Source organism: Bos indicus, chromosome 2, assembly GCF_029378745.1.
Source record: "Bos indicus isolate NIAB-ARS_2022 breed Sahiwal x Tharparkar chromosome 2, NIAB-ARS_B.indTharparkar_mat_pri_1.0, whole genome shotgun sequence".
NCBI classification, from domain to species: Eukaryota; Metazoa; Chordata; class Mammalia; order Artiodactyla; family Bovidae; genus Bos; species Bos indicus.
This window is the reverse complement of record NC_091761.1, coordinates 95,319,508-95,463,686: the sequence shown is the minus strand read 5'-3', so window position 1 is coordinate 95,463,686 and position 144,179 is coordinate 95,319,508. Positions and strand designations below refer to the sequence as shown.

At 41.5% G+C, this 144,179-nt stretch overlaps 1 protein-coding gene across 3 annotated transcripts; it reads left to right on the top strand.

Annotated features, from left to right (window-relative positions):
* Positions 1-36,736: 36,736 nt before the first annotated feature.
* Positions 36,737-141,800, top strand: KLF7 (KLF transcription factor 7). Of its 3 annotated transcripts, XM_019975889.2 has the most exons (5): positions 36,737-36,874; positions 37,094-37,333; positions 78,240-78,873; positions 127,714-127,837; positions 135,635-141,800. In XM_019975889.2, the coding sequence occupies exons 2-5, from the start codon at positions 37,232-37,234 to the stop codon at positions 135,684-135,686; spliced, it is 912 nt and encodes a 303-aa protein (XP_019831448.1). In that variant the 5' UTR covers positions 36,737-36,874; positions 37,094-37,231; the 3' UTR covers positions 135,687-141,800. The 3 variants fall into 3 exon arrangements, with proteins under 3 accessions (XP_019831448.1, XP_070626970.1, XP_070626979.1); XM_070770869.1 differs by having other exon boundaries at positions 36,752-37,333; XM_070770878.1 differs by having other exon boundaries at positions 36,754-37,333; positions 78,240-78,870.
* Positions 141,801-144,179: the final 2,379 nt, after the last annotated feature.

Genomic DNA, 144,179 nt, shown 5'->3' with positions numbered 1-144,179 from the left:
AGGGCTCAAAGCTGACCACAATTTCATTTCCATGGGATAGCACGTGCAAAAAGAAAAAACAAAACAAAACGATGTCTTCCTTTGCTCTGATCTACCAAGTCTCCTTTCAATTTTAGGCATAACTGATTTTCCAGATTTTTTATTCATTCACTTAGATATGAATATCTGACTTTTTTAAAAGGAAAATTACTTTATAGTTTTTATACAAAATATATTTTTATATTATAAAAGATATTGTAAGCAGTACAGAAGAGTAAAGGCAGAAAGAATCATTGATTTCTCAGGTAAAGCTGCTCTCAGAATAGATAGAGATGTTTTTATAACATTGGGTCATATTATATTTACTGTCTTAAAAAGGAAGAATCCATTTTAATTTAATTCAAATTTAATACAAATAAAAACAAACTGAAGTGAAACAAAAAGAATTATTGAACTTAAAAATGAATGCTTGCTCCCAAATATCTGTTGTGGGGAGACCTCTGCCCTAGTTTATCCCACACATTTATGATCACTTACAAGGAGCTACTCTGGGAAACAGAAAAGGAGAGGGAAGCCTGGCATGCTGCAGGCTGTGAGATCTCAAAGAGTCAGAAACGACTTAGAGACTGAACAACAAGGAGCTACAGAGACCAAAACATTTCATGCTGAACTCATCACCATCACTTGATTATTTTCTTCTGTGATATTTAACTGCAACATGCAACGATACTGGAGAGTGTAATTCCAGTTCAACCAGAGTGTTTGACCACTGGTACCCTTGGGAAAGCTACTGCCAAGCCAAAAGGAAAGAAAGTCCATATGTTTGTGTTTAATGTCTTGTCCTGAGGGAGATACTAGCGAGATGATACAGTGACCCTGAGTATAAGCAGTGCCTGGCATGTGCTCCTTTGCACAAACAAAGTTATTTACTTTTGAAAACTGGTGAGAGGCAGAGTGATCAAATAAATATGCTGAAGGGAACCTAAGGATCTGCCCCCTTACTCCCACACCCCACTCAATAATTCAGTGGTTTCCAAAGCAGAGAGAACACATGCTAATCTGTGAGAAGAAAATGAATGTTAAACTCATCCTTACAAAATCTCTATTTTTAGTGTATGCTCTATAATGTACATAATGTATTACAGTGAAACAAGTATATATCACTTAGAAAGAAATGAATAAAAAGATACACTTCAAGCTTAAAATTTTCTTCAATACAGGAATGCCCAGACAAGACTGCTGCATTAAACGGTGAGAGCAAGGCCAGTCTTTCTTTGAACCTCTGTCTTGCTGTTTGTAAAGTGAAGCTTGTCTCATTTTGTTCTGCCTCCTCCCTTCCAGAGAAGCTGGGAGATCCAAAGAGAACATCATTGCCCTACAGAACAAAAATTCCATAAACATTCTGCAATAAGTGGGATGATTTAATTCAGGTTAAAAGATTGTTTTATAGCACTTATTTTAGTTCATATGTTAATAGTCTCCATTTCCTATGTTTAATTCATGTTTGTGGGCATTATCCCAAATATATATTCTGAGTTAAATTAAGGGGCCAAAAAAAATGTCTAGGAGATGCTTTTCACTACACCCAACAGATTCATATTAAATCCTGTGTCTTAATATATGACTGAAGGGGAATAACATAAATGGGCTCTGAATTTCTCCCATGTAGCTCATTTACAAGAGTACCTTGGCTTGCTAAGAATTTGCCTCTTGTTGGCCATTAGAACACTTACTAGAATATTTATTAGTTATTAGCACAAGAAAATGTTCGTGTGTGTGTGCACGTGTGTGCACATGCTGAGCGAGACATAGCTCTCTAGCTACTTATTGTTGGGGCTAGCTTAGACTGTAACATGTAATGGATGAATTTAAAAATAGATATTTAAGAGTGAATTGATGTGAGAGTCAGGAATAGAGCTGATTGGTTGACCGATGGGGACAAAGTGGAGAGAACCAGTGTGCCTAATGTACCTTGTGTTTCTGGAATTCAGAAATGCAATCCCCCAGAACTCTTTATTTATTTATTTAAAATTATTTATTCATTTATTTTTGGCTCTGGTGGGTCTTTGTAGCTGTGTGCAGGCTTTCGCTAGTTGCAGCAAGTAGGGGCTACTGTCCAGTTGCGGTGCACAAGTTTCGCATTGTGGTGGCTTGTTTCGGAGCACAGCTTCTAGGGAGCGGGGCCTTCAGTAGGTGCAGCACACAGGCTTATTTGTTGTGGGCCCATGGGGTCTAGAGTGCAGGGTCCACAGTTGTGGCACATGGAAACTTCCCAGATCACAGATTGAACCTGTGTCCCCTGCAGGTGGATTCTTAATTCACTGGACCATGAGGGAAGTCCTGCAGAACTCTTTACGTCTGACACTGTGGCTGCATCAGTCTGCTAGGGCCCCATATAATGTACCACACACTGTGGTTCAAACAACAGAAATCATTTTTTTTCAGTTCTAGAGGCTGGAGGTCTGTGATCAAGTCGTCGATAAGCTACTTTCTTCTGACGTCTCTCTTGTGGCTTGTAGAGGATTACTTTCTTTCTGTGTCTTCACGTGGTCTTCCCTCTGAGTGTGTCTATGCCCTAGTCTCCTCTTCTTTTAAGGACATATTATATTATAAAGACATATACCATATAAGAACATACAAGTCATACGGGAGTAGGATCTATCTTAGTGACTTCATTTCAACTCTCATTTTACCTCTTTAAAGACCCTATTTCAAAACATAGTAATTCTGAGACACTGGAAGCTAGGTATCAATATACAAATTTGGGGGGGAACACAATTCAACTCATAAATAGTGACCAAGGTCAACCCAACAGCATTCTAGTTATAGCTAAGTTATTCCAGCTATAACTAAGTTATAGCTAAATTCACCCTGGACAGTAGCATTTTTGGCCTGGACTATCTTTGTACATTATTGTGAAACGCCTTATTGTGCAGCCGTTAAAGTTTGTTGCTTTCCATGCCAGAAGAGGCCATACTCCAGAAATGAATGAAAAGATATGGAGAGAAAAAAAATTAGGAGCAGTTCTGTCAGTTACTGTTATAAGGTACTTAGGAGTAGAAGTTTCATTTTCATGGAAAGAATTTTGATTTCTACATTAACATAAATTTTATTTTCCTCTTGAAGTCAAAACTCTTTAGAGCATAGAGAAGAGGGTCAAAATGCAATTTGGTTTGCTAAGCTATCACACAAGATTCTCTTGCTAACATTGGCAGTATTTTCCTTGGCTGACCAAGCACTTTTCTCTCTGGAAAGTAAATAGCAAACAACTATCTATGAAATGGGTCAGAGCAAATATATTTGGTCAAGTGCAGGATACATAGATCATAGATTGACTAAAATAGTCTTAAATAAAACACAACAAATCTCTAAACCACACACATCCAATCTAAAGACTTTCAAAGGCAAAAAAAAAAAAAAAACCCAAATATCTAGTATATTCATGACTAGCTCATATTTCTATTAAAGATATGTTTCTTAAAGTTTTTTTTTTTTTTCAGCAACAGTTAGAACTGGACATGAAACAATGAACTGGTTTAAAATTGGGAAAGGAGTTCATCAAGGCTATATACCGTCACCCTGCTTATTTAACTTATATGCAGAGTACATCATGCAAAATGCCAGGCTGGATGAAGCTCAAGCTGGAATTGAGGTTTCTGGGAGAAATATCAGTAACCTCAGGTATGCAGATGACACCACCCTTATGGCAGAAAGTGAAGAAGAACTAAAGAGCCTCTAGATGAAAATGAAAGAGGAGAGTGAAAAAGTTGGCTTAAAACTCAACATTCAAAAAACTAAGACCATAGCATCTGGTCCCATCACTTCATGGAAGATAGATGGGGAAACAATGGAAACAGTGAAAGACTTTATTTTGGGGAACTCCAAAATCACTGCAGATGTTGACTGAAGCCATGAAATTAAAAGACGCTTGCTCCTTGGAAGAAAAGCTATGACAAACCTAGACAGCATATTCAAAAGCAGAGACATCACTTTGCTGACAAAGGTCCATATAGTCAAATGTATGATTTTTTCAGTAGTCAGGTACAGGTGTGAGAGTTGGACCATAAAGAAGGCTGAGTGCTGAAGGACTGATGCTTTTAAACTTTGTTGCTGGAGAAGACTCTTGAGAGTCCCTTGGGCAGCAAGGAGATCTACCCAGTCAATCCTAAAGGAAATCAACTCTGAATATTCTTTGGAAGGACTGATGCTGAAGCTGCAAAGAGCTGACTCATTGGAAAAGCCCCTGATGCTGGGGAAGACTGAAGTCAGGAGGAGAAGGGGGCAACAGAGGATGAGACAGTTGGATGCCATCATCGACTCAATGGACATGAGTTTGAGCAAACTCTGGGATATAGTGAAGGACAGGGAAGGCTGGCATGCTGCAGTCCATGGGGTTGCAAAGAGTTGGACATGACTGAGCAACTGAACAAACTGATAATCAGAGAACCAACCAACCAACCCCAAACTGTGATCCTGACAGAATTCTTGCAAACTTTGATATCCCATGATGTCACAGACCAGAGATGTGGTCTGGAGATTTTAGAAACCTCAAAAATCACAGAGAACATAACTAAATTATTGCTGCCTCAAGAGACAGGAGAATAGGAGCAGTTGATAACCAAGTCTGGTGTTTCAGATAATGATGAGTATTATTTTAATAACCAGGAAAGAATCTGAGAAAATATATGGACAAAATATGTAGAGAAATAAAATATTCAACCAACTCCACCAAAGATGAAACACAATTATTCTTTGTTTTGTGCTGGCAAAGACAATTAGACATTAAATGAAACTGTAAGGCATCGACTTCCAAAAACCTTTGAACTTTTCCCTTCCTTACCAGTCTCTTAGCAAAGCCTGATATCATTACAACTGTCAACTGGGATCATAGAATTCTAGAATTCAGTGGGAAGTTAGAAATTATACTTTCTTGAAAGTTCCTTGGCTGTGATGGAATTGGTCTATCTTGGCTTTTCTTCCACCTTTCTAGTTGATTTTTTCTCAGTCTTCTGTGCAGCCTCTTCCTTCTCTGTCCATCTGCAGGTATCAGTGTTTCTGTCCTTCGTGTTCTTCTCACTCTCTCTGGGTGATCTTATTCACTCCCACTTCTTCTGCTGTCATCATCTTGCGGATGACTCACTGTGCACACCTCTCTCCTGATTCACAATCCAGAAGTCCAGCTCTCTGCTGCTCATTCTCACCTCAATACTGCTTGATAAGTACTTCCTGTTCAAAACTGAACATTCCAGACTGAAGTTCTCAGTAGTAGCCTAGCCACAGGATGACACCCGCCATGACCCCACCTGTTTTTATATGCCCTCATACCCCTTCCCACATTGGATAGGGTTGACCAATGTAACCAAAAGAACATGCAGAGATAATGAAGAGTGCCTTCTGAGGCTTAGACATAAAAGACATTATGGCTTCTTTCTTGCTCACTCTTGATCATGTGCTCTAGAGGGAGCTTGCTGCTATGTCAATAAGGACACTCAACGTCCCTATGGAGAGGACTGTGCAGCATGGAAGATGCTCCCTACCCACAACGAGCACTAACTTGCCAGACATGTGAGGGAGCCAACCTGGAAGCAGAGCCCGAGCCCTAGTCAAGCCCTCAGATGACTGTAGCTCCAACCAACATTAGGACTGTAATCTCTTTCCCTGAATCAGAACCATCTAGCTAAGCCACTCTCAAACCTTATGTCACAGAAACTGTGTGAAATAATACATGTTTATTGTTGTTTGGAGACACTTAGTTGGGGCCATGAAGCAAATATATAATCAATATTTCAACAAAATTTTGAAATATTTTCCTGTGTCCCCTTCCTCAGACATGTACACCACAATGTACATGTCTAATTTCAACAATTCATGTAAGAAATAATGAAGACTCTGTTTAAAATAGTGACAACAAATTGGCAGAGATGAATGGACTAAATAGACATTAAGGAAGTATTTGATAGAACTGGTGATGGGAGGAAGGAAGAGTTAAAGAGTGACAGGATTCAGAGTTAGAGACTTGTTGATCAGTTTGTGTTGTACTGCACTCAGTTCCAAAAGGAGTAAAAGAAAAATCCAGCCAAATAACTTTTAATGAGCTAGATATTCATATATCAGTTTGCACAATTTCTTCACAGGAATCATGCTTTAAATATCATGATTGAAGAGGGAAAATAGGAAGTGGGGGTTACTTTTTAGGGTAGATCAAGAATAATGTTTCACGCTTTCATAATTCTGCTTATACTCTTGAAATACCCCTTCTATGCATTACCTAAGTTTTTACATTTTACAGTGTTTACAACAGTATTGTGTATTAGTTCAATCAGTTTTTCAGCAAAATGATACTGTGACAGAAGACCCAATTCAAACTGTCTAAAGCTAAAAAGGAATTTTATTACTAAGAGTGTAGGAATACGTAGAGCTTTGGGTCCGTATGATTCAGTCCTCAACAAACCTGCCATGAGGACCCATTTCTTGGCTCTGTGTCATAGATTCCTCTGGGCTAGCTCATTGTTAGCCTCTATGTGATGTGGCTCAACGATTTTAGGTTCCTAGCATGACAACCAGAGAAGGCAACGGCAACCCACTCCAGTACTCTTGCCTGGAAAATCCCATGGACGGAGGAGCCTGGTAGGCTGCAGTCCATGGGGTCACTGAGGGTCGGACATGACTGAGCGACTTCACTTTCACTTTTCACTTTCATGCATTGGAGAAGGAAATGGCAACCCACTCCAGTGTTCTTTCCTGGAGAATCCCAGGGACGGGGGAGCCTGGTGGGCTGCCATCAGTGGGGTCACACAGAGTCGGACATGACTAAAGTGACTTAGCAGCAGCAGCAGCAGCATGACAACACCCAGCACTCAGACTGATCAAGTTAGAGCAATCCTCTACAGGCAGCTTCTAGAGAATGCATGAGACTCATTCCACATAATCCAGGGAAATATGAAATTCTGATGGGCCAGGATTGATTTGCAAGCTATATCCCTGGATGTACAGCCCTTTGGCTACAGCTAAAGATGGAGAAGCTCTATACAGTCAGCAAAAACAAGACCAGGAGCTGACTGTGGCTCAGATCATGAACTCCTTATTGCCAAATTCAGACTTAAATTGAAGAAAGTAGGGAAAACCACTAGACCATTCAGGTATGACCTAAATCAAATCCCTTACAATTATACAGTGGAAGTAACAAATAGATTCAAGGGTTAGATCTGACAGACAGAGTGCCTTAAGAACTATGGATGGAGGTTCATGACATTGTACAAGAGGCAGTGATCAAAACCATCCCCAAGAAAAAGAAATGCAAAAAGGCAAAATGGTTGCCTGAGGAGGCCTTACAAACAGCTATGAAAAGAAGAGAAGTGAAAGGCAAAGAAGAAAAGGAAAAATATATCCATTTAAATGCAGAGTTCCAAATAATAGCAAGGAGAGATAAGAAAGCCTTCCTCAGTGATCAGTGCAAAGAAATAGAGGAAAACTATAGAATGGGGAAGACTAGAGATCTCTTCAAAAAAATTAGAGAAACCAAGGGAACATTTCATGCAAAGCTGAGCTCAATAAAGGACAGAGATGGTATGGACCTAACAGAAGCAGAAGATATTAAGAAGAGGTGGCAAGAATACACAGAACTGTACAAACAAGATCTTCACAACCCAGATAATCATGATGGTGTGATCACTCACCTAGAGCCAGACATCCTGGAATGTGAAGTCGAGTGGGCCTTAGGAAGCATCACTATGAACAAAGCTAGTGGAGGTGATGGAATTCCAGTTGAGCTATTTCAAATCCTAAAGGATGAAGCTTGAAAGTGCTGCACTCAAAATGCCAGCAAATTTGGAAAACTCAGCAATGGCCACAGGTCTGGAAAAGGTCAGTTTTCATTCCAGTCCCAAAGAAAGTCAATGCCAAAGAATGCTCAAACTACCCCGCAATTGCACTCATCTCACATGCTAGCAAAATGATGCTCAAAATTCTATAAGCCAAAAAAAAAAAAAAAATTATATAAGCCAGGCTTCAGTAGTATGTGAACTGTGGACTTCCAGATGTCCAACTTGGACATCTGGATTTAGAAAAGGCAGAGGAACCAGAGATCAAATTGCCAATATCCGTTGTATCACTGAAAAAGCAAGAGAGTTCCAGAAAAACATCTGCTTTATTGACTATGCCAAAGCCTTTGACTGTGTGGATCATAACAAACTGGAAAATTCTGAAAGAGGTGGGAATACCAGACCACCTGACCTGCCTCTTGAGAAACCTGTATGCAAGTCAGGAAGCAACAGTTAGAACTGGACATGGAACAACAGACTGGTTCCAAATAGTGAAAGGAGTACGTCAAGGCTATATATTATTACCCTGCTTATTTAACTTATATGCAGAGTACATCATGAGAAATGCTGGGCTGGATGAAGCACAAGCTGGAATCAAGATTGCTGGGAGAAATATCAATAACCTCAGATATGCAGATGACACCACCCTCATGGCAGAAAGCAAAGAAAAACTAAAGAGCCTCTTGATGAAAGTGAAAGAGGAGAGTGAAAAAGTTGGCTTAAAGCTCAACATTCAGAAAACGAAGATCATGGCATCTGGTCCCATCACTTCATGGCAAATAGATGGAGAAACAGTGGAAACAGTGAGAGATTTTATTTTGGGGGGCTCCAAAATCACTGCGCATGGTGACTGCAGCCATGAAAATAAAAGACACTTGCTCCTTGGAAGAAAAATTATGAACCTAGATAGCATATTAAAAAGGAGACACAATACTTTGCCAACAAAGGTCTATCTAGTCAGAGCTAGGGTTTTTCCAGTAGTCGTGTATGGATGTGAGAGTTGGACTATAAAGAAAGCTGAGCACCAAAGAATTGATGCTTTTGAACTGTGGTGTTGGAGAAGACTCTTGAGAATCCCTTGTACAGCAAGGAGATCCAATCAGTCCATCCTAAAGGAAATCAGTCCTGAATATTCATTGACAGGACTGATGCTGAAGCTGAAACTCCAATACTTTGGCCACCACATGAAGAACTGACTCATTTGAAAAGACCCTGATGCTGGGAAAGATTGAAGGTGGGAGGAGAAGGGGATGACAGAAGATGAGATGGTTGGATGGCATCACCGACTCAATGGACATGAGTTTGAGTAAACTCTGGGAGTTGATGATGGACGGGGAGGTCTGGCATACTGCAGTCCATGGGGTCACAAAGAGTTAGACACAACCAAGTGACTGAATTGAACTGACTGACAGCCCTGGAGCTGAGAGTGAGAAATTTATCCTGAAGTTCATGGGCTGAGAGGGGAAAAGAGGTCATTCTCAGAGGAAAATCAGAGTAGGGTTATCAATGGGGATAATTCAGGATACTAGAGGACCAAAAATCAATAGCTATCCACTAGTGATAGAAGCAAGGTCCAATGAAGACTCTTGAGAGTCCCTTGGGCTGCAAAGAGATCCAACGAGTCCATTCTAAAGGAGATCAGTCCTGGGTGTTTGGAAGGAATGATGCTAAAGCTGAAACTCCAGTACTTTGGCCACCTCATGTGAAGAGTTGACTCATTGGAAAAGACTCTGATGCTGGGAGGGATTGGGGGCAGGAGGAGAAGGGGATGACAGAGGATGAGATGGATGGATGGCATCACCGACTCAATGGATGTGAGTCTGAGTGAACTCCGGGAGTTGGTGATGGACAGGGAGGCCTGGCGTGCTGCAGTTCATGGGATCACAAAGAGTCGGACATGACTGAGCGACTGAACTGAACTGAACTGAGAACTAGTATATGTAAAAGCATTGAACATATGCTCAAGGCACAGTCATTTTCAAGAAAAGATGTTGTTAGGTCTAAATGTGAAAACGGCAGCAAAGAAAGCACCTAAGCTAGAGTTAAAACGCACAGAGCCTGCATGTTAGATTGATTCGTGCAGTTTCTACTCTGCCCTTGCTAAGGTGGGAGGTTAACAATCTTACCGGTTGCAGAGTGTGGATGGTTGCCCTCCCATCTCCACTCTCATCCACTTCTTGTTTCATGGCTGGGCTGAATCATCCTGCATGTTAAACGCTGACAGTGGAGGTCATGGCCATGCCCATATACTGTTGTCTCTCTGAGCCTCCTGTGACTGCAAAGATCCATGAGACTTGCAGAATAGAAATGAAGTTGAAGGTGGGGAGTTGGCTCCAATGAATCAGGGAGCAACCTGGAGAGAAGAGATACCCCTACCCAAATGAATGGCTAATCAATGGACATGTCGTGTATCCTTCATTAGTGCTGAGACCACTTCTAGCTTTGAGTCTCATGGACAGGAAACTTCCCTCTAACCCCAGTGTCAAATGGGGAGACTGCCCTGGAGTAAGGCAAAAACTCTAAAGTAGTGTGGGAGAGTATGTTTCCAAGGAGAGGCCAAAGTGATTCTTCATAAGCAGAGTTCTGGGAAAATATGAGTAAGAGGTGGATGAAGCAGGCAAGGCACGATCACTTAGTCATAGCATCACAAGAATTCTTACTCAGAGTTCTTTCAAGCTTGTCCAGGAAATGCCCTGGCTCAGGTGGGTCAGCTTTGGAACCATCCAAAATCCCTAGTCTTCTGTGCTATGTTTAAAGGAATTTGGAAAGGAAGATCCTGACTTGAAAATGTGTTCTAAGGCTGAAGCACTCTTTCAATGGAAAATTCTTCCTTACATATTACTCTACTCCATTTTCTGTCTTTAAAAAGAGCTAAATAATTCAAATATAGGAAGTGTATTGAAGGATCAACTTTTCATGACAGTTTGACCTCACATTTCATCACCTAGATTTTCAGTACCTGACTTTTACATCTATAAATCAGAAATGATGTCACCTCCTTTATGGGGAGATAATAATGAGAAGACAATACTATAAAAATACGTTAAGCCAGACAGAAAGGCAAAAAGTACTATTTAAACAAATGTACTATTATAATCTGCCTTGTTACCAATAGTCGCAGTGGTAATAATATGCCTATATGCCAGATGAAGAGAATCATTTCCAGTTTGGGTAAAAATGTACGTACGCACTAATTAAAAATAGATGAGCAATAACTTAGCTGTCCCTTGATTTTGCATTTGTTATAAGGAAACAATTGAAATTTTCTATCTTTTGGAATGTGTATTTGTATGTGTGTGTGTAAAACTGTACAAAGAATTTGAAAAAGAAAAGATACATGTATATGTATAACTGAATCACTTTGCTGTACACCTAAACTATCACAACCTTGTTAACCAACTATTTGTTGTTGTTGTTATTTAGTCGCTAAGCTGTACCCGGCTCTTTGTGACCCCATGGACCATAGTCCATCAGGCTTCTCTGTCCATGGGATTTCTCAGGCAAGAATACTTGAGTGGGTTGCCATTTCTTACTCCAGGGGATCTTCCTGACCCACGGATTGAACCCGGGTCTCCTGAACTGGAAGGCAGTTCTGCTTCCAGTAAACTGGAAGTCTACTGCTGGGCCACCAGGGAAGACCTAACCAACTATACTTCAACATAACATAAAAAAAAATTTTTTTTAAGTGAAAGTGAAATTCCTTCAGTCGTGTCCAACTTTTGGGACCCCATTCCAGGCCAGAATGCTGGAGTGGGTAGCCATTCCCTTCTCTAGGGGATCTTCCCAACCTAGGGATCAAACCCAAGTCTCCCACATTGCAGGTAGATTCTTTATTCTCCTTAAAAAAGAATAAGCAATATATTGTATTCAAGTCAAAGCTGGAAATTGGGGTGACTTTAAGTTTTTTTCCATTAATTTTTATACCTTTCTAATAATAGCCCCTGGAGAAGGAAATGGCAACCCACTCCAGTGTTCTTGCCTGGAGAATCCCATGGACAGAGAAGCCTGGTAGGCTGCAGTCCATGGGGTCGCACAGAGTCAGACACGACTGAAGTGACTTGGCAGCAACAATAGCCCCAGGTTAATAAAGATATGTTCAAACTAATCTTTTACTGTCTAGTTTGGGAGTATTTTCTGGTGAGGATGAACATAAATCTCTCAAAAAGAGTACTGCTCACTTCTTTTAAGAATTGTTGGTGATTCCTAGGTGGGACCAGATAGTCATGCATCACACCCGTGAGCATTGGGTTTTTCTCAGCAGACATGCTCAATAGAAGTCTGGCAACTTTTGTAGTTACCAGAAATTTCATGGTTACATCTGAAGCAGAAAGGGCATATCATCAAATTCTTCCTTCTAATGCAACTTTGTCTTCCTGGGATTTGTAATATTTTTCTAATATGGATAGGGAATATTTTTTTGAGAGTGCACAGTCATGTTAAAGTAAATACCCTGGAGAAATGCTTCCAATTAAAATTCAAAAGGTTTAAAAATCCAGCCTAGAAAGGATTTCCCTGACCTACAAAGCCTAATAAGATTTTGCCTTTCCATTTCTCCTTCCTCATCCCCTCTATGTGTGTGGAGCCATCCTGCTTTCTTACCTAGTGGCCCCATTTAGCTCTGCCCTCTAGACATTTAAATTAAAAAAATGGCTTAAAGAATGTTTTAAGAAAACTTGACATACTGATCTACTCTGAAACTCAATGAAAAATTTTTTTAAAGCTGGAAAACAAGAAACCACAAAAGCAAAGCAATAGTAAAATCTTTTACTCAAGAAAGAAAAACCTGATCAGGAGACGAAGAGGTAGAATTTGTGGTGATTATGGGAATTAAAGCAAGAAAAGCTTAGAAAGCAGGGATTTCGAGGCCTGACGAGAGTGTAGGAAGTGAGTGCAGCCATGGTGCTGTGTTGGAGTGGCCTGTCTTCTGTGGGGCTGTGAAGGCCGGTCATTTATTCTCTCTGGGACTCATCTGTAGGCTTTACAGGTGGCTCAGTTGTAAAAAATCTGTCTGCGAGTGCAGGAGAGAGGAGACGAGGGTTTGATCCCTGGATTGGGAAGATCCCCTGGGGGAGGAAATGGCAACCCATTCCAGTATTCTTGCCTGGGAAATCCCGTGGACAGAGAGCCTGGCGGGCTACAGTCCATGGGATTGCATAGAGTCAGACACGACTGAATGACTGAGCACACATGCTAAGCACAGACTCATCTACCAAGTGGGATGCGGATGCCTGGACTGCAGAAATTCTCAGTGTCTATTATACATAATATATTTGGTCACATAGGTACTCACTTATTTGGAGTTATCATTGTAAAACATTAAATGCTTGCGTAGAAAGAAAATATCTTTTTCTGTGATTGTGTCCTTACCAGGATTATGGTGAAAAGTATAACTAGTCAACTGAAATTAATAAAAACATACCGGCTAAAAGCAAAAAGCAGATGTATAGCAACTGAAATGAATTCAAGGGGATAACAGTGTCTGTTAGAGATCATTCTTACTGATAGGCAGGGCTGGGAAGAGGGTAAGGCAGGAGAAACGCCCAGGGCAAACATTAAGAGGGGCTGACCCTCTGCTGCCCTGCGCTGCGCATGAGCGCCTCCTTAAATTTTTCTTCCAAGGTTCCCCTCCTGCCTTAGTCTAGTGCCTGTTCCCCTTCAGAGAGATCCTTCCTGCCTTGATAACTGAAGCTTGCTCTCTCCCCAGTGTTTTGTTTTACACTTAAAGAGTATCTGGAAACACAACAGGCACTGCTATCAGACTTCTTTAACTTCCCCAAGAATTCCAAAAGAGATCATTACAGGATGCCTGCCTGTGAAAGGGGACAGAGGTGCATTTAAGACTCTAAATTTTAACTGCAGAGGTGATCTCATGTTCAGCCATCAAAGGAGTACAAGGAGGGACTTGCTGAAACTTCCACTGTTGAGGGTTACAAGTCATGACCTCGTTTTCTCACACTGCAGCCTTAGTATAAACGCAAGAATAGCAAGCAGGATCTTTTTTATTGGCTTGTCAAGAACATCACTGAGGGCTGGAAGACCCAGTCACCTTCAAGAACTAGCAACAAAAGTGAGTTGGCTGGCAGTTGGTGGACAGCCTCCAACATACATATTTTTCTTAGACATTGTTTTCTAGAATGTCTGCAGAGGTACGGTACTTTCATTATTCAATTCGGCCCATCTCATTTTCAATCTAAATCATTTGTACACATAGCTTGATAATAACTAGCACTTTCACTCTGGATTAACTGGTATTATTTGATAAAATCACGTAAAGCTAGCTCTTTGAGAATGTGATATATGTGTTTGGCTATAAATAACAGAAAACCTGCTACAAGGACTTTTAGCATAGGGGTTAATTTGTCTCATGTTAAAAGATGAAGAGTCAGGAAGTTCCTAACGTTGGTTCAACTCCTTAGTTCTCCTGGTTTTTCCCTATTTATCCCAATAAGATGGGCAGCTCCAACTCCTGAGACTGAATACAAGGCAGAAAGACGGCACCCTCTGGCTGTCCCGTTTTACGAGGAAAGCAAAGTCTCCCCCAGAAGCCCATGGTCTCCCATGTCAGGGTTGAATTGCACACCCCTAAAAAGGGTATGTTGGAGTTGTTGTTGCTCAGTCACTAAGTCATGTCTGACTCTTTGCAACCCCATGGACTGCATCACGCCAGGTTTCTCTGTCTTCCACTATCTTCTGGACTTTGCTCAAATTCATGTCCATTGATTCAGTGATGCTATCTAAACATCTCATCCTCTGCCACCCTCTTCTCCTTTTGCCTTCAATCTTTCCCAGAATCAGGGTCTTTTCCAACACCCCAGAATGCTTCCTAAATATCTCAGAATGTGACCTGATTTGGAGAGGGTCTTTACAGAGGTAATAAAATTAAAATGGGGTCATTAGGGTGGGCCCTAACCCAATGTGACTGATGTCTTTATGAAAAGACCACATTGGGATACCAAAGTGTACATACAGGGAGAACACCATGGGAATGAGAAGGCAGCCAACTCCAAACTGAGGAGGGAAACCTGGAACAGATCCTTCCCTCACAGCCCGTGGAAGGCGCCAACCTTGCCAACACCTTCATTTCAGACTTAAAGCCTCCAAAGCAGTGAGATAATACACTTGTGTTGTTTAAGCACCCAGTTGGTAGTGCTTTGTTATGGCAGCCCCAGCATACTAATCCATGCCTCATGACCTCTGTTTACATCTCCTTGGCCAGAAGGGTGTCCCTGGCCACCCCTAACATAAAGGGAGGCCGAGCAATATGTATACAGCTGAACACAATCCATCTGTAGCATCAGGATTCTGCTAATTTAAAGTTGAGCATTGGGTAGATAAGCCAGAGCACTTTTCATAGGGGAGTGTTATCTTGGTAGGTGATGCTAGGGTGGGGAGTTATCCCTCTGACACAGCCCAGAGATTTGAGCGAATACAAGTAGTGGCAAGAATAGAAGGGGTCCGCATAACAGCAGTGACGTTGCCACTACTTACTGTATGGTTCCACACAAGTTGCTTTAGCGTCTAAGCTTCAGCTTTTTTATCTGACAAATGAGAATAGTAATTTATGCTCTGAGCATTTTAACCCTAGCTACATCATAGAACAGTTGTGAGGTCCAAATAAAATAGCCAATATGAAAGTGCCTTTGAATTAACATATAGTACATCGTAAATTGTTTGTTCAATATAAAAGGATAATTAAGGAGGAGATATCTCAGCTTCTGTGTCTTGGAAATAAAGGAAAGTAGAAACAAAAACAGACTTCTCTTAGAAGTTAGAGGAAGTGAAAGAGGAACAGCAGTTTCTCTAAATCTAATTCTTACCAAAAGAAGGCACCATCTGATGAAGTGACACCACAGGAAACAACCCCATTATCTCAGAGTAAATAGAAGTCAGGCAGGTGGGTACAGCCAGATAGAACTTGCTGTAGGATTCAGGCAGCCATTTTTAACAAGTGTAGAAAAAGAGAAGTCATGAGTCCTTGATGTATAACAGTGCTTCTCAGACTTTACATGCATACAAGTCATCCAGGGATTTGGTTAAAAACCAGATTGCAAGTTTAGTAGGTCTAGGGTGTGGGTGGCAATTCTGCAAGTCTCAGGTGTTGTCAGTGCTACTGGTCCAAGGATCACACTTTGAATAGCAATATCTACATCACTGAAAGGAAGGCTGAACCCAAAAGGGAAGGAATTGTTCAGAACTGAAATTCTGACAACATATTGATGAATGGGCTTCCCAGGCGGCACCAGGTTCTCAATTGGTAAGAATCTGATTCCCAGTGCAGGAGACTCAAGGGACGTGGTTTCAATCCCTGGGTTGGGAAGATCCCTTCGAGTAGGAAATGGCAACCCACTCCATTATTCTTGCCTAGAAAATTGCATGGACAGAGGAGCCTAGCATGCCACAGTCCATGGGGTCGCAGGACTCTACCAAGGAAAAAATTGTAAGGAATCTAAAGATACTGCTTTGACTGTCCTAGAGTAGCTTCAATAAGTTCAGCTTCTAAAATAATGTATAAAAGTTGGAAGGAGAAACATATAATCAAGGACAATTATAAGCAAATGGTACAGACTTGTCTAGATGGAATTAGGACAGACTGAACTATTATTTAAAAGTTATTTTAATGTTATTTTAAAATTAGTTAAATTTTGCAAAGCAATGCTAGTGTACCAATGAGGTAGACCCATAGCCAAGAATCCTGTTTCCCTTAATACCATGTGTATCCTGATAAAAATGTATTTGGGGGTTTACCAACTCCCCTCCTGGGTCAGACTGTATTCTAAATCTTGACACCATTTCTAAGCAAAATTCTAGAATTATTAAACCAAAAATTTGTGTGGACCCAAAAAGAGAAGCCACAATCCCCAGGATCCAGCATCTATGCCCCAAGATGGAGTCAGGCCAAACAGTTCAATGTCCTCATTTAAGTGATGAGCTAGCCAGAGGCAGAGGGACTGCAGACATCTATGCAAAGCAGCCAATGAAATCGTTCATAGTACCCTCATGGACAAGATGAAAGATGTGTGTGATAACCAGTCTACTGACATTATAGGTCCCATAAGTGAACTTCCAGATGTTCAAGTTGGTTTTAGAAAAGGCAGAGGAACAAGAGATCAAATTGCCAACATCCACTGGATCATTGAAAAAGCAAGAGAGTTCCGGAAAAACACCTACTTCTGCTTTATTGACTATGCCAAAGCCTTTGACTGTATGGATCACAAGAAACTGTGGAAAATTCTGAAAGAGATGGAAATACCAGACCACCTGACCTGCCTCTTGAGAAACATGAATGCAGGTCAGGAAGAAACAGTTAGAACTGGACATGGAACAACGGACTGGTTCCAAATAGGAAAAGGAGTACGTCAAGGCTGTATATTGTCACCCTACTTATTTAACTTATATACAGAGTACATCATGAGAAACGCTGGGCTGGAGGAACCACAAGCTGGAATCTTGATATTGATATTGATATTGCAAAATATCAATAACCTCAGATATGCAGATGACACCACCCTCATGGCAGAAAGCAAAGAAAAACTAAAGAACCTCTTGATGAAAGTTAAGGAGGAGAGTGAAAAAGTTGGCTTAAAGCTCAACATTCAGAAAACTAAGATCATGGCATCTGGTCCCATCACTTCATGGCAAATAGATGAGGAAACAGTGAGAGATTTTATTTTTTGGGGCTCCAAAATCACTGCAGATGATGACTGCAGCCATGAAATTAAAAGACGCTTACTCCTTGGAAGGAAAGTTATGACCAACCTAGACAGCATATTCAAAAGCAGAGACATTACTTTGCCAACAAAGGTCCGTCTAGTCAAGGCTATGATTTTTCCAGTGGTCATGTATGGATGTGAGAGTTGGACTATAAAGAAAGCTGAGCACAGAAGAATTGATGATTTTGAACTGTGGTGTTGGAGAAGACTCTCGAGAGTCCCATGGACTGCAAGGAGATGCAACCAGTCTATCCTAAAGGAGATCAGTCCTGGGTGTTCATTGGAAGGACTGATGTTGAAGCTGAAACTCCAATACTTTGGGCACCTGATTTGAAGAGCTGACTCATTTGAAAGACCCTGATGCTTGGAAAGATTGAGGGTAGGAGAAGGGGACAACACAGGATGAGATGGTCGGATGGTATCACCGACTCAATGGACATGGATTTGGGTGGACTCTGGGAGTTGGTGATGGACAGGGAGGCCTGGTGGGCTGTGGTTCATGGGGTCGTAAAGAGTCAGACACGACTGAGCAACTGAACTGAACTGAACTGAAGTGGGTTAACTTAGAGTGTAGTCTTTAAATTGTTCAGCATTCTAATCTTGTCTGTTTTAGATTGCCCTGAGATTTAAAGGGGCAAACCGTAGGGTAATGACTAAGCATGGAGACTTTTGGTTCAGATTTGGCCTATCAATTAGGAGCTGTGTGACCCAGGGTTGGCTACTTAAATCTCTCCAAGCTTCAGTTGTTGTTCTTTTTGTTTTGTTTTGTATAATGGGTAAACAATTAGTAGCTAATTTAGGGTATTATTATGAGCATGAAATAATACAAGTAAAGCACCCAGAACAGTGCTGAGCATAAGGGAAGCTACATATATGTTATTATTCATTTCAGTTCAGTTCAGTCGCTCAGTCGTGTCCGACTCTTTGCGACCCCATGAATCGCAGCACGCCAGGCCTCCCTGTCCATCACCAGCTCCTGGAGTTCACTCAGACTCACGTCCATCAATCAGTGATGCCATCCAGCCATCTCATCCTCTGTCGTCCCCTTCTCCTCCTGCCCCCAATCCCTCCAAGCATCAGTCTTTTCCAATGAGTCAACTCTTCACATGAGGTGGCCAAAGTACTAGAGTTTCAGCTTCAGCATCATTCCCTCCAAAGAAATCCCAGGGCTGATCTCCTTCAGAGTGGACTGGTTGGATCTCCTTGCAGTCCAAGGGACTCTCAAGAGTCTTCTCCAACACCACAGTTCAAAAGCATCAATTCTTTGGCACTCAGCCTTCTTCACAGTCCAAGTCTCACGTTCATACGTGACCACAGGAAAAACTATAGCCTTGACTAGACAGACTTTTGTTGGCAAAGTAATGTTTCTGCTTTTCAATATGCTATCTAGGCTGGTCATAACTTTCCTTCCAAGGAGTAAGCGTCTTTTAATCTCATGGCTGCAGTCACCATCTGCAGTGATTTTGGAGCCTAAGAAAATAAAGTCTGACACTGTTTCCACTGTTTCCCCATCTATTTCCCATGAAGGGATGGGACCAGATGCCATGATCTTCGTTTTCTGAATGTTGAGCTTTAAGCCAACTTTTTCACTCTCCTCCTTAACTTTCATCAAGAGGCTCTTTAGTTTTTCTTTGCTTTCTGCCATGAGGGTGGTGTCATCTGCATATCTGAGGTTATTGATATTTCTCCCGGCAATCTTGATTCCAGCTTGTGCTTCTTCCAATCCAGCATTTCTCATGATGTACTCTGCATATAAGTTAAATAAGTAGGGTGACAATATATAGCCTTGACATACTCCTTTTCCTGTTTGGAACTAGTCTGTTGTTTCATGTCCAGTTCTAACTGTTGCTTCCTGACCTGCATACAGATTTCTCAAGAGGTAGGTCAGGTGGTCTGGTATTTCCATCTCTTTCAGAATTTTCCACATTTTCTTGTGATCCATACAGTCAAAGGCTTTGGCATAGTCAATAAAGCAGAGATAGATGTTTTTCTGAAACTCTTTTGCTTTTTCCATGATCCAGCGGACGTTGGCAATTTGATCTCTGGTTCCTCTGCCTTTTCTAAAACCAGCTTGAATATCAGGAAGTTCATGGTTCACGTATTGCTGAAGCCTGGCTTGGAGAATTTTGAGCATTACTTTACTAGCATGGGAGATGAGTTTAATTGTGTGGTAGTCTGAGCATTCTTTGGCATTGCCTTTCTTTGGGATTGGAATGAAAACTGACCTTTTCCAGTCCTGTGGCCACTGCTGAGTTTTCCAAATTTGCTGGCATATTGAGTGCAGCACTTTCACAGCATCATCTTTCAGGATTTGAAAGAGCTCATGTGGAATTCCATCACCTCCACTAGCTTTGTTCGTAGTGATGCTTTCTAAGGCCCACTTGACTTCACATTCCAGGATGTCTGGCTCTAGGTCAGTGATCACACCATCGTGATTATCTGGGTCGTGAAGATCTTTTTTGTACAGTTCTTCTGTGTATTCTTGCCACCTCTTCTTAATATCTTCTGCTTCTGTTAGGTCCATACCATTTCTGTCCTTTATCGAGCCCATCTTTGCATGACATGTTCCCTTGGTATCTCTAATTTTCTTGAAGAGATCTCTAGTCTTTCCCATTCTGTTGTTTTCCTCTATTTCTTTGCATTGATCGTTGAGGAAGGCTTTCTTATCTCTCCTTGCTATTCTTTGGAACTCTACATTCAGATGCTTATATCTTTCCTTTTCTCCTTTGCTTTTCGCTTCTCTTCTTTTCACAGGTATTTGTAAGGCCTCCCACAGCCATTTTGCTTTTTCACATTTCTTTTCCATGGGGATGGTCTTGATCCCTGTCTCCTATACAATGTCACGAACCTCGTTCCATAGTTCATCAGATCTAGTCCCTTAAATCTATTTCTCACTTCCACTGTATAATCATAAGGGATTTGATTTAGGTCATACCTGAGTGGTCTAGTGGTTTTCCCTACTTTCTTCAATTTAAGTCTGAATTTGGCAGTAAGTAGTTCATGGTCGGAGCCACAGTCAGCTCCTGGTCTTGTTTTTGCTGACTGTATAGGGCTTCTCCATCTTTGGCTGCAAAGAACATAATCAATCTGATTTTGGTGTTGACCATCTGGTGATGTCCATGTGTAGAGTCTTCTCTTCTGTTTTGGAAGAGGGTGTTTGCTATGACCAGTGCATTTTCTTGGCAAAACTCTATTAGTCTTTGCCCTGCTTCATTCCGTAGTCCAAGGCCAAATTTGCCTGTTACTCCAGGTGTTTCTTGACTTCCTACTTTTGCATTCCAGTTCCCTATAATGAAAAGGACATCTTTTTTGGGGTGTTAGTTCTAAAAGGTCTTGTAGGTCTTCATAGAACCGTTCCACTTCAGCTTCTTCAGCATTACTGGTTGGGGCATAGACTTGGATTATTGTGATATTGAATGGTTTGCCTTGGAAACGAACAGAGATCATTCTGTCGTTTTTGAGATTGCATCCAAGTACTGCATTTCGGACTCTTTTGTTGACCATGATGGCTACTCCACTTCTTCTGAGGGATTCCTGCCCTCAGTAGTAGATATAATGGTCATCTGAGTTAAATTCACCCATTCCAGTCCATTTTAGTTCGCTGATTCCTAGAACTGGAGAAGGGAATGGCAAACCACTTCAGTATTCTTTCCTTGAGAACCCCATGAACAGTATGAAAAGGCAAAATGATAGGATACTGAAAGATGAACTCCCCAGCTCAGTAGGTGCCCAATATGCTACTGGAGGTCAGTGAAGAAATAACTCCAGAAAGAATGAAGGGATGGAGCCAAAGCAAAAACAATACCCAGCTGTGGATGTGACTGGTGATAGAGGCAAGGTCCAATGCTGTAAAGAGCAATATTGCATAGGAACCTGGAATGTCAGGTCCATGAATCAAGGCAAATTGGAAGTGGTCAAACAAGAGATGGCAAGAGTGAATGTTGACATTCTAGGAATCAGCGAACTAAAATGGACTGGAATGGGTGAATTTAACTCAGATGACCATTATGTTATTATTAGGCCTAACCAATTTGTAGTTGACATGGAGTTGAGAGGGACAGCAAATGTGTTAGATTATGAAATCAAGAACATTTTAGATTTAGATTTTTGGACAGAAAGGAAACTTGAGCTGAATACAACAAAATTTTCCAGTGAGTATTCCATCAGTACCATTTTGCTATACTTGTTACACATCTATCTAAATATCATCTTTAAGTAGCTTAAGGTACATTAAAATTTTATTGTGATATTGTCTTTAACCTATAGGATGTTACTAGTTTATTTCTGAATTTCCAAACACATGGGGTCTTTACAGTTATCTTTAGCTATTGATTTCTGGCTTAATTCCAACTATGGTAAAATAATCTATTCTGCATAATTTCACTCTTTGGAGTTTGCTGAGATTTGTGTATGGCACAACATATGGCCTATTTTGGTAAATGTTCCACATGCACTTGAAAATATGTTTTCTATAGGCATTAAGTGCCATACTCTATATTTGACAATTAGGTAGACAATTTGATAAAATTCTTTCTCTCTTTACTTTTAGTTAGTTTGTTTGTTCTATCAGTACCAAACAAAATTAAACTCAAAAATTAAAAAAAAATTAAAAATTAAACTCAGTATGGTTCCAAATTATTCTACTTTTATTCTTCTATTTTGTCATTTTGAGGCCAAATTAATAGTTTTAGAAGTGTTCTCTCTTTTCAGTGGACTCATAAGCTACCCTTTTTATGCCTAATTTATTAACATAGGGTCTAATTTGTCTAATAATCTTAGATCTGATTTGTTTTGGTTACATATGTGAGATTTATCATTTTTCTTTCTTTCATACTCAACCTTTTTTTTTTTTTTTTCCTTTAAGTATCTCTTTAAGCAGCATATATTTCTGGTTGAAAAATTTCAAATGGTAAATATTATACCACTCTGATCTGCAAAAATAGAAATTTCATTGTACTTGAGTTTTGCTTTTTGTTTGACACTGCCTTTTAATTGAGCAGTTTAGCTGTTTTCAGTTACTGAAATAAACTGATATACTTGGGCCTAAAGCTACCATCTTACTATTTGCTATTTGTATCAACTATTCTATTTTTTTCTTTCCTTTCCTAGGTTAATAATTTTACTCCTCCTCCTTTATTAGCTTGTTATCTGATATCCTTAAATTACTCTTTTGGTGATTACCTTAGAAATCACAACATTTCTCTTTGATTTGTTCAAGTCTGATATACATTTGAACTTTTTTTTTTTGGCAGTTCAGCACTTGTTTATTCTGGCCCTTGTGGCTCATTTGTGGGTGAGGGACGGGCTTGGTGGCCTCTGTGGCTGCTGCCTGGCTGTCCCCAGGCAGGCCTTGAGGACCCCAGGCTCATGTCCTGGGACCATGCAAAGATATGAGAATATTTTAACTCTACTTACTTCCCTACTTTTGTGATATTTTAATTCCACATAATTTAAAATCTGATAGACCTTATTATTATTGTTTTATAGTGTCACTTACCTACAGCCAGACATCCTGGAGTGTGAAGTTAAGTGGGCCTTAGGAAGCATTACTACGAACAAAACTAGTGGAGGTGATGGAATTCCAGCTGAGCTATTTCCAATCCTAAAAGATGACGCTGTTAAAGTGCTGCACTCATATGCCAGTAAATTTGGAAAACTCAGCAGTGGCCACAGGACTGGAAAAGGTCAGTTTTCATTCCAATCCCAAAGAAAGACAATGCCAAAGAATATTCAAATTACAATACAATTGCACTCATTTCACATGTTAAAAAGATTACACTCAAAATCCTTCAAGCTAAGCTTCAGCAGTATGTGAACCAAGAACTTCCAGATGTTCAAGCTGGATTTAGAAAAGGCAGAGGAACCAGAGATCAAATTGCCAACATGCACTGGATCACAGCAAAACCAAGAAAATTCCAGAAAAACATCTGCTTCATTGACTACGCCAAAGCCTTTGACTCTGTGGATCACAACAAACTGTGGAAAATTCTTAAAGAGATGGGAATACCAGACCACCTTGCCTACCTCCTGAGAAACCTGTATGCAGGGCAAGAAGCAACAGTTAGAACCAGACATGGAACAACGGACTGGTTCCACACTGGGAAAGGAGTATGCCAAGGCTATATATTGTCACCCTGCTTGTTTAACTTATATGCAGAGTACATCATGTGGAATGCCAGGATGGATGAATCACAAGCTGGAATCAAGATTTCTGGGAGAAATAATAACAACCTCAGATACGCAGATGATATCACTTTAATGGCAGAAAGTGAAGAGGAACTAAAGAGCCTCTTCAAGAAGGTGAAAGAGGAGAGGGAAAAAGCTGACTTAAAACTCAACATTCAAAAAATAAAGATCATGGCATCTGGTCCCATGACTTCTTGGCAAATAGATGGGGAAAAAGTAGAAACTGACAGATTTTATTTTCTTGGGCTCCAAATCACTGTGGACAGTGACTGCAGCCATGAAAGTAAAAAACGCTTGCTCCTTGGAAGAAAAGCTATGACAAACCTAGACAGCATATTCAAAAGCAGAGACATCACTTTGCCGACAAAGGTCCATATAGTCAAAGCTATGGTTTTTCCAATAGTCATGTATGGATGTGAGCTGGAACATAAAGAAGGCTGATGGCTGAAGAATTGATGTTTTCAACCTGTGGTGTTGGAGAAGGCTTGTGAGTCCCTTGGACAGCAAGGATATAAAACCAGTCAATTCTAAAGGATTGACTAATATTCATTGGAAAGACTGATGCTGAAGCTAAAGCGCCAATACTTTGGCCACCAGATGTGAAGAGCTGACTCACTGGAAAAGACCCTGATGCTGGGAAATATAGAGGGCCAGAGGAGAAGGGCACGACAGAGGATGAGATGGATGGATGGCATTGCTGGACATGAGTCTGAGAAAACTCCACGAGATGGTTAAGGACAGGAAAGCTTGGCGTGCTGCAGTTTATTGCAAAGAGTCAGACACGACTGAGCAACTGAACAACAACAACAATATATGTGTGTGTGTGTATATCTTGTCATTTAATTTCTTGATTATATTAATGATAGTTATTTTAAAGTGTCAAGGGAACTATGAACAAAATGAAAAGACAACCCACAGAATGGGAGAAAATATTTGCAACCAAAATGACCAAAAAGGGATTAATCTCCAAAATCTACAAACAACTCACGCTACTCTTTGTCAAAAAATAAAAATAAAAAATGAAGCCAGGACATGGAAGCAACCTAGATGTCCATCAGCAGATGAATGGAAAAGAAAGCTGTGATACATATAAACAATGGAATATTACTCAGCCATTAAAGAATACATTTGAATCAGTTCTAATGAGTTGGATGAAACTGGAGCCTATTATACAGAGTGAAGTAAGCCACCAATACAGTATACTAATGCATATATATGGAATTTAGAAAGATGGTAACGATAACCCTGTATGCGAGACAGCAAAAGAGACACAGATGTATTGAACAGTCTTTTGGACTCTGTGGGAGAGGGTGAGGGTGGGATGATTTGGGAGAATGGCATTGAAACATGTATATTATCATATGTGAAATGAATCGCCAGTCCAAGTTTGATGCATGATACAAGGTGCTCGGGACTGGTGCACTGGGATGACATAGAGGGATGGAATGGGGAAGGAGGTGGGAGGGGGTTTCAGGATGGGGAACACATGTACACCCATGGCAGATTCAAGTCCATGTATGGCAAAACCAATACAATATTGTAAAGTAAAATAAATAAATAAATAAATTGAAAAAATAAAATAAAAAATGAGCAGAAGATCTAAACAGACATTTTCCCAAAGAAGACAGACAGATGGCTAAGAGGCACATGAAAAGATCCTCAGTATCACTAATTATCAAAGAAATGCAAATCAAAACTACAGTGAGGCATCACCTCATATCAGTCACAATGCCCATCATCAAAAAGTCTACAAATAATAAATGCTGGAGAGGGTGTGCAGAAAAGGGAACTCTCTTACACTGTTCTTGAGAATGTAAATTGGTCAACCACTATGGATAACAGTGTGGAGTTTCCTTAAAAAACTTCAAATAGAACTACCATATGATCTAGCAATCCCACTCCTGGGCATGTATCTGGACAAAACTAGAATTCAAAAACATACATGCATCCCAATGTTCATTGCAGCACTATTTACAATAGCCAAGACATGAAAGAAATCTAAATGTCCATTGACAGAGGAATAGATAAAGATGATGTGGCACATATATATAATGGAATATTACTTAGCCATAAAAAGAAAGAAATAATGCCATTTGCAGCGATATGGATGGACTTGGAGATTATCATATTAAGTGAAACAAGTCAGACAGAGAAAGACAAATATATGATATCACTCATATGTGGGATCTAATGTTTAAAATGAGACAAATGAAGTTGTTTACAAAATAGAAACAGACTCATAGGTTTTGAAAATAAGCCTACGGGGAAGTATGGGGTGAAAGGGATAAATTAGGAGCTTTGAATTAACATACACCCTACTATATATAAAATAGACAATCAACTAGCACCTACTGTATACAGCACAGGGAATGCTACTCAATATTCTGTAATAATCTATATGGGTAAAGAATTTGAAAAAGAATGTATATATGTATATTTATAGTTGAATCACTTTACACCTAACACAATATTGTAACTCAACTATATTCCAATAAAATTTAAAAAAAAATAAAGTGTATGTCTGAAAACGACAATGTCTGGATCTCTTATGGGTCTATTTCTACTATCCAATTTTTAAAATCCTGGCTTCAGGGAAATTTTACCTTTTTATAACTCTTTGTTTTTAAATGAGTGCATGTGTGCATTCTCAGTGGCTAAGTGGTTAAGTCATGTTCAACTCTTTTGTGATCCCATGTACTATGGCCTGCCAGGCTCCTCTGTCTGGAATTCTCCAAGAAAGAATACTACAGTGGATTGCCATTCCTCCTCCAGGGGACCTTCCTAACTCAGAGATCGAAACTGGATGTCCTGTATCTCCTACATTGGATGTCCTGTATCTCCTACATTGGCAGGTGGATTCTTTACCACTGAACCACCTGGGAAGCTGGATATTAAAAAAAATTTTTTTAATGTAGATTAGTTCAAGGTTTTGGATTATCTTTCTGGCAGAGAGGATTTCCTCTTTTCTTCTGAAGACAGCTTGACTAGGGGCAGACTACTTTACTCCAATCAAGTATTGTGATTTATCAAAGCCAGACTTTAGCCCTGGTAAAGTATTGTCTTTTTCTGCCCTCTACACCTGCCCTCCCTTAACCTCCTAGTCAACTCTGAACTGTAATATTCATACTCCCAGCCTTTTGAATTTACTGAATCCTCTGTTCACCTTCCTTTTCAGTTGTGTTTTCTGCTCAGCTTCAGAGTCTCTCAGCTTTCTCTCTGGTAATTACTTCCACTGGGATAAAACCATGCTGATTTTTTGGTCTATTGCTTTTTGTTTCCTTTCTCTCCAGGATCTAGGCATAGTGAGTTATTCCTGCATTGTTACTTCATCATGTAATTTTTATCTTTTGTCTAGATTTTCTAGTTGTTCTCGGGATAGAGAAGGGCAGGGTTTCTCCAATACCAGCTAGTTGACCTTTGCTGGAAGCACACATGACAATTTTTAAGCTCTTGCTAATATACAGCCAGTGCTGAGACTATTGAGTTTAGAAGTGCTCACTGCCAGCAGTGATGTTGAATCCCACTTTTGGTTAGATTTTAGCTTAATAATTCCTTATTATCTTGTCAGCTCATCAAGACTTATATCCTAGTATTTTGGTTGTTTTTACATAAAAGGAGTCTGGTCCAATAATCTAGTCTGCCATATCACTCATGTTACTTTTTATTTAAATCTCTTTTCACTTAACATCCTAGTTCCAGAAGGACAAGAATCATGTTTCACTTAACCTTTTAGTCCCTTTCCCCAGCCAGTGCTTGACAAAATAGGTGCTCAATAATTGCTGAGTAAATGAAATGATGAAGCTTTAAATGAGACCCTCTGGGCACACCTTAGTGGGTCCAACGTAAGTGAAACATATGAAGTTCAGTTTTGCCAGCTTAAAAAGCAAATGACTATGTTCACAGAGACAAGATTCTGTGCATTAGTTCAGACTAGGCAAATTTACAAGGAACTAGTTTATAAATAAATCTTGATCACCACTTAATAGGAGCTACAGCTGGATTGATAATGAAGTGGAGTGAAGTGAAAGTCACTCAGTTGTTTCTGACTCTTTGCGACCCTATGGACTATACGGTCCATGGAATTCTCCAGGCCAGAATATTGGAGTGGGTAGCCTTTCCCTTCTCCAAGGGATCCTCCCAACCCAGGGATTGAACCCAGGTCTCTTGCATTGCGGGCAGATTCTTTACCAGCTGAGCCACAAGGGAAGCCCAAGAATACTGGAGTGGGTAGCCTATCCCTTCTCCACTGGATCTTCCCAACCCAGGAATCGAAACAGTGTCTCCTACATTGCAGGTGGATTCTTTACCAACTGAGCTATCTCCTTCTTCCCTGATACTTTGGTACTTAACTTCTGTCTTTTCTTTAATGCTAATAGTTTTCTGTATTATGTTCCCTGTGTTTTAATATCTTTATTCATACCTCCCCTCTGGAAGTAGAAGAAATAATAAAAAGTAGGTAAATAAATAACATTGATACCATATGTTTACAAAGGGCAATCTTATATAAGTTAGTCCACTCAGAAGACCAAATTACAGATCACAAGGTTGCCATGGTAAAGACAAGTCAGAAAGGGGAAATTCAAGGTTGACAAATCACTTACTTTCAAGCTGCTAAAGTAGATCTCTTTCTATTCTGTCTAAGTGATCTTTAAAGGTCATTTAGCATCAAGGCATCCTTTACCCCAGGTCAGTATACAAGAAACTCAAATTTAACAAATTCCTATTCTCCAGCTTTCTTTCTGCTAATGCTGTTACTAGTTCCCAGAAAAGTCTATTATTTCAGGTATATTCCACTTTGTGAAATGTTACAATAGTCAGGATTACAGTCTCTCTTAAAATGTAACAAATGTAACTGGCTGTTTCCTGATAGACCAGGTAGAACCTTGTTTTAAAATATACTTTATCTCTGTATACCATTTTTTTTTGAGTTACTTCACCCTGTATATTAACGTGTATATATGGAATCTAGAAAAATGGTATTGATGGACCTATTTGCAGAGAAATAATGGAGACGCAGAAGTAGAAAATGGACTTCTGGACACGACTGAGGAGGGAGAGAGTGGGACAAATGGAGAAGGTAGCATTAGCATATATATACTATCACGTGCAAAGTGGATAGCTCGTGAGAAGTTCCTGTGTAACACAGGGAGCTCAGCCTGGTGCTCTGTGATGACCAAGAAGGGAGGGGTGGGGCGGAGGGGAGGGAGGCTCAAGAGGGAGAGGATATATATATAATTACAGCTGATTGGAGTTGTTGTACAGTAGAAACCAACACAAACTGTAAAAATTAAAAAATAAAAAAGTTCAAGGAAACAAGATACCCCTCAAAAAATACATTCTCTCTGAATCACCCTGTAAAGTGGGTTCTTTGACAATATATCTCATATACTTTATGCAGATTTTGTTATTTTAATTACAGAGAATTTTGCCAGGAGCCTGAGATCTTCCTTTCTCTTTCAACTACATTTGACATCATTTAAGATAATGCCATTTTCTCCTGCTTGGGCCAACCTAACAGAAACCAGTGCAAACAATACAATGCCCTAACAATATTGGGGAAAGAGTAATATTGTTTTTAAATTTTACTAAAAATATTTTGCATGATCTTTTAAAAGTTAGCTTTTTTTTTTTTTTTAAGCTTGTGTTTATTGTAACAGATATTAGATTCTCTATAGGGAGATCAGACAAATGTTACTTAGGAATTTATAATCTCAAAAGCACAATGATGCCCATGAACATGGGGAAAGGACAATAACCTTTGAGAGGGGTTTAACATGGACCTCCATCAAAGATCAAGGATGGATGCTGCAGAAAAGCAAAGGACACGTTAATGTATGGCACAAAGGAGCCAGGTTGAATCTCACATTTTAGGTAAATTGGGTAAGTCTCTCTCAATTATACTGAATTTTGGTCTTCATCAAATGGGATTTCCCTAGCTTCCCAGCAAAAAGGAAGAGCATGTCATATATGGGACCAGCTTGAGTGAAACCAAAATGTGGTGACCCCGATGACTGCTAGAAAAATCTTCGAGCATTGCAAAGCAGCAGGGGGAGATGATGAGAGCTGGGAGAGGGTTTGTGAAGCATTCTGAAATGGACACTGAGGTGCTTCCTACACATACCTCCCCCCTTTCTGGGCTGCATAAATGGGAGGTTAGGCTATCTGCCTTGTTGTTGTTGTTGTTGCTAAGTCGGGTCCGACTTTGCAACCCCATGAACTGCAGCATGCCAGGCTTCTCTGTCCATCACCATCTCCTTGAATTTGCTCAAACTCATGTCCATTGAGTCAGTGGACATGACTTGCTTACTCCTGAGAAAAGCGGTAACCAGTATTAAAAACTGTGACTCAGCTGGTTCTCCTAACCATTCAAATAAGCATCCTTCTGGTAAAGAAAATTCAGTGAAATTCAAATGAGCAACCAGTCAGCAAAAAACTGCTGCTGACATTATTAATCTTCCAAACTACTCAGATCTATCATCCACATAAAAACTCATCATTGGGCACTTGTGGAATACGTATCCCTCACTTAAAGGAATGGGCATTGTCAGCAAAGTTTGTGGTCCAGACTTTGTATCAAATCAATCTTATTCTCCCATTGATTTCCGTTACTAAATCTGAGATGCATTCTGCTGTTAAATCCCATTAAGTGTATACCAAACCCTTTGGAAATGGCATGTTTAAAAGAAAAATGATAATATCCTGAAAAACATTGACAGTGATATTTATATATTAATAGTAATGTTGGGCTGTATTCACCATGTCACAATAGAAATTGTTCAGGATGAAACATGACACAATCCTATAAATTGCCTCACGTACTGTAAAGGGCAATAATCCCTAAAACATGAGCAACTTAATTTTTCACTAGCTTCACAACTGCCTTGGCATTTCTATCATTACATAGCCAAAGAAATCCTTCTTTTCATTATTTAAAATCTTTTCTCATTTTCTATTGGCCTCTTTTCCAAAATCATTGTCCAGAAACCCCGAATAGCTTGTGACTCTATTCTCAGATGGGGAAAATTAGCCAGACTTGATCGTAGTGGTTTACTCCAGTGCCTGCTGGGATTTACCCATCATTGGAGCATCTCCTGGAAGGAATGTTGTTGAGGGAAGTGGTAGCTCTGTGAAAGTAGGACTAGAGACTTCAAATGCTTTTTTCTCACGTCTGAGATACAGTTCAACTATCTGACACTGGTAAAGTGTATGTGCTTACCATTCTATTTTCAACCTATGCACTTTGTATAATATGTTAAATGACCAAATGTTTTACATAAGATATGCTGAACGACTGAATGCTTTACATAATATATGTTGAATGACTGATTGAATTTAGATGATGATTTTGCTTTTCATTAGAAAATATTGACACTTCTAAGTGCTGGTAGCTCAGGCTGGAAAAGTGGCTGTAGACATTAATCTTCACAGGCTTTATGTACCAAAGGTCATAATGGCATTACATGTCCAACAGTCTAAGGTCTGGACAGGACATTCCTGACAGTGATTTCTTGCTGAATTCTTGAATTCCCTACCTACATCATTACGGTAAGTCAATTTTTATTAAGCAATTAATTGACTACTTAAATCAGAGCAACATGCCCATCACTGGTGATGTACCTCAGGTGTCCCCTTTAATTCCTTTAGTATAATCCACTGCAGTGCAGACTCAACATTCAGGGCTGAATTTAACATCTGATTAAAAAAAGGAAATGTTTTTATTAAACTATGACATACCCACAGAATTCTGAAAAGTCAATGGCAAGAGGCTACATGTTAATTTACCAAGAATTTTTTTTTGTTTCTGTTGTTTGTTTTTTTACTCATCATATCCAGAAACCTCAACATGTTAAGAGTCTCAAAACTGGACACACCCAGGGAATCAGACCCATACTAACTAAACTCACAAGGAACACACGTACAACTAAAAGGACTGTGTGTGGACAAAAACAACCAGAACTGTCACAATGACCACCAGACTCCTGTGGTTGTAACCAGCACATTCTTTCCCTGGAGGCAGAACAAGTAGGAAGCCAAATTATGAGCTGAGAGTAAGTAAAGAATGAAAATAAGAAGAGATGTGTATTCTCAAGGAATATTTTGTCCAGAACATGAGAGGCCTGATGAAGCTGCCATTTCTTTTTTCAATCATGAAATAACTCTCTGGTTGTATGTATGTATGTCACTGTGTGTATGGCCACAGACATTTTCTTTCAGGTTCAAACTGCCTCTAACAGAGTCTCTTTGGCATCTCTATTTCCATCTCCTTGGCACTCTTATTTTCTCTGATACAAGTAAAGCCTGCTTCCTAAGTTCACATTTTCTTCTGTTATAGTAAGACTGTAAAGAGAAGCAAAAGTCAATACTATATGAAAGTACTATTAATGATATGGCCACTTATAAATTAGTGCCCCCTTCAAACATCTCTTTTAAACACCACATTCCTCGCCCCTCCCCCATGATGGTAAACATTTATGTGTGTGTGTGTTAGTCGCTCAGCCGTGTCCAACTCTTTGCGACCCCATGGACTGTAGCCCACCAGGCTTCTTTGTCTGTGGGATTCTCCAGGCAAGAATACTGGAGTGGGTTGCCATTTCTAGTACAATGCAAATACACTCAATTCTATTACAAAGTGAAGGGGCAAATCTTGCAAAAGGTATAAGATCAATAGAAGTGAGATCGGTAAAGCTGGCACATGAGGATTTACAGTTAAACAAATGAAGGTAAAATCAACTGGGATGACTACATGGGTGCTTCAGAAGAGAATAGTTTGAATATCAAAGGATTAACTGAGACCCTTGGGAAAACCGAAGCTCTCACACATTTTTACAAATGTTTTTGATTATCCTATTTTTGATTATTCTCTAAAAGTCAAACATGAAATAAAGCATGTTGTTAGGTGCTTCATATTGTCCAGGAAAAATTAAGCCAACAATAATCATCTTGCTGCTGCTGCTGCTGCTAAGTCACTTCAGTCGTGTCCAACTCTCTGTGACCCCACAGACGGCAGCCCACCAGGCTCCCCCGTCCCTGGGATTCTCCAGGCACGAACACTGGAGTGGGTTGCCATTTCCTTCTCCGATGCATGAAAGTGAAAAGTGAAAGTGAAGTCGCTCAGTCGTGTCTGACTCTTAGCGACCCCATGGACTGCAGCCCACCAGGCTCCTCCGTCCATGGGATTTTCCAGGCAAGAGTACTGGAGTGGGGTGCCATTGCCTTCTCCGATAATCATCTTGATGTACTATTTATTCATTCCACAATTTGCACATAGTTGTACTTATAAATTTTGTCCAAGATAGGATGTGTTTTAAAAATGTTGAGATTTTCAAAAAAAGTCTTGGCAAACCTTTTTTCACTAATTGCTCTGAAATTTGGTCCCTGTTTTAAGTAGACTTACTTCAAGGAAGCTTTCTCAGTGCTAATCACACTAGGATAATAAGCACTTCCTGTACTTATGGCACAGAACTTTTCTGGTAGTAACAGTCTGATGTCTTGACTGCTTCTATTTACATATAAAATTTTTACTATTTTGGTCATAAATATCCTCATAATAAAATGAACTTATTATTTACTTTTAGGTGTTTCCTATACGATGATTTTCAAAGGCTGATATTTTTAAAAGTATCATCAGTGTCTTCTAAGGCAACACATGCGGGAGACATAGATTTTGGAGTGAACTTGGAGTCAGACCTATATTTGAATCAGCTTTTGCCACTGAGACATGTAACAATGGGCAAATTATGTGAACCTTCTGAACTTTGGTATTTTCATCTGTGAAAATGGAGCAATAATAGCTCCCTCAAAAGACTGCGGTGAAGATCAGACTTGAACACGTTTAAAATCCCAGGTATAGAGAAAGCATTCACTACACAATAGTTATAGCAGTGCTACTTATTTTTGTTTTGTTTTGTTGACTGCCAAAGTTCCCTTGTGATCTTAATTTGTTGATTATTTTGTACCTTCAGACCCTTTGCACGTGCTTTGCAATGTGAACCAGGTATCTTTAGGCTATTAAAGTTAGCTAAACATGACTAATTTTGAAAACGTGCCTTTAGGAGAGCCTTGTTGGAAAAATCTCTTAGAATGAATTCTAGAAACTTTGAAAAAAGTCATAATGAGGGTTTTAGGATTTACACTAAAATTTTGGTTTAATTCTTCTATTAGTATGGCAATTTACATGAGAAAAACCTCAATGGAAGCCTCCCTTTTCCACACTGAAGAAGTTTTTTATTAACAAATCTTGACTTAAAACCAAGAAACCCAGTCTTTTACCTTGCAGAAAGCCCCATTCAGAACACAATCTTGGAAGTCAGGTGCTCCTAGGTTTGAACCCCTGTTTGGCTGCTTCCTGGTTGTCTAACCTTGAGCAACTTAGTATTTCCAACCTTGGGTATCTTTATCCATAAAGTTAGGAATAATAAAAACACTTACCTTGGGATTGTCATGAAGATGAAAGGTGAAATTGCATATAAAATGTTTATGTGGCCTTGCAGCTTGGCACACTTTGCTTAATAAATATTACTTGTAAAATCTTTGGACTCCTAAGTTAACAGGTATGTCATATTTTGTTCAAAATGGTAATAGCATGATACAAAAACAAAAAAAAAAAATTCACTTGAGTTTCCAACATCAAACATTAGGTTCTCTGGTCTTCCCTTGATTTTTGCCTCCTGAGTTTCCTATATTTAGCTTCCTTTTCTTCCCCTATTACTTCTGAACATATCTTCTGCCCCAGTATTTCTGGGTGGTCTCCTCCCTATCCCCACCCAGTCAGAATAGCATGTGGGGTGGGGGTGGGGGTGGGGGGTAAGGGGAGACATTATTCCAAATAGGCAAGAGGATTCTATCTTCCTCCTTCCCTAAGACTCTGGTATATCCCCCTATGAGCCTGATTAGTTCAGATATATGTACTCAGCTAAAGCCAGGAGATAATAACAGCTAACATTTAGTATTCACCTAATAGCACCAGATACAGTATGTCAGGTAAGTTACAAACATCATTTTAGGACATCTTGACTGTTCATAACGATCAGGCAAGTAGATACCACTATTACTGTTTCTAAGAAAGGTAGCCTGAGGGTCTGAGCCAGTAATTGGCTCAAAGACACACAGCTAGTAAGTGGTACTATCAATGGTCATAAGGATCCAGTTAATGCATTAATTGGGGTGTGATGGCTCTAAGTGGTTTTCTGCTTACAGGAAAGGCCCACATAGCCTTTGCATACTGGCACTTATATGTGCGCTATTATAATATCACCTTATTCATGTAGGACTTTTAATCTTTTTATACCATTTATCTCCTAGTACCATGAATGTGTATACATAACACTAAGCGCACCAAGATCCTTGTGCATTTCTTGTGCATACGCTTGCAGTAAGTGCACCAATTTTATACACATACACTGGATGCTGTAGATCTGACCAACAGAATTCAGGACATCAAGAAGTAAATAAACTTTCCTCAACTCAATAATTCCTGTTTAATTTCCCCTGGCAAATATTGAATTTCAAATTGTGTTTGTCCTATCAAGTAGAATCTTTCAAATATTGTGATATGGAGTTCCACATTGTCAGAAGGAGAGAGTTGAGAAGGGTGATTAACATGGATGTGTTTCTTCCATTATGAGTTGAATTAAGTTTCTCATTTCTGACTAAGTACCAAATTCTGCAATCATTCCAAAAGTGGAAGTTCAGCTCACAGTGCATTTTGAGGAAGCTTCAGCTACACTAACCATTTAAGGTCAAGCAAACAACGGGTCAACCCTAGCAACTGGCATACTGCAGGGCTTTCAGCTAAGAGATAATAGGGTCTAGATCTATACATCTCTATACGTTAGCTGTATCAAAAACACAATCTGGGTCCTCCTCTCACCACCGCAGCTTGGCTGACTGACACTTTATCTTCAAGTCACAAGAGGGGCCTCACGTTTAAGACCCCAAACAAGTTGCCTGCTCCTGCCAGGACCTCACGTCTACCCTGATTCCCTCTATTGTCTTTAACACACACACTTCTTGTAATACTTCCCCTTCCAATTAACTCTAGCTGGCACTCCGACCCTCGCCGGGTCCCCAGCGCGGGGTCAGAGGGCTGGGCAGGGGGTTGGGGGCGCGGCGGCGCGCTCCTTGGCGCCGGCGGGCTGGGGGCGGGGCCTGCGCGCGGGGCGGGCCCCGGGCCGCTGTCTGCGCGCCGCTCCCCTTTGTTCTGTTCCATTGTGTGGCACTTCCTCCTCCGGCGCTTCTTCTCTGCACTCTGGTAGCCGGTGGGGAATTCGTGAAGGGGTTTTTGGTGACTTTTTCCTTTCTCCCCCGCTCCGGTTTATTTTTTAGGAAGTGTGGAACTCTTCTGTGCTGCCCCTCCCTCGCGGTTCCCCGCCCCCAGGCCTGGGAGGGAGGCGGAGTGGGAAGTGGCTGGCCCTCTTCCCCACGCCGGCTTCCTCGTCCTCCCACCTTGCTCTTCCTCCAGGAGGCATCCTAACCCCGCATTCTGGACTTTCACCTCCTGACCGGCCGCGTCCACGCCAGAATGGCGATACACGACCCTCTCCCTTCTGAGGGGCGCCGGCTCCGGCCGCCCGAGTTTCCATCTGGCACCAAAGCGAAGGTCGAAGGCCGGCGTGCGGCCCGAACCCAGCCGCCTCGGCGTCCCGGGAGCCGGCGAGAGTGTCGCCGCGACCCTCCCCGTCCCTCGCGCTCACGCTACCCGGCCGCTGTGCGGCGGCCTCAACCCCGTTATATAGCCCTCTAAAAATAGCTCGCCTCGCACCGCCTTGTAAGGCAGCGGGGAGATTCGCCGCTTGCCAATCGGCGCCCGCCGCCAGGGCCGAGCCCCGCCTCAGGTCCCGCTCCGCGCTCCCCATTGGTCCTGAGTGACTTCATGAGCCCCCTGTTTACCTTACATGGTCACACGCGGCCTAATGTACGCCCTCCTCCGAGATCCCACGGCTGCGCGGAGAGCGGGGCGGAGGGAGGGAGTTTGGGGAGGGGGAAGAGCAGGAGGAGGAGAAAAGGAGGAGGAGGGGGAGAGACTACAAACTAGCGAGGATGGGGTGGGGGGTGGGGAGGGAAGGAAAGGGGGGGAGAGAAGCGATCGCGAGAAAAAAAAAATGCAACCTCCCAAAATAAAGAGCAAAGATTGCATTAGGAGCGAACAGCGCTGCAGAAATAGATGGCAGCTTCGTATCAGTGAGTTTGCATCCCCCTTCCTGATCCACGAGCTGGAGTGATTAGAGCCCTGGAAGGGAATTGTTACTCCCGTGGAGAAGTCCCCTTTTCCTGGCAGCCGTCTGCACTGTACACGCTGGATGCTTCTCTCCATCCACCCCACTCAGTCTCTCCTCTCTCACCTCCTCTCTCCCTCTCTCCTGCATTGATTTTTTTTTTTTTTTTTTTTTTCCTTTTTAGTTGACTGAAACAAAACAAAACAAAAGGGCCACTGGATGTCTGCCTTCTTGGGGGGTGAGCCAGACAGACTGACAAACAAACAGACCCAACTGTGTTCGGGGGAGGGTTTCTCCTCCGGTTTTGCCCGGCAGCAGCAACATGGACGTGTTGGCTAGTTATAGTATATTCCAGGAGCTACAACTTGTCCACGACACCGGCTACTTCTCAGCTTTGCCATCCCTGGAGGAGACCTGGCAGCAGGTGAATGATTTAAATTACTTGTGTAAATCGTGTGGTGGCGGCGGACTCGCAGGGGCTGCGTTGGTGTGGGCTTGGGGTTGAATTTTTTTGTTTGTTTGTTTAATTTTTACCCCCCTTTTGGCTGTTTGTTGTTGAAAATGTTTTTGGAAACAGTCATATGCTTACCTCTCCACCCACCCCCTAACCCCGTATAGTGTGCAGAGCTGAGCAGCCGGTCCGAGCTGCCTGCGTTTCAGTCACCAACACACATCCTTGTGCACATTTTGTTGGGCTCACTGTCCCCCAGCAGAGACCTGCCTAACTTCTGGGGTTCGGAGGAGCCGGGTGGGAAGGGGGTTTGGGGCTTAACGAGCCATCGCAGACAGCTACCGCGTCCCTACATGCACTAGCTGTACCTACTTGGTACCTTAAATCAGGTTCATCTCTCAACTGGTGCTGACGGCCGTCAGATGCGGGGGGGTGGGGGGTGGTAAGAGCAAAGCGGGGTGTTTTCCTAGTAATTAGCGAGTGTCAATAAAGAATAGGAACTTGATTTTGAGATTAGAAGGTGGGCAGGAGGGCGAGGAACCCAGTTATAAAAGGTACTCAAGGATATCTTGGAGGAGGATGGGAAGATATATCTATCTAGTGCTGACCATGCATTGTAGGCTTCCCCAGTGCAATATCCACGGAAAGAGATCACTCTCTGCGTGTGTCCTTGCTTCCCTCTCTCCTTTGGTGTCCCTCTCCACTTAGCACAACCTCCGACAAAGGGTGGTGTGTGCTTCCATGCCTCTGACTTTGTCTTAGAGGACTAGTTAAGAAACTCCTAAGATGCTGAAGGGCACCAGTGCCAAGTTGGCTAGGTGTCCCAGGGAGGGGGAAGTGGGGCTGGTGACAAGTTCACTGGGCTTTGTGAAGTAGAATAAAGAAAGTGCTGGTCAGTGGAAAGTGCCAGATCTGCTGCAGAAACGGTGGTTTTTCGCAGTAAGGATTGGGAGCTGCTGAGGGGACATTTCTTCAGGAAAGATGGTGGATGGGGGGAAGGTGGAGGGACACGAGTATGCTTTAGTATTCTTTCAAAATTCTACAATGTGTATCATGGAAAGTCCAAGAAGACAATTCAGATTTGCATGGAGGAAGTGTGAACGTACACAATCCGTCTTGGAGAAACGTGCTTGCCCTTGGGGAGGGCTGCGAGAGGCTTGGTGTGTGGCTGCTCATGTAACTTCTCTGCTTCGTGACAGCAGCTTGTTAAGGCTAATGAACGGCTGGATTTCCTCTGCCAGGATCCAAAGCGGGATTTGCCGGCTTGAGTCTAAGGATGTAACAGTCGCTGCTTTAGCGAGTGAGGTTTGGTTTTCGGTGTAAGGAGGTGATCCTCTGTACCATTGTTACTAATTGCCGTTACTCCCCTGATTCTTCCAGGCTGGAGTTTCTCCGGATACTGGTCTCTGGTGTCTGTGGGTCCACACATGCATTCCTGCCTGAGGATGCTGGCAGATGTGTTTGACTTTGTCCTTCTCTAAAGGCACACACAGCGCACACTTTTTTAGCATAAGGCATTTCTCCAGTGCATCCTTTCTTCCATCCTTGATGAGACTGCCTCATGAAGGGTCTCACTGGAGCTTTTTCCTCCTTTTATTTCACATGCTAATTAAACCAAAAGGTTGCCAGAATTTCATTTTCAGAAATAGTCTTCATTTCACACTGTCAGCCCACTGGTGTTGAATTGGTTGCCTATTAACAACTGTCTAGACTCGTTAGGGAAGAGAATCTGTTGATTTAGGCAACCCTTGTTTGTGACTAACTGTTAAGTAGGCTTGGAGGAAAGAAAGTTGGCTTTATTTGTTACAACGTTCCCCCCTGATGAATCACCCAACTTTGTTTTGGTTCAAGTTTTCACAGTAGTAAAGCCTGCTTTTTGGGGAAGGCCTCTCCAGAGGAAACCTGCCTTTCTAGATCTGGTTAGACCATCCATGAGAACATCTAGATCTATAAGGAAACATCATTGGTTTGATAATTAGAGGATGTATTAGATCTATTGTTTCCTCAGAAGCTTTCTCTGCTTTTTTCTCCACCTCCCACCCCCCTTCCTCCTCACTTCATCTCACCCACTTCGAGGAACCTCTAGTTTAGTTTCTATCTGTGGGCAAAGGAATTTCAGCCCACTGCACCTCCTTCCCTATTTCTTGCCTTAATCCTGTCCTACTGCCTGTTACCCTCACCTTCAGATCCTTTACCACGCTCTTTCAGAAGCATGCTCATAGTCCATACTGAAATATAACTTGTGAGGACACAGTCCTAAATGAGCTGTCACTCCAAAGAGCTTTCTTCTCTGGACTCCTTAGTCACAAATGCTTTCTGTAAAGGTGACTGGGACTCCCAAGTTCGTACTGGTGACATATCTCCAACTTCTCTCTCTTCCTCTCTCTCCCTACACCCTCCCCTGTGCTGCTTCTGAGTATAAAGGAGGGGAATGTGGTTACATGCAACTGTTGGTTCCAAATCAACCATCAGATGGTGAAATTTTAAGTCTCCTTTGCTCAAATCAGCTCAGGAAGGTTGCTACAAAGAACCCCAGGCCGGAGGAAGTTTGCTGATGCTCTGGGGTAATCAGATTTTAGAGGTCAAATGAGGAGCAATTATTAGATGTACTCCTGAAAGTGAACAGTGTACCTTGAGGAGATGAGCGAAATGCAGAGATTCCAGTAATCTGGTTTGGTTCCTAAGAAAAGACTGGCTTGGATGATAAACCCAAGAACATCTGTGCATTTGAAAATTAAGGATGGAGGTTTTATTTTAAATTCTTGCCTGAGATAATTGTCCTGCTTAACAGTCAGTGAGCTTGTCATGGATCTCCTGTCACAGGGGTCATCATTTTGACATTGGGTTTTGGGACAATCATGTCTTCTCCACATCCAGCTCCAACTGTGAAAATTGTTGCCGGTATAATTTTTAAATCCAGATGGACATCCTACATTAACAGCTCTCCATTCCTGGGCTCTGACTGCATACTTAAGCACTTGGCTCAAGTAACATCATCCCTGCCTGTCATATAACTGTAAATTACGCTGTGCTTATGTGGTCTATTATTTTATGGAATTCAGCTGACGCACAACTCCTACGGCCACCAGCCTTAAGCCCTTCGGAAACTTGCAGGAAATTTTCCAAGAGCTGTCTGAGCAAAAGTAGAAAAAAGTCAAAGGTAGGACAGAAGCTAGCGTAGTGTATAGGGTACCACTTGATGGATAACGGGGGACCCATTCATGAGTTTTGTTGCTGTCAGAAATCATGATTTTTCTGGATGTGCTGCTGACTTGGAAGATGAAGAAGGATTTAATACAATATTGATGGTTATTTTTCTTTGGGAAGCTACAAGCACTTTTAGAATTTTGATATATTCTTCATACCTAGACTGCTGTTTCATGAGTACAGGTCAAGTAATGATGTTCTAAGTCTTATTTACACTTAGCCTTGCTTCATGCCATTGAGGAGCATGGTGTGTTTACTGGAAAACTCTTATGGAATTATGTTTGTTGTTAATGCTGATTCATAATTGGCAGATGGGGTCAGTTTCAGGCCTCCCTTGTGCTCAGAGAAAATTTTCCACTGCTACTGGAAACAAATAAATAAATCATAGAACATTCCTCCCTCCTCCCCCACTCCCCCATTGTTTTAAACTAATGGCATACTTGGCTACTGTAAGAACTGCAGCGTCCCCATAACACTGCAATTTCATCTTGGTGACAGGCACCCTGAACCACTTTTTATAAGGGCCTTTGGTATGAAGCATCTCTAGGGGACAGCCTACAAAAATGGTTGCCTTCCAAGAGCAGCCTCATGGTGCAAGGGATAGGATTTGGTCCGTGAGCTACGTTGCTTCTCCTACACGGGGATCGTGCCTTTGCACTGCCTTCTACAGGCCCGAGCAGCCAGGTGCTGTCTCAGCCAGAAAGACAAAGCAAACTGTAGGGTCCCTGCACCCGCAGGTTTGCCTCTGTCCCCAGTTTGCAGAAAACCTTGTCGTGAATTAGAATTTCTTGGCAACAGCACCACCCAGGGAAATTTGTAGACACAAAGGAGCCTTGCTAACCACACTGAAAGGATAAAATAGCTGGCTTTTTATTTATTTATTTATTTATTGTATGTGATTTGTGCGTTCTTTAGTTACCATAAGCCTATTTTTTAAAAAATTTGAAACAGTGACTTGGCAGACTGAAAAAAAAAATTGGAACTGCCCCTGTTACCCAGATTTCCTTTATAAGGATGCAGTCACTAAATAAATGTAGCTTTACAAATGAAAGCACATGTGAATGCCATCAATCACACACTTAGCCTTTCTTTAACAGATTCATTTCCATGTTCTTCTGAATAGATACATCTCTGTGTAGATTTAGGGTTTCTAAACATGATCATTAAGTCTACCTGTTTCAGTTTGGTATTTTAAAGTGAATGAATGTTACAATGCAGATTTTTTTTTTTTTAACTACATCTGTCTTTAGTTGCGGGAGAGGGGGTAAAGGAAGTGGTGACTTCTTTGTTCTCCATGTAACTCCCACCCCCACTCCCTACCCTGAGGAGAATGTGATGTTGGGGTCCAATCCATTTAAAGGGCAGAGCAGAAGATGCACTGTGACACCTCACCCTGAAATGATTTATGTATGGGTATGTCAGAGACCTTCAGTGTTCAAAATGCGCTCTTCCTCTCTCTCAGCCCATTCTAAATATAAATGCCAGTGGGGGCTATTTGCCTCTCCACTTAAATGGGAATAGTTTAGAGAGGGTCCTAATGGAGCTTTTAGTTGCCATTCTCTTATAAATCTTCAGATTCTTCTCCCATCAGAGAATTCCTGCATTTTAACTTTGTGCGTACAAGAAGGCAATGCAGAATTCTTTAATCAGCCTATGCTTATTGGGGAGGGAAGGCAGTTTCCTCCAGCCAGCCCCAAATGACTCACGTTGAGAGGGTAGCTGGTCACATGGGGTGGAGACACCCCCTATCTCTGCAGTTTGGCAGTAGCATGCCAGGAGTTTTCAGTCACCTTTGCTGGCCTCCATGATTGGCAAATGCAGAGAATGCCTCTGTGATTCCGGTTCACTCAGTCTATCAGTTAGCATGTATGTTGGGACAGAGATTTGCTGAAAGTTTAGGACAGCTCCCCAACGTAACCTGAGCAGTGCCAGAAGGGTGAGGGGTGGAGATGTATCTCTCTACAAATACACCCCTTTGTTTTCCCAGATCAACTGAGTGCTTGCTTTGCGTGAACAGGTAGAAATTTTTAACCCAGATTGCCAGATCTTACCAAGAACAGTGATTAGGAAGCTGTACAAGCACTAAAGGTGTTAAAGTCAGTGGAACAAGATACAGCAGCTAATCATTAATGTTACATGCAACACCTGCAAGTTAAGAAATACTCCTCTGCCCAGATACATTGTGTGCTTATTTTAGAACATCACACACCCACAGGAGAAACTCTCCTCATTCAATTTAAGTGTTCCCCAAATCAAGTCCTGCATTACTAGAACAGGTTTTTACCTAAAATTAGTCATCATCTTGTTCCTCTCCCTTCTTGTTCTTTCACTTTTGTTTTCTGCTGCTAATTTGGAGAATCATTTCTCCTGCCTTGGTACCTTTTTGTTTTCGTCACTTGGTATTTTGTTGTGACCCTGAGAATTTGGTCCTGCTGAGTGTATTGTGTCTGCTGCACTCTCCATTAGAGCAGCTTCCAGCTGTCCCCATCCACCACGTGCGTGACATACAGAGGGACAGCTGAGGGTCAGCAGCAGCTTCGAGATCCATCTAGGATCAGCCTGCTTGACATGGGAGTGACTTATGATTTCACAGTGATTCACACTGCTGACTGAGCTGGTCGAGGCACTCAGTCACACCTTGTGGGCTTTTCTCTATTTATATGAAAATATGGAAAATACTTCACAGTCAGTACTTCATTCCTTTACTTTGGTTATGTGCAAAATACTGTTTGGGTGATGTGAATTTGAATTGGCTATAGGCTCTGCCCTGTATGAGCTTGACTCCAGTAGGGGAGAGTGAGCATGTTCAGAATTCAGTAATGCACTATCAGAACACTGTTGCCAAAAAGAGAGATTTGAAGTCCTGAATTTGAGTACTGACCCATGCCTCTCTATATAGCCTCACCTTGTTAAAATCTTGTTTAAAGAACATACTTGAGATTTACTAAGTTCTGTTGTGCTTTTGTTTTAGCTAATGGGGTAATGGGGCTGGTGGCCCTTTGAGGGCAGATGAGTAGACAGCGTAAATACACATGTCCGTAATGGCCAGGAAACAGCATCCCTGTCTGTGTCATTCGGAAATGATTATAGGTAATTAAAATAATTAATGTAGAGCCGTATGCAATATCTATTTCTGAATATGGGTTTATTGACATTTCCTAAGGGTCATATTAAAAGTCAGGCCCCAGGCCTGTTATCAAAGCTAGATGCAGATAATCTTAAATCCTGAAAGGCTCTTGGTTTCTTTAAAACACTAGGCTAGGACCAAGTGATTGTTGAAGCCAGATGGAACACTGAACCTTCCAAGGTCCAGCTGTTGTTAACATGGATGGCGGTCCTAGGCCCCAGACTCTTTCAGATGTCCACATGATCCATTTGCTTGCTTTTCATCATGTTGTTCTGAGTATATTTTGGGTTACTTCTCATCTTTCCTCCTCTTTCTTTCCCTGTTTCCTCTTAAAAGGAGGCAAAAAAAATCCTATTTTTACTTTGAACAGCCCTTGTACATGAAGTTTGGGAATTGTCTGGGCCCTAAACCAAGCTATTGATATCTTGGAGAAAGCTTATGTGTGTCATTTTATCTCTTTTTCCACTTTTAATAATGTGTGGTAACCTGGAAAATGTACACTGTACTAAAAAGACAAAACAAAAGCCCCCAATTACAACTCCAGCCCTATGAAAAAAAGTGCTGTCACTTAAATGATAACAAATGGAGTGAGAATAAGGAGGTGCATTGAGATGGATGTGGTAGGGAGCTGGATGGATGGTGGAACTGGGGTTTTATGTGGAAAGCGTCAAGTGCGAAATGGTGAAATGCTTTGTCTCTGACAACTTGCCAACTAAGAGACTGCGTGAAACTGTAGCAGTTATCATGTGCCAATTCAGGAAAAGCTTTTCTGAAGTGTTTTAAGATTTCTTGAGAGGGTTGGATGGGCAGTGAAGTTGTAATGTTTTACAAATTTAAACAAAAAAATATTGCACATTGTGATAAGCAGTTGGGAAGAGAGTCAACTTCTGTGTGTTTTTAAAAAAGTCCTGTGGGGCTGGAAGGATTGTGCTGGCCTAATTTTGAGTGACTCTAGCGAGGAAAGGAAACTTGGGGTGCTCTTCACTCTACTTCCCAGCAACTTTTGGCCCGTCTCCACCCAATCTCTGGTAGTGATGATGGTAAAAGTTCTCTGTTGGAACTTGTCTCACAGATTGGCTTCACCTCTAAGATCTTAGAAATTGAAGTTTGCTTCCCAAATGGAGACTTCTTTATTTCATCAAAGCTGTAATCTACATGTCCAGCTCCAGTATCTTCCTGAGTTCAGTCTCACGGTTTGGAATTGGAAACATGGGGGCTGACACTAAAGACTTTTGGGATTGTCCAGTTATGACCTCAGCTGAATATACCCCGAAGTGTGAGCTCATCCAGTCTGTCCTCCTTTTCCTGGCTCCCCTGTTTCTTGTACTAATTGCCTTTCTTCTGGGATCCAGGTTTGAAGGTTCTATCATCTGTGGCTTCTCTCTTTCCCTTGACTGTCATCGGTTGAAGAATCCCCCTGATTTGGATCTCACCGTACGGCACCTGGTTGGCTTTCTTCTTGTTCTGCCATTGCCCCAGGGCAGCCTGGCCACCTCACCTGGATTGACTTTCTACCTCAATCACCGTGTTTCAGATTGTTGGTGTTTCCCTCTTTTGCGTATGATGACGCCAAACGTCTAAGAGTCACAGTATTCCTAGACTGAGGCTAGGTAGTAGTTACAAGTTTGCCCTCTTGTTACCATGCGCGCTGCCATACAAATTGAATGATTGTGCTTTTTCTGCTTCTGTCTTCATTTATGTCATTTCCTTCAGACTTTTCCCTTCTTTTTCCTTTTCCCTCATGAGTCTCTTTGTCCAAATTCTACCCATCCTTTGACTTTCAGATGGTTGCCACATCATCCAGGAAACTCCCTCACTTTCCCTTTGCCAACAGTAATTGCTGCTATTTCTACACTCTTGTGTAGAACTTTCTACTTCCTCGTGATGCTTTTCAGTTTTGTCCTGTAATATAGTTTTTCTTATTTCCCCATTACCCTGTTTTTCCAGTTAGGTTGTATGATTTGGAGCAAAGTCCATGCCTTGGTTATAATTCTGAGAATAAACTTTTAATACATAACCCTTCAGGTTCTTAGAAAGCCATGCACATGGTAGATAATCAGTGGATATTTAAGACTTAAGATATGACTGTGACTTAAGATTTGACTATGTGTGCAGTAATGATTCACAACTGTGGTTGTACCCCAGACCAATTATATCAGTATTCCTTTGGGTGGAACCCAGACATCAGTGTTTTTTTTTTTTTAAATAATCTTCTGGGTGATTCCAATATGCAGCCAAGGTTTTGAGCTCTTAATCTATGGAAGGTTGATACCAGATAGATCAGAGTTGTAGTTGGCTGTTCCTTATATGGAAATATTTTATTTCTTGTATAACTTGGAAGCTAAGTGTAAAAGAGGTTTATAATAAAGCAGGGTAGTCGTGGGTATACTTCATCCAGCTCCTTGGTTAATAGCAACTGTCCAAGTGTTGTTTGATCCTTCTTGTTTTGCTTTCCTTTACCCTAAAGTGTTGAGTACAGTCTCATTTAGCTTACATTTCCTCTGACCCACTAGAGGTTTGCTTAACCTGGTCAAATTCCATTTCTGGTACTTTTGTGGTGGTGGGCACTAAACTCCAGCCGTGCCGTGCTTCAAATAATTCATTCTCGGCAGGCTCTCGACCATGATTTTCCACTTACCTCAGCCCGCTCTGTGGTTTTGAAGGGATGGATGCATGCATGAACATCTGTTGGATGATGCCAGATAGGTATTAGGTACCAGTTCAACAGATTTCTTCCTGACCTCACTGTTTGCAAGTAGACTCTGTTTATAAAGAATTTCAAAGGACCCATGTTTCTAGTAAGAGGAGCAAAAATAAACTGTAGAAGAATTGCCACCGAGGACATTCAGGCAAGGGGGCCGCCTCCTTGTCCATAGAAGGCTTTAGCTCTTGTGGTAATGACTGTGGGCATGTGGTGATTTTCACAAAGAAGCCTTAGAAAGGCCTCGATTTCAAACTGTGATGTTTGCAAAAATGTATGTACTGTAGCTGCATCCTTTCATCTATAAACTGTCTTTGATGGGGTATGGTTGGCAAGAGAGAACATCAGGAGAGGAGCTCAGAGCTCAGGGTTGAAGGATATCTTTTGGAAAGCTCAACCCAGCTGTGAAAACGGCAATTAGCTGTGGAGCAATCGCTCGACAAGGGAGTGCCTGCCTGCTCCTGACCCTGCATTCATGCTCACCTTCCAGAGCTCAGGTTGCGGGAATTCAATGGACTGGTCACAGTGCTGGCTCTTATTTTTGGAGAGGCGGCAGATTTGCTTGGCATACAAAGGAGTGGAAATAGATGGCCCCATCCCTCCCTTTTGAGCTCTTAGTGTTTGTTCATAGGGCCACTGTAGACCCTGTTCATAGAGCACAGCTCCTGTCTAAGAGGTGAAGGATGTCATCTGCGAGGAGCCCCCTGTGCAGAGCTGATTCTCCTGTGAGCTCCCTGAGATGCTGCTCAGTGTCACACTGAGTTTTTGGCTTTGCCTTCTGCATTCCAAGATGACCCGGCCCTCCCCTGTGCATTTACCTCCCTGTATTAAGTTTCTTTCTTTCTTTCTTTAATATGGACCAAGAGATGGTTTCCCCTGTGATGGGGATGTTCACGTTGGCTTGTAAGAGTCTAACAGACATCTGTATTGAGCTTTTGTTCTCAAGGACTCAGGGTGTTTTGATCAGGATCTCTTGTCACTGGCACATTCTTTCTGTAACTAAGGAACAGGCAGATATTACAGAATTTCCCATTCAGAGGTGAGAAAAATGGGGCAGAGGAAGATGAAGCAAGTTGTATTCATGTGGCTGCAAAGCAGATGAGTTGCAAAACCCATGGTGGAACATTCTTTCCTCTTCCTTCTTTCAACTTGGCCATTCTGTCTGTCACCATAACAAGCATCATAATAATACCTGTGCTAAGTTGCTTTACTCGTGTCCGACTCTTTGTGACCCTGTGGACTGTAGCCCACCAGCCTCCTCTGTCCATGGGATTCTCCAGGCAAGAATACTGGAGTGGGTTGCCATGCCCTCCTCTAGGAATAATATCTAATAGATATCAGATACTTCCTAGAGATGATCTCATCTGAGCACGTTATATACATCATTTCATTTAACTCTCACACCAACCCTGTGAGATATATGTTCTGCTTAATCCTCCTTTTACAGATGGATACATTGAGGTGAGAGTTATTAAATGACTTGCCTAAAGTCACACAACTTGGAAGTCTGGTTGAGCCAGATTGGGCTCAGAATGAGCCCAGGCAGTATGCTCAGGACTCTGAATTTCTACATTTATACTGACTCCTAGTTAGGAAGGAGACACCAAGGCAGAAGCCAAAGGTCATGGCTTGGGACTCAGTGGAACTGTATGGATTTGAAGGCTTTCTGGCCTATCTTTCTGGGACTTGGTTTTCTCATCTGAAAAAGAGCCCTATAATGGCTCAGATGGTAAAGAATCTACCTGCAGTACAGGAGACCTTGTTTGATCCCTGGATCAGAAAGATCCCCCGTAGAAGAGCATGGCAATCTACTCCAGTATTCTTGCCTGGAGAATCCCATGGACAGAGGAACCTGGTGGGCCACAGTCCATGGGGTCGCAAAGAGTCAATGACTGAGCGACTGACACTTTAGTTAGGGTTTCTTAAGGTCATAGTGTTTGTATTAGTCAAATTACATGAGGTGTTGAAATCAGGCAGAGCTGGAGCCTTGAGAAAGTCACCCAACATCTCTGAGTCTATTCTGTCATGGGTGGAATAGAGACAATAATGCCTAAGTAAGAGCAGGCATGTTGGCTCTCTGGCCCAGTGTCTGACACATAGGATCCACTCAACAAATTCTTTTCCCATTTTCAACCATTCTTCCTTCCGTTGAAAACAGTACTCTTTTTCTAAATAGTATCACTGGTTTCTCTAAGGCCCTAGTCATCTCGAGTGTCTAAGAGAAGGTGAATGATGGGAAGGCATGGTATTTCCTTTATCCATCCCACCAGAGCAGCTTTCATGAAATCACTTGCGCTTAGTAGTGGGGAAATACTCGCAATATCCATTGCCCCCAAAACTCGGCCTCCTTTGATACTGTTGGAATTTGCTTGGCTTGCTCACGCCCATGTCCAACTCATTCCCTTTCTTTCCAGTCTTACTTGGGACTTTTCCTAAGTTTTCCCGGCATGTGGATATTTTTCTTTGTGAGTCAGAATTAGGCACATATACTGTAATACAGTGCCGGTTACTACACCTGCCTTTTCTGCCTTACCTGATGACTGAGCTTACAGCAGCTTATGAGAGTGAATCAGGTTTTATGAGATCTATAAATATCTCCGATAGGATTTTTATTTCATTTTCCCCCTTCAAATAAGACATAATGGAAGCACTCACATACACAAGGAATATTCTTTCTGTGATAAAGTGGGTGTTTTTGAATTGGCCTCTGAAAAGCAATAATTTGATGTTGTTCATGATGTGGTTGTTCATGTTGGGAGTTTTATGGGGGAGGGGGAAGAATCATGCATATGCTGCTATAAAACTTGAAGATTATTTCCTCATATTGAAGGTTTAGCCCAGTACCTATGGAGAGATTTATGTCAAGAGATGCCAGCTGTGTGTACAGACTGCATCTCCTCCTTCTGAGGAGTGTGTGTTTGTGTGTTTCTTAGACACACAGAAACCAGGGAAGGAAAGTCCCGTTGGCTGACAGAAGGGGGGGCTCCCAGAAAGAAGATTTCCAGTTCTTTGTCTCATCTGCTTCTAGCTGCCCTAGGGGAGGATCTCGTCATCCTTCTCTGGACTTCATGAATTTCCTAGGGAGATTTCACACCACTTAATATATCTCAATGAAATTTTTTCCCTCGGAACTTCACTTTTTATTTTTTTTTAAGTCTTAAGCTTACCCAATTTTTAAAAAATGTACATTCCCCAATACCAAGAATGGAGAGGATTTTTCTTACCTTGCTTTTTGAGGAGTATCTAGAAGGAACCTTGAGCATGTAACTTTAAAGAATCCATTAAAAATAAAACTGTGAGGGTTCTTTGTCCCTCGTTTTTACTGCCTGGAAAATAGAAGTCAGGAACTCCACTTGCCATCTTACTCAGGACTGTTGTGACAAAGATAATTATGGACTTAACACTGGTTTTTGAAAAACTGGATATCTGACTCTTGACTACTTAGGATTTTTGTTTTGTTTTTTTGCACAACCTCTCCTTGCATACATCTTCCAGCAATTCTCAGTAGCTTTATGTTTTAACTAGATGATATAATTTGGCCTCTGAAAAAATAAGCTCTGTGAACTTAGTACACCTGATCTAAAGGCATGCAAGATTTTTACCTTAATGTCATTTCATTTTTTTCCATTTAACATCATCTCGGTGTGTAATATAATCCTAGCATTTTGGCCCTGCTACAAGCAAACACTATTGCATGCTTATCATCAAATGATATGAGTTCTCTGGTCCTCAGTTTCCTCATGTGTAGACAGTAGGGTAGAGTTAGGAGGAGTCCGATGATCAGATACAAACAGGAAGCTCCTAGGCTAAACTGGCTTCAAGAGCTGTTTTATTTGGCCAGCATACCTATTTCAGTTTTCTTTTTAATTGGAATGCTTTCAGACACATCATGCACTCTTCAATTAACCTTGTCTCCACTATTTCTACCTTGCTTTGTTTCTGATCTCTAGCCAGGTGAGCATGCATTTGAGTTTGTGACCCCCAGACTGTCAGCTCTCTAAGTCACCTTCCCCTCCAAAAATGCTGTGATTTGGGGGACAGCCGTTATTTCTTCATGAGTCTCAAGCTGGCTTGATTTCTGTTCTTACCCGGAATCCATTTTCATTCCTTTTTAGACTTCTCTGCCTTGTTGAATGTCTTTGTTTGGGATTCTATTTTATAAAGCAGATTCCAAATTGCATCTCAATTTCTCCGAGTCATCCAGGTTCTGTTGTAGATCATCGAAATCTGGGTTGGAAAAGACCATCTGGTTTACCCCTCTCCCCGCCTGGGCTGAGCAGTTGCTGCTGAGCATGTTTATTCCTTATTGGTATTTGCAACATTTTCCAATTTGGAAACTGACTCTTAAGTTTCCTGAGCTTGCAGCGTCTTCTTGGTGGAAATGGGAGTGAAATGAGACAATACCAAAAAAAAAAAGTTCTTCTGGTCAGACAACCCTCATTAACAAATGACTGCCATTGTCTGGGTTTCTTTTGTCACTCATGACACACAACTGATCAGTGGTGGGGAAAAGTCGTTTTTGTGGAAGAAAAACGTGTATCCATTGCTGAGGTTTCATAGTCTTGATATAGAAGCATGTTGTATAGAACCCCATTATCAGCTTTAACTGCTAATTTTTTGTGGAAGTGGATTTTATATGACTTGTTTCACTGAGGAAGTGATGCTTTTTGTGTGAAGAACTCTAGGGCATTATAATAAAGTACTTTCCTGAGAATCAAGTAATTGGCTTTTTTTTTTTTTTTTTTTTGGCCCTTGGCACTCAAATACTGCCAGCAAGGCACTTGGCCTTCATTTTCTAATGCTTTCAGGATGCTATTCTACATTAGGGGTGTTTAAAAAAATTTATTCTTTTGTATTGGCTCCCTGATATTACTAAGGATATCATTTAGGTTGACTGGCTGGCGATTTTCAAGTCATTCTTTTCCTGTTAAAAAAGCCAGTCATTCCATTGAATTACTTGATGCTGGGTATACCTCCTTTGCTACAATCTCCAATTACTTTTTCTTTTTAAAAAACTCTGAGGGTTAAGTAAAGGTCCAGCCTCATTATCTTGTTAGCATATGTATTAATTAATTTTTAAAAACTAAATAGTTGTTTATCTTACTATGTGAATTGACAGCTATTAAAATATTTCTGGAAAGTATCTTTAGAAAGGAAGAAAGAAAGGTAGAAAATAAAAGCAAGAAGAAAAAAGCAGGCAGACCTTATATGGCCCTCAAATGTCCTTGCACAGTTCTTCTGTGAAAGAGAAGCAGAATGCAAATTGTTTGTCTTCCTATCCAAGATGTGTCTTTTCCTCTTGTTTCTGCATTCATGATCTCTTTTTTTATGCACCCTCTTCAAAGAGTTTAAGATTTTACAAATATTAGAATCTGAGGACTATTAGACATCTCATCGCAATCTCTTTTCTTTCTCCTCGATTTGCAGATAACCTGCCTGAGCTCTGTTGTTTCAGTCGCAAAGTTGTGTCTGACTCTTTGTGACCCCATGAACTGCAGCACACCAGGCTTCCCTGGCCTCCATTATCTCTCGGAGTTTACTGTAAAGCCTGAGCTTTAGAGAGCATTATTTAAGTCCAAGCCAGTATTGGACCTTCAAGCAATTTGCTTTACTTGAAATACTTTATTTTAAAATTTTTATTGTAGTATAGTTGATTTACAATGTGGTGTTTCACGTGTATAGCAAAGTGGTTCAGGTATATATATATCCATATATACATGCATATACATTTTCAGACACTTTTCCATTATAGATTGTTATATGATACTGAGTATAGTTTCCTGTGCTATATAGTAGGTCCTTGTTGGTTATCTGTTTTATATATAGTAGTTTGTATATATTAATCCCAAACTCCTAACTTATCCCATTTCAATATTTCAGATGTCTTCCCATGTTAACATAATGTGTGGTGAAGCATGGCTCAAGGCAGTGCTTCTCAAAGGGTGAGCTACCCTCTGTGGGCTCAGGAGCACAGAGTTAAATAACAACAGAATTACCTTGGGAGGCCTTATTATTATTCCCGGTTCAGTTTTCTTTCAATCCTTCTGACTAACTCTAGGAGAAAGTCTCAGCTTTGTGTCCTTAAGGCTTCATGATCTTTTCCTTCTCTTCCTCCTTCTCTGTCCTGTCCTCCATCCTGCCCTCTCTTTATGCCTTCCTTTTTTTCATTTTTCTTCCTTTCTTTCTTTTTAATGACGAGAAAACAGAAACCAAACCCAGAGTTTTTGACAGTCAAATGTCCAGCTAAAAGTTAATATTATCATTTTGGTTATATTGTTTTTAATTTTATGGTTATTTTTTATTGATGATCATTTATAGGAAAAGTATTTTAAAATATATGCAGCCTTAAATTTTTACTGTAGTATAGCTGGTTTACAATGTGGTGTCAGTTTCAGGTGTACAGCAAAGCGGTTCAGATACATATACACACATACACACACGTATACTTTTTCAGACACATTTCTATTATAGATTATTACAAGATTCAGTGCCTTCATGAGGCAGTTATAAATGTAAATAATAGGGAAATGATTATACAGATGGAAAGCTGATTTGGTAAAAATGTATGAACGTGGGATGAAGTGAAATATGAAGAACACTGATGTGGTAGAGAATTCAAGGGACTTGGAGTCAGAAAACTGGAATTTAGTTCTGACTTTGTAAATATAAACCAGGGCAAATCGCTAAACTGCATTTTCCCATCTGCAGTGTGGGGTTTATAATAATAGGATTATTATAATCAAATGATACATGGCTGTGAAAGTGCTTTGTAAACTATCATATGCTACATAATGTTATTGTTTTCTATTCTGTGGTAGCAGAGGCTTTAGTTTCAGACTTAAACTAGCACTCTCTGTTGACTTTCTTCTTCCTTATGATTTCTGTTCAGTGTTCTGAGCATGGATATAGTAGCTTCTTACTTGTTCAAGTGGGGCTCTTGTCCCTTACTTGCAGCACTTTGAAAAATCTTCCTACTGGTTTTCTAAAAGTGGGGACATAATTTCTAATTTCTTTGTGTGTGTGTTAGCTTTTAAATAAATTTTGAAAAAAGTAAATTTAGTAAATATAGTATGTCAAAGCTAGATTAAGATAATACGTTTAGCTTAATTGATTCTTTCCAGATAAATTTTTAAAACTTAAAATATTTTATCACACTCATGAAAGAATTGGGTGTGTGTCTGTGAGTTGATGCCCAGAGATGAAGGCAGTTTGGGTTTTGTGTAGAAAGGAGAACCTTGGGGACAGTTTGCTCCTGAAAGTAGAAGTCTGTGTGGCTAAAGTGAGTCATTAACAATGTCTGTCACATGTGGTTCAATGATAAGATAAGAACTTGGCCTGGTTAGGAAGTCCTGGACTTACCAGGACCTTTCAGCTGACTTCCAGAAAAGCCTAGCTTATGCTGCACAGGGATTGGAGTGACAGAGCAGCATTCATGGTCTCAGGGACATGGACTTTTATCCCACCCTAGACAACCCAGATCGGAGATAACTGTAGATAAGAAGGGAGGTTGATCTCTCTGACTTGAGTACCACACTGACTGCGTTGGTCAAGCTCCATGAACTCTTCAACTCAGGATGCTCAGATGGGTGCCATTTTGACAAGAATTTAGGAACTCAGAGTGTGAGGTCCAAAGGCCCTCTCTCATACTGCCTCATCCTGAAGCTGGGAATGAGGGAGTATCTGGATCCCTGTCTAAGAGAGGGCCACTAGGGTTTTAGCCCATCCCTGTTTTAGGGGATTGAGTAGCTCTGTCCTTATTCAAAGACCTCCATTCAAAGCGAAGGTTTTTAGGAGCAGCCCATGTAGTGGCTTAGCACAGGCCTCTCTCTCTCATCAGGGTTGGATGGCCGACATGGCCTTCCTCTCAGCCTTGATAGAGTTACTGCTACTGCTGCTGCTGCTAAGTTGCTTCAGTCATGTCCAACTCTGTGCGACCCCATAGACGGCAGCCTACCAGGGTCTGCCGTCCCTGGGATTCTCCAGGCAAGAACACTGGAGTGGGTTGCCATTTCCTTCTCCAGTGCATGAAAGTGAAAAGTGAAAGTGAAGTTGCTCAGTTGTGTCCGACTCTTCATGACCCCATGGACTGCAGCCTGCCAGGCTCCTCCGACCATGGGATTTTCCAGGCAAGAGTACTGGAGTGGGGTACCATTGCCTTCTCTGTTAAGGGGCTTCTTAAAACTCAGAGCTTCCAGTTTGCCCTTCTTCGGACTTTTAAGCGGAAGTGGAGATGGACAGGAATCTACTTCTGTAGGGATTTGTCAGGACATACCTTTGGCTCAACCTCCCACATGAGAAATTTGATTCTGGGGTCAGGAATGTGACAAAACACTTGAGTATGCAGCTGGATCTTTGCCATCAATATGATTTGCAAGGAAGTGTGGCCATAAAATGCTTGAGATCATGAATTGGATGGACTCCCCATCTGGAGAGCCATACCTTTCTCTGCAAACTTAAATACTTACCTACTTTTAAAGTTTAGTTTTGATTTTTTTAAAAGAGGATAGAAACTTAATCAGCTATTAAGAAAAAAACGGAACAAAACAAAAATTGCTTCAGATCTAGTGGTAACATTTTCAAGTTTGCAACAAACAGTTTTATTGGAAAATAATGTTTTGTTCGTTAAAGAAAATCAAACCTGTCCTAAGGCATTGCAAGAACTGGCCGATGCTACAACCCTGGTCAGTGAACACGGTGGAAAGAAGCGACAGAGGCTGGGGCTGATGTTGGCACATTGTATTATCAGAGAAATTTGTCATCATCTGTTACTTATCGTCCTCTTACTTTCAGGTTCTTCACTGTGGTTTTCCCTGTCGAGTGGTAACTTATTTCATTTTAGAAATGCTTTTTATTTTGAAGTAATTATAGACTCACAGTAAGTTGCAGAAATAATACAGAGTCCTATGTTCCCCACAGTGAGGGCATCTTACTCCATAGCCATCAGATGACTTGGTTCTTTTTGAGGGACTTGCTCTGAGGGAGTGGGGTGGGTGTGGTAAGTGGGGATACCTTGGAATACAGGGATGATGTTCTTATGGGGCAAAAGGGGCTGTAGGCAGAAGGCAGGGGTAATTGAGAAGGAATCCAGGTCATACCTCCCCAGCTTGTTTGTAGCTGGGGCCTCCCAGCTGTTAAAAAGCCAATTAGCTTTTGTGTAAATGAGAAAAAAGAAGAAATACAATTGTCTCTCTATATATACATTCAAATAAAAGGATATACTTATTGACAGTTTGAGGGGGAAGGAGGAGAGGGTGCTGGGAATTAGAAAGGGAGATTTTATTTTTTAAACCTTTTCTATTCTGTTTAAATTTTTTGACCTTCACCTGTGTTCATTACTTTCAATTTTTTTAAGAGCGATCCTGTGATGAAGTGATGGGCCTCTTGCCTTTTCTTTGTGATTTTTTTTTTTCTTTCAGTCTTATGTTCATTTAAAAGAATACCCAGCCTCTTGAGAGGATCAATAATTTGGACTGCTGACAATTGTCTATAATTATACCATGATTGCTCTTCTTTTAGTGGGGCCAATAAATTAACTCCCCTTCTTCCCTCCCCAACCCATTTGAGAAAGTAGATACAGGAACCAGACAGATTAGAGGTTAAATATTAGGTTTCAAGTGGATAAAACTGGATTGAGACCCAGTTGGGAAGTGCCATCTCATTCTGGCGTCCCAGTAGCTACTGTGGAATCCTCTCCGCACCCCCACCCCACGGCTTGTAGGCTGCTCATCCAGGGGAAGGAAATGTGCGTCCAGCTGAGCAGCAGGTCCCCAGCTCAGCACTGCCTGCCTGGCCCCTCAGGGCTTCCCCCACAGCAGGGGGCAAAGCTTTCCAGGAAGGGGTTAGTATGACGAGAGAGGAGCACGGCCTATAGAGTGTTTTTCTTTTTTCTTTTCTTTAACCTTTTCTCTTACAATAGCTTTCTTGGGCAGGAGTGAGGGAAGGTGATAAAAAGAAGTTTGGAAGCTCTACTTGCAGGACATCCTGGGAGATACTTACTTGGAAGAGGGAGCCCCGTGCCTCTGAGGAATTCTAGCGGAGGAGGGGAGGAGTCTAGTATAGAACGGGGACAGGCTCCAGGGTAGAAGGAAGACAGGAAGCAGCAATGATGGTTTTATCTTGGTCTGACTCAGGGGAAGGGGCTCAAGGGACCTTGGTCCTAGGCCCTGCTCCTTGAGGAACACTGGCCAGAAAGGGACTGGGAGCAGCTAGGGAAGGGGAGTGACCCTGGGTGTGTTGAGTTCTAGTCTGTCCTGAATTCCCCCAACCTCACCCTGCAAGTAAAAATGGAAAGAATTTGAGGACTGCAGGCAGGTAGCCTCAAGGAAGAGTGGTGGAGGTAGAGAGATGAGAACAGAAGAATCCTGAGTCTCCAAAAATGCTGGTGTGGAGACTGCTTTGTCCCTTACCTGTCCACCTGTCCACTTGCCTCTTCTTGGCCACTTCACATCAGAATAGAACTCACTCCTAGTCCCTGAAGTCAGCTGGCTCTTGCTGATCAGAGTCTGTCATCCACTAACAGGGGGTGAAGGAGTCGGAACAGTCATACTCCTCTGTAATTAACCATCGGGATGCTTGAGAAGGAAGTAGGGAATGCTCAGTTTTGTAGTTATGCTTCATTTTTCTTCTATGATTTGTGTTTGGTTCTCTTTCTTTGTGATTTACTCAGTTTCTATCAGATTTCTCAGATAACAACTATTATCTCATGAATAGTTGATAGTTGCTCTTCTTGTGAAGCCAGGAACCACCTATGTTGCTATCCTGGTGACATCACTCTCTTGGTTCCTTTTCTTTAATTGATTAATTTAATTCATCCCTCTCTCTTTCTCTTCCTTCCTCTCTTCTTTTCTTGAAGGCTTTTGATATGCTAAGCATTGTACTCGGTGCTGAGAATGTATTAATGACCCAAACAGATGCTGTCCTTGCTAGAATCTAGAGTGGACCCACAAGATAAATAGATTGTGATTGGCATATAAGGAAAAGAACAGGGTGTCAGGAGAGAATATTTCCTCAGTGATTTTCCCAGTCACATCTGAAATAGTTAAGGAATTTTCCTGCTCATCTCATAGCTTTTTTATATACTCCCCAAAATGTTCTTCTCAAAACTTTTTCCTGGAAGTATGTAGTTGACACTCAAGAAATCTAAAATGGAACAAACATTTTGGATTTAGTATACTTATGATCTTTGTTTCATTTATTGCATATATTTCATTTATCATGAGTCTCCTCTTGAGTGTGTAAATTCTCTTCTGTGTATGTAGCTGGAATTTTAATCTTGCTAAACAAAAAGGCTGTCACACTCCATATACTTACTGGATGTATTGTCAGTGTTTGAGTAACTGTATTATCGTTGGAAGGTTTTGTTTTTTTTAACCTCATCTTATTTTCCAATAGATTTGTTGTATTCCTTTCATAGGAAAAACTGAGGGAAGTAAAGAAAAGGAAAAGCTAATGGTCTTTTCATGTCACAGCAAATCATGGCAGCCAGGAGATTCTGACTAAGCACGTCAGTTAAACCTTTAATGGTACGTTACTATGCAGCACTTCCTTATAAAATCTGTACACGTAAAAGCAGTAGGTAATTTATGGTCATCAGTGGTGGCAGTTTTAAAAAATATAGATGTGATAAGCATTCTGTTCCTTAAGTTCTGCCTCAGGACTGATTGGTGAGTTGCCATTGTGTTGAGTGATGTGAACAATACTGATAAACATATCAGGTCGTATTTATTTGATTCCAGCTAAAGGAAAAAAACCTTTCTGGAAAGAGTGATGCTTCTTTAATAGCAAATGGATTGAATTGATGTAAGTATGGTTTGTAACAAGGGATATTTAACCTTCTATCTAGAATCAAATGCGAGAATCAGAGACGCTGAAGACAACAATGACTTTACAGAGAAGACTTTTGCTTAATCTGCATGATTGGAGGAAGGCTTTGGGGATAAAGATGCATCTGAAAACTTACTTTGCTTAGCTTGGTGCTGTGTGCTTAGTCGCCCAGTTGTGTCTGACTCTTTGCGACCTCATGGACTATATAGCCCGCCAGCCTCCATAGGATTCTCCAGGCGAGAATACTGGAGTGGATTGCCATTCCCTGCTCCTGGCGTCTGAGGCACCTTTCAGCCTTGTAGTGACAATTACAGGCATTCCTGAGGGATGGTGGCAGGATATTGTAGAGACCAAGGTACAGCCTCACATGAAGGGAAGGTTGAAATGAACCCTGTTCCCTCAGGCGTGCATGAAATGTGTTGGTGATACTGACTTGGTGATAGAGGCAGCTGAATTGGGTCATGTGACTGATGCGCGGGAAGCCGTGACCCAGCTGGTTGGGAGTCCTAAGCAAATCAGAAGGGATGCAAGGATAGGGCTGGTGGTTTCATTTCCCTGCAGGTATAACAGAGGCTCTGTGTTCTCCTCTGCTGACATTTGAAAATGTTCATTTTGGTACTTGTCGGTGACCCAGGAAAACAAGGTGAAAAATTAGCAACAGTGGGATGCTATAAAGCTTGTGACTGAACATTTCTATGATGTTTTTGAAACTTTTGCCTTGGGTTAGCCCCCTGGCGTGACTTTTTGGAAGTCTAAACCAAACAATAACTCCCTGTCATTCAGACTAGCTTGTCTCCCTCTGAGACTTCTCCTTGACCAAGGGCACAACTTTTATGGGAGTGGAGGAGGTGCTATATCAATACTGGGTTCATCTGTAGAGCTTAGATGAATTTGCCTCCCGAGAGTTCAGACTTTAATGAAGCATCCTTTCCCTTGGAGCCAGCCTGCCTTTCTGCTGTCTTCACTCTCCACTAAGGCAGAGAGCAGAGCCTTCTCTTATGATATTGCAGAGTTAATAATGCTGCTCTATTGATTTTGTGAGCCTCTCAGTCACAGGGGAATGTGGGGGCGGGGATGGGTCCAGTGCTCATAGTACGCTTCCTCCAACTCTCTTTCCAGCCTGGAGCTGTTGTTTTGATTCTGGAAGCTTCTAACCAGGGCTGGATTTCCAAAGGTCAAATGTGCCTGCACATTTTGTCCTTAATGAGTTAGCTCTGCCCTGGAGTCCTCCCTGAACTTGCCAGCGTTCAACCTGAGCAGTAGCAACAGCAACTTCATAACCAGGTCCAATTGCTTGACGCTCCACCCTTGAGAGGTGCCAAAAGGAGCCGCTTAGTGTTATTGGCCAGGAGAATGTGGTCATAAATGCATGTCTACAGGAATGGGTGAGGTTTCCTCTTTGCTTAGAAAGCCAGAAAAACATCAACAGAAAGGGGCTACAAAGGAGAAAAACACATCCAGGCGCTGAACCTTTGGTCCCCTCACCAGCAAAACATTTGATGGTTTTAGTGAGGAAATTCCACTTTTTTTTTTTCCTTAAAAAAATAGGGAGATATACTTTTTAATCATCTCCTTTTTTCCTCTTATTCTTTCTCTTTTATTCCATATTTTGTCTTCTTCCAGCTCTTGCTTTAAACCTGGCATACACAGATCAACTGATATCTGAGGAACTGATGTTTCTTTTTCTTGATGATGAGAAGTTCTTAACTTATTGTTGATCATTTTACCTTGGCTACCAGGAAACTCAGGGCTGAATTTCATTTTGTGCTTGATATACTAGCATTTTTTAAGCGTTCTTTTTAATAATATTTATCTCTTCTTTTATTCTCATTTGAAGGCTTATTATATGTGTGTCTTAAACTAGGAGTATAAATCTGAAATGGAAAAAGCCTCAGATGACTTTGTAAAACATTTGGTTCAGAAGTATTACTTGGTAGCATTAATATGACCAGTGGGCTTTACTAGTGTTTTTTGAGCTCTTCATCTTTCCCTGAATTATCCCCAATGCACTAGAGAAACAGCCATTGCTGTTTAGCAAATTATACTGGTAAAACTGAGCCCAGAGCAAACAGGCAACATCATTTTCAGCCGAAAACTGCATTTTCTGGGCCCGGGGGATGCTGTTGCTGCCCCTTTATAGCTACCCCCGTGTATCAGAACCATGAGTCTGCTCATCCACTTCCAGGCACACAGTGGGGCTTTCATGTGTCCGTGTGCTCTTTCTGGAATGTCACTATCCCCTTTCTCCACTTAACAGAAGCCTGCTCATTTTTCAAGGTCCAGCTCAAGTGTGACTTTTTCACGTGGCCTTTACCAACCTCTCCAGGAAAGTGAGCTGGTTCTTTTGCTGCAATGCCGTCATACGTGGTTTGTCCTAATTATTAGTCACACACATACTCTCTTAGAGTTGAGCATATTTCTATCCCTCTGTCCCAGCTATACTGTGGGCATCTTGTAGGCAGGTTTTGAGCCCTAGGACTCCCCAAAATCTCTAGCAAAGTGTCTGATGTAAAGCAGAGACTCAGTAAATAATCGTTCAATTAATTTAAAAGAAGGACAAGACACAGTACCTGCCCCTGAAAGGCCAACAGAGTTCAAATGGGTGTACTCTGCATATCCCAGCAAAGTTCTTTCTCCCTGGCTGTTATCCTGTTCATCAAAGCAACCAGTTTGATCTGGTCACTTCTGAGAAGAGCACAGAATGATAAGTAATAGTGGCTCCTAATCAAGATTTCTTTTTTAAAAAATTCACTTAAGAAGAATTTACTGAGCAACTGCTGATGATACCGAGCACTGTGCTTAGCCCGAGGGAGGTTTAAAACTTGGTGCCTGGCCTCCAGGCTTCTGTAGATTTGTCCGCGCTTGCCCTCTCCTGCTTGACATTTCTTGGTGACGTCTCTGCACATTTCCCTTTCTTGTGTCAGGATTCTTCTCAAGAGCAGGGATTCCAGCTGTGTGGTGCTGGGCAAGGGTAGCTGAGCAGAAGATGAATGAAAGTGCTGCTCATTTGTGATTTCCTCCAGATGGGTCTCTCCTCAAGTGAGCAGTTTCATAGGAAAACTTGGAGGAAGGTTTACTGCAGTTCCCACCCATCTCTGTTGTCATATTCTTTCCACTAAATCCTGGCCCCTATAGGTGTTTGAGTGTGTGAATCCTGACCTAGATTTATCAGGAAGGGCATTGATACCTACTCGAAGTGTGTGTGTGTGTGTGTGTGTGTGTGTGTGTGTGTGTGTGTGTGCGTGTGTGTGTGTGCCCGCGTGCATGCTCAGTTTTTCAGTCATGTCTGACTCTCTGTGATTGTATGGACTGTAGCCCATCAGGCTCCTCTGTCCATGGGATTTCCCAGGCAAAAATACAGGAGTAGGTAGCCATTTTCCTCCTCTAGGGAATCTTCCTGACCCAGGGATCAAACCTGGTTCTCCTACGGCTCCTGCATTGACAGGCGGATTCTTTACCACTGAGTCACCTGGGGATCCTTAAAAACACCACCTGTCTACCCCAGCACCTCAAGGACAACTGTGTGGCCTTGTTTCCTGGGATCTCACCTGGGAGATTGGGCAGAAACTGCAGTCCACAATCTGAAATGGAGATACCGGAAGACTCCCATAAGCAGAGGGATCCGAATAGTAAAATTTCATCTTCCACATGCTTTGCTTCCTTTAGACAAGCAAGATTTGGCCATGAGAAAGCAAGGACCAAACAGGAGGTGACTTGAAGAAGGCCGCAAAGCTAATTACACGGGAGGAGCTGGTTAAAGTCCTCCTGACTCCAGTCTGTGTTCTCTCTGTGACCCCACATTGCCTTTGATATCTGTAAAAAGTCCCAAAGTGGAAAGGTTTTGATATCCAAGATTGATTAGGTGCCCATCCCAATAAGATGCTTAATTCCTTGATTTTTTAATAAAGATGGTCTTCCACAACCACACCTTTCTGAATCACAATAATGCCAGCCATCTTTCTTCTCAGCTGACTACCAAATGATTATAGACAAAAGCACTTTAAAATTAAGGTTTAGTTTCCATGTAGGGAGCAAGGCCAAGTGTCTCTTTTACCCTTGAGTTGATTTGCTGCCCAAAGTTTGATGGATCTCCTTGGTTAGAGGTGTGTCACCTGAGAAGAGGTATTGGCATCCAGGGTTTTTACACAGGAGTGAAATGCTTGCTGTTCATCTGTTTCGCTTGCTGCTATTTTTCCTCTTCTTGCTGCTTCTATTCCTTCTATGTCCTTTTTCAGGCTGCATTTTTTATTTGAATCTTAAACAAAAGAAATGAGTGATTGATAGTACTGGTGTTGAAAATAGCTTGAGTATTCTGAAGGGCACTGGTTGAGAGGGATGTTGAATCTGGTTTGGTCAAATATGCATTTTTATGTTTATTAAAACTAGGAAAATTTTTAAAAAGATGTTGAATGGCAGGTTCAACTACCCCTTTTAAAAAAATGAATCACTTATAGTTTCCATATATTTATCATTAATCCAATAAAAAATAAAATTAGGTTCTTAGTAAACCATAATTATAAATTTTCTTAGTTCAGATCTTAATGATACTGATTCCATTTCTTTCTGTTTCATTGATGACACTTGATGTTGATAAATTGCAATGACTAAAATTCTAATTACTTTTAACAATCCAACCAAGGTTTGGAACAGCCAGAGAAAACTCAGAAATTTCCTAATAAAGGGTGTCGTCAAAACTAAGACTTCTTGTTTCCTTCTTACCAGGAGAAATTACACAGAAATTACACAAATATTTGAAAAGCTTGTGGAATGAAATTTGGGTATTGTGCTTACAATTTGGGAAGATCCTGAGCCTTTGTCAGGAATCTGTTCCTTCAAGCTTACTGCAGATGGTTTGTTGAACTTTCTATGTTTTGAGATCATGATAGAAGGTTCAGAGTTGGACCAGAAAAAGAGCCTAAGGGAAAAGCCCAAGAATCCTTTGGTTCTGTTTCTGGTTTTGTTGGTAGTACGGCTATAGAAGTATGGAAAACCCATTTTTCTTTACCAGAAAGGCTTCCCCGTTAATAGGAAGGGAATTTTAATCCTTGTTGTCTAGTTAGACTCATAGGAGGACTTTAAGGTTACATGAAAACATTGACAACCATTTTCAGAAGCTTTGCACAAAACAGTTCTCTATAAAGAAGTTATATGTCATTTCATACGGATTGGATTGGAAAAGTCCCAGTTTCACCTGGCTGCTATATTTATGATTTGTTCCTGATTCTGTCAGCCTGTTTTCTAGAGAAAATGGAGGGGTTCTGTGGATCTCTGATTCAGTGAATCGTGGTTTCAGAGCTCAGAGTGTGTTTTCAAGAACGACATAGATAGTACATCCCTGCCTCAGCAAAAGTAATCCTTTCTTTCATATAGTTGTTTGCAAATCCTGATGGTGTAGATGTCATTTTTATTTTCTTTTTCCAAAAAGCACATTCAAGATCTCAATTTGTTGAAGAGCAAGCCAAACATGACCAAATTTTATGACAAGTGCAAATATAGACACAACATCAGAATATCTCCTTAATTAAGGCTGTGGCTCTGCTGGGGCCCACATTCCAGGATTCTCAGTTGAGAAAACATGTTTTCTTTATAGGGGAGTTTTATTAGCAGCAATGTTCCGGTATGTGGTTCAGGTTAATTAATGATGTAGTCACACTGGTGTCTTGCCATGAGTTTTATCCCAGTAAGCAGGGCACTAGGAAATCTCATTGGCATATCCTGTCATGCCAAAATGGAATCCTTAATTTGAAGCATTAAAATACATCTCAGTGAGGTCTGTCAACAAGGTAGTTTAAGAATTTTTAATGTGGATACCACCCTACACTGAGATTTCATCCACCATAAACTATTTAAAAGTATGTGCATTGATGTCAGTGAATATATGCATTTTGAAATATTTTGCTCGCTGATATGATTGAGATCTCAAAGACCGAGACCACCCACAAGCTCTGGTGGAGTTGACCTTCAATTGTGTAAGGAGATTTGTACCAAAAACCACCTTTTCCCCATGAGAGTTTTTATTAATTTTAAATCACGGTGGCGTTTTAAAACTTAATTTATGTTGTGCATATGTAGCAACCTTCCTTGGAGGTTGAAACAACAAAGCAACTGGATTGGAAATTAGATTTTCCCCCTTATGCTGCTAATGTAGTTCTTGTTCCATTGGGACTTCCCCTTTGCATGGGCTGATGATTTCTTTGAAACTGTATGGAAATTGGTTCAGACAGGAACAAAGAGGAGAGGGGATGGCAGTGATGATTCAAATTAGTGTCTCTTCTTCAGTGAGAAGACTGGTGCGCCTGAAAGTGCATGTCATGCCGTACCGGGCGAGCCACTTAGGGTTGAATGAGATGCCAGAGCTACTGGAAACCAAACTTCAGGGCCTCAACACTTGATTCTTCCCTGTCAAGTTGGGTTGAATTGTTAATTTGAAATCTGCAACATTGGATTGTGGTTCAGAAATGGGCTGGGCACAGTTTTTCTTTTCTTTACATGATGGAAAACCATCTCTTCCTTTCTCCCTCACCTGTTCCCAGCCATCATTGAAAGCTTCCTATTGCCTAACATAATAAACAAGAAAGGGACTGGCTCTGGGATTCTGGAAACAACAATGAGTTTAGGGAAAAGCATCTGAAAGACATGAAAAAGAATCTGCATTGCATTGTCAGTGACACGTGCACACGCTCACATACACTGGGACCCTGTACAGCTTATATTCAGTATTTTCACCCTTAGCTCTTGCCTAGTTCAAACGCCATACCCTCTTAATTGGATTTTGGCTTACTTCCAGGTTCAGTATTTGAGAGCTCTGTATCTCTGAGATAATGATCCTGAAATAAATAGCATCTCTCAGTAGAGATATCTTTTTATGTAAAATTCTTAAAGGGAATGGAGAGGAACGAAACGTTTTGTGTTTAGGAATTTATGGGAAAGTCACCAGAAGAGGCCAAAATAGGAATTTCCCAGGACCTCACCTATGTAAGTGGAGTGTGAGGCTATTTAAGATGACAAAAAACAGGATCCTCGCTGCCTGTGAAATTGAAATGCACTCTTTCATGGAAAGACCAGTGAATATGGGGAGACCCACACTGGGGACCAAATGGTTGTGACCCTCAAGGGCTGCAGAGACCAGTGACCAGAGTTGCCTTTCCCAGGGAGGCCCTTTTGGGTGTAGAAATGGGAATAAATGATATAAGAGGCTTGAGCCTCTACCCTTAGTCTGTTCCCTCAGGGCACCAGTTAACAAGCTCCTGGTGCGGAAAGCCAGGAGAGGGTGGGTTTGCTCATCTGAGTGACACCCTGAACACATGATGCAATACCGACTTCTGAGAAGAAATGCCCTCCTTGCATCTGTTGGAAATGGGCAAGTGTGAGGACCCAAGACTGATCCCTTTGTCTTGAGCAGAGACTCCATTCTGCTCAGTCCGATGAGAATGAATCATCAGCACATGCTTTCTCGGTGCTGATGTGTGAATGGAGGAAAATGTTGATGGAGCCCTTTGACTTCGTAAGGTACACCTTTTAGAATAGATTTCTTGGCTAGAGAGACCAGCTATCATTCTCTGTAGAACTCGGCATTGACTAATGGCTTCATTGATTCCTTTACCCATTAAACTAGTATGTGTAGATGGCTTTTCCAAGCCCTGTGCTGAGTGTGGAGATTCACTGGCACATAAGCTGGAGGTCCCTACTCTGCTGGAACTTCCTTAATAGTAGGGAAGATAGACAGTAAACATGAAAACAAACAATTTGGATCTTTCCAGGGCTTGGCAAGTAACTGAAAAGCAAATAAAACAAGGTAGTCTAATAGAGAATGAATAGGATGTTTGAGTTATTTAGGCAGATCAAAGGACTCTGAATAGGTGGCAGTTAAACCAGAACATCATAGGTTAAAAGAAAGCAGGTAACAGCAGGCACTGCGGCTCTGAACTTGGTGTGTTTGTGTGCATGGGAGAAGGGTAAGAGGTGAGGAAGGCAAGACAAGTTCACGTAGGACCTGATTGGCCGTGGCAAGTAAGTAAATGTGATGGCTGGCTAGGATTGTCAGCAAGAATTTGAGCTGGAAGGAGTCTTTGCGAGGATGGTTCACTCATTTTGCAGAGAAGGAAATGAACTCTCTGCTCCAGGTTAGTAGTTTAGTGGGAAGGGGAGAGGCAGCATCAGAAAGGGAGACATTGAACCTGATTCCCAGACCAGGCCCTTTTACCAACAAAAAATGAAAATTGGACATAGCAGCTTGTCCACTTGTGTTTTTCTGGCGTCTCTTCCTGGTGGTTTCCGGAGGCCAGAGGAGAAAAGATGAAGTGGCCAAAGGAAGAGGAACATTCTCTGAGATGACGAAATGACTTTTACTTCCTACACAGGGCTGCGCTATGGCCTTTTAGGAATCTAAATATGCCTCTCATTTAGGAATGCTGGGTGTATCCCAGAGAGTAAGCATTTAAAACTTTACTTTTTTAATGAAGAATTTAATTATTCAAATAGTGTGGAATCCTACAAGGACTGTTGCTGATTATATATGCATGCATACTTTTTCTGATGTTCTTTTGGTGAAGGAGGAAGAATTTTGGCTTTTATCATACTCTTGGACCCCTACCTGACAAGAATTGTGCTCAAATATGTTGACATTTTGATGGAATTGTTTGAAAGTTGCTTCATTCATTTATTCATTGACTCATTCATTCATTCAACAAGACAAACGGACCATGAGAGAAAAACAAGTCCAGGTATCTGAGGAATCCACATTCTAGTGAAGATTAAATGCTAGTGAGGCCAATACCCACGGTGAAGCAGAGGATTAGTTTCACAGTATCTGGAAACATGGGTTAGAGAGTGTCATAAGCTTCCTGAGTCCCCTGTGAAGAGGCCAAAGACCGCCTTTTTTCTGGGTTCTCAGCCTCCTTCCTTTCACCAGCCTCTTGGGCAGCAGAGCCACGTGTCTCTTCCTTCGAACCTGTTCTCAATGAGCCATTCCCACCTTTCACCACTTTTACCCTTTTACCACTATTTCATGGCATCTTGGAACCGCCAGATGAGTAGGTTCCTAAGACCCCCCATCCGTTCACCTGGTAGGTGAGAAAACAGCCCCATGAGGTAGATCACTTAATCTTTCCTACTCAACAGCATTGCTTTACCTGGATAATTATTTGCTGTTTTTATTTTCCCTTTCATGCCCTCAATGTTCTTAGACATGTAATAAAAAGAACACATTATACTGGCTAGAGAGTGTGTGTTTCAGGCCCTGTTCTAGGTACTCAGCACTTGAGAGGGATGGAACTCGCACACACTTCTGTGCTGTAGGTTTTTCTGTTATCTCATTTTACAGATGAGGAAAGCGAGGCAGAGGGGTCGAGTAACTTGCCCAGCAGTGAGTTGAGCTAGTAAGTAGTGCAGCCTGATATTGGCCCTTGGCAGTCTCTCTCCAGGGCCGACTCTTCATCCCTTCTCTTCTGCCTTTCAGAGCACACGGGGCCAGTTTCTTTAACTGGGGTGAGCAGCCCCGTGGTACACCCCTGCTGCCACCTGAAATATTTTGAGAAGTGGATTCCAAGTACCTCAAATGAAGTCAGTGTACAACCTTCTGTGTCAGGAAAAGCAGCTCAGGGCTTGGTTTTCATTATGTTTTTGCTTGTCACTTTGCAGTCTGAGGAGCAGAACAAACATTCCTTAGTACCTCCACCTTTAACATTCCACAGTGGAAGTTGTTGAAAACTCTCTTGGTTTTGAAAATATCCTCTGTGATCACCAATCACTAAATTGCATCTACCACTGAGGGCCCTGATGAGAACTGAACCTGTTGTTCTTGGGAAATTCAAGCTTTGACTGGGTATGTGTATGTGTGTGTACATTGTACACATGGGCAACTGTGCTTCAGGGTAAAAAGAAGCAATCATATATGTATATGTAATTTTTATGGGAGGTAGAGAAAGGATATATTTAATTTACCCGACTGAGGAGGATATAACAATTGTCCAGAAGGGAGTCCATAAAATGAGTTTGCTTTAAAGAAAAAAAAAAATCCCAGTAGCCTGAGTCAGCCTGTGCAAGTGATTTGGGAGAGGAAGGGGAGATGATGTCATGGGTTCGGCATGTTCCCATCTTGGCCACTCAGTGCAGAGGGGCCCGGGGAGTTTGGGGAGGGTGTGTGCATGTGTGTGCAGAGTTCACAGGAGTGAGTGGGGGAGTGAGTAAGAGCGCAGTTGTGAAACAGCATTAATAACCCCTTGTCAGACCTTTCTCTGTTACTGTGTTTTTCAGCAATCTTGGTTTGAATGAAGGCTCTCTAGCCAATTAATGTTTATTTGTTTCTTTTGGCAAGACCCGTTGGGGGAAGGGATGAGATTGGTGAGTTGAAACATTTTTGTTTTGTTTTTGCATTTTGGAAGAAGAGGCAAGTAATGTGAGTCTGGGTTTTCAATGAAGGCTCCCCTGCCCACCCCGCCCCTCAGCCCCAACCCACCCCTTTAAGAGGCAGGAGGCAAGACATGGCCAGCTGGTGCCTTGAACTGACGCAGGTGCAGAGGCTGTGGGGGGTGGGGAGCCAAGAATAATTACAGGTTTTTGAAGCATCAGGCCCCTCCTGACACAAGCGCTCGTTGCAAAAACTGCTCTTTATGGAAAATTAATGGTGAAGCTGAGCAACTGTCAGGATCACTGTTGTTCCCAGGAAGCATCACTCCTTGGACAGCATGCCTTCTCCCAGGTCCGTGGGCTCTTGTGAGTTGCTGGGACAGGACTTAAAGCAAGGACTGTTGGCACTCCCCTACATGGGGATGGGCTTTTCCTTTAGGGGTATCTCTTCTGCAGTTTTGTCTTTCTTAATCCACACACTCAGCCCAGAGCTAGGTCTTTGCTCTAATGGAGGATGATTTTTAATTGACTATTATTAAGGCATGAATTTTATTTTGTCCATGAAAGTGTGATGACTGAAGCAGAGACATCTAATGAAGCTTCTTTTCAAGCTATAAAGTAACAAATGGGATTTCCTCCAGTGTGTGTCAAGCTAAATTGAGGCTTCTTTGGGAAGTATGTTGATAGCGGACCCAAGCATCTTCAGTGATCTAGCTGTGATGAGCAGTGGTGTCTATCTACCACTTGTAAGTTGAATTTAGTTTTAATTCAGTGGCCAAGTAATAGCGAGTGCCTCTCCTAAAGGGCTGATGGAGGGTAGTTGCAGTAATTGTGGATGGAAGCCAGAGTGATAGACTTCTAATTGGTGTGTTCTGAAAAGTAATGTGTGGAAAAACAACCCTGAGCCAAGATAGGAAGACTTCTTATGCATGTACCTCCTTATCCCTATGCTATGCTATGCTATGCTAAGTCACTTCAGTCGTGTCCAACTCTGTGTGACCCCATAGATGGCAGCCACCAGGCTCCCCCGTCCCTGGGATTCTCCAGGCAAGAATACTGGAGTGGATTGCCATTTCCTTCTCCAATGCATCAAAGTGAAAAGTGAAAGCGAAGTCGCTCAGTCGTGTCCGACTCTTAGCGACCCCATGGACTGCAGCCCACCAGGCTCCTCCATCCATGGGATTTTCCAGGCAAGAGGACTGGAGTGGGGTGCCATTGCCTTCTCCCTAGTGGACACTTAATTTTAAGGATTACAGACACTGAAGGAAGAAAGTGCTATTCTAAGTTGTTGGAGGTGTGGGGAGCCTTCCTTCAAGGAGCGTAAGACCTGGATCCCAACTCTGCCTAGGTTATGTGACTTTAAAACTCGCCTTAACAATTAATTTGGATTTATGTTGAGGTGTTTTTTTTTTTTTTTTTTTTTTTTAATGTACCACAACTAAGACATCCTTGGGAGATGAAACGAGTATTTGAGGCTGTTGATTTCAAAGACATCACCCTCTCCCCAAGCCTTTAATCTGGTCTCCTTTCTCCCCAGACTCCCCATTGAAAAACATACAATAAATACTTTTTTTGTATGTTGAAAATAGTTTGGGGAGGAGAAACACTGAAGAGGTTTTGGTAGAAATTTCCCAACTTTGATGTTTGTTTAGAATTCAATTAATTTTCATAGTACTGTCTCTCAGAGTGTACAAATTACTAGAGGGAAATATTTAATTTGGTTTCAGCTCCAGCAACCAGTTGATGTGAGAAACAGTGGAAAGGAATGCGATGTTACAGTGATTTTAGTACTGTGGTTATTTTGTGGAGTTCAGCAGTTCTGGTAGTGATGCGTAATTCTGTTGTACCTCTGGGGTGTGCTATTGATGTGGGTTCTTTTTTTTTTTTAACCTAATAACTGAAAAATGCAGTAAGAGATTTTCACTTAAACCATATACTTGCTTACCCACAATATCTAGATAGAATTTTTTCTCCCCTAACCTTCCACTCTAATGTTTTCCCCCAGTGGAAGTCAAGAAAAAGTGGATGTTGGTTTAAAATCATCAGAGACATCACTTTCTAGATCTTACAAGGTTAATTCTTGTCACTGGTTCATGCATCCTGCCTGCCATCAGTTAGGTTCAGTGTTACCTTCTTCTCCTCAAACATGCTTTGAAATGTTGAAACCCAGGAAGATGGGCAAAGAGTTGAGGTGCTTGTTTTGTAAGGTTCTCCTATATGCTTACTGAGCTTATCAATCATGGTGCTTCCTTTCCCCTTTCTAGTTCCTGAGAAAAATGGTACCAGAACTCTCTGGCCATGCTTTCCACTTCCTTTTCTAAACTCTGACCTAATTTTAAAAGACTAGAAATATGACAGAACCATTACATCATATCATCCTTTGAAGGGAAAAAAGAAATCACAAAGTTCCCATAAATATCAACTTTGCAATCCTATAAAGTTTTCAAGTTGGCTGTAGGAGTTAGAAGAATATTTTGCTAAAAAGTGTAAAGTGTGAGCATAGCTAATAATATGTTAGAAAGAATGAGTATTTTAAGAGATTGCTTTATAGAAGAAGGCCAGATTACCCTACTACAAGTCGCTTGTTTTGTGGCACTTTGAATTTCCATTCTGGGATGTGTGTGACGATTTCAAATCACAGAAAAGTAATTAAGCTTTGGGATACTCCCAGGAGAAAGGTAAGAGGTTCTTCTCCCTGTTTCTACACTTCAGATTCTTTGGGGACTGTGGCACCACGGTTAATAGCATGTGACAAAGCCACACATAACAAATATCACAGGGAGGGACTCGCACGGGCAGCCAAGTACAGCTCACTTGTGTGTGCAGTTACCTGGGTGAGCATTCTTTCTGAGAACCAGAGTTTACTCCTTTCTTCCTAGAAGCATCGTCATCATCATAACCATCAACATCAGCAGGTCAAGGTCTGATCTCAGAAGAAGCATGACTTTGCAAGTTTCCGCAAAGGAGAATGCTGTGTCTCGCCATATTTTTGCATCTATATTCTTTCCCCAGATTGTTTTATCTGTTTGTATTTTAGATGAATGAAGTAAGTGGGATTCGTGGAATGAAGGGCAGATGGTTAACAGGAACACAAATGACTGATGATTGATTATAAACATAGGTAGTAGTAGGTAGCATTTTATTTTGATGACTGTATGTTTCCAGAAAGAAATCATTAGCAAAATGCAATTTCTTTTATTTCTTTTTTACTCACTAACTCAAGTATGTGTGGATACTTGAGTAAAAGTACAAAGACTACAAATAAATATTCCTAATGACACAGCTATTGAGCGGTGCCAAGAATATTGGACCACTGACTTTGTCTTATGTTCTAATTAAAAGACACAGAAATATTTACAGTGGTGGTGATGGATGGGGGTTGTGAGGTCAGCTTAATTTTTAGAAAGTTCTTAACAACTCTACACCACTTCAAATACTTAGATATATCTCCCATCTGAGATAACAAAGGTAGTTTTTAGCTCTAAAAGATTATTTATATTGTTTGAGGCTTAAGTGATTTAAACAATATGATTATTGCTTTTAAGGAGATCATAAATCTTAATAAACCAGACATGTCACCAATTTGTGGCCCCTTTGATTCATTTTGGAGATACTATTTAATTGTCCAGGATTGAAGAGGAATGTTTTTAAGCACTTTACAGCCAGCATATTTTCTTAACATTTCCTAGACCAGGCTCCTTAAAGAGATAGACTTTATGTTGAACTTTGAATGAAAGGATAATTAGTTGGGGAGAAAATCAAGTATATGGGCATGAGGGAAAGTTAATGAGAGGAAAAATAGGTGAGGAAAACCCTTTAGGAGAGATGGCAAAAGTGCCTGGAGATGTTTGTAGTCTTCCCTGGCAAGTTTCGTGTAAATTATGGTGAGATAAGGACTGGTTGAAAAAGAGCTGTTTGGTAACCTTGGCATCATCTTGCCTGCATATGACAAGTTTCTTGCATACTTCTTGATCCTATGAAAGTAACTACCGCAGGGAGATTTTGGTGAACTGAATTTGTGCTGCAAGACTTGGATTATCTTGTTTTCTATCAACTTATGCCTTGGGATCCTATCATAGAAGTTGCAGATATGGCAGTAATAGATTTGCATTTTTTTTCTTTTTTAGAGACTAGGTCTTGGATTGGGGCTTCTTTGGTGGCTCAGATGGTAAAGAATCCACTTGCAAGGCGGGTGACCCAGGTTCGATCCAGTATTCTTGCCTAGAGAATTCCATGGACAGAGGAGGCTGGCCAGCTACAGTCTTTGGGACCACAAAGAGTCAGACACAACTGAGCGAATAGCACTAATAACAATGGGTCTTGGATGATGGTTTTTAATAAGCATGTTTCAACAAGAGGGCTATGAAGAGAATGGAGAGAGCATATTAAAATATTTCAGAGTGATCAGTTCAAAGCCAAATTCAGGTGATATTTGTTAGAAAACTCAAAGAAGCCATACATTTTGAAATCAAGATATTAGTGACTCATTTGTGACTCATAAATAATAAGAAAGTCGCTTTGCACTTGGGCACCTTTCCTTCTCACTGCTGACAGTAGTAGATTTTTGAGATGGTGGAGGCTGATACAGTGTCTCAAGTCTTTAGCTGTACTGTAAGCTCAGGCTGAGCAAAGCCTCATTTCTCCAAGGTGAGGTACCAGACAGCCATGATTTATGTCGTTAAATTGACATCTGCTGACTCCAGTTTGGAGTTTGCTGGCTAGAGTGTCTTTGGGACAGAGTAAATCTCTGTGTCTGGTAGAAAAACAAGTATTCACATTATATCAAAATTGACAATCTGGAGATGTTCCTAGTTTGCTGATGGGTATTTCTTTTTTTCTTTCTTTCTCATTTGAAATAATTTAGACTTAACAGAAGTTGAAAAAATTGTACATAGAATTCCTATATACATATTCCCAATTTACTTTGATATTACATAACTGTAGTACAAGTCCTCTGGAGGAGGGCATGGCATCCCCACTCCAGTATTCTTGCCGGGAGAGTCCCATGGACAGAGGACCCTGATGGACTATGGTCCACAGGGTTTCAAAGAGTTGAACGCTGCTGAAGCGACAGCATGCACACATGCATGCATGCAAATCTCTGGTTCTGATAGAAAAACAGACATTCAAACTCTGTATCAAAATTTGCAATCTGGAGACACTCCTGGTTTGCCAGTCGGTATTTCCTTTTTCTCTCTCGTTTGAAATTATTTACATTTACAGAAGTTGCAAAAATTGTACATAGAGTTGCTGTATACATATTCCTAGCTTACCTTAGTATTACATAACCGTAGTACAGATATCAGAATAAGAAATTGACACTGATAAAATACCATGAACTAAATCTATACGCTTTCTTTGAATTACATTGTTTTCCCACCCCTGTTCTTTTTCTCATCCAGGATCCAGACAGGGACCTATTGCATTTGGTTGTCTGATCGTCTTAGTTTCCTCCAGTATGTGACAGCTTCTCAATCTTTGCTCCTCATGACCTTGGTACTTTTAAAGAATACTGGCCAGGTATTCTGTAGAATGGCCCTCAGTTTGTATTGGTCTGATGTTTTCTCATGATAAGATTGAGGTTATTGAACTTTTGGCAAGAGTGACATAGAGTAATGTTGTGCCCTTTTCAGCTTATCATACCAGTGGGATATGATATCAATATGCTGCTAAATTTCATCATATGGTTAAGATGGTGCATGCCAGGTTTCTCTGCTATAAAATTATTATGTTTTGTCCTTATAATTAATAAATGTCTTATTGGGAGGGGATACTTTGAGACTAGACAAATATCTTGTTTCTCATTACACCTTCATCTATTAATTTTAACGTCCTTTGGTGATTCTTGCTGAAAGTCATTGTTTCTTTGTTATTTGACTAGTAGTGATCTTCTATTTCCATCAATACTTATGTTTATTAATTGTCATTTTACTATAAGGAGGAGCTGATCTGTCTCCTCCGTTTTTTTATTCAACCATTTTTTTATGTCACTGAATTTCTTGAATATTAATTTTATTCCATGGGTTAGAATCTGTTATTATCATTATTCATTTTTATTGCTCAAATTCCCTAGATTTGGGCTTTGAGAACTCCTTCAAGTTGGCTCATGTGTCTTTTTGACATACACTCATCACTTTATGAGCACTTTTTTACCTTATGGTACAACAAGATATTCCAAACTCATCTTTATTTTCTTTGCCTCAGGCCTTTCAATCAACTTTTCCCTCCCAGGTTCTCTTTATTGGATAATGATATTTAGAAACCAAGATCTTGATGCCAAGTGTGCTAACTACTATTACGGTGTCTTTGCTTGTGGATTCTTCTGATTGACAGAGCCAGGAAGTACATACATGTATACACATACATGCAAACACACCTTTGTTACTATAAAAATCTCTGTGTGTATATGTGTTGAAATCTCTAAATAAATACTGAAACCACAAATTCCAATTAAACATCATAGGTGTTTCTTATGGGACTTCTTGTAATTATTTTTTTTAAATATGGGAGATAAACTATCTCTTTTGCTTGGAAATAATCTAACAATGAAATAAATACTCCTCATCCTTAACATTTTATTCTCCAGCACTCCTGATGAGTTTCTGGTTGACAAAATCTTCTTTTCTATCTAAGCTTCATTACCAGCAGATATTACAAGAAGTAGATTTCTCAAGACAACAATATTCCATAATGATTTCAGAGGGCTATCCAGCATATTTTGACGGGTTCTCATGGTTTATAGCTCTCAGATGGAATAGAATGCCTTGTATTAGGATTGCAAGAGATAGCCTCTCTTAGTGATCCAAATTTCCCCGTATTTAAGTGATGAGAAGTATCTCCATCCTTAGATGATTAGTATGATCCATGTGTTCTGGGATTCAAACTAGGGCATACTGGGTAGGTTAGTTTGTATCCTCCCTGAAGAGTGTGTAAATGCATTTAGAATGTCTCAGTTCCTCAGAACTTTGAATATGAAGAGATCTAAGCCTCCTGTTAATAACAATCACAATTTCTTAGTGACTTTTGAACCTTTGAGCTAAAAACTACATAAGAGGATATGACATCCAAAAGCCCTATCGATAGACACTGGTGACTGTGAAATAGTTCCTGTGTGTGAGGACCTGTCTCGAGGACCTGTCTCAAGGACCTCTTCTAACCCATGATTCAGCTGACTTCCCCCTGGAACATATTTGTGTCTCAAAGGTCTGGTTCTACTCTTTGAACAAAGCTAAAGGAGCGTTATGTTCTAGAAGACATGTATTAGTGGTCATATCTAGCTTCATCGTATTCCAGATTAAGGTCAGCAGGTAGCTTTTGTACAGTGGAGTGGAATAGAATGATTAAAAATAATAGTATATAGTTGGTTTATCTTTGGTTGGTAGACATTATGTGCCTGATGGGTACCAGACACTGTTCTTGATAGGTGATGGTTTAAAAAGAGAAGGGAAGATTAAAGGGAGGTTTTTTGGGGGTAATATAATTCAGAAGTGAATTGACTGGGGCTGAGACTGGGGGTTTTAATACTGGAAAGAAGTAAATGATAATTTTTAGCAATGAGATGGAAAAAGGAAAGGAAAAAAACTTTGAAACATAGAATTCAGAAAAGGGACAAATAAGGATAAGAGAAATTTCTAGACCTGAGAAGGTGGCAGTATTGGTTTTAGATATAAAGTGGTGGAAAGCTACTCAGCAAGAGCTGTTATTTAATCAATAAGCAAAATAGAATCAAGCTTAGTTTTCCAATAAGCTTTCCTTGATTAACACCTCCATAACATAAGAGTACAGAATTCATTGTCCACTCATCCTTTAAGAACTTGTCAGCATACTTTATTGTTAGATTATTTGGTATCACTTTGCTTGTAAATTCATGTAAATTTTAGCTTGCAGTTGTTTATTCTGTATGTACGTCACGTGGATCTGTTACTGTGTCATCCTCTAACACAGAAAGCCTTGCACCTTGCTGTGAACACAGTAGTTGAATGAACACTTGTGACATGAGTATTGAATGAAGATTGGAACCATTCATTAGTTTATACTATTAAAAATCAGCAGTGAGACCCAAAGGTGATTCATCGTTAAAAATCTGCTTTTCTTATTCAGTAATGCAGTTTTACCAGAAGGCTGATTAAAAACCAATCTTTTGAAATGTCACCAAAATAAAATCGTTGACAGATACAACACAACCAGGTATATCATTAAAATATATTCTTAACAGAATAAAAGCCTAGAATCAGAACACCGGTTGAAAACATAGAAGTGCTAGAGAGCCAGAGAATTAGGAGCTAGTCAGATTTTAAATTTGCCGGCAGTGTTTCTTTGTTGAAGCCCCAGAAGTTACAACAAGTTGAACTGATGGCATAAATTAGGACTGGGCTTCCCAGGTTGCACTAGTGGTAAAGAACCTGCCAGCCAGTGCAGGAGACATAAGAGACACGGGTTCAATCCCTGGGTCAGGAAGATCCCCTAGAGGAGGGCATGACCCCCCACTCCAGTATTCTGGCCTGGAGAATCCCATAGACAGAGGAGCCTGGCAGGCTACTGTCCATAGGGTCACACAGTGTCAGACACAACTGAAGTAACTTAGCACACATAAGTTGCTGCTAAGTCGTTTTAGTCGTGGCCGACTCTGTGCGACCCCATAGACAGCAGCCCACCAGGCTCCTCCATCCCTGGGATTCTCCAGGCAAGAATATTGGAATGGGTTGCCATTTCCTTCTCCAATGCATGAAAGTGAAAAGGGAAAGTGAAGTTGCTCAGTCGTGTCCGACTCTTAGCGACCCCATGGACTGCAGCCCACCAGGCTCCTCTGTCCATGTTCCAGGCAAGAGTACTGGAGTGGGATGCCATTGCCTTCTCCAAAACACATAAGTTAGGACTATGGTTTTCTACCAGATTCTGAAAGAGCAGGATTAAGTGAGGAGAGCTTTCAGGTTATAAACTTAAATATCCATTTTTGCCATAAAAACACTTCTGCCATCTTACAAAGACTTACGAGCACTGTGGATGAAGATTTGTTGAAACTCTGAACTTTTCTGATTATATTTTTCTTGCCTCACTTCTTTACCAGGTGAAAACTTTATATTGAAATAGATTAGTGTCTTTTTCTTTAACAATTCAAATAGCTGTGTTTGAACTTATTTTTATCATGTAGACAGATGTCAAACTATTGTAATGGGACTCATGCTTCTTGCCTCGCAATACGTAATGATTGTGCTTAGTGATTTGCCAAAGTCTGTTTGAAAAATGAAGTTGGACTGTGGGGAGTCTTACTTGCTATGAAAACCTCATCTGATTTTCTTTGCTTCCTGCTTGCATACGGGCTCCTAGGGAGGCTAAGAGCATCTCACCTACCGAATTGGATTGTAGGATGTGAGATCATTTTAACATTGAATGTTCTCAGGGAACTTGATGGTGTGAGATAGCCCTTCTGGGTTTCTAGTTCCCCATTAACTGTAGTAGTTGAGCTCATATGATGTGACCCTTGTGAACCCTTCAGAAGTGTCCAGGGAGAAAAATAACAAGGTCAGACCTTTCACCAGGAAGATTTCAGATATGAGCCAGGAAACATCCTCTGTTCCTTCCTGTAGATTGCTCCTCAGCCTGTCAACATGTGGTCCCCTGGTGTTCTTTGCTTCTGATGGCTGTTTCTCTCCCTCCCTCCTTGCCCTCTGCAGACATGCCTTGAATTGGAACGCTACCTGCAGACGGAGCCCAGGAGGATCTCGGAGACCTTCGGTGAGGACTTGGACTGTTTCCTCCGTGCTTCTCCTCCCCCGTGCATCGAGGAAAGCTTCCGGCGCTTAGACCCCCTGCTGCTCCCCGTGGAAGCGACCATCTGCGAGAAGAGCTCGGCCGTGGACATTCTGCTCTCTCGGGACAAGTTGCTATCTGAGACCTGCCTCAGCCTCCAGCCAACCAGCTCTTCTCTAGACAGCTACACAGCCGTCAACCAGGCCCAGCTCAACGCAGTGACCTCATTAACGCCCCCATCGTCCCCTGAGCTCAGCCGCCATCTGGTGAAAACCTCACAGACTCTCTCAGCCGTGGACGGCACAGTGACGTTGAAACTGGTGGCCAAGAAGGCTGCGCTCGGCTCAGTCAAGGTGGGAGGGGTGGCAACAGCAGCGGCAGCCGTGGCGGCAGCTGGGACAGTTAAGAGTGGACACAGCGACAGTGAGCAAGGAGGGGTAGGGGCTGAGGCGTGCCCCGAAAACAAGAAGAGGGTTCATCGCTGTCAGTTTAACGGGTGCCGGAAAGTTTATACAAAAAGCTCCCACTTAAAGGCCCACCAGAGGACTCACACAGGTAGTGGTACAAGTTGGCCGCACGTGGTTTCTTCTTTTTCGTCCTTTAGCCTCGTGGGGGGAAGGGCTTCTCTCTGTTCCGAGAAGTGGCATCCATGCCAACGAGGAGGTATAGAGAGGCAGGCAGGCCTGGGAGGGAAGCCGAGTGACTCACCCATTAACCTTAGGATCTCCAGGTGTCCTGGGCACCAGACATGGGTTTGTCACTCGCTGGCTTGGAGATTCTTTCAGAGGGCAGTGCCAGCCTTGGTGTAGTATCAGACACTGCTGAGGATGCCTGAACAGGGGTTCTGGTGGTATGACTCACAGCCGTACGTGATGTATGCACCTGTCACTTCCCTGACACTTTTCGTTGTTTTATCGGTGTGATTCGGTGGTTTTGATCAACACTGGAATCTGAGACGTTACCTTGGAGAGAATTGCAATTGAACAAGGTAGCCAGGGTGTCCCTATTTACTCTTTTTCCAGCATCCCTGATTTTTCATCAAAGTCACCAACAGCAGGAGGGTTTCAGAGTTCATTAGATGTGATCATTCTGTAATTAATTGGCATCTCCTCTTTTGCATTGTTCTCTGGCGCGTGCTTTATAGAGAGATGGCAGAATTGCTTTTTAATGAGCTTGTTACTGCGAAGTTGCTAAAGTGATTACATTGCTATGTGTGTGGTAAGGGCGGTGGGGACCGGCAGGGACTGTATAGTTTACTCAGGACTTCTGTGGTGACTCCCAGGACTCATACTGATCTTGGGAGTGATGGGATAATTTAGAAGAGTGGGGTTTGTGAAGAAAAGAATGAGATTAGCATTTTCCTTGAATCTGGTCTTTGTCCTCTGCTTTGAGGCAGAAACTTAGGGCTGGTGTCTCTTCTTGGGGTTAGCATTGTAGGAGCAATTACTGTCATTAGTGGTTTTTAAATGAGTCCCTGAAAGTATATTGCCGGTATGGTTTTTTCAATCTGCGTGCACAATACCAACTGAACTGGGAAGAGCTCCGAAAGTGTAAGTAGCAGAATCAGAGTGTTGCTGGGAAAAAATGGGTGATTAGATCTAGGCTGGGAGATATGTCTGGAGAGAGTTCTTCTTCTTGGGCTTGCTGCTTGCCTTCCGGGTGCTCTGTGGTGACTTGAGGACTATGTCACCAGAGAAGTGTGCGGTGCAAGGATCATTGGTTGGAAAATGGGGAAACCTAGGTTCTAGTTCTAGTGCTGTCCCTAACTAGCTTTGTCACCCTGAGCACATCCCTGTACCTCACTAGTAGCCTCATTTTCTACATCTACCAAACAATTTGGCTTTTGAGGCCCCTCTCAGCTCTAATGTTCTTGGGGGAGGCGGTTTTGGGAAATGTCTTTGTGTAGAACAGAGGAGCTTCCCTGAGATAGGAGTGTATAATGTGTGTGTAGAAACCATCACCACCTTGAATTTCAAAGTTATTCCCATGGGAGGATGATAGCGGACAGTGTTTCCTCACAGCATAAGACTTAGGCATGTTCTCCTCTCATTTCAAACTGACTTTTGCTTGTGGTCCTTGCTTGCTTCATGGAAAGTTATCCTAAGGTTACTTTTGAACCCGTGGCTCAGGTTCAAGTCCCACTCATGGTTCCTTTTGGAGTTTGAGTTCGAGTCCTCTAGTCCACATACTTCAAGGCAAAAGCTTCTTGCTACTGTCAGCTTTTCCTTTTTTTCACCTGTCTGGTATTGTTCTGGAGGTTAGTTTTATTTATTTGTCTTTCTCAAGTCGGTGAGTAAAGTAACTAGAAGACATTGCAGTGCTCCCAGGCTTCAGCCGTGACTCATCTCCTCTTCCCCCCAGGAAACCAGAGAAGGCAGGATGAAGCGAGAAGGTTGAGCTTTGTTGAGGGTATGGAATTCATGATTATGAGCACATTTTTTAAATTATTGACACGAAGACAGGCTATGTCCTGCCTAGTTTGGAGGCTGGGCATCTCTGGGAAAGCAGAGATTCTTTTTTGGGGGGTGAGTCCAGAGCATTTGCTTCCTTTTCCTGTCCCCTCTTTCTAATGGATGTGTTAGGAGGATAACTTTGAGAAGTGATGCATCTTCTGTGGTTTATTTTTTTGGGGCATTGTCTACTCAGAGTGATTATCAAGGTGGAGCTCATTATGTTTCCCAGCACCTGCAACCACTTGCTCTATAGTGGATTAAAGTGGAAAGAATCCTCCCTGTGGGGAATTTATCCAAGAAGGCACCTTGCATTATTGGAAAGGCAGTACTGCAGAGCAGTTAAGAGCAGGGCTTTGCAGTCAGGGAGACTCAGGTTTGAATTCTGGCTCTACAACTTCCTAGATTTATGCCCTGGATACCTGATGCATCTTCCCTGAGTCTCAGTTTCCTCATCTGTAAAACAGGGATAATTTACCTCCTAGATTGTTTTGAAAATTAAATGAGTAAATATATGTAAAGTGAAAGTTAGTCGCCCAGTTGTGCCCAGCTCTTTGGGATCCCATGGACTGTCGCCTGCTAGGCTCCCCTGTCCTTGGAATTCTCTAGGCAGGAGTACTGGAATGGGTTGCCATTTCTTCCTCCAGGGGATCTTCCCAACCCAGGGATTGAAACCAGGTCTCCTGCATTGCAGGCAGATTCTTTACCTTGAGCCACCAGGGAAGCCCAAATATATGTAAATTACTTGGCAGATGGTAAGAGCTCATTAAAGAGAGTAATAGGGTTGGTTGTAGTCCTGACTATTGCTGATGATATTGATTAAAGATGATTTTGTGGAAAAAAAGAAAAACAGCTTTATATAAACTAGAAATAAATCACTTAAAGTTAAATCCCACTAAAAAGCAAGAAGCTTTTCTTTCCTCACTTCCGTAATTTCAGTGTCGGGGTGGTGATGCACAGCCACTCGTCATAGAGGATGAAGTTGGACATGCAGGCATTGACCCATTGAAGCTGGCAGTAATGTAGAGCACAGCTTTCCTAAAACAACACAGGAAGCAATGACTTTGCACCCTCCAGAAGCATTTTGCCAGTAAAACCTTCTGCAGAGACAAACATGGAGGGAAAAGTAGGCGCTATAAGAAAGAGAAACAGACAGGAGGGGAGGCAGAGGTGGAGATGGGCAATGAGGAAAGGGAATCTGAATTAATTTGGATTAAATAGATGAGAATCAGAAGTATTTATTTGGAATTGGTGTGAAGGGGGCACAGGGGAACTGAAAACAAAAGTGATAATTTATGTGGTGTGGATGAACTAAGAATAATGAAAAAAGCATGAAGGATGGAATCAAATTAAGTGCAAACATATCAAGGAAGTGGACTAGCAAAAGCTTGGGGGCAAAGGTATATGGTGATGAGAATTCAGGTTGGAGATGAGGCCATTGATAGAAAGAAATGAATAAGGGAGGGCTGCTGACCAAGTGTTGAAATGAAGCTCTGGTTGGATTCAGGCAAGCTATTTTAACACAGGGCTCACTTTAATTCAATGAAAATATTTTCTTATCTTTCAGCTGGGGAAGTGTTTTGGGATGTAAAAAGAGAGAGGGGGGGGGGAAAATACAAGAGAAAGAGAGGAAATACTGGCATTTTGTTCTCTGGAGTTATGTATATGCTCTATCTCTTCTATATGGTAATATGTTGAAAAAGAGACACACTTGCAAAAATGAAATAAACTGTGTGGGTCTCAGTCTATGCATAAAGAAAGACAATACGTTGTTGGTAACATGGATTTCCTTGCAGTGAATAATTTTTAAAAGTGTTATTCATTTCATCTTTATATAGATAGAATTTACTGAGCTGGAAAAGATATGCTGCTGCTGCTGCTTTTTTTGTCCTTCTGTGGCTGTTTTTTTGAGGATGCTGAATCCTTCAAACTTTTTGCCCTGGAGGATGTTAGGCAATGAGGTGATTTTTCTTTTTTTCAGGTAGCAGATGTTCAAATTGGTAGCTAGGGCACAAATACTGGTTGCCCAAGGAGCTGAAGTGAGGGATGGGGGAGCCAGGCTGGGGGTGGCTGAAGATGAGGCAGGGGCTGGGACAAAGGGAATATTGTGAAGTAGCAGGATCTAAGTGAAAGGAAGCATATAAAAATGGACATATGGTTTATTCATTGGGAAGAGCACTTAGTGCTGGCATGAGGGTAGAAATGTCCTTCAGCAGCCAAGCCATTACAGACCTTTCTCTTCCACTGTTTTCTGGTCTTTGTATAATATATTTTTCTTTCTCAATAAGTCAACCATTATGTTCACAGTTTTATTTGTCCTCTTGGAGACAGCTAAATAATCCTAAATTTTGTTGCAGGGAAATCCCTCACTTTGAGGTTTTAAAATACTACTTTATTATGTTTATTTTCAGCAAAAATCAATTTGTTAAAATGTTGGTAGTTTCTATTCAAAAAAACAAAAAATAATTTTCCACATTTCTTCTTGATCATTTCTGAGAAGGAAAAAAAGCCTGTGATTGAAATGGATCTTTATGTTAAGTGAGCAGACTTCTCTAATATGAAAATTCATATAAAATCATGTTCACATTTACACGATTAAGATGAGTCATGTTGGTAAAGTCAGGACAAAGGCCAGCAGTGAAATCTTTGACTGTTGGTCATAGAGGAAGGAGCAGAGGCCATGTCCTGTCTTCTGCTACTTGGACAAGGGCTCTCCATAGACTGGAGTTGCTTTTGCCTAATCCATGGGTGGTGATAGAACATTCTAGGTTTTGCACTGAAAGATGTAAAGATATGCTTTTTAGGTGAAAAGATAAAATGACCATGCAATTTTCTTAGTATCTGATACCTGCTTTGAGGCAGGTCATCATGAATCATAATGTGGCACAATCTCTAAGTTTAATTAGGATTTAGGGAAATAGTTTATTTTTAAATGGAAAGGTGGCTAAAAACATTATGAACAAAAAGATGGGTATCAGTTCAGTTCAGTTGCTCAGTTGTGTCTAGTTCTTTGCGACCCCATGGACTGCAGCACACCAGGCCTCCCTGTCCATCACCAACTCCTGGAGTTTACTCAAACTCATGTCCGTTGACTCCATGATTCCTTCCAACCATCTCATTGTCTGTCATCCCCTTCTCCTCCCACCTTCAATCTTTCCCAGCATCAGGGTCTTTTCAAATGAGTCAGTTGTTCGCATTAGGTAGCCAAAGTATTGGAGTTTCACCTTTAGCATCATTCCTTCCAATGAATGTTCAGGACTGATTTCCTTTAGGATGGACTGGTTGGATCTCCTTGCTGTCCAAGGAACTCTCAAGAGTCTTCTCCAACACCACAGTTCAAAAGCATCAATTCTTTGGTGCTCAGCTTTCTTTATAGTCCAACTCTCACATCCATACATGACTACTGGAAAAACCATAGCTTTGACTAGACGGACCTTTGTTGGCAAAGTAACATCTCTGCTTTTTAATATGCTGTCTAGGTTGGTCATAACTTTTCTTCCAAGGAGGAAGCATCTTTTAATTTCATGGCTGCAGTCACCATCTGCAGTGATTTTGGACCCCCCCCCCCCCAAAATAAAGTCTCTCATCGTTTCCATTGTTTCCCCATCTATTTGCCATGAAGTGATAGGACCAGATGCCATGATCTTAGTTTTCTGAATGTTGAGTTTTAAGCCAGCTTTTTCACTCTCCTCTTTCACTTTCATCAAGAGGCTCTTTAGTTCTTCACTTTCTGCCTTAAGGGTGGTGTCATCTGCATATCTGAGATTATTGATATTTCTCCCGGCAGTATTGATTCCAGTTTGTGCTTCATCCAGTCCAGCATTTCTCATGATGTACTCTGCATATAAGTTAAATAGGCAGGGTGACAATATACAGCCTTGACATACTCCTTTTCCTATTTGGAACCAATCTGTTGTTCCATGTCCAGTTCTAACTGTTGCTTCCTGACCTGCATACAGATTTCTCAGGAGGCAGTCAGGTGGTCTGGTATTCCCATCTCTTTCAGAATTTTCCACAGTTTGTTGTGGTCCACACAGTCAAAAGCTTTGGCCTAGTCAATAAAGCAGAAGTAGATGTTTTTCTGGAACTCTCTTGCTTTTGCGATGCTCCAGTGGATATTGGCAATTTTATCTCTGGTTCCTCTGCCTTTTCTAAATCCAACTTGAATATCTGAAAGTTTACGGTTCACGTACTGTTGAAGCTTGCCTTGGAGAATTTTGAGCATTACTTTTCTAGCATGTGAGATGAGTGCAATTATGTGGTAGTTTGAGCATTCTTTGGGATTGGAATGAAAACTGACCTTTTCCAGTCCTGTGGCCACTGCTGAGTTTCCCAAACTTACTGGCATATTGAGTGCAGCACTTTCACAGCATCATTTTTAGGATTTGAAATAGCTCAACTGGAATTCCAATACTGCCACTAGCTTTGTTCATGGTGATGCTTCCTAAGGCCCACTTGACTTCGCATTCCAGGATATCTGTCTCTAGGTGAGTGAGCACACCGTCATGATTATCTGGGTCATGAAGATCTAGTTTGTACAGTTCTTCTGTGTATTCTTGCCACCTCTTCTTAATATCTTCTACTTCTGTTAGGTCCATACCATTTGTATCCTTTATTGAGCCCATCTTTGCATGAAATGTTCCCTTGGTATCTCTAATTATCTTGACGAGATCTCTAGTCTTTCCCATTCTATTGTTTTCCTCTATTTCTTTGCACTGATCACTGAGGAAGGGTTTCTTCTCTCCTTGCTATTCTTTGGAACTCTGCATTCAAATGGGTGTATTTTTCCTTTTCTTCTTTGCCTTTTGCTTCTCTTCTTTTCTCAGCTATTTGTAAGGCCTCCTCAGACAACCATTTTGCCTTTTTGCACTTCTTTTTCTTGGGGATGGTCTTGATCCCTGCCTCCTGTAGTGTCAGGATGGGTATAGTGTTTAAGAGATAAACAAAAGTGCTTTAATGAAAGCTTGAAATATAATTTATTTATTCAACAAACACTTATAAAAACTTGTTATATGTCAGATAATGTTCAGAGTATTAAGAAACAAAATTCAACTGAGTAAATTTTAAAGATCTCACTGGCTTTATTCAGTGATTCATGAATTGGGCAGCATCTCATCTAGCATTTATAGGAAGGAGCTCTGAAATGCTATAAGGGACTTCCCTGGTGGCTCAGACGGTAAAAGCATCTGCCTACAATGCAGGAGACCCGTATTCGATTCCTGGTTTGGGAATATCCCTTGGAGAAAGAAATGGCAACCCACTCCAGTACTCTTGCCTGAAAAATCCCATGGACGGAGGAGCCTGATAGGCTACAGTCCATGGGGTCGCAAAGAGTCAGACACGACTGAATGACTTCATTTTCTTTCTGATATGCTATGCAAAGTGAAAGACTTTTATAGGCGGAAACCTGGACAAGGAAGTTATACCAGGAAAGAGCTGATGGTTTGTGGCAGGGTCACCTTCCTTTAGGGAATGGTAGGGGTCTGTGACGCAGATAACCTCACTAGTTCTGACCTGGCCATTTCAGATTGCCTGGTTTAATATTCTATTCCTGGGAGAGGCTGAATCTATATTAAATTTATAAGTTTCAACTTGTTGAAGTAGGGCTTAGCACAGTTCAGTTCAGTTCAGTCACTCAGTCATGTCCGACTCTTTGCGACCCCATGAATTGCAGCACGCCAGGCCTCCCTGTCCATCACCAACTCCTGGAGTTCACTCAAACTCACGTCCATCGAGTCGGTGATGCCATCCAGTCATCTCATCCTCTGTCGTCCCCTTCTCCTCCTGCCCCCAATCCCTCCCAGCATCAGAGTCTTTTCCAATGAGTCAACTCTTCGCATGAGGTAACCAAAGTACTGGAGTTTCAGCTTTAGCATCATTCCTTCCAAAGAAATCCCAGGGCTGATCTCCTTCAGAATGGACTGGTTGGATCTCCTTGCAGTCCAAGGGACTCTCAAGAGTCTTCTTCAACACCACAGTTCAAAAGCATCAATTCTTTGGCACTCAGCTTTCTTCACAGTCCAACTCTCACATCCGTACATGACTACTGGAAAAACCATAGCCTTGACTAGACAGACCTTTGTTGGCAAAGTAATGTCTCTGCTTTTCAATATGCTATCTAGGTTGGTCATAACTTTCCTTCCAATTTCATGGGCTTAGCCCAAGTGACTCCATTTTGGGCCAGTTGTGTCTTTTTTAACAATTCTCCTAGTTTGATCAGACTTAGCCTGAGAGATATGATAAAAATTTAAGGCATCAAATGCCACTCCCAGCTACTGCTCTGAAGATCTCCCAGTTTTTGCTGATTCTCTGTGTGCTATTCACAGATCATGACTTAAGGTTCACATGTTTTAAGTTGGTCATTCTCTTCATCCGTTTTCTGACATTTCAGTCTTAGAGTATTGGTTGGTGGTTAGTGGCTACAGACATGCACTTAAACATGCATTTAAAGTGCACCAGGAAGACTATTATTATTATAAGCAAGACAGTTCCCAGTGTCTGGAGTGCACTTCAGAGCCACGGTCCCCAAGACCCAAGCCAATCAAAACTAAATATGTCAAAGAAAGATCTTGTTAAAGCAATCACTTTTTAAAGCCAAGTGATTTTATGTTCAGCCAAGTTCAGTGATTTTATGAAGCGGAGTTTCCGCTTCCCCAGAAAGGTTAATGCAGGTGCAGCGAGTGGTGTTGGATGCAGCACAGACCCCTTCTGGTGAAGCTATAAGATAATCAACGGCTATCCCATCATTAAGAGCAACATTGGTCAGAAAGTCTAAGGATTTTTCTTGGGCAGCTTTAGCAGTGGATTCTGAGTTAATGATGGTTTCTGATCATTTGTACTCACTCCTAACCAGGGAAGTAGGGTTCAGTCTGTGAGTTGGTAAGATCCCCTGGAGGAGGGCATGGCAATGACTCCAGCATTCTTGCCTAGAAAATTCCATGAACCTGGCAGGCTATAGTCCATAGGGCTGCAAAGAGTCAGACATGACTGAAGCAACTGAACATACACACACACGGGCATAGAGAGACAACCTAAGAGGCATTGCCTGGTTACACACCAGCCATCAAGGCATGTATAAGCCCAAGGAGAATGATAATCAACACAGACAAAGATTAATCATGTTAGGGCACAAACCATTCCTACTGATGGATTCATTTGCAGGAATTTGTTACATTTGCCCATTCAAACCAGGGGTCAGTTAGGTTTTCAGTGCATTTGGAAAGTATATCTAGCTCAAAATAAAATGTTCTAAATTTCTGGCAAAGATGGGTGCTGCTGGTGAGATCTTTTCATGACTGGGGAAAAATCATAGTTAGATAATCATAAGAACACGGGAGTGCAGATATACTGGGATTTCTCTAGGCATTGTGTCTAGTTGTGTCTAGGGCACCTATAATAAGAGAAAAGTGAAAACGAGGCACTGGTTGTTCTGGCCATTAAAATCAGATCCTCTAAATGATTTCTAAGGGAGGTTCAATTGTAGTTTAGAGGACATTCGGAATAGATGAAAAAGTGGTCATAGGGAAGACCAGTGGTTCTTTAGTATTACCGATAGATTGGTATTTTTACTGGCAGATCCAGTAGTCTAAAAGGTTATCCCCCTTAGTAATGGCCTGGGAGATATGGATGATAGTGTTATCTTTTTAGGACCATGCCAAAGTAAAAGAAAGAAAAGAAGAAAAGGTTTTTGTTGTTTAGTTAAAGTATGAAGTCTTGATCCAGCATCTTGGGTGGAGGCAGTCTACACTGATTTCAGCTACTTCTCTTCCTAGTCAGTTTTATTTGCGTGTCTCCAGAGTTTGCCCAGTTCTAGATGTCATGTGGAGCCTTCTTCAGCTGTAAGATATGTACTCAAGGTTTATTACTTTCTAATTTTGTAGCAGTGTCAGTGGTCAGGAGCACCTGGTAAAGTCCTTTCCATGAGTCTCATTTTTGCAAGAATATTGGAGTAAAACAGTAGCTGTCTGTAAATTACAAAAGACTTTAAAATGCCCATTGTTGAAGATCTGATGCCAACTCATTTGCTAAAGAAGTATATTTATTTCTCTGATATATAGCATTTTAAGATAGTAACTAAAATTGTGACTGATAATATTTTACCAGAACATATGAGAGTTCCAGGAATGTTAAACAGTTTCTGGAACACTTGTAACATATACCTATACAAGTACAAAATAAAGAAGACTTAATATTACCTATTTGACAGTGCTTCTTGGTTAATTTAACACAGTAAATAAGCCTATTTGGTTTAACATCTCTTTTTTTATAAAGAGAGAGAACAAATCTCCTGAGATATTCCAGGAGCCCTCTAGAAAATTCCAAAAAAGTTTGAAGTCAAAAAACTTCATTTAGAATTTGGTTTGGGGGAAGTTTGTAAAAAATATCCATTTAATAAATGACAGTAGATATTGTTAAAGGCAAAACAGAAAGTTACATAATTGTGAGCAAATCTTAGCTCTTTAATTTTGAGAAGATTGGGCTTTCTTAAGTAAAAGACCTGATAAAGACAGTGTGAAGCACAGTAAGTTATTTTGGTATGACATAAAATCTTCACTGTTCAGGCAGATTACTTAAAAAATAAAGAAAATTTCACAGTCTGTTATCAAAAGTAGACCAAAAGTCCAACAACACCTTAGTAATGTTAACAGAGAGAATAAAATTCTAATTTTGCACCAGTGTACTTTTGATAGTAAAACTCATTTTTTAAACAATTAAATAAATTTATTTTAATCCTAGCTATCCTGACTCCACATAAAACCAAGGTTCCTCTTACACAAACTGTCTACAATTTTGTTCCATTTTTTTCCTCTTTCTTATTCTAAAACAATGAGTCATTTTACTTTCCTTACCTACTTTTCATACAGTTACTTTCCTTCACCTTTATTTTTCTAAGTAGTTCTGACTACATACATGATTAGAATGACTCTTAGAATGGTTAATTCATAGTGAAAACTGAGATGTAGGAAGTTGTGGACTATCTCTTACATGGGCATTCTGTGGATTGGCAAATTTAGAAATACACGTCATAATTTCTAGAAATACATGTCATAATGTCTAGAAATACATTCTTCCTCATAATAAATTTTCCAATGTGGCAAACAAAAAAAATGTTTACTAATAAACCCAAATATCTTAAGTTTCTCAGTAATAGGAAGCCAAAAGTAGACAAACCTACATTCAGGACTAATGTTCCAATATTTATTCAGAAACAATCTAGGTATTCAATTAAATATTCATCATTTAAATTAACATAGAAAAACTCTAAGGTTTCAAGTTACCGAAAAAATTTGGGGAATATATTTAAATAAACATACCAAACTATAGTTATTACTGGAAAGTGGAAATAGTTAACACACTTATATCTATTCAAATCACTTGTTCTTAATAGTTATGTTTAGATTACTCATGAAAATTTTAGTATACCAAATTATTTTTCTTGGTGAAAAATTCTGTAATAGAGATAACCCAAGTAGAATAAAAATGGTATGCCTGCATTATTTTCAGTGTTGATAACTTTATAGACATGTCTATTTTAATTAAACCAACAAACTTAAACTACCCTTTATTTAGTGGAGATAATACTAGGTTGTGAACTTGAAACATTTGGGATAGTTTTTTTATTTCTGAGATTATACTTAATTTATGTAGCATTTGTTTGTTTTAAAAGCAATTGAATAAAGCCCTTTACAAATTAATTTTAGCCTTACTATCCAAAGGTAGATAATACCACACATCTGTAACACATATACAATTGACCTTTGAACAATGTGGGGTTAAAGAGAGCTGACTCTCTGCATAGTCTAAAATCTGTGTATAATTTATAGTCTGCCCTCTCTACATGGTTCCAGTACATCTGCAGATTCAACTAAGTGCAGATCATGTAGTACTGTAATACCAACTATTGGAAAAAATCTATACATAAGTGGATCCACACAGTTCAAATCTGTGTTGTTCAAGTGTCAACTGTGTGTGTAGATACACATAAAGACAGATCAGTTCAGTTCAGTCGCTCAGTTGTGTCCGACTCTTTGCAACCCCATGGACTGCAGCACACCAGGCCTCACTGTCCATCGCCAACTCCTGGAGTTTACTCAAACTCATGTCCATTGAGTCAGTGATGCCATCTAGCCATCTCATCCTCTGTCATCCCCTTCTCTTCCTGTCTTCAGTCTTTCCCATCATCAGAGTCTAGCTTCCATTCTCAAATTTTAGCCACGAATCAAGTACAATAATATAAAACTCACTAGTTATATAAAATAAGTTGGATCCAAATTGTGTATTTGCCAGGTAAAATAAATTAACGGCTCAAGTGGCTAAAGCTTTTTACTAATATTGATGGAGAAGACAATTAAGGTTTTTCATTTGTCTAAGTTCCAAATAACTACATAGCCCTCCCCGTTTTTTTCCCTTTAATAGGAATTACCTCCCTGGAGTTTTCATTTAAAAGAGATGGCCTAGATAAGATTTCCTAGAGATGACCAGGTAGAACATTTACGTCTCAAGGCCCAGGGAAAGAATGCAAGTTCCTCCAAGAAGGACTCTTGTTTCCGAAGGCCAGGACTGGGGAACCTGCAAGTCTTTTGAGATGAATAAGAGAGGTTTGGGGATTGGACTTCATATTGTTTCTAGAGCTGCATTTCTGGTTTTGCAAAAATTTGTAAGATGTAGACAGTTGCTTTTAATTTCTATTTCTCTAAAGAAGTTATAGCCTAAATGATTTTATTAAAGGGTTGATTTGCTTATCCAACCACATTATCTTCAATTTACTTTTTTTATACTGGGGAGAAGATTTCCAACTAAGATGGAAATGAAAATCTTTGGAACATTTTAGTAAATCCTTCCATAAAACCATCAGAATTTTGTTTTTTTAATTTTTTTCCTCCTTCTGGGTACATGGTTTCATTTTATCTTAGGAGAGAAGGTTTAGAATTTTTTTTCCATCAAGCTCTGAATATCAGCTTCTAGTTTGGCCAACCTCTGATCACAGAGCTACTCAAAAAATGCTTTCAAATATCTTGTCAATTTTCAGCTGAAACAAACAATAAATATAAATAAATAAATACTGGCAGTATTGAATAATCCTATGGACTCAAGAGGTGTCCCCAAAGAGAGGGCAAAAGATATACCTCCCAAGATCCAGAGCCAAAGATAGCCAAAGGAAAAAAAGGAAGAAATAAAAAATACAATTCCCCTGAGGACTGGCCATATCCTGGAGCTGCAGATGAAGTTCAACCATATTTCTGTCCAACCATATCTAACTGCAAATGGGGATATAACCTACATTTTCTGCCCAGTCATATTTTGGGGCACCCAAATTCCGTGGTAGCTCAGTTGGTAAAAATCTGCTTGCAGTGCAGGAGATCCCTCTTCCATCTCTGAGTCAGGAAGATCCCCTGGAAAAGGAAATGGTAACCCACTCCAGTATTCTTGCATAGAAAATCCTATGCACAGAGGAGCCTGTCAGGCTACAGTCTGTGGGGCCGCAAGAGTCGGATACAACCTAGTAACTAAAGTGAACATTGTTCAGTCGTGTCCAACTCTTTGTGACTCCATGAACTGTACAGTCCATGGAATTCTCCAGGCCAGAATACTGGAGTGGATAGCCTTTCCGTTCTCCAGGGCATCTTCTGGAGTGAGTAGCCTATCCCTTCTCCAGCAGATCTTCCAGACCCAGGAATCAAACTGGGGTCTCCTGCATTGCAGGTGGATTCTTTACCAACTGAGCTATCTGGGAAGCCTAAACCACCACCAAATTGACAAACCAAGCTCTCAGGACGTAAAACAAGACAAACAAGAAGGTAACAGCTGTCCTTGGGAGAGAAAGAATCAATAACCAATGTATCTGGATTTAGAAAGGAAAGGACCATGTGAAATTTTAGTTTCCTTTTTCCTCTGGGCATAACAGGCATTCAGGAGAGCTGATTCTGTTAAGAATTCTCACCCTTTGCTGGTCTCCCAGTTTTCCCATAAACCCATCTGGAGGCTTTGCTGGTGGCTCAGACAGTAAAGAATCTGTCTGCAATGCATAAGATGCTGGTTCTATCCCTGGGTTGGGAAGATTCCTTGGAGAAGAGAATGGCTACCCACTACAGTATTCTTGCCTGGAGAATTCCATGGATAGAGGAGCCTGGCGGCCATTGTTGTAAGATATTCATAGCTTCTGGGACCACAGTTCTTAGACATAAAATAAGCAGATGTGCCAGAATGTAGTGTACTCAATTCTTTGAAACTTAAGGATCTCAGTTTTTTTAGCTAAGCCTTGGGTCTCTTGGAGCCAGAATTAATACCTAAGAGGAATGTGGCTCTGGACTGGGGATTGTGTGGTATTTTACAGCCTACCTTGTTATGTGGAAATTTCCCTGGGATTGGCAGGTGACCTGGTATCAGCCTAACTCGTTTTGTGACCAGTTTGTCCTAACACAGGAGTCTTTTGAGGTAGGTGACAAGTGCTCTAACAGCTTTTAAGTGCTCAACCATACCCATACACAAAGTCAATTTTGTGACTTTGGTCTTCTGAGATTCCCATTAGCAATAGTCTTTCAGTTCAGTTCAGTCGCTCAGTCGTGTCCAACTCTTTGCGACCCCATGAACTGCAGCACGCCATGCCTTCCTGTCCATCACCAACTCCCGGAGTTCACCCAAATTCATGTCCGTTGAGTCAGTGATGCCATCCAACCATCTCATCCTCTTTCGTCCCCTTCTCCTCCTGCCCTAAATCTTTCCCAGCATCAGGGTCTTTTCAAATGAGTCAGTTCTTCACATTAGGTGGCCAAAATATTGGAGTTTCAGCTTCAACATCAGTCCTTCCAATGAACACCCAGGGCTGATCTCCTTTAGGATGGACTGGTTGGATCTCCTTGCAGTCCAAGGGACTCTCAAGAGTCTTCTCCAACACCACAGTTCAAAAGCATCAATTCTTTGGTGCTCAGCTTTCTTTGTAGTCCAACTCTCACATCCATACATGACTACTGGAAAAACCATAGCCTTGACTAAACGGACCTTTGTTGACCAAGTAATGTCTCTGGTTTTTAATATGATGTCTAGATTGGTCATAATTTTCCTTCCAAGGAGTAAGGCTGACTTTATTTTTGGGGGCTCCAAAATCACTGCAGATGGTGATTGCAGCCATGAAATTAAAAGATGCTTACTCCTTGGAAGGAAAGTTATGACCAACCTAGACAGCAATAGTCTTTACATGCACATTAACATACCAGCAGTAACCAAACTGATGGTACAGTAAGCTGGCCGAGAGAAAGCTTTAGGTGCACACCTCCAGCTGTTCTCAATGAAGAACTACAGGCTAAACTAACAGACCCTAACAAATGGGGACTGGACTAGCCAAGGGCTAGGGACTTCAGTGACCCACTGAGGCCTGGCCTGGGACCGTGAACTAACCAAGGGCTGAGGACTGACACCCTGTTAGAGCCTCCTGTCAATCTCCAGGGGATCTTCCCCACCCAGGGATGGAACCCAGGCTTCCCACATTGCAGGCAGATTCTTTACCAGCTGGCTTCCCTGTTGGCTCAGCTGGTAAAGAATCCGCCACATTATGGGACACCTGGGTTCAACCCCTGGGTTGGGAAGATCCCCTGGAGAAGGGAATGGCTACACACTCCAGTATTCTGGCCTGGAAAATTCCATGGACTGTATGGTCCCTGGGGTTGCAAAGAGTTGGACATGACTGAGCAACTTTCACTTCAGTTCTTTACCAGCTGAACCACCAGGGAAGCCCCCTGTCAGTCTAGACTGGCCCATTAACCCTAGTCTGGAAAGCTAATTAGATCAGGAGCTCAACACAAAAAAAGTGGACCTCAGAGCCCAGAGGAACTTACCCACAGCACTTGGAAATGATAAGAAAGATAAAGAACTCAAAGTTTACAGGTACCAGCACCTGTGTTTCTCATTCTCTGAAACTGGCTGAAGTTTCCACTGGATCCCACCACTGCCCCCAAATTTGTTTTTCAAAAAAATTCAACTGAGTACTTACGATCTTATTGGCTTTCTTCAATGATTCATAAATTGAGTGGCATCCCATCTAGCAAATAGAAAGGAGCTCTGAAGAGCTGAGCAAAATGTGAGACTTTTATAGGCAGAAGATGGCAGGACAAGGAAGTTATACCAGCAAAGAGCTGATTGTTTATGGCAAGGTCATCATCTCCTTGCAGAAGATGGCTGGGGTCTATCAAGCGGATGACCTCACTAGGGCTCACCAGGTAATTCCAGATGACTGGTTTGAGATTTCATTCTCTAAGGAGGATGAAACTACTTTGTTGTTGTTATTCAGTCGCTCAGTTGTGTCCAACTCTTTGCGACCCCACTGACTGCAGCACGCCAGGCTTCCCTGTCCTTCACCGTCTCCTGGAGTTTGCTCAAACTCAAGTCCATTGAGTTGGTGATGGCATCCAGCCATCTCATTCTCTGTCTCATTCATCTCATTCTCTTCTCCTCATGCCCTCAATCTTTCCCAGCTTCATGGTCTTTTCCAGCTTCATGGTCTTTGCATCAGGAGGCCAGAGTATTAGAGCTTCAGCATCAGGCCTTCCAATGAATATTCGGGGTTGATTTCCTTTAGGAAACTGTACTTAAGTTAGGTATTAAGTCTTGGTTTGATGATACGGGGCTTAGCACAAATGACTCCATTTTGGCCTGCTGTCTTTTTTCTAAACAGAAGTTTTTTTATGAATATAACCCTTTAAGCCACATTAATCTAATGACACCGGTACTATTCTCATTTCACAGATGAGAAAAATGAGACCAGGAGAGGTCAAGTAACTTGCCCAATATCACACAGCTCCTAGGTGGTTGGGCCAGGGTTTGAATCAAATCCTGTTTGATTTTGTTTCTCCATTTTGAGCTTTTAATTTCTTTGCTAAGTCATAAGGGGAAATGCTGTCATTTAGATATTTTTCTTAATAACCCATTATTTAGAGGAAATGAGAAACTTACAGTTTAAATACAAATCGACAGTGAAACTACTTTAAGTATCTTCTATACAGATAAGAACTAGGAGGATCCTTAAACATATTGCTTCATCAAGTGACTAAGAACCAGAACAAGGAAATTACGAAGGAATGATCTTCCGTTTCCAGTCCCATTATTGTTGCTGCAATAGTTACTATTATTATGATCATTACTATGAAACCATTTTTTTTACTTTAGTATTAAAGAGACTCTTGTAACATTCTCAATTCACTCATTAAAATGATAAATGTTAGTACTGTATTCATATGAAATAATATAAACAAGTGTTATCACCTACAGGGAAAACTGAGGACCAAAAATAGTAAATACCTTAACCCAGGCTATACAACCTGCCACTAAATTAAAATCTGTCCCATTCCCTTCAGCTTGTATTCTATTTAGCATTAATATAGTTTAGTAGTATTCTTACTTTGTTCACTCAGCTATCTTACAATCAGGTATTAAGTGCCCATAGATTTCAGGTGCTGTGCTATAGAATAACCAGCAGTTAAGATAGGAAGGGCTGTTCAGATAAGGAAGGCTAAAGACAGACAGGGCATTAAATGAGATTAGGGCTCCTGTCAGTGGTCAGAAGCAGCATGGATGATTCTGAGATACAAAGTCACTTTTCTCCTCTGGAAAGGCTGTTTTTTATTGATGCTGTTCATCTTTTAAAATTATGCCAATGTGATAATACATTAATTTATATAAATAGAAGCCCTAATTCAAGGTCAGGCATATCAGCAGGATGAAATTAAATACCTCAGTCTGGAACTGTAGGGGGCCCATCGACCACTTTCAACCTCCTCAGCTCTATAGATAAGAATTCTTTGAATTTATACAATAGCAACTGAAATAGGGCAATTTTAAGACATTAAAAGGCCTTTAATATGCTGAGACACATGGCTGCTAATGAAGTTTATCCATGTGTTGAGGCAGAAACTCATTAAACCCCTATTATGGGATGGAAACTAGCGTAGGGGTTAACTGTTCAGTTCACAAGGTGGAGAGAGTTTAATAGGAGGGTTTGGTAGTTTGGATTTAGCATATTCAGGGACTTGGGAGAAAGAGTTTGAAAGAAGGGGTGTGAATGAGGTGGTGGAAAACAGTTGATGAGAGAATCTTAGAGCTTTACCATATGATGATTTAGCAATATGCTAAATCTTCATACTATTTATGAAGATAAATTTAGGTAAACGTATATCGAGTCGAATGGCTTAAACTCAGCATATACACAACAAACACATTTATTTTATTATTATAATATGGTAATAAACATAGGCTTTGTAGGATGCCTATTCCAGATGTCCTTTTAAAGGATAATCGGTAGTCACAAAGTGTTAAAATAAGAATTGAAGAGAAAGGAAGAACCACGAAATAAATACTGCACCATAGACAGTATTTATGGAACACTCACTGTACTAGACATTATTCCTTCCCCATCTCTGAGAACCTCATTTTTTGATGCAAAAGCCTGAAATATGGTTTCATGAAGTCTAAATATAATATTTAGGACCTGATTTCAAAAGAGAGCATGGATTGGGGTTGGGAGGTAGGAAAAGGGAAAAGAGGAACCTCATTTTAGAAAAGGCTGTGGAAGTAATGGAATGTTATAAATTCTAAGATTTAAAAGTTAGGCCAGCTCTGTTTGCTCTAGAAGAGGAAAAGAGGGTCACAAGAAGTCTGTGCCAGTGACGGCTTGGCATTGGGAAGGCCAACTTAAAGTGTTCCCTTTAATAAATAAATAATGTATAGAAGTTGTTTCTAATATAATAAGAGTATTAATAACCATGATCATCAGGGTTATCCTGTATATATTACAGTGAGAGGTTGGAAGAAAGTTAAATAGAGCCTTTGTAAAGACCGCAGGTGAAGAGAATATTGTTAAAATCCATTGGTGGTAGGCAATACTTGTGTCTCCTGAAGCTGAAACAGTAGTGGAGTGATTCTGTTTGAATCAGGAAACCAAGGGGAGTTTAAGACAGTCATGTGTAATAAAACCAAAACCCTTTTTTCCCTTAAACTTTGGAATAACTTTTGAAAAAAATTATTTGAGATACAAGCACAGATGAAAAAATATTTGTTAAATGATGTGTCTTTCTTTGAAAAATATACACTTTCAATTCTGTAGAAATTATAGTTGAAGCCCCATAAATAAATCATGAGGAAACAAGCTTTTCATAGAAAGAAGCTAATTCTGGGCAGTAAATGGAGCTCTGGGAGTCCAGGCTACTTTGGTTATATGTATTCAGTTCAGTTCAGTTCAGTCGCTCAGTCGTGTCCGACTCTTTGCGACCCCATGAATCGCAGCACACCAGGCCTCCCTGTCCATTGCCAACTCCAGGAGTTTACTCAAACTCATGTCCATCGAGTCGGTGATGCTATCCAGCCATCTCATCCTCTGTCGTCCCCTTCTCCTCCTGTCCCCAATCCCTCCCAGCATCAGAGTCTTTTCCAATGAGTTAACTCTTTGCATCAGGTGGCCAAAGTATTGGAGTTTCAGCTTTAGCATCAGTCCTTCCAAAGAACACCCAGGGCTGATCTCCTTTAGAATGGACTGGTTGGATCTCCTTGCAGTCCAAGGGACTCTCAACAGTCTTCTCCAACACCACAGTTCAAAACCATCAATTCTTCGGTGCTCAGCTTTCCTCACAGTCCAGCTCTCACATCCGTACATGACCACTGGAAAAACCATAGCCTTGACTAGATGGACCTTTGTTGGCAAAGTAATGTCTCTGCTTTTGAATATGCTATCTAGGTTGGTCATAACTTTCCTTCCAAGGAGTAAGCGTCTTTTAATTTCATGGCTGCAGTTACCATCTGCAGTGATTTTGGAGGCCCCCAAAAAATAAAGTCTGACACTGTTTCCACTGTTTCCCCAGCTATTTGCCATGAAGTGATGGGACCAGATGCCATGATCTTAGTTTTCTGAATGTTGAGCTTTAAGCCAACTTTTTCACTCTCCTCTTGTACTTTCATCAAGAGGCTCTTTAGTTCCTCTTCACTTTCTGCCATAAAGGTGGTGTCATCTGCATATCTGAGGTTATTGGTAATTCTCCCGGCAATCTTGATTCCAGCTTGTGTTTCTTCCAGCCCAACATTTCTCATGATGTACTCTGGGTATAAGATAAATAAGCAGGGTGACAATATACAGCCTTGAGGTACTCCTTTTCCTATTTGGAACCAGTCTGTTGTTCCATGTCCAGTTCTAACTGTTGCTTCCTGACCTGCATATAGGTTTCTCAAGAGGCAGATCAGGTGGTCTGGTATTCCCATCTCTTTCAGAATTTTCCACAGTTTATTGTGATCCACACAGTCAAAGGCTTTGGCATAGTCAATAAAGCAGAAATAGATGTTTTTCTGGAACTCTCTTGCTTTCTCCATGATCCAGCGGATGTTGGCAATTTGATCTCTGGTTCCTCTGCCTTTTCTAAAACCAGCTTGAACATCTGGAAGTTCCCGGTTCATGTATTGCTGAAGCCTGGCTTGGAGAATTTTGAGGATTACCTCACTAGTATGTGAGATGAGTGCAATTGTGGGGTAGTTTGAGCATTCTTTGGTATTGCCCTTCTTTGGGATTGGAATGAAAACTGACCTTTTCCAGTCCTGTGGCCACTGCTGAGTTTTCCAAACTTACTGGCATATTAAGTGCAGCACTTTCACAGCATCATATGTATATGTATATTATATGTACAGCATATGTACAGCATTATATGTATAGTGGGACTCAAAGCCAGACTCCTCAGGTACCATATGAAGAAGGTCTGGCCATTTCCAACAAGGCAGTTTCAGTTTTTCCCGCACTAATGGAGGTGAACTGGCTGGCCTTGGGCAAACCTGTTTCATAAAAATTTTAGTTCCTTCCTTCTTCATGGCCCACCCAAGAATCTTATACTTGATGCTTTCCTATACTGGGTCACTTCCTGCCTTTTTGGCCTGCTTTGACCTCTTTCGGGCTTCCCAGGAGGCTCAGTGATAAAGAATCCCTCTGGCCAATGCAGGAGACTCAAGAGACAAGGGTTCAATCCCTGGGTTGGGAAGATCCCCTGGAGGAGGAAATGACAACTCACTCCAGTATTCTTGCCTGGAAAATCCCATGGACAGAGGAGCCCAGTGGGCTACAGTCCACAAGGTCACAAGGAGTGGGACACGACTGAGAGCAGCAACACCCTCCTTTACATCAGAAAGTATTTGGTGCACTATTAATTGATAGATTACATATCCATTAACCAGTAGTTTATAAAATAAGAATAAGAAATCTTTTACTACTTTTTTATTCTTCAATTCTAGGAGCCTCTTTATGGAATTTCAGGAATCTGCAGGCAAGTAGGCAGACAAGATGGGGGGAGCTGTTAGAAGCTGGAGCAGCATTCTCCACTTCCCACTCGTTCCCTTCCCCCTGCTACCAGATTTTCTGCATTTTCTAAGAGTAAGCTATTTTCAGCCATTTGAAAAAATAATATATTGAATGTTAATAGCAAGACCATTCAAAATAATCAAAAGGGTAGTGGCTTTTTAGTGTGCTGGCTATTTGGGTCACCAGTGACAGTCACTGCCCATTTCTGCAGTGTCCCCATATTTGGTTGCCAGTGTAAGGACCTGCCTCGCTTATATAATGGAGGTCAGCCCATTTAAATTATTTAAGGGTGTCTGCAGAGAGAATACGCTTTCCTTGGTCTTTGCTTTGCCTCCTTTACCATCTATGCTTATTGAGGTAGGTGAGTTGGGCACAGATGCAGGATTGGACCCAATAAGATTTTACAGGTAGAAGACTAGGGCACCCCATTACTAGTTCCTTATGGAGCCTAGGTCCAGCTTTGTCTTAAACCAGGCCTGCTTGGCAGACTTTCTTCCTTTTTGAGCCCTGGGTCTTTTCCTCTCTTCCCTTCAAAAGTTATCTGCATTCAAGTTAGATTCATAGAACTTATAATTTAAAATTCATTTTCTGTACGTCACTCATCTGGTTTCAGCAGACATATACTTTAAGCTTCTTTTGTTGTTTCTGTCTTTAGAGTGTATCTTCTCTCCGTTACTGTAATTGACATTTAATTTATGGAATTCAGTAAAGTGAAAATGCCCTGTTTTAGGAACAGGTTTGACATTTAATTTATGGAGTTCAGCATTGTGCACTGTTGTCAAACAAGGTAAAATGTTTTTAAATCCCAAATTTATTGGGATAGAATAGTTTGAACCATTTCACTAGTGAGCTAGAGCTGACAAAAGCCATCAATCCTTTGGTGGTGGGCAGGAAGCCAAACACTGTCCTCAGTGGGGAAGGTTCTTTTCCTTCATGGGAGAGCATTGCCCGGTTAAGTGTGTTACAGTGTCTAACATCTTCTTCTGGAGCCTTTGCAGTGTTCAGAACAGGATAATTTTGTAAGGAGGATAATAGCTGGTTCTAAGAAGACACCGTTACGTGAGAGAGGTTCTAGGAGTCTAATGGAGGCCTTAAATAAGATGTAGACTTACATAAACTGTGCCCTGATGACTAAAACCCAGGAAAATGGTTGATGCCACTGCATGTCCTAGTTTATAAGAGGTGCAGCATGCAGTAGAAAATATTTTAGAATACTGGTGCAGAAGGCATGTTTAAACATTTTCTGTCTTAATTTTGTATGTTTGTGTGGTTTAACATCACCTCACTGGAATTCATTAGTGTGATTATGAACCTACACATGGTGTTTGAATCCCCTTACTGCAGTATACACACTCTTCATCTGTACTCCACTTCTGTTGTAGCAAGGAAAGAATGATTCCTCGTGTCGAATTCTCAATTGGTCATGAGCTTATTGAATCCAGTATCGGTATTTTAAAAAGAGCAACAAAAGATACATCTCCCTTCTCTGATATAGGTAATAAGACATTTTATGTTCCTCATGCTCAGGAGAGAGTGTCAGAAAATCAATATGAATAAATTCAAGTACACAGAGGATTCAGCCTCTTCGAAAATGTGGTGTGTAGCAGAATGACGGTATGCATTATTAAGTGTTTTTTGCTTCACTCACATGTAGATATTAGCATGAAGAAAAGGTGCCATGGGTTACTTAAGAATTTAGGCAGAAGGCTATTTGCTGGCTTTTTTGTTTTTTCTGTTCTTTGTTGTTGTTGTTTAGTGTCTCAAGCCTTCAGCTAATCTGAATTTGAAACTAAATACTGTCATTACAGAAGATTTTTTTCTGAGTTCTTCCAATTTCTCTGGGGACAAAATAATGGCTGCTTGAAGCAGTGGAGAAACAGTAATTAGGGCAAATAGTAATACTGTGCATGATTGAGGAAAATGTGAGGAAAGGAGGGAGAAAATGCAACAGACAGACTTGTACAGCCTGTTACTAGGAAACCACATCAGCATTAAATACAGTGTGCTAATTGGCTATCCTTTTTCTGCCTGGGTACCAGCCTGGGCCTGCTACACAGCTGTTTCTGCTCCTTCTGGTTGCTAGGTAACTGCATCAATTTTTTTCTCCCTCTTTGTATTCTGGAGGCTAATTGGCTACTTCTGCTCCTGGTGTTGCTGCTGGGTACCAGTCTGGGCCTGCTGCTCTGCTGTTTTCCAAAGGGATTTAATGGGGGGAAGGGAGGAAAAAGGGAAAGGAAGATATGCTGGCAATTAATGGAGCATAAGTGCAAATTCTACACAGTGTCTGGCACCTGCGTCCCCTCAGCCTGCTTTCTCAACTAAATCCTTTTGCTGTGAAAACACATTAGAATCTTGAAGTCTTTCTTCTGCTTACCTTTTGAATATCGTTTAAAAGAAACAAGACATTTGAAGACTTATTACTTCAATGATGGATTTGATCTTCTTAAGAAAGAACTGGCAAGTCATTACACATCTATAGTTGATATGGGCACTAATAGAATTTGTGCAAACATGAACTTTCCTAACTTAGTAACAAAGCAGCATCTTTAACATCTTAGGGAGAGTGCCGCTTTATCTCTTAAATGGACCAAATTTTTTATAGCCATTCTTGGTATCACACAGAGTATAAAGTAAGAAATCAAATGGACTAAAAGCAACTATGGGATTTTCCCAACTGTTTTATTCATGAAGAAGGAGTAGAGAGAAGCTTCTAGACCCATGACTTTCCATTATGGATATCATTCGTCTGATGTGTGCAGCACATGTCCTAAGTGCTTTTTGCTGGTACATTACATCAACATAGAAATAAATATGTTTGCATACCTTATTTGTCTTTCCTTATAGGAAATGAACAAATGTGGTGCAAAGTAAACCTAGAGTCAGTTTTGTGATTTTTTTTTTAAGTGTAATTACTTTCCATATCATTGCATTTCCTGTCTAAGTAGAGGTTTCTATTTCATCATTATTGAAATGCTCCCTGGAAGTGTGGGAAGGAAGATTCTTCAGAAGTGAAGTGACGCTTCAAGGAGGTTTCACTTTAAATGGTTGAGAAAGTGTATGTAAATTGAGGTCCCTTGAAGAGGCAACTTTGTCCCCCTGGGAAGGAGCTGTTTTATTGAGAAAACTCAGAGCATGTTGTGTGACTGTGCACAGAAATAGTTAGCAAAGGCAACTCTTACTTGGCGCTAATGGCTGGTACTGGCTTCCCATACTAATGAGATCTACCCTCCACTGTTGAAAGTGAAGCAGGAGAAGCTCTATTCTGAGCAGCAACCCTGTCACTAGTAGATCAGACCAGACTCTATAGAATCATTTCTGCTCAAATTATCCTTAAAATAGGTAGAAGGCCTCACACAAGGATGATGGAGAGAAGAGTGCAGTGTTTATAGTTCTTAGGGCTTCCCCCACGGCTCAGCGGGTAAAGAATCCACCTCCAGTGCAGCAGATATAGGAGATGCAGGTTCGATCCGTAGGTCAGGAGGATCCCTGGAGGAGGGCATGGCAACCCACTCCAGTATTCTTACCTGAAGAATCCTATAAAGAGAGGAGCCTGGAGGGCTGCAGTCCATGAGGTCGCACAGAATTGGACATGACTAAAGCGGCGTAGCGCACACACACACACACACACCAATACACATAAGCATGCTTCGGGGGTTGAGGGAAGGAGATATTCCACAAAGCTATTTCAAACTTTGCATTCTCCTCAATCACAAAACACCCCGGCTTTGCTAATTCTCATCTGCATAACAGTATTACTTCCTGTATGAGGTGCATCAGTTGACAGACCTGGAGAAGAGGAATCCAATGGCTGCTAGCCACCCTGCAGGGCTGCTGCTGTCCCAGATCTTGCTTTTGTGTGAATCAGAAAAAGGTGCCCTTCTGTGGAGCAGGTGCAACCTGTACTTGGGTGGCAGAGCTAGTGTCAGCCCCGCTCCACCCTTCAGCTGGACACCCGGTGCCCACTGCCTCACATGGCTGCATCCTCACCACAGGAGCTGATCCACTTGGCCGGCCTTCCCTAACCCTCCATGAACTTGAGAAGTTAATGAGGTTCCAGCAGGAACATGAAAGTCCCATGACTGTTCAGGGGTGGATATTGGGACCTTCTCTTCAGTGCTTTGCTTCCAAGGTGGTGCAGTGTGGTAAAGGATCTGCCCGCAATGAAGGAGACACAAGAGAGGCAGGTTCCATCCCTGGGTCGGGAAGATCCCCTGAAGTAGAAAATGGCAACCCACTCCAGTAGTCTTGGCCTGAGCCTGGTGGGCTACAGTCCAAGGGGTCTCAAAGAGTCAGACACAACTGAGCACGTAGGCAACTCAGTGGTGAGAGGCCGGCCGTATGTGTGAGAGCAAACCTGTCAGCCCAGCCACTAGCCCCCAATATGAGATCATTAGTTGCCTAATGTTGTGATTCTCAACTTGGGCCCATTTCCCCCCTGGGGACATTGGATGATGTCTGGAGATACTTTGGATTTTCACATCTTTGAGGAGGAGGTGGTTGCTACTGGCTTCTGGGAGGTGGAGGGCAGGGATGCTGGTCAGTCCACTACACAGTGCAATTCAGTGCCCAGGACAGCTTCCACAGCAGACCCTCGCTGGGCCCCAAGTGTCCGCAGGGCCGAGATTGAGAAACCCTGGCCTCACGCAACTTTAGCTGGCTTTCGCTTCTTCTCTTTGGGCTCCTCTGCACCACTTGCAAAATATTTCTTCATCCTTTTAAGGTTACTGACCAGGTCTTGCCTTCCCTTTGGTGCTTTTTTTTTTTTTTGATGTGGACCATTTTTTTAAAGTCTTGATTGAATTTGTTAAAATATTGCTTCTGTTTTGTGTTTTTGGTTTTTCGGCCGAGAGGCATGTGTGATCTTAGCTCCCCAACCAGCGATCAAATTTGCACCCCCTGCATTGGAAGGTGAAGCCCCGACCACTGGTCTGTCAGTCTCCCTTTTGTGCTCTTTTAAAAATCGACGAAATATGACTATTGTATAATTATTTCTTTTGGGTCTTAGAAGATGGGCTGTCCCCCCGCTCCCCTTACGATATGAGGAAAGTCTCTCCACCTCTACCCAATGCTTAACTTCCTTGAATTAACATTCATTATTGTAGCTGTTCACAGGCAACACCCCCTCCCTTCTTGCTGAAGGCTTCTGACCTGTAATAATTTGAGATTTTGCTGAGGCAGGGGTTTAAATCACATGGGCTGCCAGGTGGGTAGGTGAAAGAGAGGCTTTTAGCCAGGAAATGGGTCCATCTGACCAGGCACTAACGATCCTTCTCTACCCGTCCTCTCATGTACAGCAGTCTCGCCCAATTGTAACAATTGCTTCCTTATTGTCAAAGAGAAGGTTGATTGTTAGGGCAGAAATAAGGCTGAGAATAAATATTTTTAGTCAGAAAGTAGACCAGAATTTTACTGGGAAAAATTGATGTGTGCTCTCTCAGTGCATTTCCTATCGTTTCCTGTCGGGTTCACACCAGTACCGTGAGGAAAGTACCGGGAGGCATTTTGAGTTCTCAGGGAGAAAGGTGCTACCTGAGGTAAAAGGATTTTAAGTGGCATTATCTAATGGACACATACTTCAGGCTTGCATTTTGTCAGGAGATGTGAATTATGCATTGGCCCTTTCAGCTGCATTCACATGCATAGAAAATAACATTGTCAGACGTGTCATCCCCAGATACAATGGACAATATGCTATTATAATTGTGTGGCATTGTCCTTGCTGTTTGGAGATAATACTGCTGACATTATTCCTCTCATACATGTGAATGTGGCTGTAGGGAGGACGTGACATCTGTGTCTTTCACACAGATTAGCTTATCCCTTGCCACTTGGAGGGACTGCGATTAGTGAGCTAGCCTCCTGGGGTCATGGTGAGTGCCATGTTTTGGATCACAGTTGTTATCGGACCTTAGTTTTAGGTTCAGTAGGGAATTAGTAAGATTTATCTTGATGACCTGAAGAGGCAGTGGTTATTTAGTCAGCTCCCCAGAGCAGATGTGCTAAAGAAAGGGTAGGCTGAGACATTCCTACTCAGATTGGAAATGATGAAGGCAGGTGGGTACCAAGCCTGGGAATGGTTGCCTGCGCTTGATTGCTTTATCCAAGGAAGTGAGCAGGAAGATATCACACTGATCGTCGCAGCTCACCAAGTGCTTTCACTTACCTCTTTTTGTTTAACCCTCATTCACCTGTGAGGTGTTCTCATTCCCATTTTATAGATGAGGAAACTGTGGCTCTGAGAATGATTTTTCAAAGATTTCTTGTGATGAAGCCTAGTGCATACCCCATTCTATTTGTCCTTTGGAAATCAGGTTTTTTTGTGGGGCTAGAGGGAAGGGACTAAATTCAGACAGAATATAAATGAGTTTAGTTGTTTAGTAAAGTAAATGGCCTAATACTTACCATCCTTCTTGTCTCACACATATGAGAGATGAGTTGTTATCTTGGATCCAATATGACAAAGTTAGAATAGTTAAGAAAACTGAATGATTGTCTCATCTAGTCCTATATTTGGTCTTGATTGAACTTAACGATCTTTGATCTTGGTTTTTGGGTGTTTTTTTTTTTCTATTTTAAGAAATAAAGCTAGTTTTGAAGAACCCAACAAATGCAAGGCATTGATTCTCAAGATGATAGCCCAGTACTAATACACTTACATATTTAAGAAAAGTTGAGGAGAGAAATAAATCATAAATAGGAACTTCTCTCCAATCCCTTAAAAGAATGCACCTTAGCAGTCCTCTTTCCTTACTAAACTGGAAAATCCAAGTGGAGGTGCCTTAGAGAAGAGGTGGGAGAGGCTATGGATGGATAGACCTTGGTGTGTAGGTTGCACGTTGCTGTCTTAGGCGTACCAGGGCTTTGGGGAGTTTGAACAAATAATTTGTGCTCTCATTTTTATTTGTATGATCCTCGTGGAGTTAAAAATAATTCTGTTTATCTATTTTTTTTTGGCCACACTTTTTGGAGGATGTTTATGGATGTGTAAAATATCTTAAGGAGAAAAACATGGGATCAATACAGAAATTAGAAATCCCCTAGTTAGCAGAGATCCAAACGCAGGTGAAGATTCTGCTGCGGTGTGCAACGATCTTCCCTCTGTATTCAGGAGAGCATGTGGTGGAGAAGAATAGCTGCTTTCTAGCATTCTGCCTTAAGGATCTACAGGAACCGCCGAGTGACAGGCACTTGCATTGTCTTCTGGAGATCTGAAGAATGAAATGGTTTCAACACTGAAAGACAAATTCCTGGAAGGTGGAGGGAACAGCACACGTGACCCCGGAGGGCTCTGCTTTTAGCAGATTGTTTGCCAGTGGATTTTCCTTTGTCTGATACTGGGTTCCTGTGCATCTTTATATTTTCAGATTTACTTCCCCTTTCTATTTATTCTACCTGCCAAAGAGTTAACCTAATAAATCATTAGAACTGGCAGGGCCCTCATCCTCACTTAATATGCGTTTCTTGCTTACTTAGAATTTGCTGCTAAGCATTAGAATGCTTTCTAACCCATGTGTGTTTTTCCACTCCCCCACAGTCAGATCTTGAATTTTTTTTGTGATTTTCCTTGGTGTCCATCTTCTCCCCAAAGAATGTTAAATAAGCAGTGACAGGGACTGGAAATAATCCTTTCAACTGAGGAAAACCTTTCATGCATCCTTCCCACTTGCTGTCATTGCACGAGTTAGAAGAACCATAGGCACCAAGTTTGCAGGATCAATTACAACGAGCTCACTGTTAAACATTTTTTTTTTCCTAAATCTGTTGTGAGAAGAATAAAGCAATAATTAAAATTAACTGAACAGCTTTTGCTCTATTGAGGCGTTAAACCTTTGTGTAAACACAATCATATTGTGCAAACATGGGTCTTTTCACTTGGCTGATTTAGACAGTGAAACCACTGAAGTTTTGAGGTCTCTGGGTCAAGGGCCCGTTTTGACACGGTTTGAAAGGTCACCTGCTCATTTGTGTCTCCGCTGTGCTGCACACACAGGGCCAGGAACGGGTCTGATTCCTTTTCCCCCTGCGGCACAAAGAGGAGCCGGCTGGCATTTGGCAGATTGTGGGTCTGAGACCAGCACACAAAGCCGGAACACTTCCCACAGGGCGTGGGGAGGTGTGTGTAGTGGGAAAGACACTGGTGCCTCCCGGCCCCTGGGGCCCAAGCAGTGAACTGATTCGAGCGTGGAGAAAACAGCAGTTATAAAATATAAATGTGTTTATTATTACACTGGGCCCCATGCTATATAACTTTACACATACTCATATCGGTGATTTATGGCTGCAGCTCTGTATGGAGGAGAAGCTTGCTAATTCACCCAAATTGATAGGGAGGACTCTGAAGATGATCAAACTGGAAGGAGCAGTAACTGAGAAAAAATGGTCTTTTAAAACAACCAAAAAAAACGTGGCTGCTTTGTCAGAGGCATCCTTTGTTCATTTATTTTGATAAGCAGAGCTTCGCCTTAATTATTCACGCTAATGCTTGCTCTGAGAGGAGTGTCCCTCACGTGTCCTGGCAGCCTGGCTCCGTGCTGGGTGCTCTGGGAGATTAATGCCAAAACACCCAGCCCAGTTTTTCTTGAGCTTTTCTTGAGATGGTATCGTGCTTTCATCTGTGAGAGGTGAAGACAGGTCTGGGGATGGCGGGTGTTGAGTGGGCTGGAGGAGAGGAGAAAAGAGGGGAGGTCCCAGCCCCAGTTTGGGGCACTCCTGTGCAAAATCAAATCACCCTGAACCTTCCCAGGGTGGGTGGTGATTTTCCCATCCAAGGGATGAAAAACAGAAGCCTGGGAAAGCCCAGGGGTACCCAACTAGTGAGGGGCTGAGCTGACTTCTGAGTCAGAGGCTGACTCCAGAGCTCATTCTCCTGCAATATTCTGCAGGGTTTTCTAGGAAAGAAGCCAGGAAGGGGCACAGGAACAAACGGCCACTCCCCCCACCCCCACCTCCACTGCAGTCCATCCCATTTGCTCTGCATTCAGCCCATTTCCTGATCTTAGCAGCAATTATCATCATTTCCTACAGCTTTCCCAAGTGATTCTCGTCTTGGCAGAATCTTGAGTTACTTCTTCTGGGAGCTCTTCAGAAGGAAAGCACTTTGGAACAGCATGCGCTAGTTCCCAAGTACTCAGAGCATCCATGATTCATGCCTCCTGCAGAGGAAGCTTCATGCAGACACAGCGCTGAGGCCCTGGGATGACTGGATGGGCCATTTTTTCTTGGATGTATAATTGCTAGAGGGTGGCACCAAATGGCCCAGCCACTCTATTCATAGCAGAGCCTTGGGAAGCATCCCTGTACACAACCTTTTGTTTCCCCCTTATTCAGTAGTTTTCTATAGCTTGTTGGCACTATTTTCTAACTATGTTTTTTATGTGTTCAGCTCTCTGCCTCTCTGCTGCTAGGAGTAGTGCCATCCATGTTCCAGCCACCATCTTCTTTCTCCCATATGGTTGTAGAGCATCCAAGAGCGTCTCTTTCATCATCTCATTTCCCTCTGCAGCCCCTTCTCCATTTTGTAGCCAGGGTGATATTTTAAAGATTCAAATCTGATTGTGCTCTATGCCTCTGCTTAACAGCTCACAGTGGCTGCCATTGTTTTTAGGATCCTGTCCAGATTCTTAAACGTGGCGTATGAGATCATTGTCTGATAGAAATATGTAATATAAGCCACGTGTACTTTATTTAAAAAGTAATTAACTATACTAATTAATTTTAGTACTAGACTTTAATTTCCACGTCATCAATATTAACATTTATTAATGAACACTTTACATTTCTTTCCATAATAAGTCTTTGAGATCCAGCATGTATATTACATTTAGAGCGATCTTTATTCATATTGCTCACATTTCAAATGTGAGCCAGATGGGATAAATGGCTTCCAAATTGGACCAAGTGGTCTGGCCGCTGCCTGATTCTCTCTCCCCGTTGTGTCGCTCTCTCCCTGCTGGACTCACACTCCACATACCTGTCTTTGGCTTTCTAGGCTAGATGTGGGAGATATGCCAGAAGGTAAGAGTTTGAGGAACTAGCCCAATATGGAGCCTTCTTCAGGCTACCTTTGAACCTGCAGGGCCTTCAGAAAGTCAGAGGTATGGATTAAGAATGAAGTCCTCCCTTGTCATTGGCCTTGGGGGTTTCCATTTTGGTTTATCTAGGGCTAAACTGATGCTTTTTTGGGAAAGTGAAGGGAATGAAATGGAAAACCACTGGTACAGTTGATATGTGGTATCAACTTTGACTGCCTACCCCACACAGAGGTCCTGCAGTGAGTAGTAGCATTATATGAGCTAAAGATGAGACCATGGGACCTGACAGGAGCGAAAAGGGGTGGTTCACATCTCTGGCTTCTAGTTTCAATAGATAATATTCCTTCATTTATTCATTTTAAAATAGTTAGAACAGCTATTGTGTGGGTGCCTCTAAAGATTTGTGACATTCTTTCAGTCGAAAGATTTATTTTATCAGAAAATATTTCCAAAAGGAATATGAACATTTATTTTTATTGTTGACATTTAAATAAGAGGCAGAGTGAGATAGAAGATATCATGTGGACTCTGAAGGTGAGATTGCCTGGGTTTAAATCTGTGCCACTTTCAAGGTGAAAGTGAACCCAGGTGAACTTGGGCTGAATTTCTTGGACTCTCAGTTTCTCAGCTATAAAATGGGGGAGGATAATGGCCTGTATCTCATAGGGCTGTCGAGAGGATTAAAGTAGAGAATAGCCCTTGGTGCCTTGAAGTGACAACACATAATGAGTGCTCAGTAAATATTAGCCAATAGCCTGTTGCCCCAGGGTTTATAAACCATCATTATCGATTGAGGATTGATAGAATTGGGCCACAAGTCTTGGCTCAGGATGATCATTCAAGATGTTTGCTCAGGGAAGATACATTTATTGTCTGTTTGTATCTACAAATGTTTTGTGTTTTTCTCTCTCACTTGGTTCCCTACTGTATGTATGTGTGTGTGTGTGTGTGAGGAAGGGAAATAGAGACATCTCATCAGGGTTTGATTCTGCCATCCGTGTATCCAGTAGAAAAAGTCAAACATATTTCAGTGGATGAGATGTGAGACATGGTGAAATATATACCATGTATTAGTGGTATATGGACTATGACTATTTTCCTATTAAAAAACTTTTGCTCTTTAGTCCAAACACTTTGTCTTTCTAATCAATGACACAGTACCAGTTGAGAAGTGGGGGCTTAGGGTGATATCTCTGATCATTAAATGAAAGACTAGCCCTAGGAGGTGGTCTGCTCGTAATACTGTAACACTGACCTCTGACCATCTTAGGTAGAAACAGGTGATTGCAGGCCTTTTACTTACCAGGATGGTATGTCTGGGCACTCAGCATTGGTATGAGCCACCTTGCATAAAGAAGGAAGTTTATTTGGGAATATTTTAATAATAACTTTGTTTGCTGCTACTGCTAAGTCACTTCAGTCGTGTCTGACTCTGTGCGACCCCATAGACGGCAGCCCACCAGGCTCCCCCATCCCTGGGATTCTCCAGGCAAGAACACTGGAGTGGGTTGCCATTTCCTTCTCCAATGCATCAAAGTGAAAGTGAAGTCACTCAGTCATGTCCGACTCTTAGCAACCCCATGGACTGTAGCCTACCAGGCTCCTCCACCCATGGGATTTTCCAGGCAAGACTACTGGAGTGGGGTGCCATTGCCTTCTCCAATAACTTTGTTTACATGGTGTTTTATAGTATACAAAGCACTTGCCCAGATGTCATCTGTCTTAGACTTCATAGTAATCCTGTGAGGCCAAAATCGAAGAAGTTAGCCCCATTTGACAGAGGAAGAAAGTGAGAGTATGTAACTTTCTAAAATAGTAAGTAGGAAGAGTCAGGTTAGAACCCAGGTCTCCTGACTGCAAGTCATGTATGTGAGTGTGAGTGTGTTGTGTGTGTATTTACACTAAACTGTACTTGCAAGCGTGATACTCCATTTTCAGAAGTTGTGGCAACCTTTCTGAATTTAAAAAATTTTGAGATGTAAAATAAAGTTTGTACTGCGGGTTTTCCATTTGGGCATGTATCATTTTCATTCATTGGTTTGTTACCCTTTGAATTAATAAGAACATAAATGAAGCTATTTGTGATAGAGACCCAAGCTAACAGAGATTTAAAGAAGATGGAAGATTTTTTTTCTCTTTCATATAAGAGTCCAGGCTCCCAGACAGGTGTTTTCTGAGAAGCAGTCAAAAGCCCAGACTCCTTCTGTCCTGTTGGTTCCCATCCCTGGGGTTTCTGCCCTTAAGAAATAGCCGATATCCATGCAGTTCAAGATGGCTATTCCCAGGCCTGCTTTCCAGGCATCTAGTTTTCATGCAACTATTTGGAAAGTGGGAAGGGGAAAGGATGTCCCAACGTTTAAAGTACAACATGGAGTGGCGCTTTTCACTTCCACTCTCATCTCACTGGCCAGAACTTAGTTATATGCTGACATGCAACTGCAAAGAAGTTGGGAAATGGAATCCTCATTGTAGGTGGCAAGGAGCCCAGCTAAAATCTGGGGAGTCTCTTATGATAAAAAAGGGGAGAATGTATATAGATGGACAACTGGCTGTTGCTCCTCTGCCCTTAGTCTTAAGAATAGTCTCTTTTAAAGACATTTAAGCATGAGTCACTTGGGTTCAGAAATCCTAAACGTTTAATAGGGTAAGAAAAAAAACCCTAGAGCATTTTAGTTTGTAGCACATTGCACAATCCAAATAACTGCAGGAAACTAGGTTCCTGTGACATGCCAGAAGTTCTGAATGGAAATTTAATTTACATTTTGCATTTTATGAGAATATTGCATTATTGGCATAATATGAAGTGACTGGGAAATGAATAACTTTGAGATAGTAAGCCTGTAGGGTCAAATTAACCTCATCTTAATATTCTTGCACATTTTTTCCCTTCCAAAGTATAAAGTCACATTGCATTGACATTTTCATCCCAGGATGAAAATGTAGTAGGAGAATGAAAAGTATTTTGTAGCTATGGGTTTAGCACAGACAAAATTAAGACTGTTTGAGGTTAGGGGTATATAGGCTGACAGATTGTGTGGGGGTGTTTTTACATATGTGGGTGTCAATATGTTTGTGCTGAATTGTTTGCAGATTTGAGGGGAGGTGGTTGTGTGTGTGTGTGTGTGTGTGTGTGTTAATATAGACTCCATGGGTAGCTTCAATCATTGTGTTTTCTTCCTAATTCCTACTACAGAGCAACAGAAAGAGAGTGTAGGAGGATCTAGGTTACAGAGTTTTGAAGGAAGGTTTGAATAAGGACTAGTCATAGAATGCATGTTTGTTCAATCAAATTCATCAAGAGTGTGTGGAATGTCTCCAGTATTCCAAGTCTTGGAAATAGTAAGGTGAATAAACCCAGCCTCTGCCCTTGAAGAGACCAATCTGTGAAGCTACAGCATGTAAACAAATCACTCAAGTAGTAAGATAAGACTCTTCTAAAAGAAGTTACAGGAGCAGAGAGGAAGGGGTGCCCACCTCTATCAGAGCTGGCATAGAATCACTTGCCCAAGAAGGTGCTTTGTGAGGTCCTTGTGCCACACATTAGATGAAGCTCTGAGGATCCGGCTATGTAAAGACATGGGCTCTGTCCTCAAGGCAGTCAGCCTCCTGAGAGGGGGTGGGAATGTGTCATCAAGGCCCCGCAGGCTGTGGTTCTTACCACCGTTCCAGGCCATTCTTGCGATTCTTCATATCCTCATCCTTCACCTCAGCTGTGACAACCCCCTGTTCCTCATCTCTGGCCCTTTTCATCTCGTGTTCCTGCTCCCTGAAATGTCCGCTGCCTTTGTCCCTGATACCCTTCAAGTTTGAGTGAAACGTCTCTTCTCTGGGAAGCCTTCCCCGATGGTTCTGCAGAGTCTTGGGGATGGCCTTTTCCACACATCCATGCACTGATCAGACACAGCGGACCTTGTGTCATTTGTGTGCACTGGTAGGGCTTCCCCACCTGGGAACTCCTCTGACATAGGGGCCCTTGCTGCTTTAATCTCCAGCACTTTCATTGCTCAGTGCATATTAAAATCAAGACTTAATATTGGTTAGATCCATGTTGTCACGCTGAAGAGGCCAATGGTATTTTTCACCATCAGTGAGTTAGACCAGAAGTCTTGCTATTTAACTTTGCCTGCTCACCTGCAAACAGAGATGAGGTGTGTCGGAAACAATGCATGTTAGGGTTTGTTCATCTGGAAGACAGTATGTTACTGTTGATTTCTGATTGATCACTGACCCATTCATTAACAGGTCTCATACTGAGTGCATATAATGTGCCTGAGCTGGTGCTGGACAGGAGGTGATGACGAAGAAGCAAGTGAGAAAGCATCCAGCCCTGTACCCAGACACACATTGGATACTCAGTTGAATTTATTGAGTTGGAGGTGTAGGATTTCCCTGCTTTAAAAGCAATTTCCATGTAATGTGGGTAGGGAAAAGTAGGGCAAATGATCAAGGCATAAAAGGGTAAATATCTACAGGAAATAGCAAAAAGTTGCCAGAGAATGAAAGCTTAGATAAAGCTATAGGTTTCTGAGGGGAAGAAATGCTTGGGCTGGGGTGACGTGTGGAAGACACATCCTGAGTAGATGACATCCCAGTAAGCAGGATGGGCTGGGGAGGGCTGCTTAGGGATGTTGGAGAGTGAGGGGTTTGTGGAAAGAGTAGTGGATAGATGAGGGTAGAAAAAGAAGTAAGATGGTTTTGTGGACATTTCTTCTTAAATCCAGGCAGTGGTATTTGAAGAGCATCTTGTTTAGGTTATCAGTTGTCAAAATAAGAAACTAATATTTTCCTTTTGTGTTAGTCTTTTCTTAAACTTCATACCTGGATAAGGTATATATTTGGGATGCCTTATTTAGTGGGAAAATTCAGTCTCTGGGGAAAAAAAAAAAAAAAACCTGGGGTTAATCTTGGAAGAGAGTTAAGTTATATAGACAAACTGATGTTTTAAATCTTGACTCAAAATCTCTAGGGAATTGGATTCATATCTGTTCAACTTGAATGGTAACTGGTCCAGGGGAGGGCCCATATCTCCATCACCTGTATGTAAATGATCAAATTTGGGCTTTTTGAGGATTGATAAAGTTACCTTTTTGTTTATTGATTTAAGGCAAATTACCTTATCAAATATTGATTTGCTTAGGCCACTTCTCTACCATCTCTACCGTCTACATTAGGGAATAACAATTAATGATTGCATTAGCTTAATCAGAACAAATTCAAGATGCTGACACTAGTCATTAGATAACTACCAAAGTCAGATCTAACATGGTTTTTGGATTATCCACTTTTACGGGTTTTCTATACCATTGGTTCCTCTTTTCATGTATACCACCTGTGTAGCAGGAAATTAATTCTGTATTCTAATAGTAAGTGTTTTGAGCTTATATTATCCAATTTTTCATTAGGAATAAAAGAAAATTACAGTTATTCTAAGACAGTAGACTGGGCATCATCAACTAATGTGATATGTACCAATTGATGACTGCCATGTGTCTGGGATCTGGTCAGATGTGTTTTAGCCTCCCCTCCCTACACACCGGTACTGGACCTCCATATATCTATTTTTGCCATGAATCCCAGATACACAATCCTCTCCCACTGTCCTCAGGCTCCCCCAAATCCTCCTCAATATCAGGTCTACTCTCCTTCAAAGCTCTGTGCTCCACAGTTACTCTTTGTCTTACTACTTCTCTCCATGCAAGAATAAATTCCTGCTGATTTTCACTTGAAGTTTTACACCTGAGTTCCCAGCCTTTGAAACATACTGGATCTTTGGGGGGAATGGGTCCTGTTCTAAGTTGGTTTGCTTCTGAAGGGCACACTCTTGTATTAGAGATACTGTTACTCTTACAGTGGCTTGGTGATACTTTTCATGTCAGTTAAGCTTGGAACATGTTGTTTGTGGCTAAAGTTACAGTGTTTTCCTTGTCATTCTTTAAATTTTTTAAGATGATTAAGAAATTAATACTTTAGTCATGGTTGTAGTAATAGACTGTTCCTGCATGTATCCTTTGCAATCATGCTATCTTTATATTTGAATGCGAAAATTGAAGATTGGCCATGTGTTTGAAATTCATAGGTCTTAATCAAATTCCTACCTAAATATCACATTGAATTGTGGGAACCTGATTTACAGAGTAATATCTTTATTGCTAAATGGAAGAAATGTCCTATGAATTAGTTTCAAATAATTCACATGGTGTAGTTATGGTGACAGAGACGAATGTTTTAACAACTTTTCAAATCTAATTTCTATCTAGCTTTTAACTTTGTTGTAACTTTGGTAATCACTAAAATGTACTTCAATTTCCAAATTGGTATTAAACTTTCTTTGAATTTATCCTTAAAAAGCTGATAAAACTATTTTTAAAAATTAATATTGGGTGATAACAACCAAATTAAACCAGTGAGAATCAAAGCAAAATAAGAAAAAAATACAGAAAACATTAACCATGTTGCCAGAAAATAGTTTAGATCCCCAGAGTAAAATATGAGAAACTACTTGTTTTAAAACTTGAGCACATATAATTTAAGGTATGAGTGTTGAGGTCTAAATTTTTAAATGAGTTTATAATCGTATGAGAATTATTCTCTTAAGAGTTGCAGGAGTTTGTTTTTGTTTTGTTGGGGGAACAGAATTAATTGTACCTCACTGAAAATATTAGAATACTATACACATTTTGATGAAATTTTTAAAAAATCAATTTGATTTTGAGAATATCATGATACCCCTAGCCTTAGGGGAAAGTGAAAGTGGCTCAGTCGTGTCCGACTCTTTGTGACCCCATGGACTATAGTCCATGGAATTCTCCAGGCCAGAATACTGGAGTGGGTAGCCTTTCCCTTCTTCAGGGGATCTTCCCAGCTCAGGGATCGAACCCAGGTCTCTCACATTGCAGGCAGATTCTTTACTAGCTGAGCCACAAGGGAAGCCCAAGAATACCGGAGTGGGTAGCCTATCCCTTCTTCAGCGATCTTCCCATCCCAGGAATTAAACCAGGGTCTCCTGCATTGCAGGCGGATTCTTTACCAACTGAGCTGTGGGAAACATGCTGCAGTATCTAAAAATACTTACATTGGAATCACAGGTTGCACACTTGCAAAAATTCTAATTGCTGAGAGCTGTACTTGCTCCAGCATCTGTGATGGTTGCCAGTTTCATGACCAATCCACTCTTCCTTCAGCATTTCAGACAAATTCACCAAGAATGTAACAGTTCACCTCCAAAAGGAATGTTTTGGAAAAAGTGTGTTAGTTGCTCATTTGTATCTGATTCTTTGTGACCCCATGAACTGTAGCCCGCCAGGCTCCTCTGTCCATGGAATTCTTCAGGCAAGAATACTGGAGTGGGTCGCCATTCCCTTTTCCAGGGGATCTTCCCCACCCAGAGACCGAACACGAGTCTCTTATGTCTCCTGCATTGGGAGGTGATTCTTGACCACTAGCACCACCTGGGAAGAAGTTCCCAAAGATTTGTTTCATCCTGTGTATTTCCTGGCTGTGATTCACAAAGCTTGGTGGGTCTGAAGAGTAATTTGGTGTGATGCCTAGGCTCCAGCTTAAGTCTCGTGGAGGAGCCCTTGTGCCCTTGCCTTGCACATAGAGGTAACAATGGTCTCTGTTTCCATAGTCTTCCCTGGCCTCCTGCACATCTGTGAACTCCCTTTTGATATTGCCATCATCGTCAAAACCTTTTATCCATCTAGGACTTTGTAATTGACCAATCACTTCTATGTATTGGATTCCACTGAATCTTCATAACGACAAGGGAAGCAGGACAGATCTTTTAAAATATCTTTTCCACACAGTGAAGAACAGTAAGTTGGGATGAAGAAGTTAACTGACTGTACAGGCCGTATTGCTAATACGTAGCAAAGCCAGAATTAGAAGAATCTGTTTTTGGATGTCTAGTCCATTTTTCTCCACCAAACCAGTAATTCAGGTTTCACTGAGACATCAAGGGATGCCTACCCCGATGGTCCTAGAGAGTCTTAGGGATGGACTCCTCCACATATCCATACACAGGTGTTTATCAGACACATTGGGTTTGTATTATTTGTGTGTACACATGGGGTTTCCCAACCTGGGAACGCCTCTAATGCTGAGACTTTTTCACTTTAATCTCCAACACTGTCATTGTTCAGTACATCTTATTAATAGAATCAACAATTAAGGTTGGTTGCATCCAGATTGTCACACCAAAGAGGTCAACGGTATTTTCACCGTCAGTGAGTTAGATCAGAAGTTTCATTATTTGACTTGACCTGCTCACACGTGAACAGAGATGAGGTGTTTTGGAGATGATGCATGTTAGGGTTTGTGAATGTGGAAAGCAGGGTAGTAACATAGCTTTAATGATTATACAGTGGAAGTGAGAAATAGATTTAAGGGCCTAGATCTGATAGATAAAGTGCCTGATGAAATATGGAATGAGGTTCGTGACATTGTACAGGAGACAGGGATCAAGACCATCCCCATGGAAAAGAAATGCAAAAAAGCAAAATGGCTGTCTGGGGAGGCCTTACAAATAGCTGTGAAAAGAAGAGAAGCGAAAAGCAAAGGAGAAAAGGAAAGATATAAACATCTGAATGCAGAGTTCCAAAGAATAGCAAGAAGAGATAAGAAAGCCTTCTTCAGCAATCAATGCAAAGAAATAGAGGAAAACAACAGAATGGGAAAGACTAGAGATCTCTTCAAGAAAATCAGAGATACCAAAGGAACATTTCATGCAAAGATGGGCTCGAAAAAGGACAGAAATGGCATGGACCTAACAGAAGCAGAAGGTATTAAGAAGAGATGACAAGAATACACAGAAGAACTGTACAAAAAAGATCTTCACGACCCAGATAATCATGATGGTGTGATCACTGACCTAGAGCCAGACATCCTGAAATGTGAAGTCAAGTGGGCCTTAGAAAGCATCACTACGAACAAAGCTAGTGGAGGTGATGGAATTCCAGTTGAGCTATTCCAAATCCTGAAAGATGATGCTGTGAAAGTGCTGCACTCAATATGCCAGCAAATTTGGAAAACTCAGCAGTGGCCACAGGACTGGAAAAGGTCAGTTTTCATTCCAATCCCAAAGAAAGGCAATGCCAAAGAATGCTCAAACTACCACACAATTGCACTCATCTCACATGCTAGTAAAGTAATGCTCAAAATTCTCCAAGGCAAGCTTCAGCAATATGTGAACCGTGAACTTCCTGATATTCAAGCTGGTTTTAGAAAAGGCAGAGGAACCAGAGATCAAATTGCCAACATCTGCTGGATCATCGAAAAAGCAAGAGAGTTCCAGAAAAACATCTATTTCTGCTTTATTGGCTATGCCAAAGCCTTTGACTGTGTGGATCACAATAAACTGTGGAAAATTCTGAAAGAGATGGGAATACCAGACCGCCTGATCTGCCTCTTGAGAAATTTGTATGCAGGTCAGGAAGCAACAGTTAGAACTGGACATGGAACAACAGACTGGTTCCAAATAGGAAAAGGAGTACGTCAAGGCTGTATATTGTCACCCTGCTTATTTAACTTATATGCAGACTACATCATGAGAAACGCTGGACTGGAAGAAACACAAGCTGGAATCAAGATTGCCGGGAGAAATATCAATAACCTCAGATATACAGACAATACCACCCTTATGGCAGAAAGTGAAGAGGAACTCAAAAGCCTCTTGATGAAAGTGAAAGTGGAGAGTGAAAAAGTTGGCTTAAAACTCAACATTCAGAAAACTAAGATCATGGCATCCGGTCCCATCACTTCATGGGAAATAGATGGAGAAACAGTGGAAACAATGTCAGACTTTATTTTTCTGGGGTCCAAAATCACTGCAGATGGTGACTGCAGCCATGAAATTAAAAGATGCTTACTCCTTGGAAGGAAAGTTATGACCAACCTAGATAGCATATTCAAAAGCAGAGACATTACTTTGCCAACAAAGGTCCGTCTAGTCAAGGCTATGGTTTTTCCTGTGGTCATGTATGGATGTGAGAGTTGGACTGTGAAGAAGGCTGAGCACCGAAGAATTGATGCTTTTGAACTGTGGTGTTGGAGAAGACTCTTGAGAGTCCCTTGAACTGCAAGGAAATCCAACCAGTCCATTCGAAAGGAGATCAGTCCTGGGATTTCTTTGGAAGGACTGATGCTAAAGCTGAAACTCCAGTACTTTGGCCACCTCATGCGAAGAGGTGACTCATTGGAAAAGACTCTGATGCTGGGAGGGATTGGGGGCAAGAGGAGAAGGGGACAACAGAGGATGAGATGGCTGGATGGCATCACTGACTCGATGGACATGAGTCTGAGTGAACTCTGGGTGTGCTGATGGATAGGGAGGCCTGGTGTGCTGCGGTTCATGGGATCGCAAAGAGTCGGACACGACTGAACGACTGATCTGATCTGATCTCATCTGAACATAGCTTTTGGGCTGGGCATTGGGAAGAGTTTAGAAAGGATGAGCCCTTACACTTGAATTAATGGTGGGAATTCCACATAGAAGATATATTTTAACCTGTACTGTCCAAAATAGAAATATGTGTAAGCTATATATGTGATTTAAATTTTTCTAGTAACCACATTTTTAAGAAGTAAATAGAAATAGTGATAATAATTTTAACAATATATGTTAACTAACCAAAACAAAAGTGTAAAATATTCTTTACATTGCTTCAGTTTTTAAATTTTAATTAAAAGTTCAGTTCTTTAGTTGCCTTAGGCTCACTTGAATGCTCACAGCCATATATGATTCGTAACTACTACACTGGACACCACAGGTGTCAGCAGTTGTGGGATTAAGTCAAAATCCTTTCTCACCTCTCTCCGCATTCTAAAATAGGAGCTATAGCTACTTAAGGACATAAAGTTTAAATTCTAGATTATAGATCTTTAAAGAACCATTTTAAGGTGGTAATCCAGGCAATGAAGGGGCTTCCCAGGTGGCACTAGAGGTAAAGAACCCACCTGCCAATGCAGGAGACATGAGTTGCAGGTTTGATCCCTGGGTTGGGAAGATCCCCTGGAGGAGGGCATGACAACCCACTCCAGTATTCTTGCCTGGAGAATCCCATGGACAGAAGAGCCTGATGGGCTGCAGTCCAAGGGGTTGCAAAAAGTCAGACACAACAGAAGCGACTAAGGACACACACATGCCAAGTGATGAGGAGTTAACCTAACCTAGGCCAGTTTTTATTTTATTAGTTGTTTTAAAAATTAAAAAAATAGAGTAAATGTTTACATGCTCTGTAAAGTGACTAGTGCTTTTTGTAAATTCAGTAACTCAGGTCATAGCATCTATTTGGCCTTTGGATGAGCAAGTGATTAATGAATGAAAAGAATCAACATGTAGTGTAAATAAAAGAGTATGTGTTTTATTTTATGTAGTTACTATAAATGCTTTTGAAATTATGGAAAATAAAGTCCTTGTCTCATTCTTCCATCAGTCACCTAAAGAAAGTATTTAAGATTCATCTTGAATCTAAGAGGAACTCTGAGACAGTTTTCCAAAGCAGAGTTAAGAACTTGGAGTATTTTCTTGTTGTAGCAGGTACCCCCTGAGAAGCAATTGCCAAACTATGGAGTGATGTTTACTGGTTACTCTTTTTCCAATGTTAAGAAAGCGTAGTGACATTTTCTCTCTCAATGTCTTTATTCCCCAGGTAGCTTAAATTCTCTAGTGCTGCTGAGTGTGATGTGAAAGCAATTGATAGGTCTTTGCTGGTTCCCTCTAGATGTACTCAGTAGCAATATAAACCCATTACAGAGTATTTTTCCTCCTTTCTATTTTGCTTTTCTATTTCCTGATCCACAGAATTACAAATTCCTAATCCAAGTCCTAAGGGGACTAGGACCCTAACATGCCCAGACAACAGAAATCTAGTAGCTACATTTTTTTAAAAAAGAAAAGTAAATAGATGAAATTAGTTTTAACTGAAACCTGGGTACGTCAAGGTCCTGGTCTCCTTAGGAATTGGATTAGGAACTTGAAATTTTTCAGATCAGGAAGTGAATGCAGAAAATTTGCATTAGCGATGTTTATTTTCAAAAGACTTTTAATGCAAGATTCTGACACCTGTTCATACTTCATGCTACAGTCTTTGTCTTAGAGGCAAATGTATAGTGCAATACGTTTGACATATCACTTACACTCTCCCAGCCTCTTCTTCAGTGAGAACCTTTACAAATGAATTCCGTAAAATGACGCACGTGGTTTCCCAGAGGAGATGTTGCTCAGGAGACCAATCCCAGGTGTGAGTTGAAGGTTACAGGAAGATTTTCAGGATACTCCTTTTTTAGGCTCAGGTGGATAGGAAAGAAGTGGGGAGTGAGCTATGATGGTGAAGTAATACTTAATCCATTGTAGAGTTTCACAGTGTGGTCCCTGACACAGAGGTATGGCCGGGTTTAAACAAGCCAGCAATTATTTTCTGCTCTTAAGTCAGGTCAGAACGTAGAGAGGGACTGAGATCGCTTAGACTGTCCTGCTCCTCTGTGTGGACTTGGGTCTTCATTGCAAATCAGAAAGGATGCTTCATTCATGCAGTGTGTTCTACAAGGTTGAGCCAGGCCCCACTTTGGTACTGTCGGTATCACAACGAACAAAAGAGATGCCTGCATGAAGCTTATACCCTCCTAGGGGAAGCAGACAGTATGGCACACAAACATTATGCAATCTCATTTCAAAGTGACTCAGTTCAGTTCAGTCGCTCAGTCATGTCCAACTCTTTGTGACCCCATGGATTGCAGCACACCAAGCCTTCCTGTTCATCGCCAACTCCTGGAGTTTACTCAGACTCATGTCCATTGAGTCGGTGATGCCATCCAACCATCTCATCCTCTCTCATCCCCTTCTCCTCCCACCTTCAATCTTAACCAGCGTCAGGGTCTTTTCAGATGAGTCAATTCTTCGCATCAGGTGGCCAAAGTATTGGAGCTTCAGCTTCAGCATCAGTCCTTCCAATGAATATTCAGGACTGATTTCCTTGAGGATTCACTGTTTGGATCTCCTTGCAATTCAAGGGACTCTCAAGAGTCTTCTCCAACACCACAGTTCAAAAACATCAATTCTTTGGCACTCAGTTTTCTTTATAGTCCAACTCTCACATCCATACATGACTACTGGAAAAACCATAGCTTTGACTAGACAGACCTTTGTTGGCAAAGTAATGTCTCTGCTTTTTAATATGCTGTCTAGGTTGGTCATAACTTTTCTTCCAAGGAGCAAGCGTCTTTTAATTTCATGGCTGCAGTCACCATCTGCAGTGATTTTGTAGCCCCCAAAAATAAAGTCTGACGCAACTAAGTGGTCCCAGAAGATGACAAAATATGCTGCTGCTCAAAAGAGAATGCCGAGGGTAGATCTCTCTGAAGTGGAGACAGTTGAGCATTGACCTGATGGCAGCGAGGGAACAGGAGCATTCCAGGCAGAACAGGGAGCAAGTGCAAAAGCTCTGAGGTGGGAGCAGTCAGGTAGGGCATGAGTAATCGAGTTGGCCAGGGCAGATCGTGGGGATTCTATACAATAGGACCTTACAAGCTTTTGACTTCTATCCTAAAAGCAGTAGGAACCCAGTGGAACATTTACATTTTAATTTCTTCTTAACCTTTTTTGGGTCATGAACTTCTTTAGCAGTCTGGTGAAGCCTGTGGAACCCTCTACAGAATAATGTTTTTCAATGCATAAAATAAAATCCCAGAGGGTGTTAAAGAAAATAATTATATGGAAATAGAAAGATTAAAGTCCCCTGTAAGGGACATACATGCTCCGATTTATATTTTCAAAGAGTTCTTTTGGCTGCTGCAGGCAGAATAGACTGTAGGGACCAAGGCTGGAAGCACAGACACCAGTGAGCGTGGAGCTAAGATCTTCTCATTTACCCTGTAGGGCAGTGGTCTCGAAGTACAGTTGTGCAACACTGTCGTTTTGAATGCAGGGAGAAAATTTGATAACTTCTGTTTATATTTGTGTGGGGGGGGAGCAGTTAGTCGCTCAGTTTTGTCCAGCTCCTTGTGACCCCATGGACTATAACCCACCATGTTCCTCCGTCCATGAAATTCTCCAGGTGAGTTTCTAGAGTAGGTTGCCATTTCCTTCTCCAGGGAATCTTCCCAACCCAGGGATCGAACCTGCGTCTCCTTCATTACAGGTGGATTCTTTACTGCTATGCCGCCGGGGAAGACCCTGTTTATATTTAAATGACCCTAATTCCTTTAAATTTCTATATTGAGTTTATGTTTTATAATGTCCTAATGTATTAGGACATTAGTACATTTATACAATTCGTGGATTAATCTACATGTATTGGAGGTACATGTTCAGAAGGCAATGGTGACATTATTTTTTGATCAAATGTGATGATCACGATGTAGAGAGTTATTCTGTAAGAAATGGAATAGAAGCCCACTCTGCTTTCGACCACATTGCATTTCAGAGGCCATTTTGTGAGGAAGCATGAATTTGTGCCCTGCGGTATGAGTGAGCTTTAAACATGAAATTGTATTCCCCATTCTATTTTTCCTGTCCCTCTGATTTCTGAACTCTCCCTGTTTCAGGCACTACTCCTTCATTTGGTTGAGTTCTTTCTTAGTTGTTTTACATTTTTTATGAGCATTTGCAGAAATGACAACTTGTGGGTTAATTAATCAGATGTTGGGAAAATAGCTTGACGAATCGCAATAGCGTAACTTGGCTAAACTGGCAGGGCGGGGGAGCTTGTCCTCAGTGTTGCTCTGTGTAGTACCTGCTGAAGCAGGAGACAGTGTTAGGCGACACGGTTCAGAGCCAAGTCCAGCTGCGTGTAGTTTCTGTCTTACAGCTGCAACAGGGACACAGCCACTGGAAGCATGCTGTGAAATAGCTACTGGGGAGAGGGTGCTTGGTTTGTGCCAGGAATTAACAGAGCATCCACGTTATCTTCTGGGAAATAACTAAATCCTTGACATTATTTGTCAGCATAAAACAGAACAAAACTAATTTTAAAAAATACAGCAAGGGAAAAAGCAAACACTTAGAAATTAATAAAAAAACCCAAAGACATCCACTTTAATCTCCATTTTGTCTCTGTCCTTCCTGTGTCCTTCAGAGTGTGGTTGCCTATGATGGATGGGTCTGTTCGATTGTGGGATTGATTTTGGGGACCGGATGTTTCTGCTTGTTGCTGCAGAATGTCATGGCATTTCCAGATGCCTCATTGTTGCTTTTGAGGTGTGCTTGGTACCCAAGGTTCCAGGACCCTCCAGTGTTACTTGTACATGAAGGCCTTTGGGAGTAAGGGGCATTTGGAATTTCTGAAGTCTTTGGTGCCTCATTCTCCATTTTTTGTTGTTGTGTTTGCCAGATTTCCTTGAAGTAACAGAGGCTCATGGGTGATTAGTAGCATTAAGTAAATGATGCCAACAGTCCTCTCTGGTACTTCTCTCTCCAACTTGGGTCTCTTAGTTCCCCTTCAACATCCCACTCATTCAGAGCAGATCTAAAGGACATGGTCTTTCTGGTCCATTCTCCGTCAGTATACTGAGGTAACACTTCAGACTTAAAAAGACTCTCCCATTTTTCAATATTTAGGTTGCCCAGAGTGACTCCAGGCTCAGCAGGCTGGAGCCTGAGTCCTAGAAGTTTCTTTGACCGCCACTTAGACCTGTCTCCTTAGCTGCCTCTGAGAATACAGGCGAATGGGGAGGAATAGGGGTTCAGATTAACTAACCATTTACCTTGCTCCAGGCTCCAGAAATGCCTGATACACAACACCTTACGTCAACCTCACAATAGACACAGGAATCTCACCCCCATTTGACAGATGGGGACCCTGAGGCCTCGCGTCTATAACAAACAGAGTAAGATCCCAGGTGTGCTAACTCTGAAGCTGACCTGACCCCATCACGCTTCACCTTCTCTCTCTGCAGCAGGCACACTTTTCTAAAATTGTGGCTGTAAGGATCTAGAAGGTGAACTTTTAACTCTGCTTAGTGATTCTTTTTTTTTTTTTCTGGTTTCCAAAACTGAATGGGTTTCCTCCTGCGCCTCTGGCCCACCTTCATGTCCTCTTGGTTCAGTTGAAAAGAGATGCCTGTATTTCTCATTCCTCTTCTCCGTGGGTCTTACAGAGCAGCGGCTCACTAGGGCACCGATTTAATGAAATAACATTTTCCATCCTGTTTGGTTCAATTCTAGGTGATACAAATAAAGAATTGTGAACACTTTGTAGTTAGGTTTAAAGGGAAGGAGAAAGGTGGAAAGAAGAAAGCGGGTCAAGTATAGTATCTGGGCAAGGCCTCCTAAACTGCTGCCTGGTGAAAGATTGAGCTATTAAAAGTGGAGAAGTAATGGGGCAGCCGGACAACTTCGGCACTTGTGTATCTGGAAATTTCGGGTTTGGTCATTTATACTGTTTTACAGTTATGTTAATTGTATCTATGCCAGGCATTGTTCTGATTAATATATAGTACATCTGTACATTAATTTATCCTCTCCCTTTGAGGTACATACTACTATTATTTGTAAAAGAAGACAGAGGCACAGAGAAGTTTATCATCTTGCCGAAGGATAGATAGTTAAGGGCAGAACCAAAAGTTGAGCCTATGAAAGTTGGCTTCAGAGGGCTGTTAACCTCTATGCTAACCAGCCTCTCAGTGACAGGGCTGGGTAACTCTCATGATTTCAGAGATCACTTTTCTTCTTTTTAGAACCAGCCCACCATACAGTTGGAAGAGTAAATATTTGTCATGTTTGGTGACAGACGTTGATGGGTTAAAAAAAAAAAAGGTCTTAGGAAAAGTCATGTACTTTCTCTCCCATATTCCTCCATCTGTATTTACTGTTCAGAAAGGTCACTTGAGCACAGAGCTTGGATTTCATGCTTCTAAGCAGCTTCAGCGTGCCTGAAACCTTGCTCTACAAATTGACTTTAAAAATATTTTGTAATAATGCGTATCACTCTCGAATATGAATGTGCTAGAGTCATTAAGTGATGATCTTCTTAAATGGGACTTTCGTGACTATATTTTACATAAATACCAGGAATCGTTAAGTGATTTTTTGTTTTGCTCTTAAATTGTAGCCTTTCCTCATGAGTGTCCATCCACTCACATTTACTGGAAGGAACCGAGGTTCTGGGAGCCCTGAGCTCTTTGCCTTGTCAGTCAGTTGCCTGGCTACACTTTGTGGTAGGAGAGAAGAGAGGGGAAAAGACTAAAAAGGCTGAAATGGTAAATTACTCTAGGTTCTGGAGAAAAATAGAATTAGAAGCATTTGTGGTTCTGATGAAAATAGCACATTTCCTTTCTGCTTGGAATGTGGGGGGTCAGAGAGCTCCAGAGAATAGAAAATAAATAAAAATTGATCCCTCTCCAGTCGAAGGAAATGCTTTGACTCTGGGAACTGAAATGACAGCTCTAGATTTGAAGATCTTGTGAAACCACTTTTGAAGGTTAAAAAAAAAAATAACAACAACAAAAGCACTAAGAGGCTTAAAAAAAATGTGACACACTATGTTAGGAAATTTAGCCTTTCAGGAATGATTTTATAGCCCTTTTCCAAGACTGAAGAGTAGGTAACAGACCCAGATCATGTTGTTCCTGTCACTGACCATGGTCATTCCATCTCTCCTTGCAGGTGAGAAGCCTTATAAGTGCTCATGGGAAGGGTGTGAGTGGCGTTTTGCACGAAGCGATGAGCTCACAAGGCACTACAGGAAACACACAGGTGCAAAGCCCTTTAAATGCAACCACTGCGACAGGTAAAGAAACTTAGAAGCTGGCGGGAAGGGAACGGGAGATGGTGAAGTGGGTGGGAGGTTGGGTTGGTCGTGCGCTCCTGGCTTCATCACAAGCCTCTCTCGAAGAGATCGGGCCTGGCGATGCCTCTTACTTCTCCATGGAGAAAACCAATTAGATAAGGGTGCCTCCTTGCATACAATCAAGAGATGATATGGATTCTCAGGTCAGTTACATGAGTATTTCATGAACACCAGAATTGTGATGGTCTCTAGATATCAGTGAGACCTAACTCCTACCCTCGAGGGGATAATGTGACAGATAATTTTAGTATAATAAGAAAATTAATAGACTAGAGAATGGTCGCCGGTAGTTTCTGATCTTTTTATTAATATCAATACCGTTTTTCTCAATGTGAGAAGTAGAAAGCCTGCATGAAGGAGGAGAGATTAGTTATAAGACTCCTTTGAAGCATTGTTAGAAATGAATTTACTGAAGAGAGTTCCCATTGTTTTGGGGGGCCTGAGCCATCCTTTCTTCTTTGAAAGTAGGTACAAAGGTCTAAAAGATGGTGAGGCTTTGAGAACTCATCCTATAATTCAATTTCAGACCTTCAGCATTTGATAGTGGAAGAAAGAGCACGTAGCAACAGACACTACACAAGTAATAGTATCTGACAGCCCTGGCATTATCAACCAATAAACCCCAAAATGGAGACTCTGCAGGCCAAGGTGAAGGCAGGATTAGGTTTAGACGTAATCAAATAATGGGCTTGCATCTGAGCGTGTTATCCTTCTAATCCTATTTCTGTGTTTAAAAGGAAGCTTAAGAAAATTAACCATCTTTTTAATGCAATATTAAAGGTCTCGGTTATGATGAGAAAAATGCTTCTAATACGATAAAAGCCCTGAAAGCCTCAGGGTTCCCCGGCTCGGCCCCTTGCTCGCAGGGTGGCAGGAGGGGTGTGCAGGATGTCCGCAGAGGCCTGGCTCTCCGGTGGAGGAAATGCGATCGCTTTTGCATCCTGCCTCCCCCAGCCCCCTCACCAGACCTTCCTCTGGTGCAGAGCAGGACAGGAGTGGCCACGTTTCATGGGTGGCCAGTGCCTTGGTGCTTCTTTAAGATGCTTATAAAGAAGCATTCACGTTGTTCTTCCCCCCTTTTTTTTTTTTTCCTTTTTCCTGAAGAGCCTATTTTCCTCTTATCTTCATTCTGGAAGAACTAAATAAAGCCCCCATGCCTCCTGGAGCCCAAAGATAACCTCCCACCCCAAGGCTGAGGAAGTATACTCCATGAAGCTATTGTCTGTCCGTCCCTTAGAGCTCTCTTCTGCTACTCCAAAATACAACCTGTTTGTCATTTCTGCCCCATTCACCTCAGAGTCCCCCTGAATTTATAGAAATCAGCAGCTATTCTCCTATAGATTATATTTCAGTGATGTTGATGTTGCTCCACAGTCCTATGAGGAAGGGCATTATATCAGTGGGGGTGAAGATATATCCTTTGTGAGTTATCAGAGTGTGGTGGTAGTAGGTACACATGAGTCATCCTTCCCTGAAAGGTGGTGAGGCTATTATTTGGAAATCGTGCTTTATGGATAGCCATAAGCCTTGGAAACAGGCAAAGAATTGTTATGGGGAAATTGCCAGACTTAGTATTCCTCTTAAGTCAACTGAGTTATTAAGCAGTATTCAACTGTCTATGCTGGAGAAGGGGATGACAGAGAATGAGATGGTTGGATAGCATCATCAACTCAATGGACATGAATTTGAGCAAGCTGCAGGAGATAGTGAAGGATATGGCATGCAGTCCATGGAGTCAAAAAGAGACACGACTGAGCGACTGAACAACAACAATGCATCTCTCCAGCACTTAACATATTAGGATTAAACCTGACTGATGTATATGGAGAAATAATTTCAAACCGACTGGATATTTCAGTGTAGGAGATGTCAGGGATGGGTAGTTCAGTTAGTCTTTTGCTTGATTTTCCTCATCAAAATATACTCTGGTTTCTGGAGCTAGAAGTTTGCTGAGCAGATGGTACAAACTCTGTGATATGGTATTTGGGGCAGCTGGCGAGTAGCTCAAACTTCTGTGGCAGGAGAGTCAGTGCCTTTCAGCAGTGTCAGAAACCAGGGGGTGGAGCCTCGTTAGTGTCTCCTGACAGGCAGCACCTTGTACTTCAGCTGCAGGAACTGTGCTGAAAATAGAGCAGGTCTGGGAGGTGGCACGGGGAGCTGGAGTGGTCCCAAAGTGATGGAAGGAAAGCCTGGAGTGACCGCGGACTTGGCATTCCTTAGAAGACTTTTACCTTCAAAAAAAGAGGACATTTATAGCCCTTAGCAGAGCACTGGATCCTGTTGGAGTATGTATGAGCCTGAGAAATCTCTCTCTTGCCTCATACAATTGAATAATCAGACTGCCCTGTCGGCATGCGTGCTAAGTCACTTCAGTCATGCCCAACCCTTTACCATCCCACAGACTGTATCGCCCACCAGGCTCCTCTGTCCGTGGGATTTTCCAGGCAAGATTACTGAAGCAGATTGCCATTTCCCTCTCCAGGGGATCTTCCTGAACCAGGGATCAAACCTGTATCTCTTAGGTCTCGTGCATTGAACGGTGGGTTCTTTACGACTAGCGCCACCTGGGAAGCCCTCAGACTGTGCTACTTAGAGGCTGAACTAAGTAAGATTGGGGTTTCTTGACCTTAAAGCAGGTACCAAGTCTAACTTATACTTTTATTTTGCCTATAGGGTAAATTAAAAAATACATGAGTTCTTGTTTGTTTCGCTAACATTTCAAATTGCTAAATGTCACAAAAGCCTCTGTTCCTGGCTTTGAAAAATTGGAAGATCTGGTAACAGTGGACTCACGTTCACAGGTGGCCATAGTTTTCTGGAGCTGAATAGTCACCGCTGCCTTTGGTAATGGTCCTGTGATTACTCGTTTCTCTTCCCCCTCCCTCACCACGGTCTCCCAGCGTGAAGGCAGGGCATCGGTTGCTGTGCAGCATGTCCAGTTATCTCCTTTTAATGAAGAGCAACATTCTTTTATTCACAGAAGTAGAATCAGATGGTTTAAAAATGCTGTGTGTTTCTTACTCTTGACCCATTGCACCCATTTACTTTATCTGCCTGACCTTAAAGACATTAAGTTTTGTGACCTCTGGCTTCAGGTCTGGGGAGAAAGCAATGAGGTGTTTGGGCTGTCTTACCATCAAACTGCGCAGAAGAGCCCACTCAGTGATCAGGTGCTTAAAGGGATGAGTGTTGTTTCTCAGCCCATAGAGCAAGAGGCTGCTGATGGTAGTAAGCAGGGCTGTTTCCATAAGTAGCCATATGCAGCTATAACCCAAGGAGCCTGCTCCACGGTAGTACCTCCAAGATCCTAGAAGTTCAGAGGAGGCATTTTGATCTTTGATCTCTTGGTCAGCCCACTTATAGGTGGTGAGAAACATCAACCTATACCTAGCCCTTTGGGGCCCTGGTGCGTTGCTGTTGGCTCAATGCCCATGTGACTTTAGGGGGCCCTTTTCATCAGCAAGAGAAATGAAAATAGGGGTTTGGCTAGTTCTCTGCAGTAAACAAATTTTAGTCATTAAGAACTTTCTTATTTAAGGTCATCTGACAGCTGTACAGTCCTAAATACCCGCTGGGGGTATATTACCCTTAGAATTACTAGATTCTGCATTTCTAGATGCAGAGTTTATCTATTACTTTTTACTTTACTATTCCTATGTGGAACTCAGTAAGTATAATTTAATAAATATAAATTAATCATGACTAAGTATCCTACTGGTATATTGGATTTAAATAAGACCTCAACGGTGAGGGACCCAGTCTCATTCTAAATCCATGCTCTTCCTAGAATTTTAACAAACAATGATGCTAGTTTGATTCAGGAGGGGTGTGATCATATTTTATACCATGTTAAAGGATTGGTTGGGTTTTCACTTTTTTTTTTTTTCTGAAAGAATTTAAAGAGTAAAGACAGATGCTTATACAGATTGCTAGTTACTCAGCACAGGTTAAGCAGTTGGTTAAAGGAGAATGAAAGTATGGAACACATACAGTACTGAGTGGTTATTTCAAATGAAGTCCTAAATCAAGAATGCTGTTGTCCCATGCGACTTCCCTGGTGATCCAATGGTTAAGAATCCACCTGCCAATGCAGGAGACATGGGTTCAATCTCTGGTCTGGAAAGATTTCCACATGCCATGAAGCAGCTCCTGAGCCCCATGAAACCTAGTAATGCTCGTGCTCTGCAAAAAGGGAAGCTACCGCAGTAAGAAACCTGCATACCTCAACTAGAGAGTAGCTCCCATTTGCTGCAACTAGAGAAAGCCCACGTGCAGCAGCAAAGACCCAGGACAGCCAAAAATTAATTCATTAATTAATTTTTTAAAAATACTGTTGTCCCGTATGTTCTCAGGATGTGGAAAAGAAAAGAGAAAGATTTTGTACTAGTAGCAAAGACTTCTGCTTTGCTCCTTACCATCTCGAATCCCTGCTTGCCTCTTTTGAACACACAGAGTTCTTGGTACATGCTCTGTGGCTTTCTTGCAGAGCCTTGCTGCTCAGGCTTGACCAGATTAACTTCTGGATTCATTTTCTAGTTGCTGACGTTGCCAGTTGTCACAAGTTTAGTATCACCCTTATTTATCTTTACAGATTTATCATTTTACAGTTCCTTGGGTTAGAAGTCCAACACAGATCTCCCTGGGGGTAAAATCAAGATGTGGGTTGCTCTCCATTCCCTTCCTGAGGCTCAAGGGAAGAACCCATTTCCTTGCCTTTTCCAGCTTTCAGCTTTGTACATGTTCCTTGGCTCCTGACCCCATTTCTTCATCATCAAAGCTATTGAGTCCTTCTCTCTGGTTTTCTCTTTTAATTCCCTTTTCCATTTTTAAAGACCCTTGCAGTGACATTGGGTCTACCCAGATAATCCAGAGTAAGCTTCCCATTTGAAAGTCAGCTAACCAGCAAATTAATTCCACCCACAACCTTAATTCCCCTTTGCCTTTGAACATAACATATTCACAAGTTCTGGGGATGAGGTGCAGGTATTTGGGGAAGACCGTCCATCAATTGTGACTACTACCAGTTCTTTAAACGGACAGTTCAGCTTGACCTTCTGCTCAGCCTGAGAACTGGGTATGGCTGAAAGCATGGGCTCTGGAGTCAAGGCTACTTGGGTTCAGATTTTGGCTTTGCTTCTTTTTGATGAATATCTCATCTGGTAATGGGGCTAAGAATGGTACCTTCTTTATAGAGTTCTTGTAAGAATGTTAATTTCAGAGAAATACCTACAAAAAGAACTTCCCGACTTAGATCTTCTTTCTCTACGCTGTTGAGATGAAGGAAGGAGAGAAGGAAGAAAGGAAGAGGGAAAGGAGAAAGGGAAAGAAAGAGAAGAGGCAGTGGATAGTACTAAGTGTGCCCTCGGCACAGGACAAACACTAAATTCCCCGCAGGCTGTACTGCTTTTTCTTATACCGGTGACATCAAGTACTTGCTTTTAAAGAAAATTTATCACTCTTCTATAGTAAATCAAATCCCCTTTAGATGCTATGCCAAGGAATTATTCAAGTATCTTGCTTATACCAAAATCAGAGCCCCAAATAAGCAGTTATGGTTAGAATTACTGTTATTCAATATGTTACTGAATTAGATCACTTTCTACTCTTATTTTTCCTGTTATGATAATTTTTTTTTTTCATTTTACTTTGTTCTATTTTGCTTCATTTTCTTGAGGTTCTATCCGGCATGTGTATCTGAGAAATGAACACAAACAGTGCGTGGAGAGTGCTGGGGTCAGCAGATAGGGCCAGGGGTTTTCTCTTTCTTTGTTTTAGGAATGAACAAATACAGGGAAATTCTGCCCTGAACAGGAACCCTTGCTGACCTGAGCAGAACAGCTTACTAACATACCAGCTAGAGTTTTGAACTGGAAGGATGCCTCAGGAAGTGTCTCAGGGGACCTGGGAACTTTCTCCCAGGTAGGATGGAGACCAGTGTCTAGAGCTGGATCTAAGGGAGAACTCACATCCAGAACTCAGAATGACTGCTGTCTGACGCACTGACTTCCCTGGGATTCCAGCCCAAGAACCTGAGACTGTATGTAGGCCTTGGAGATGCAGAAATGGCCACTCTATAAGTAGAGAACCCTGACTCAGTCCTGAGTTAGCTTCCAGGGTTTTTTATTAGCTCCTATAACTAAGACGAACAGAATTCGATTTGTCTTCACACTTGGCTGAGTCCAGGTGCTTAGATGTTGTCCTTAGGACTAGAAACTCTCTTCCTTCCTACCCCTTCGCCTGTTTTTCTCTGTTAATTTCATTCTCAAATAGGCTCTTTCCCCCGCATGGACACCCACAGCTCCTATCTTAGTGTCTAAGCCCCAGTGGAAAGAGAGCGTCTCTCTTCCAATAGTTTCAGCAAATGTCCCAGAACTTGCTCTCATTGACCTTTGTGGATCACATGACTGTCACTAAGCAGATGACTGTGGCCATCACTTCAGCCTTAGGAGGTGGGTTAGCCGCATACAGCTGAGAATGTGGAAGAGTTACCACCCAGGGCAAAATCAAGTGGGTGGTGTTAAAGAAGGGAAGGAGTGAAAACAGCCACTGCTTTCACTCTGAGGTTGACAAAGGGATTCAGTGGCCAACCTTGGGTTCCAGAAACAGTTCAAATAATGGGTTTAGACATCTGCCTGGCTTCTCACCCCACGACTGCCACTCATTGGCTGTGTGACCCCAGCCTCAGGGTCCCTACCACATGAATGCCCACGAAAAGAGTGTGAAGATTTACCATGGTAAATCTGAGGATATTGTTGTTGTTTCTGTTCAGTCGCTAAGTTGTGTTTGACTCTTTGCGACCCCCTAGACTGCAACATGCCAGGCTTCCAGGTCCTTCACTCTCTCCCGGAGTTTGCTTAAATTTATGTCCATTGAGTCTAGGGTAGTACTGGAGAAACACCAAGCACATGCCTGCATATGACACCATTATTAATAAACATGAGCTTTTCCTCCCTTTGAATGTGGAGTGCCCATATAGACCTGCAGATATCACAGGCAGCATTTCTGGGCTTCCATTGTAAAACTTAAGACTGAAATCTGGGTGTTGAAATGTTAAGAGTGTCATCATTTGATAGTACAGGCTAATCGTTCTTTGTAGTGTATGAGCATGACACACATTATTTCCAAAACACTTTTACATTTGTTTCTTCTTTAATGATGACAATCGCAATAATAATATTTAATATTAATCAAGATTTTACCATTGGCTGGGCAATTTTCTAAGCACTTTACATAGATCATCTCACTTAATACTCACAACCAATCTATGAAATAAGTGCTCTCAATTTTCCGCATTTTATTGAGGAGGAATTAAGATACCAGGCTTCCCTAATGGCTCAGATGGTAATCTGCCTGCAGTACAGGAGATCCGGGTTGGATCCCTGCATCAGGAAGATTCCCTGGAGAAGGGAATGGCTACCTACTCCAGTATTCTTGCCTGGAGAATTCCATGGACAGAGGAGCCTGATGGGCTACAGTCTGTGGGGTCGCAAAGAGTCAGAACTAAGCGACTAAGACTTAAGACACTGAGAGGTTAAGTTGCTCCATCACACAGCTATTGCAGGAAGTGAACCCAAGCATTCTGACTGCTGAGCTCACCTGCCCTATATACCTCGTTTCCCAGTACACATGCACTGCCTCTCTCTCTCTTTTAGGGCTAATTCATTTTCTAAGGGGTGATGGAAGTTGAGTTCTTTATGCAGATCTCTGTAATATCCTTGTTTTTCTTATCTTCTCTAGGTGTTTTTCCAGGTCTGACCACCTTGCCCTCCATATGAAGAGACATATCTAAAAAACCTGAAGGCCAGAGTTGCCATGGCGTCGGCCGGCCGTTGTCTGAAGGAAATGCCACGAGGCAGGGGGCTGGACTTCAGGCGGGGACCCATTGCCTCGCAGAAGAAAGTTCTCACTTATTAAACCTCTGTGTACACACACACACAGACACACACACACACACACGCACTCACACATAGACACACACACACACAGTCATGCACTCAGCTATATTTAAAATATATACGTCTATCTTTATGCCTTGCCCTAGCCAGATGGTAGAAGAAGAAGAAGAAAGAAACCAGGTGAACTCAGCAAGGCAGTCTGGCTGCTTACTTCAGCGCTATTGGAATTATTTCCCGCTGTTGCCAATGGAAATCAAAGAAAATGGATGTGACGTCTCTACAGGTGGACGGCAGTAAGAGGGGCTTATTTAACTTGCTTCTCAGTGCAACTTGATAGGAGAATACAACGTCTTAAAGTTGCATATGTGTAGCACTAATGTTTCTTTTTCAATAGTTGGGGGAAAATGACCTAGCAAACCAAATTGCAGTTTGGTAGCCAAAATTAACTCTCGGTTTATTTGTCCTTTGTGTGTGAAAAGTCCTACTATTCCGTGCGTCCGACTTCCTCACAGAACTGTTGATCAGTTTTGGTTCTTAGTACTATTGAGATCTTTCCAGTCGATACCAACGGCCTTAGCGGCGGCAGACTCCGGAATAACACCTTACACCTTTCTGGCCTGCATTTCTCTAGACTTCACTCTCCAGGTCTCCAGGGAAGAGTGTTCTTTTCTTACTTTTTGACTCTTGCACACCATATGCACTAGGGATTCTGGAAACTTCTAGCATGACTGCAAAGTGGCCAAGAGAATAAAGTCCTTGATGATCAATCACAGTGTATCCCTTGAGCCTCACCTTATTGCCAGTGCTAGATTTTTTCTTTTTAATCTCTCTGTTTTTTGCTAACGAAAACTTGAAAAGCTTATTTGGAAGCTTAAATGTTTTATCTTTTCTCCATGGACTAAACCTCTCCAGGACTCTCTCTCTCTCGTCACCTGGATGTCCAGCTCTCGAAGCAGCCAATCAGATGGGACATCACACTTTTTTCATCCCCCCTGAGGCATCCTGACCTCAGCTCATAGTGATCAACCCCGTGCTGTGTGTCACTGCTACCCTAACAACCAGTTTCAGCGTAGATGTCGCTAGTCTCAAAGGGCAGCTGCATATTGAACGTAACTCTGGGTTATGACCTGACAAAAAAAGCCAAAAATATCCCTCTTTCCAGGAATGGGGAGAACGGAGGATGCCTCCCAAGTCTAGTGGCTTCAAAAACCATCACCCTCTCTTCCTGTCTCATACCCACTGAGTCATGTCACCCCACTTGTTAAAACACACAATTCAAAATGCTGTTGTGGGAATAAAGGGTGGACATTTAAGAAAAGGGTTGAGATATTTCTCTCATGGTCTGTGTAAAAGGAGAGACATATTTCTGATTTTTTAATTTTTTTGGCTAGGCCCACCATGACTTGTGCCCTAGAGCACCTGGGATCAACAGAGGCCTCACTTTTACTCTGCAAGCTGACTCCGAGGGGGTTCCATGCCTCACTTTCCATCCCCCACACACATCCAGTATCGGTCTCCATCATCTACCCGCATTCTTAGCTAGTTGGCACTGGCCTCAACTCCAAAGACTGCCTTTAGGACCATTAAATGGCCTATGCAAGCAAGTGGGGTGGTTATTAGGGCAGATTGTATATTTTGTATATTCTGGGACCATCCCTTCAAGACACGTCTAAAAAAACAAAAATGGCATTTGGTCCGCCCATGGTTGCTGCTCCTTCATACCAGCTGGCTCCTCTCCTGCCCTCCTTTGACTGTTTGACTCATTGACTGTTAAAATGCCACCCCATACCTATTTGGGATGCAAAACTGAAGTCTTTGAAAGGAAATATAAGAAACACAGATTCATTTATGACAGCAAACTTCAAGATCCTTGGCATTTGGTTTCTCAGCTTTCTGCAAACTTTGATTTCACTGAAATGTTGAAACTACTCGTCTGAGGGCAGAGGAGCCTCCTTATCACAAATGCTGTAGCTGCCAGTTGGACACTTGGGGCATTCTGAGGTCTGGCCCTTCAAGTTTTCTTTCTCTTTTTTCCTTTTTTCAATTTAGACCAAAAACAAAAAAGAAAAACCACCCTAAACACACACACAAAATCTGCCCATTTGCCAGAGGCAATTATGTATATGTTAGTCAGAGGGTATTTTAAAAAATCAGTTTTATTCCAAAGATTTAAAACTAGACATGACTTAGAAACATTTCTGGAGCACTGCTTGCTGACAATCTCGTAGTTCTCGACTGCATTCGAGTGCGTTTGTAGCCAGTCCATCAGGGCGGACCATGGGATTATATTTGAATGTGTGGTTCATCCTTTCTGGATGAAGGATGTGTGAGGGACCTTGAACCTCAGCTGTATTAAACTGTAGCGCCTCCAGTCAGTGCACTAGACGAAACTTTAGACACCCCAGATTTTGTTGGTTTGTTGATTTCCCTTTCTAGAGCAGCCTCCAGCATGACTGCACGCACAGTCCCAGTGATGGCATTAGCCGTGGCTGCCACGATTTACAAATGTTCTCTCCCCCGCTGGAGCTGCTCTTGCCTCTCGAAATGCTATTATTAAGGGTTTATAATACTTAATTTAATTTTTGAACTGACCAATGCAAGGCTCTATTAAAAAGAAAGTTTAAAAAAATGCAAAAGAGTAATCATTGCTTGTTCGCTCCCCGTTGTCATTTGTGGTCTTGAAAAGATCTCATTTGAATGTGACAGAACAAAGGCCCTTGGGTCTTCATCAGTGTCTGAAATATTGGGCAATTCTCCTCTCTTTTATATCAGTGAGGTCCTTTGTAATCTGCTCCTGACCTTTCTCCAAGCAGGGCGCACTGAACCTTGATGGTGGGGCTTGCTGGCTCCAAGCATTTGTTGACCGAGAATTGGCCTGAGAATTTGGTGGGTGCTAAGCGTATGGCTTTGAAACTGTTCTTGTGTAGCCTGATTGACACCTCTGAACGCTAACCAGTCCTGTCTGTTGTGGGGTGGGGAGAGCGGTAGTCATTTGGGCATGTTATCAAGTATCCATCCTCTCTGAAATGGCAGAGATGGTTGGAAGGAGCCTGCTGGAGTGAACAGGCTTTCTGGGAAATAACCTGAAGCTAGTTTGCTTCCAAGAGGACAGGTTATTCAAAGCAGTGCTTTAGTGGACAGTTGAAACATATTAAACCATTGTCTCGTTTAAATTGGTAACTTCCAGCATTCCAGGATATCTCCAATTTGAAAGGAAAAACCTGTCATGGTGTTTCTTGTAGTGGTCCTCCGAAGCACGCTTTATCCAGGGTTCAGAGTGTAATGTATAGAAAAAGAGTGTTTCGAAGCCATTGACAGTTTTTTTTTTATTTTAATTTGTGCTTCTTTCTCCTACCACATGACTGTAAGTCAAAGATGTGGAAACCTGAAATTATAATGCTGCTCCTAGCTACTGGCCTCCTGCCCCACTGATGGTTCATTGGCCCAGCTTAATGCCTGGTGGTTGATGAGTATTATGTCCAGAAAAAGAGATGTTTGGATTCCATGACAAAGCTGCGTTTTATAAATATATCGGAGACCCCCCAAAATGAACTTCATGCTGACCATTTCCTTCTCCTCTCTGTGCTCTTCCTTACAAAGCCCTTCAAGTATCCCTTGTCCACCCCTCCTGCACCTCTTGTGCCCTTTTTACATCTTTGATTGCCTGACGATAACAGGGTAAAAAAGACAGCCAACCTCACGCATGATTAGTAGAACTGATTCCTATGTTAAAAAAAAAATCTTTGAATCTAGAAGCCAGAGAAGATTTTTTTTTAAGGACTTCAGTTTGGGATAAGCTTCCAGATTAGCCATGTCTATTTGCATCAAAGGGGAAGTAAATGGGACTTGCAGGGCGGCTCACCCAGTGCATTCAGGATGTCTGCCTATAGCCCCAACTCCTGAATTCTATGGCAAAGTCAAAAGACGTGAACTCAAATGGCAAGAACAACAGGACTTGGTGATTAATGTTACTGGTTCATAATGGTTTCCTGTATGGAAGTCACTTCATAAAATATAAAATACAGTGCAAAGTGCAAAATGGCTTCTCTTTTGCATGAGTTGGTTTTAGGAGAAGGAAGGTTGGGAAAGTCAGAGATGCAACATATTAACTACAAAAACCAGGTTCATTGTTTCTTTAAAAAAAAAAAATCTTATGAGGTCCAGCATTTCTGGCCACAGTTTTGCACCCAGATCTTTGCCAAAGTGAAAATTCATTAAGTAGAACCTGGTTGACATCTACCTGGGGACACTTTCCCTGGCATCTTCCTGAAGTGGCCACTGCCAAGTCGGGGGTGGAGGCAGGAGGAGAGAATTTGCATTCCAGCTCTGGATGTGTTTCGGTAAACATGGTGATATCTCAGTTTGAAAACTAGAGGGGCTGTTCTGAGTATACATCAATGCCTCTTTGATGGTCTACTTTCCTCAGTGAGGATCTTTGGGAATACTTGAGATGGAACAACAACAACAAAATGTGTCAAAGGAAGCAAAAACTCCTTGTAAATGTGAGATCCCATGACTAACTGCCTGAGGCTTCAGGGTTTTCTCTTACTTTTAACACTCGCTTAAGTCTCCTCTGTTGGTTCCTAATGGATCCCGGTAAAGGGAAAAATAAAGCTGCAATTTAACTTTCTTATGTGCACCCTTCCAAGATAGTACTGTATTCTTCAGGTGTTTTGCATTTACGTATAAGTGCTCGGGAAACAGGTATCAAAAATGGAGAGAGAAATCCCAGGCCGTCACTTCACGAATATCCCAAACGAGATACTCTTTTTCAAACAGGGCTCCCTCTCAGCAGTCACGAGGGGACGTTGATGCGTTCTTTGTTGGGGACTGTTTATACAATTTTTTTTCAACTGTGAGCTTTGGAATCGTAAACTGCTTTGACTCCAGCTTCTGTCTACTGCCATAAAAAAGGACCCCACACCAGAATAATGAGGGTGGTATGTGTGCATGCAGCTAGACACGTGTGCACGTGTACCTAATGTACCTTCGCAGAAGGAAAACAGTTAGGCTACTGACGTTTACGAGGAGTAGCCACCAGTGCCTAATATCTTTTGGGGGGATGGATGCTTATAATTGCCAGTATATTGAAAACACACTGGGAGTTCCACATAGAGGGGAGGGGCTGAGGGTGGGGAGAGGGGACATTTTAACCCTAGGCCTTTGGACTCCAGGCAGAATGATTTCTGCAGATCTCGGTCCTGAAAGGCTTTGGGGCTCATCGGCTGGTCCTCAAGCTTTTTTATTTTTGTTTTTCTCAGCATGCATTTTCAATCTGAACCCAGACTTAGTTGAATTTATCTTTCACTTCTGCTTCATTCCAGGGAGGAAAAATACACCTGTTATGGCCAAGATCTCCTTGATAACACAGAGGCAAAAATAAATGTTTAATGTTTTTGAAGCCTCCCCCTTCCTTTCCATAAATCTCCCCAAACTCCTTCTCTCTTGTCACCCCCTCCCTCCTCCCACCACATGGCTTCCTAGCCACCACCACTTTTCTTTCAAATCTCTCTTATCCTCTTAACAGTTGCTTGAAGAACTTTGTTTTTGCACTATACATTTTCTTTTGCCAGATGTGTCTAACAAGTGTGTTTGGAGAGACCTACTCCCAGCCCCCACCCCTCCCCCACCTCCCTCGGTCACATGCTCTCAGGCCTTCTCTGGTATTTATAATATATCACAGAAGTACCCAGTCTTATAGCCCTCGGTTATGCCTTTTTTTGACATTTTATTTTTTTTAAGCTTTTTATATATATATATATAAATATATTACTTTGTCAAGTTTTTTTGCTGTACAAAAGTCTTAAGATTTAAAACTATTATTTGTATTATATGATGGTGGTATGTTAATGTTACAAAATTATTAATGAAGAAAAAATTTATTTTTGTTACTGGTCTGTTTCATAATTCTTTTTTAAATTGGTATATTGTAAGATATCTATGCAAAAAATGTTATGTGACGCATTTTTATTTAAGAATGTAATATGTGTAATAAACAGTAGAATGTGTTTGGCCTTGGAATGCCTTACTGTATTTCTCCTTAGCTTATTTCATTGGAGAGAAAAAAAAAATCCTCAAAGAGACTAAAATGGGCCCTTATATGCCTCATGAGAGTTTTCTTTCTCAGAGAGAGAAAAGGAAAGCGAAAGATTGTATTAGATCATTTGTCTTCGTTTTGGGAGGCTGTTGGGTGTGTGTGTGTACGCGCACGTGTGTGTGTGTATTTTATGGTTTCAGTGAGGTAGCTCAGATCCCAAATATGAAGGAACACTGAAGGCAGTTTATTTCTTCAAGGAGAGGAAGACGGCAAATGGTTGGAAGTTATGAAAAGCAATATTTTAGAACGAAGTGGATTGTGGGATGTTATTTGTTTTGGGGGTTAGAAGCAACTTATTGAAAGCAGTTTATTTGGTGAGAGAAGGGGAAAGATTGTTATGTGATGGCATTAAATACAGCAGCTTTGGAAACGATAACTTGAAGCAGTTGGTGGAGGGAGGAAGGAAGAAGGACAGAGGTGAGTGAGAAGGAATCATTGAGGTAAGGGGTCGGAGAGTCAATATAAATTGAAGGGGAAGATCAGTGACAAAGTGGGGACGAGATGGCTCACCAGAGATAGAGCCATGTATGTGGCTAGGCATAGTACAGGAAGGTAGGTGCAAGCATAAGCAGCCTCCAGCACTGAAAAGGAGGAGCTGGAGAGCCTGGGAAAGAGTCTCAGAATAGAAAACAATACTTTCTAAAATTTTTCTTCCATACACTTCCAGGAAAGAACATCCACATTAGCAGGAAGGCAGAGAACCTAGTTGATGTTAGAATCCTGGGACCCCTCAGAGAGCAAATCTCTGAAAAAAGTGCTATCGTTAACTGGGAGCAACAGCGAACCCCTCGCTTGTCACCTACCAAGGCCACAGGGCTCTCAAGCTTTCCTTTCACACTTCAGTTTACAGAAATAAATACAATGGCGAATCACTTCTATCCCTCCTCCGATGAATCTCATGAGAGAGTTTTCTATTTTCCCATTGAAGATCGTGACTATAGTGACTGAACTTGCTGCGTGGGCGCAGGCATGTCTCTGAACAGGAACATGGGTGTGAAGAGTGTTGCAGTGAGCTGGGAAGGGAAACTGAATGATTGTGACCTCCATCTAATAAAACTGAAGGGGAAAGAACAGTAGATGCTTCAGGGGTCAGGAAAATGGTTGTGACCATTGTAAACATCTGCGCCCACATCTTTCAAGTAGGCAGGTGAGCTGGGCAACAAGGCAACCAGGCAACTCAAAGCCTTCTGACAAAAAACTACAGGCTCCGGTGGGAAAAAAACACTGGGCCCAGAGTCCTTGGCCCTACCTCCTGGTCTCTGGTCATTTAGTAGATCCATGACTTGTGAAGTCATTCAACCATCTCATAACCAAAGTCATTGGCTTAGAAGTCAGTTTGTTCAAGGAAGGATAGGATAGCATTGCTGTATTACTTAGAACAAGACTTATTTTTCTGTAAGAATGAGCCTCACATGTCAAAGCATATCAAATTGAACATTTCAAGTGGGCGACAGCATCACTGTGCTGAGATAATAAGAGGGGAAGCTGGTAACTGTAATCTTTTTGCCATAAGGAAAGGAGATGGTTTACATAATTAAATATTCTCGGTTCAGTTCAGTCACTCAGTCGTGTCTGACTGTGACCCCACAGACTGCAGCACACCAGGCCTCCCTGTCCAGCACCAACTCCCAGAGTTTGCTCAAACTCATGTTCATTGAGTCTGTGATGCCCTCCAGCCATATCATCCTCTGTTGTCCCCTTCTCCTCCTGCCTTCAATCTTTCCCAGCATCAGGGTCTTTTCAAATGAGTCAGTTCTTCACATTAGGTGGCCAAAGTACTGGAGTTTCAGCTTCAACATCAGTCCTTCCATTGAATGTTCAAGACTGATTTCCTTTAAGATGGACTGGTTGGATCTCCTTGCAGTCCAAGGGACTCTCAAGAGTCTTCTGCAACACTACAGATCAAAAGCATCAATTCTTCGGTGCTCAGCATTCTTTAGAGTCCAACTCTCATATCCATACATGACTATTGGAAAAACTATAGCTTTGACTAGACGGACCTTTGTTGGCAAAGTAACGTCTCTGCTTTTTAATATGCTGTCTAGGTTGGTCATAACTTTTCTTCCAAGGAGCAAGTGTCTTTTAATTTCATGGCTGCAATCACCATCTGCAGTGATTTTTTAAGCCCCCCAAAATAAAGTGTGCCACTGTTTCCACTGTTTCCCCATCTATTTGCCAAGAAGTGATGGGACCAGATGCCACGATCTTAGTTTTCTGAATGTTGAGTTTTAGGCCAAGTTTTTCACTCTCCTCTTTCACTTTCATCAAGAGGCTCTTGAGTTCTTCTTCA

Excerpts from the sequence above, each read along its gene's own strand:
- KLF7 (XM_019975889.2), top strand. The coding sequence starts at position 37,232 with ATGGACGTGTTGGCTAGTTATAGTATATTCCAGGAGCTACAACTTGTC. Across the intron at positions 37,334-78,239 it reads TGGAGGAGACCTGGCAGCAG|ACATGCCTTGAATTGGAACG; the intron begins GTGAATGATTTA and ends TGCCCTCTGCAG. Across the intron at positions 127,838-135,634 it reads AAATGCAACCACTGCGACAG|GTGTTTTTCCAGGTCTGACC; the intron begins GTAAAGAAACTT and ends TATCTTCTCTAG.